At 42.2% G+C, this 107,381-nt stretch overlaps 1 protein-coding gene across 1 annotated transcript; it reads left to right on the forward strand.

The window, feature by feature from the left end:
* The first annotated feature begins 14,453 nt into the window (after positions 1–14,453).
* Positions 14,454–90,392, forward strand: CWF19L2 (CWF19 like cell cycle control factor 2). Its single transcript, XM_083609057.1, has 18 exons — positions 14,454–14,647; positions 23,202–23,312; positions 24,786–24,902; positions 27,297–27,410; positions 31,882–32,001; positions 33,734–33,818; positions 36,001–36,116; positions 39,550–40,352; positions 45,422–45,518; positions 46,382–46,474; positions 62,458–62,580; positions 63,350–63,487; positions 71,432–71,644; positions 77,797–77,913; positions 83,543–83,698; positions 85,616–85,696; positions 87,833–87,934; positions 88,584–90,392. The coding sequence occupies exons 1-18, from the start codon at positions 14,564–14,566 to the stop codon at positions 88,722–88,724; spliced, it is 2,811 nt and encodes a 936-aa protein (XP_083465183.1). The 5' UTR covers positions 14,454–14,563; the 3' UTR covers positions 88,725–90,392.
* Positions 90,393–107,381: the final 16,989 nt, after the last annotated feature.

The raw sequence follows: 107,381 nt of genomic DNA on the forward strand, positions 1-107,381 counted from the left end.
CCACCAATCAGGTGCCATGTTGGTGGTGACACCCACATGGTGCCCCCCCCCAGCAGCCAACGAACTTGTATCAATGGATAACAAGATCCCAATACATAATATGGTGTGTCATTTTAGGGGGTGAAACTTAATTTTTGCAAATTTCTTCAGCGAGTGGTCTTAAAAATATGTTTTTTGGATGCTGTGGAAACTTAAACCAGAAGACGTGATTTTACCGGTCAAAGGATCATAATCTACGTGGGTCTTTTTGGTTGCAGGTGCCGAAACAATGGCTTTATAGGTAGGATGAAAGGGGAAGGGAGAAAGGGTGAAACTGGCGGCACCAACCAAGGGTTTCAGAAATATATGTCTCCTGCTAGAATTCCTATAATGCTTTCCCCCTAATTATCTACAGATTATGCTTGCATGTTTTGTCTCTCTGAGAAAACAGAAATAAATTACGGCCCTGCTGCCGACATTGCATAGTTTGAATTTCAAATGTAGCCACACAGAATCCTCATTAAGTTTGCCTGTAATGTGGAATTGTGTAGATGCACACACACACACACACACAAAATCATTATTGTTGTTGTTTAGTCGTTTAGTCCAATTCGACTCTTCGTGACCCCATGGACCAGAGAACGCCAGGCACTTCTGTCTTCCACTGCCTCCCGCAGTTTGGTCAAACTCATGCTGGTAGCTTCGAGAACACTGTCCAACCATCTCGTCCTCTGTCGTCCTCTTCTCCTTGGGCCCTCCATCTTTCCCAACATCAGTGTCATTATATAAATAAATAAATAAATAAATGAGGTTGTACCCTGCAATCATATCTCTAAACAAATAGTGTCGTACCCTGGAATCAAACCTCAGATTCCCTGCATGTAAAATGTGAGCTGTTCCACTCAGATGGCAGCTGTGTGCAAGTGTATATTCCTCTCTGACCTTTTATCGAATTGGACTAATAAAATACCTTTCAGCCTTCTCGGCACCTTGAAACTCTCCAATCTCATGAGCCACCGAAAAAAAAAATTCAAGGAGGCATGTGTGGGGGTGGGGTGGGGTGGGGTTTGTAGGTTTTGAACCATTTATTTACTCCTCATCCAAATCGGATCAATAAAGGAACAGCCTCTCCTGCCCCCCTCAAATACCCATATTTGATGTGGAGGGTTGGGAGAACCTCCCAGAACAGTGCACAGGGTGGGGGTGGGGAGAAGCGACACATCCAATCAGTCAAACATAAACACAAATGGCCTAGAATTGTGAGGTATTGCCTTATCTCAGGAAATACTGATTTCATCCACGAGGATGAACAGCCTCAGGACTTGCCATCAGGGGTCAGCTTTATGAGGCATCTGTTAAGGCCCACAGCTTACCCCCACAATCTCCTGGCCCCACTGCTGTTTCTCCTTGCTATTGTCACATCTGAGCAATCAGGCAGAAGTGGGGAACCTCATGTTTGAGGCCCAAATGCGGCCTCCCAGGTCTTTCCATCAGGCCCTTGGGGGTCTCTGCAGGCCAGATGCATCCAATCAACCCTCTTGCCTGCCCTAATTTAGTATTGTGGTTGGTGGTTGTTATTAGATTTATATACTGCCTCAGGGCAGTTCCCAGGATAAAAATATAAGGTAAAAATACAAGTAAACATAGGGGTTTTTTTTCCAGCTGGAACTTGCCAAAACTCAGTTCTGCCACCTCTCAGGTGGGCGCCATTGCCATTCTAAGAGAACAAGGGAGACGTTCATGGCGAGTTCCGACTGTAGAGTATTAGCTTTTGACTGGGTGAAAATTGTCCTTGAACTCCAATAATGCCACTTGCTTGTCTACATCGAGGAATAAGAGGGTTGCGTAAGGGTGTGCAGGAACTAAGCAGCTGTGAGAAGGTAAAATTTACCATGATCACTCTGCCCCTGGCCCCGCCTGTCACTAACCTGGGACCCTGGAAGATTGCCCAAAAAGGTAAGATGTCCTAGGGCTGAAAAATATTTCCTACCCTGCAGTGTCAGTGAACTTAAGTTGTGAGGGGTCTCCCAAGGAATGTGTAGTTGATAACTAAGCAGGAACGAAGAGGAAGAGATAGACCAGTTAGATACCTCCAGGAAGAAAGCAATGATAAAACAACAGCAATAATGCTGCATTGTTTATAATATTTTTCCTATGGTTTTTCTTCTTTAATTGCATTTTTTAAGCTTTTTGAACAAACTATATGCGTTTAACAGAAAAGAAATGAAAATAAAAGCAATGCATGAAATATGTTCCTTGATCATTGCACATCATTTAAGGAGTTCAAACAGGATAGTGACTATTGTAATTTATAATATTTACAAAGCTTTGCAATAACAGTTTTTAAAATGCAGACATTGATTTCTATTGGGCAGCTTTCCCCTGATGTGAAGCAAACGATGGGCTAATGTGAATTAACCAAACTGTTTGCTTGATTATTCAGCTTTTCTTAAGCACTCGAAGAGAACCTGAAGAGTTCAGGAGTGGAGGCTGCGAGCTCTTATTTGCAAACCGTATAAGCTTATTTCACTTGGCTGAAAATGAAACTTCTACACCCAGATGCTAAACATGTACTGGGAATCTGAGTCATATGCCAGATTCCTCCAAGTTTTCAGGCCAGCTTCTCCCAACCTGGTTTCCTCCAGAAGTTTTGGACTACAATTCCCAGCAGCCGCAGCTAGTATAGCCAACGCTCAGGGGTGATGGGAGTTGGGAGTTCAGTGATGCCTGCACAGCACCTCATTGGAGTAGACTTCTCCAGGCTCCCTGGCTTATTGGCTTAGTTCAGAAGAAACTGGGTTGATAGTCTTAAGTCATGGGTCACCATTCTTGCTTTTAACAGGGACAAAGCTGGCTTTTGATGACCAGGGAAAGGGTACAAGATCATTCATATATTGCTGCCAGGTCTGAGTTATTGGGGTGCCCCTTAATACATCAATAAATGAAATAAATAGAACATTCCCTCTGAATAGCCTTTCCTTTTTTCCCCAGGGAAAGGCCCTACACTGCCCTCTTAGACTGAGTGGTGTGTATAAATTTATGAGAATAAAAAGTTGCCAATGGAGGAGAATGGGAAAATTCACTACCTGGTGGAGAAAGGGGAAGGGGGCAGGATGGGTAGACCTTTGGTGAAGGTCAAAGAGAGAGCTGCACATTATAAGGTGAGGCACTAGCCAGCAGAAGAGCAGGGAGGCCAGGAGAAGGTGCAAAGTGAGAGAACTGGGTTAATGCAGCCGCTGCAGCCGCTGTGGGTTAATGGCACCAGATAAATGAGCATGACAGTGGGAAGCTGAGACAAATGGCAGCCAATTAAATGGAGTCAGCCCAGTGGAATGGGAACAGAGATGGGAGCAATTAAAATAAATGACCATGGTAGATATTAAATATAGCACAGAAGCACAGCCATCACTCTGCATGGCAGCAGGCAACCGAGAGGCTGCTCAAGTAGGTTAGAAGCAGACAGTTGCAAATGTCCACGGAAGTTCTAGCTAGAGGCTGAAAAGGGACATCGGGGGCTGATTCTGAAAACCCTTGCACACTTTTGTGCAAAACCCGGTGTCGCTCTGAAAATCAATGATTTAGTATGGCCCTGCCTGGGAAAGATGCAGAATTGCCCAGTAGTTTGTGATGGCAATTGGAACTCTATGGGTAAACTGGATTTTCAATTACGTACATCAGCATTCTCCAAACTAGTTTTGCTGATCGACCATTTAAAAAACCCTCATGCTGTCCGATGTTGTGCTTCAAACAGAAGTCAGCAGATGCAACTTTTAAAAAAAATGTTACAGAGATATGAAGGTAAAGGTAAAGGGACCCCTGACCATTAGGTCCAGTCTCGAGCAATTCTGGGGTTGTGGTGCTCATCTTGCTTTACTGGCCGAGGGAGCAGGCGTACAGCTTCCGGGTCATGTGGCCAGCATGACTAAGCCGCTTCTGGCGAACCAGAGCAGCGCACGGAAACGCCATTTACCTTCCCACTGGAGCGGTACCTATTTATCTACTTGCACTTTGACGTGCTTTCGAACTGCTAGGTTGGCAGGAGCTGGGACCGAGCAACGGGAGCTCACCCCGTTGCGGGGATTCAAACCGCCAACCTTCTGATCAGCAAGCCCTAGGCTCTGTGGTTTAGACCACAGCACCACCCGTGTCCTTACAGAGATATAAGTTACCTTTATTTATGATGTTTTGGCATGAGTAGTGAAAACATTGTCCTGGCTGTGCACAAGGGAGATTAAGTTGAATGTCGGAAGATTCAGAGCAGACAAAGCCCTTCTTTACACAGTGGCAAAGTTAAACTATGGAATTCGCTTCCGCAAGAGGCAGCAATGGCCACCAACTTGGATGGCTGTAAAATTCAGATCAGAAAATTCATGGCGGATGAGGCTACCAATGACTACTAACCACAATGGCTATGTTCTGCCTCCATTGTCAGAAGTTTCTGAATGCTAGTGGCTTGAGACCATAGGAAGGCAAAGGTCGGTTGCTCTCAGGTTCTGCTTGTGGGTACCCAATAGGCATCTGGTTGGCCACTGTGAAAGTAGGATGCTAGACTAGATGGGCCATTGGCCAGACCCATTAAGCTCTCATAGCTTCCGGGTCATGTGGCCAGCATGACTAAGCTGCATCTGGCGAACCAGAGCAGCGCACAGAAACACCGTTTACCTTCCCACCAGAGCGGTACCTATTTATCTACTTGCACTTTGACGTGCTTTCGAAGTGCTAGGTTGGCAGGAGCAGGGACCGAGCAATGGGAGCTCACCCCGTCGCTGGGATTCGAACCCCCAACCTTCTGATCGGCAAGTCCTAGGCTCTGTGGTTTAACCCACAGCGCCACCCGCGTTCCACCAGCTGAGAAGTAGTCAGCCCCATATAACAGCCAGACAAGATAACAGAAGTAAAAAATAAAACATAAGAACCTAAGAACTACCTGCTGGATCAGGCCAATGGCCCATCTTGTCCGACATCCTGTTCTCACAGTGGCCTATGGAAAACGCTCACGCAGAACCCGAAGACAAGAGCACTCTGCCCTCCTGTGGTTTCCAGCAACTAGTATTCAGGAGCATTGCTGCCTCTGACTGTGGATCCCATTAGAAGGCTCAGGTTGGCATGAATAAGGCCTAAGCAGTCAAAAATTTAGATAAACTACTCTGCCAAGCAAACTCTGAAATATGAAGTAAGAAGGACAACATTTGGATTAGCTGAAATTCAGATAAATGGTGCAGCTTGTTTATGAATTCTGGGATGACCTTTCTATCGTAACGAAAGCAAAATGATAGTGATGGTTCATTACGACAGTATTGCTTGCAAAGTTCATTGTCACACATGCAGCGAAATGAGGTGGTGGAGAGACACTTCAGGCTGCAGGGGGGAAAACCACACGTGTAATTCTTCTGTATAAGCTAAAATTTCCTGCAACAAGAGAGCTGGCACACCCTGCTGTGCTCATTTTCTTTCTTGTCTCCTCCTCCTTCTCCTCTTTTAATATTATTAACAAATAAGAGCATTCAGAAAGACAGTCCTAATCACCTGCAGACTACAGTGGTGCAGTCTCCATCACAGCCAGGCAGGATTGGTGGGGAAGATCTGTAGAACATCAAGACCCCTATTGGTGGTAGGTTCCAGAAGTATCCAGCCAGCTTCTGTGAGGAGGGGAGGCCCTATATATTATCAAACACACCTCCTGGAAATCTTCCAAAACTCAGAAAGTTGCAGAAAGGAACAGCCAAAATGAACAGAAAGGTTGCAACATTCGTGACATTTTAGTTTAGAAGAAAGGCAAGGTGGGGAAGGAGAAGGACACGCAATAGAAGTGTGTAAAGCAATGCATGGTTTGGAGAAAATAACAGAAATACGTTTTGCTCCCTCTTTCGTAATACTAAAACCTGGGACCATCCAGTGAAGCTGGATATTGGAACATTCAGGACAAAGACAAATACATCTTCACTGCTGGAATCTCCAGGAGGTGCAAGTGTACTGTTGGGTTCAGATCCTGCTTGAGAGCTTCTCACAGGCATCTGGTTGGCCAGTTTTAGAACAGGATGCTGGACTAGATGGACCATTGACCTGGTCCAGCAGGATGCTCTTATGCTGCAATCACCTATAAAGAAGGCATTTATCCCCAGTTTTAGGCCAGGTCTATCTTTTCCCTTGCTGGTGTTCTTGCTTGAACAGCAGTCAGTGGTACAGTGGTACAGTATTGGTTTTGAATGTGTTCTATTGCAAGTTGCTGCGAGATTACTTTTTTGTAAAAGAAAAATTAATATGTAGAATCAATCAATCAATCAATCAATCAACCAACCAACAAACTTTGCAGGGTTGCCCTGGAACCTCTCACTGCTAGGGGAACTGAGGTGAGCGGGTATTGTTGTTAATTGGTGTTGCAAGTCAGTCACATTATATGGGGTAGGGGGGCTATTGTGTTGTTTTTGTTTTTATTATGGATTTTGTGGTTTTATATCTTGATTTTATTCTGTGAACCGCCCTGAGACCCCCGGGTATAGGGCAGTATGTAAATTAAAATAACAACAACAACAACAACAACAACAACAACAATAATAATAATAATTCATTCTGATCCTTGCCATTTTGTTTGTTGGCCAGTGCTACGTTTCACAACATGCTGTGGGAAAGGACAGGTCGTCCATCACTGCGTTAATTTGATGAGCATACTGATTCACTTATCTGGAATTATCCCATTAGCGAGAGCCTTATGTCATTAACAAGAGCCATAATTTCATTCTGTTGCGCAGATAATCAAATTGCACTGTTAATTAATATACAGCTTCTGGGCCTAGTTCTGCATATACAGCTTCTCATTTATTGCACTGTATTTTTTTTTTAAAAAGGAAAAACTTTAAATATATTGTCATAGCTAAATCCAAGCAAGGACCCCCCCCTCCAATTGCTGACTTTCACAGGGGTGGGGGAAAGAGCTTATTGCAAGATCTTGCATTGAACGACAGGTTGACTTAGGTGGCCTCCAAGAACCATTCCAACTCTTATTATTCTATGTGTGGAACTCCATCTGTCATAGCTGGCAGTAGAAGCCAGTTCCATAGTTTCATGGTGTAGGACCCTGACCCCTCTTGGTCAGAGGAGAGTGCCAAAGACTCCCCAGGTGGAGCTGATTGGATCCCTGAAACTCCCCAGTAGGGAGGCTCCAAAATGATGACCCCAATAGAGGCTTCAATGGAGGTAAAGGCCTAGCAGTCTTCAAGAACTCCTTCCCTGGCTCCCAATAATGTAGCTCTGTCCTTGGACCCAGAACCACCTTCTGCAGCAGAATGGCTTCCTCCTTTAACTTGCCATGTACAAGCTGCAGGACGCACTTTAACACCGCCAGAGTACTCACCTATAATCAGGCTGTCTCTAGGAAAGTAGTGCTTGGAACCCATGTAGCTGAAAGAGTGCCTTCTTCCTTATATGCCTGCCCAGGCTTTGAGGCCATTGCGGGGATGCCATTCCTACAGTTCTGCAGTTCTCTGAGATGTAGCATGTAGTGACTAGCTAGAGGGCATTCTCAACAGTGGCCCCTCAACTCCTTTCTCCGCTGTGACCAGCACCAACACTAATAGGGTTTTGATGCCATGTAAAAAACATGGCTGTTCACCCAAGTATTTGGCCTAAGGGGTGTCCCTCACATGGCTTATGTTGTTAGCACATTGTTTGATTTTATATGAAGTTGCATTACATTAAATTTTGTTTTGTTTTATTTTTTATGTTGTTTCTTGCTCTGGGATTGTGTGAACAATAAGCGTGGGTTATAATTTACATCCATCAAGGTCTGCAGGACTTCATGAAGTTGGTCAGCTCCTGACTAGAGCTGGAGCAACATTCTTAGTTACCATCTGATGAACCTACAGTCAGCCTAATTCAGAACCTTATTCTACAAGGGAGCTTTCCATGGTCCTGACACTCAGCTGTCTGACTGCACCTTGACTTAGTTTGCATGAATACCATTCCTGGTAGTTCTAGCCTTTACAGGAGACACATTTTACACTCCATGAATTAAAATGTTACATGATCCTACTTAAGTTGGTGCAGCAGGGATGACAGAACCTTATCAGAATTCGCCTTGTGGGCCAAATTTGAGAGGGGGGCAGGGCTGCTCACCTGTCAATCACCTGGCAGCTCAATGACACCAGTTGATATGATGCTTTGAAGTCCCCAAGTCCTGCCCACCAGCTGTCGCTAGCCCATTGTAGTAACGCCATCTGATTGATAGGCGAGTATGGTTTGCAAAAAAAAAAAAAAAGTGATTAGAACACTATGAACCCATACTAAGGGTGCATCCTCTGCTGGTATAATTAATGTGTAATGTATCATATTAAGGTATTATATTTAATGCTGCATGTGTGGGAACTAGGGCATGACACCCATTTAACAGGTAACCCTATATAGGTAAGTTTCTTTTTAGATAGACTGCTGATCCCAATAAACAAAGGAAGATGGGGTACCCATGTATAGGGTTGCTTTTCAACAAAAGATACAGAAATTAATAGCAATTCCTCATATTCTTGTATCCTCACATAGAAAACTACAAGAACTGAAGTTGGAACTGCATTGCTCAATCTAACACACATCTGTTCAAAAGTAAGCTCCCTTAAGTTCAATGGGAGTTACTCCCAGGTAGGTGGATCCTTAAGGGATGATTAGAGCAAAACTAAAACCAATTAAATAAGAGGAAATTCTGCTTGCTGGATAAATGTTCTAGGGTATATTTTTTCTGGTGTGAACTTTGTAGATTTCTTTATGGCTAAATATCTATCCTAGCACAGAGATTATGTTAAAAACCTGATACAGGGCTGTTAGCGTTATTCCCTAACAATGACTATCTGAAACCATCTGGTGTGTGAAATTTTAATCCATCTGTTTAAATGTTACAGTGGAGGCATTTACGTATGAGGTCCTGCCCTCTGGATTGTGAAGATGTTGGCCTCGCGCTCTTGTGTGCATAGCAGCGCCTGAGACTCACACACATTTCTCACGATCGGTGACGCATAAAATGAAGCTGTGTGTATTTCTAAAATGTTTTTGCTGCTGAAAGCTTTAAACAATTCAGCCACTTCAATCTATGGTCTCTCCCGCAGTAGTGTGTTTCCCTGCAGCTGACCATAAACAGCCTAAAAAATGCAAAGTTGAAGGACCTGAACTTGCTTTTCTTAAAGCTCCTGGCACAATAGTGTCTGGATGTCAACATGTGAGGTTCCTTGCTCTGGACCCAAAGTTGATTTTTGTGTCTCTTAAAGTTTTGCACAGAAAGGAAAAATATCACCAGGTGTAGCTTTTGCAATGACAGGATAAGCCATATTAGGCAGGTTTCTCCCCCTTGGATTCAACTCTTACTGGTACAGAAGGTCTGTTTAGTTGGGACCATAATGGGACGCTAATATACAGAACCATTTTTTTCTGTAGACTCTTCTGCACTTTTGTCCACCCACGTTAACATTCAATTTTATATCCATCTTGATGTTTCGTGTCTATGCTAGGGGATAGGGCTTGATGAGATGTATTCACATGGTATAATCTTGTCCTGTCCCATCAATTATTACTTCCCCACCTTCCAATTCCTTTTCTGCACACCTTCATTCATTCATTCAATCATTCATTTAAAAATGAGCATCCAGCAGTTCTAGAAACCCGAACTCCATAGTGGGCATGTGGGCAGGTATCTGCTTACCTGTGCATCCACACCTTAAAATTTTTAAAAAAATGTTTTGCCACTGGAATTGTGTAATAACGAACTTCCGCCAAAGCAAATGCCTCAAGCGTGCTTCACAGTGGACAAAATGGAGGGTTAGGTGTTTATAGGGAGGCAGGAAAGAAAGAAAGAAAGAAAGAAAGAAAGAAAGAAAGAAAGAAAGAAAGGGAGCAATGGTTGTAAGGATAATGGGCTGTATTCAACATAGCATTAAGCAGATTGTTCCATCGGTGCAAGGATTTTTCCTTGTGCAATGGAATGATCTCCCTCTCTCCTCCCCTGTGCACACCTCCTAAACCTATTCTGGGTTCACCCCCGCCTCCCAGCCTCAAAAGGAAAGGGTTGAGGGTATGCACAAGGGGAAAGGGAAGGGGGGGAAATCCCATTGCACTAGTGCCAATCCTTTCACTGTGACAACAATTTAGTTTACTATCACCCAACGGTAATAAAAAAAGTGTGCACCACTTCACCTCCTCCTCCTCCTCTTGCTTTGTACATCTTCAACATATGCACTAACACAGAATAAAATGGGAAAGGGCCATCCACCAGTTCTGTTCATTTCTTTGGGCTTGCTAGCACAGATTCCCCACACATAGGAACATAGGAGGCTGCCTTATACAAGTTAGATCATTGGGCCACCCAGCTAAGTATTGTCTACACTGACTGACAGCCGCTCTCTAGGGTTTCAGGCAGGGATCTCTCCCTGCCCTACGTGGAGATGCCGCGAACTGAGCTTGGTGCTTTTTGCATGCAATGCTGTTGCTTTACCATGGAACTAGAGCTCACGTGTCCAGCAATGTGCAAAGCAGGGGAGCTGGGTGGTTTTTGGCTGTTCATATGATTTCTCATACGGGGACGCGGGTGGCGCTGTGGGTTAAACCACAGAGCCTAGGACTTGCTGATCAGAAGGTTGGCAGTTCGAATCCCCGTGACGGGGTGAGCTCCCGTTGCTTGGTCCCAGCTCCTGCCAATCTAGCAGTTCGAAAGCATGCCAAAGTGCAAGCAGGTACCAAGCACTTGCAAAGTGCAAGGAAGTACCTTCCTCTGGCGGGAAGGTAAATGGTGTTTCTGTGCGCTGCTCTGGTTCGCCAGAAGTGGCTTAGTCATGCTGGCCACATGACCCGGAAGCTGTACGCCGGCTCCCTCAGCCAGTAAAGCGAGATGAGCGCCGCAACCCCAGAGTCGTCCACAACTGGGCATAATGGTCAGGGATCCCTTTACCCTTACCTATGATTTCTCAATAGACTAACTCTTTTTTTTAAATTATTTTTATTTTGGTCAAGACATAAAATAGCCCCAGTTGAATCCAAGGGATCATTTTCAAAAGCAAAGAGACTGATCTGAGAAATGGAGCATTCTCAGAAACAAACAGAATTAGATGGAGCCCATTTTTGGTCTTCAGAGCTGCCATTTCCCATAACACCCCGTCCTACCACTTTCTGTCTCATGGGTTATGGCGTTTTTGCTCTCTGAATAATGTCTGGAGTTCAGATTGAGAGCTCATACAGCAACGACCAGGCTTTACCCATTAAATTTCAGCTTTCGTCGTCATTGTCTCAAACAAAGCACAAGCTCCCTGAGCAAAACGAGGGAGAAGCATTTCCCTCCCGCCTTTGACACCCTGGTGAAACCTTCCTTTTTGCAGGAGCTGCTCCCCACAATGCCCCCGCTCACAGACACTGAATAATATTTCTTCCTCCTAGCCTTTTATTTTTTTTTAAGAGAATGATTGCCTTTTCTGTGAATAACGTTGCGCATGGCACTGAAGGAGGCATGTGCAATCACTCATTGTGGAAATCGCCAGTGGTTCATGCTGAGAGCACATAAAACTCTCAGCTAAATGGGAAATGGTGACTCACACTGCAAAGGTTAATGCCTCCCTGTTGGAGTTCAGTTATGGGGAGCAATGTCACCGGAGACCATTGTCTTTTATTAACATGGCTGTTCCTCCCAGTAGGAAGGATTATAGAGCAAAGGTGAGCAAAACGTCACCCTCTTGTAAACATGAATCTATACTTAGGCAAGATTTTTAAAACAGGCAGTTGAAATAATGCCCTCTTCCTGCCCTTTATCTTTTTTTTATTATGAAAAAATGCTTTTCCTATGGTTATTAGAGAGCCTGAGGGAGGACTTGAAGGACATTTTTCCCCTTCAAAAATGACATAAGGAGGATTAACCATCTCACACTTTGACAATGCCCTTTATATTGTTTTAGAAACGCAATAGGTGGGATAAATATTTGAGTGAGAGCAATCCTATTACAAGCCTCGGCCAGCTCCTCTTAAACCTTCATCATGTTGCTGATTATTGAGGCAACTACAGTATTTGTAATTACAAGAGGACACTGCAACAAAATATGCTTCTGTTTTGGGCTCCTACCAGCCAGCTCTGCAGCCTTTCATGTTTTTTTCTTTTCTATTCCCTGCCTCCATTTTTTTTTGTCCTCCACTCCAACAGTTAGCTGGCATTCCATGATACTGAGCGTGCTCAGTCCTCATTGGGCTATTTGGGGGCTGCCCGCTCCCTTTAGGATTTCCTCCATGTTGGAAAAAAAGCATTATCCTGGAAAACAGTGACAAGTGGGGTGCTACAAGGTTCTGTCCTGGGCCCATTGTTGTTCAACATCTTTATAAATGACTTGGATGAAGGAATTGAGGGGATGGTCATCAAATTTGCAGATGACACTGTTATACTGTGTCCAATTCTGGGCACCACAATTTATGAAGGATGTTGACAACCTGGAATGTATGAGGAACGGCTAGAAGAGCTGGGTATGTTAAGCCTGGAAAAGAAGAGACTGGGGGAGATATGATAGCCATCTTCAAATATCTGAAGGGCTGTCACAAGGAAGATGGAACAAGCTTGTTTTCTCCTGCTCTGGAGGGTAGGACTCAAACCAATGGCTTCAAGTTAAAAGAAAGGAGATTCCGACTAAAGATCAGGAAGAACTTTCTGGTAATAAGAGCTGTTCGACGTTGGGCTGGTCTCCCTCGGGAGGTTGTGGACTCTCCTTCACTGGTCGTTTTTAAGCAGAGGTTGAGCAGCCATCGGTCATGTATGATCTATTTGAGATTCCTAGCATTGCAAGATGTTGGACTAGATGACTTGAGGTCCCTTCCAACTCTACAATTCATTGATTCCATGATCAATGCTTGCAACAAGTTACCTGAATCAGTGGAGGGGGATAGAAAGAAAACCTGGCCAACTCAGAACCACAGCTCTAAGGAACAACTTGGACTTGCAAGTAAAGTTTGTGTGGCTGCGATGGAATGGTATATAATTAGCCCTGTTACATTATCTGGGTCTCAGATGCCTAATCCAACTTCTGTGCCCACCCCCTTGTGATTAGGTGTCTAAGAGGAAATCATTTTTAAAATATGCAGTGGGAAGCAACTTCAGCGTGTAATGTTACGTGTCTAAGGGTGTTTGAAGAGAAGACAAGCATCACAAGAAAATGTCAAGGGGGAAATCTAGCTTAAATATCTTGAAAGTTAACCTTTAAGGACACACACTGTAGAAACTGCTACCCTTTCAGGGGGCACTCAAGGGCACACAGTACTGACACCTCTTTTGTTGTTGTTAAAAAGTTTGGCACTTACTGCAACAACTTCATGGTGAGTACCGGCATCTATTTTTCTAGAAAATCTTTCAAATTATTTAAGCTAGATTCCACCCCCCCCCCGCTGACATTTTCTTGTGAAGCTTGTCTTCTTTTCAAACATCCTTATGTTAATAATAGCCCTGCAAGTTAGGTGAAGAGGGAGTAACAGGTCCAGTATCCCCTAGTGAGCTTCATGGTTGAAGTGGGGTTTTGAATCTACATCGCCTCAGTCTTGGTCCAACATTGGGTGGGATGTTTTCAATGCATTTCACCTCTCCTTGGCTTTATTGTACAGTGGTACCTCAGGTTAAGTACTTAATTCGTTCAGGAGGTCTGTTCTTATCCTGAAACTGTTCTTAACCTGAAGCACCACTTTAGCTAATGAGGCCTCCTGCTACCGCTGCGCCCCCGGAACACGATTTCTGTTCTCATCCTGAAGCAAAGTTCTTAACCTGAAGCACTATTTCTGGATTAGTGGAGTCTGTAACCTGAAGTGTATGTAACCCGAGGTACCACTGTATTTATGTGAGGTTGGTTTTTTTGGTTGCAAGTTGCTTTGGGTTTTCCCTTGTGCAAGAAAAAAAAGCGACTAACAAATGTAACAAATAATAATGAATAAATAATAATAATAATAATAATAATAATAATAATAATTTTTTATTTATACCCCGCCCTCCCCAGCCAAGGCCGGGCTCAGAGCGGCTTACAAGATTAATGATTACAACTTAAAAACAAAAATAAAATACAACATTAAAATAATGGAACATTAAAATATTAAAATGTAGCCTCATCGCAGGAGGAGAAGGAAAAGAAAAAAGGAAGAGAGCGAGGGAGGGAATCAAATTGGCTCCAAGCCAAAGGCCAGGCGGAACAACTCTGTCTTACAGGCCCTGCGGAAAGAATAATGCCGCTGAGATGATCTCCCTCTCTTTCTTTTTAAAGAGAAAGGAAAATAGTAACTCCCCAATGAAGCCTTGGGCTGTTTCCTTCATTTGACCAAGGCTGGTGGCGCCTCTGCATCCAGCTGCTGGACGTCATCCGTTCGAACGCTGCCCTTGAGGCAAACAGGAAAAGGGGCTCCATGGCAACGCCTAGGAACACTGAGCACGCGCGAGGAGGAGGAGGCGGAGGAAACCATTGACGTAACCTTTCGCTCCTCCCTTGTCCCTTTTTTTTACGTCGCTTCTTTACATGGTTGCGCACGCGTACTAGCGCGGGGGCAGGACCCGGAAAGAGAGGCCGGTTTGCTTTACGGCGGCGCTCGGCGTTTTCCCTTAACAAGCATGGCGTCCGGGTTTGAAAGCGAGAGGACTCTGGCGGCGCGCAAGGAAGAGAGGCGCCGCCACCGCGAGGCGCTGCTACAGCAGGTGACGGACCGGCTCGGCTTGTCACCCCGTTATTGGGCCCTGTTCTCACCCCACTTCCGAAGGAACCCTCCTCCTCCTCCTCTCTTTCTTCCCTCCGCCCCCATTCAAGCGTCGACGGGACGTTTTTCACCCCTTTTTTGTCTTTATTGTGTAAATAACATGAGGTTTTGGCTCCCCACCCCCCTTCAGCCCTTGTTTTGAATCCCGCCCCCCCAGGTAATAGGGCCATTTCCCTATTTCGGAACAGCAGCTCTCTGCAACGGCAGGACATGTTTAAATTCCTCTGTAATTACAGGAAGTATCCCCGAGAACTCTGGGAAATGTAGTTCTCGGAGTGGGGCTAAGGTCCCCTGCGTGGTAGTTTTGAGCACCCTTCCCAAACCGCATGAGTCCTTGGGTGAGGAGGTGAGAGAGGAGCAATTGCAGTTAAAACTAGTGAAAAGCCAATGCGGGTTTGTCTTTTTGGGGGGCTGCCCTCTTATATTTAGGGCATCTTCATGAGGATGTTTGTCTCCATCTATGAATCCTTAGGTCTTATTTTTTTTAAGTTGAATTCAGGAAGCACCCTTCATCCATAGATCACAGGGCCAGGTTATACGTTTATCGCCTGCGCATTTAACAGCTGAACTTCTGTGGTTTCTGTGTATGCATTTCCACCTACAATCTTAGCTTGGGTTGAAGTAGCTTCGGGATAAGTATTTTCGGGTTGCGTGCTGCAGCGACCCGAAAGTAACGGAGTGCGTTACTTCCGGGTTTTGCCGCTCGCGCATGTGCAGATGGTCAAAATGACGTCACACGCATGCGTGGAAGCAGCAAATCCCATTTGCATCCAGAGGTACCACTGTACTAGGGGTCAATCGGTCCTAAGTGTTGCTTTGTACACCACATAGCTTTCCTACACAAAAGTTACTTGTGTGAAATAAATTGTTTGTAAATGCCCCTCCCCTTCATAATTTTGTCCAATGTGGTGAATGTACGTGCACCAAATAGATGAATTATGTGTTAAGGATTGTTAGGAAAGGGATTAAAAACAAAGCCACCGATGTCATAATGCCACCATGCACATCTATGTTGTGACTGAACTTGAAGTGCTGTGTACAGTACTAGTTTCCACACCTTAAAAAGGAAGCTGGAGGGCTGGAAAATGTTCAGAAAAGCACAAGTAATATGAAGATAGCTTTGGTTGATTGTCGGTTCTGTGGGATTTATCCTTTGGGGGAGATATTCAGTAGAGATTAATCTTGCCATACATTCCGTTTCACATCTTCCGTTTCAGCTTCCGTTGGGAGCTGTCATCAGCGAATCTGGGGGTGATGACATCCAACTTTGTTATAATTATTTATATTTATTACTTGCTTTACTCATAAAAGTGACTCAAAGTGACTTACAGCACAGTATTACTGCTAGAACCATTTAAAAGAAGCAAGCCAGTGAAAAAGCTTTTAAAAAATCTACTCCAATAGAAGAGAGGTCTTGTGGAACCTGCCCCATTAAAAGAGGTCACAAGTTCCTGAAACCTCTCAAATAAGGGTGAAAAGCTCATGTATAAAGAAAAGGTTTGCCAGGTGCCTAAAAATTAATTAAGATGGTGCTAGGTGATCCTCCCTGGGTGGAGCATTCCCCATAAGTGAGGAGCTGACACTGAAAAGCACCATTCTTGTGTTGCCAGCTTCTGACCTCTTGTTGATGGGGTACATGGTGAGGGGCCTCAGATGACAGTTGCAGATGACCTCTCTGTGGCACATGCCCAGATGACAAGTCCCCACCCTTTTGGCCTTGGTGATGTGGTGCAAAGGAGAGCAGAGCAATACATTTGGCTCTAGCTTGACTGCAGGAATTGTTGGAAGGAGGCATACAAGGCACCATCCAACCATCTTAGGGACTCCACTTTGGAATTGTGTAGGGCTAACTCCTTAGCTTTTTCTTCTGAAGATGTCCTGAAAGGCAGCAGCTACAGATTTTTTCTCAGGGTTTGCTCCCGAAGCCTTTCACATGAATCGAGTTTAGCCGCAAAGCAGTGGAGTGTATAGGATTACAGTGGTAGAAAAGGCACTCCCAAGTTGAGTTCTCCTTCTCTTCCACAACATATTGGATTATTTACTCCATGTTGTGATAGCACATGTTTTCCCCATTCCTGCTAGTGGCAGCCCATGGTGTGAAGGGAAACAGAATATCATGATTTGGAATAAGTGATGCTACATGTTAGTGGGAAAATATGATTCAAGGATGCTGTATTCAGAAAAGGTCCCCTGACTGCTGTAGCCCATAGTTGTGCTCTTAAAAGCAACAGTTTTCTTGGTTTGTTTTTTCTCATTTAAATGATGGCAGTATGCAAAACAGCAGCTTTGAACAAATGGCCATCAAACCTGATAAATGCAAGGTGGCATGGGGCTGAATACTGAGGAAGATTGCTAGGGTTGTTGCAACATGGCAGATTATAAATTCCTTTAGTGCAGATTGCCTTTCTGCCTTGGGGAAAGGCTATTTAGAACAGAGTTTCTACCCTGGAGAAGATCAGAATGTGTGAAAGAGAAAGTGACAATGCTTGGTTGTGTTTAGCTCATTGGTTTGGATTGGGGGATCAAAATAGAGACTGGTTTAGTAGAATTGCAGTTACCAGAGTATTTTTTGAAAACAGTTGTGGTGCCTGAGGGGATGTCATCATGGGTGCATCAGCTGGTGCTGTCAGACACTTTCAGCACCTGTACTAGTATTTCTGAAGGTATCTGATTACTGTGGAAACAAATGCAATGACCAGGTTTCATTTTGAATTGATATTTCATACAAAAATAAAAAATAGCTGTGTAGGATCTGCTTTAGCCTGTTAGATAGGAAATCATGAGATTAATCTAGTACTTGTGTGTATTTTCTTGGAGGTAATCTCCATAGAGCTCAGTCAACCTGACTCTCATGTATTGTGCATAATATTCTGGAATTCAACAAATAATTAAATTATTAGTAGTAAAGATAAAAGTAACAAAATAGACTTAAAGCACCTGGGGTTTATTTATTAGAACTGAATTCCAATCATCCAGTAATGAAAAGGTTCCTGTTTGACAGTCCAAGTCACTATGTTTTCTCCTTCTGCCTATCCTTTGTAGATTTGCTTATAAATTCAATATGTGATCTGTGTTTGAGAAGATGTGATGTAAGGTAAAGGTAAAGGTAAAGGTAAAGGGACCCCTGACCATTAGGTCCAGTCGTGGCCGACTCTGGGGTTGCGGCGCTCATCTCGCTTTACTGGCTGAGGGAGCCAGCATGCAGCTTCCGGGACATGTGGCCAGCATGACTAAGCCGCTTCTGGCGAACCAGAGCAGTGCACGGAAACGCCGTTTACCTTCCCGCTGGAGCGGTACCTATTTATCTACTTGTTTGACGTGCTTTCAAACTGCTAGGTGGGCAGGAGCAGGGACCGAGCAACGGGAGCTCACCCCGTCACGGGGATTCGAACTGCCGACCTTCTGATCAGCAAGTCCTAGGCTCTGTGGTTTAACCCACAGCGCCACCCGTGTCCCTTAGATGTGATGTATTTGCACTTAATTTTTATTTATATTGTAACTGAACTATGGTGTGAGCAGGCAATAGATTAGATCTCAAGATCTGTTAGTTACTTGAGGCTGAGAGGGATTTGGCTTCTGTTTTGGCTTAAACGTTTTCCCCCACCTGCCATGGCCTTACAGGATATACCATTTTTAAAAGCGAGAGGAGTTTTAAAATTAGTTTGCTTAATATAGTGTGGCATCACAATAACCCTTTTAATCATTGTTTTTAAATGCCACTGATCCTCTTGGAGCCCTTTGTATCTCAGCCAGTGTTGCAGCAGATAGAAATTGTCGTGTATTTTACTGTTCCTTCAAGTGCATTAGAAATTCTTTTTCTATCCTGCTTGTGAAAAATGTGAGCTTTAGCATTGCTTCTGAGAACATTGAAGAGGGCCTCCTGGAAACTATGTCAACTCTCTCAGGAATATAGCTATAATTTTATGAAAAATGCTCCTCACTCCATAGAGATATTGGAGCTTTTGTGCAGGATTTAATAGACCATAATATTCCTCTGCCAAATGGTGGTAAAATGGTGATTTTCACTGAAATTTCATAGAGAAGGGGTTTTGAAAGCATTTTTAAAAGTGTCCTTTTGTCTCCATCTTTGTTACATTTGTTCTGTTTACGCAAGAACTTTCTAGAGTGGCTTCTATATTCATTTGCAAAGGTGAACATACTCAAATAGTTAACATTTTGTCCTTCAAATAATGGAATATAATGATGTTCAGTTTTCTGGGTTTTTTTGCTTTTAAAATGTACTAGTTTTTCCACCTGCCTGCACAGTGGGCTTTCTAGAGTCTCTTCTTCCTGCAGGAGAGGAGGACAGTGATTTATGGGCTTTGGCGCTGCCTGCAAGGCAGGGAGGGGGAAAAAGAATGGTCAGAGCCATCAGAGATGGAGATGAGCACACAGGACATGACGGAGGAAAAGGCTGTTCAGGTGAGTGACAGCCTAGTCAAATCCCCGCCATCCCTCGCCTCTCTGTCTCATAGAGCCAAGAGGGGCCTGAAGAGGGAAGAGCAGCGAGGGCTTCCATTTAGGAGAAGTCTCAGGTTGCTTGCATGCACCCCGCCAGGTGAGAGTGCAGAAGTTGGAGGGGAATGTGGTCCCACTGTTGCAGCAACTGCTCTGCAGTTACTACTCACCATACCAAGAAGACATCTAATCCCCAACCCACCAAAGCAAACTTTTGGTGTACAAAAACGCATAGGGTGGAATACAACATTGCACTCTTCTCATTGTTCTATCTGCGCAAGCACTGCAGCTTGCCAGATGGAATGATTCCTCCCCCTGCTTACGTGCTATTTTAGGGTTGTTCCAAGCCCCCACAAGCCAATTTTGGGGTGTGAGGGGGGGAAAGCCCCATTGCGCAAGTGGAAGTCCTTGCACAGGGCTTCCACTGATGTGGCTGGTTAGGTGAATCCCGCTCATGGCAGCAATTAAGCATAATTTACAACCAGCCTATTTATCCCCCTCCACCTAGGGCAATCTAGTATCAAACAAGTGTTAGCAATTTCACTCCTCCGATGCTGCAGATGAGATTGTTGTAAATCACATGCCTGTCTGGGACAAGTGTGGGGAACAGAAGACAGTCTTATGTCTTCCTCTGTAATGTACTTTCACTTTTATTTGTTCTGTTTGTTCTCTCGGAGCTGGAGAGAACGGACGCCATTATGCTTTTGTCTGTACATAGCGTGTAAATAAATACTAAATTAGCTCTACGATGTCTCACTCTTCTTGCTGAGGAAGTGCCAGAAGCTTAGTGTGCATATATCATTCTGATGTATGTTGCTAGAAGTGCACTGGAAGAGAAGGGAGATGCCATTTCCAGAGCTGCGCGTACCGGAGGACCACTCTCTTTCCATCTCTCACTCAGATAGGACTGCACAGAAAGCCCACAGTTTACACACATTTAACTTGTGTACATTCAGCTTTACGTGCATGGTAAAAGATAAAATTAAAAAGGGGGTGGAAAATGGGATGTTCTGAGGAAAATGGCTTTGGCACTCCCACCCATCATTGAACCCAGTGTGTTTTGACTATACATGATTTTGACTTTAGGCATAATCCTTGGAATGTAACCCCTATGTAAGTTGCTTGCTTCCTGTGATCTATACCTGTTCAGTTTCTCATGGAGTGGCATTCAGCATTATTGAAACACATTTTTTTAAAAGCTAGTAGTTGATCTTTTATCAGCAAAAGTGACTGGATAGGTACTGAAATATACACTTTCGTAGCCAAAGCACAAAATATGGTTAGTTTATGCCAAAGGATATATAGTCGATCATGGTTCTTGCAATGTGAGGTTGTATTGTCATGAACTTTGAAGATTATGTTGTGAAAATAGTGAGTCAGGAGCTGGAATTCATTCACACATTCCAAACATGACCTTCTGTTATCTTGGTATGTCCTCTCAGAAAGTGTTTAAGAATCTCTAGAGACCATTCCACTTATGCAACAGCAAACCTAGCTACTAGAAGTTCCTGTTGATACATTTGTGCATTTGTGTGCGCACATCTGTTAGGTGCATTTAAAGCTTTAGACTTCCTATTGTGCCTGGAACAATAGAAGTTAAATGCAGCCAGGCTCATGACATGAGGCAAAATTACTGGAAGGTATAAATTAATCTGTAAGGGCAAAAGGAAAATTGGCAGGTATTTCTGCGGTATTGGACAGCACTAATGAGCTCTGGCTTAGAATGAAAAGCTTGCACCGGGTGAGAGTTGAAAAATGTGAAGTAATTAGGCTTGGCTTTTGTACCACAGGAAAGAAACCAGCAACTAGCAGGGGGATTTAATTATAAAATACAGAAGGGAAGAAAGAGATTGATGTCAGTAAGCTATGTGTGATTGTATTAGGCTAATGGAACAAGAGGTCACTGCCTGATTTTTGTGTCTGCTTCAGTCTGGTTGAAAAAAGTTTTCAAGGGGCTAGTTTAAATGAAAGTGTAACAGACCTGGATGTGGGAATGATGGAATACTGTAATTTAGGAATGAAACATGTATAATGCAGCCATAAAAGGAAAAGGGACCCCTGACCATTAGGTCCAGTCGTGACCGACTCTGGGGTTGCGGCGCTCATCTCGCTTTATTGGCCAAGGGAACCGGCGTACAGCTTCCGGGTCATGTGGCCAGCATGACTAAGCTGCTTCTGACGAACCAGAGCAGCGCACGGAAACGCCGTTTACCTTCCCGCCGGAGCGCTACCTATTTATCTACTTGCACTTTGACGTGCTTTTGAACTGCTAGGTTGGCAGGAGCAGGGACCGAGCAACGGGAGCTCACCCCGTCGCGGGGATTCGAACCGCTGACCTTCTAATCGGCAAGTGCTAGGCTCTGTGGTTTAATTCACAATGCAGCCATAGTGGCCTCCAAATGTTGTTGGACTACAGCTCTCATCATCCCTGGCCACTGGCCTTCTTGATTGGGCTGATGGGAGTAGGAGCCTAATATCATCTAGAGGGCACTAGGTAGACAACATCAACACCCATCAACTACACCCACACTCACTTACGGACTCACTCCCACATATCCTCCTCCCCACCCCTATCCCGGTTTCTTCTAGTAATATAAACCACTTGGTCATGCCATTGCTTGTTCTAGCCTGTGCTCAGCAAATTTAATGAAGCAGGGAGTTACTTGAGGTACAAGATTAATTGGTGGCTTTAAAGATGGCACCTGATTTGATGACCGATCAGGATGCCTGATATGATTTCCTTACCCTTCTTCAGGAAGTCAGCCTGAAGATGTGAGGACAAAAATTGGGCAGGGCATGCCTCCATCCTCCTTGGGCGTGCCTGCTTCTAACCTTACCTTTCTGCTTTGGGTGGGAAAGTATGGGAGCGCTTCTAAATGCATCCTACTGATCATGCCTAGAAGTCCCCTTCCAGCCTTTGTGCTAAACATGTGAAGGTTGGGTGTGTCGGGGGTAGCATACACTGAGATGTTGTATGTTTAGCCTGCCCTGAGCCCCCAACACACGCCTAGTCCTTGTGCGTTCAGACTGAATCTCTAAAGAGGGCACTTGTGTTGCGGCATGTATGACCCCTGTTATACATCTGGTAAAGGTTTTGTAGATAGCAATAGTGCTGATTTACATTGCTGTACTAGTTAGAAAGACCTAGATCAGCCTACAGCCCTAGTGCAGCACTGCAGGTTGTAATGTTGCACTGGTACAGTGGTACCTCGGTTTACAAACACCTCGGGTTACAAACACTTTGGGTTACAGACTCCACTAACCTGGAAGTAGTACCTCGCGTTAAGAACTTTGCCCCAGGATGAGAACAGAAATTGCGCGGTGGCAGTGGGAGGCCCCGTTAGCTAAAGTGGTACCTCAGGTTAAGAACGGACCTCCGGAATGAATTAAGTTCGTAACCAGAGGTACCACTGTATATATATAGCAGTGTCTGTACGCGATTGTAGGCATTTATTTTTCAGTGCAGTAGCCCACAGGACCAGATAGTGAACTTCTGTGAAAGCTTTTGTAAAATGAGTGAGGAGGTAACGTGGTGGAAGTTAGTGCCATTTTATCATTCCTTGGTTGAGTGAGTGAAGTGATGACCCAATAAATCATTGTGCTTTGGCTGATAAGCCGCCAGGTGCTCAGCTTGTTCCACTGCATCCACTCTCTAACACTTTGCTTATGTTGCAAAAAAAGAAAATGGGGAAATTTATACATATTTTGCACTTACGCTCAAACTCTGCTTTTAACATGGGCCCTGAATCTTTAAAGTGTTGCAGGATGACTTAATTATGCTTTTGTTATAATAGACTAGATTGGGAATTCAGTTTTTGCTTGTGTGGTCAGATATAACGTTAATTTTCAGATCTTAGTCCAGCTTTCAGTGAAGAAGCAATGATTGTAATTCTTCTATTTTTAAAAAGCCGTTATCGCTATTCTAATGCACCAGTGGTCTGACAAATTAAAGTAACAAAGTTGCATACTTGCCCAAAATTAGAGTACTGTATTTCACCAAAGTGAAGTTATTTTTTTCTCCTTTTCTCTTAATTAAGGCAAAAGTAGATTATGAAAAAGAAGAGCGATGCAAAGAACTGAAGCGACTGCGAGGGGAGGATACGTGGATGCTGTCTGATGTGAATGAACGTTTAGAAGAATTGGGAAAGGTGATGTTTGTCGCACCAACTAATAAATACTTGTGATTAATGTGTAATGACTATGCTAAAGCAGCAGCATCATATAAAATGATGCTGTTTTTGGCATTGCAGTTGTGTTCATTTGTTCTGTAAAAAGGCTTTCACTTGTTCCTGTTGCAAAGATATGCAGATAGGTAACAATGGTTTAAAGGCAAATATCAAATGTGCTTAACTGTCTGTTTCCTGATAGGTAACCAACTAAAACTAAAATATAGCACCTGCTGAAATTCTCAATGACTTCAGGATGAAAAAGAAAGTTTCACTAGATTTCAAATTAAAACACCAACGGTATAATAATAGTAAAAACAATGGATTAAGAAGTTCTTGGCTAATGCCAAAACAAGCATCACTTACATAAGAGGCTCTCTATTCACTATTGTCTATTATATCTCTGAAGCCAGAGGCATCTGGGGAAAGCCCTCTGAAGAAGATATTAAGGACCATGTGATTCATATAGGAGAAGATGGAGGCTTCTTTAAACAGTAGATTAATATTTTAAACAAATCTTCTGCAAGATCTTTTTCCGTGATGGCCCCATCTTTGGGTATTTCCATTTACAGGATGTATGTAACTTTTTTTATATGGGTCGCTTGTATATACCTGCATGAGCTTTAAGATTGACACCTGAACCCCCGAGATCTCCTGGATTGAAGTTTCCCGCTTCATCGGAACATGTGTATAATTTCTCACAGAAGGCAGCTGTGGACCCTCTTATAGCTTCTCGTTTAACTTTTCAAAACTGTGTTAATCTCTGCTAATCTAATCTGGGATACAGTTCAGGAAATCTCGTCATAACAATTTGAAGCTTCTGGAAAAATGGTTGCACAGCACTGGCTACAGTTTATATCAACATACAGTGGTACCTTGGTTCTCAAACTTATTCTGTTCCAGAAGTCCATTCCAAAACCAAAGTGTTCCAAAACCAAGGCATGCTTTCCCATAGAAAGTAATGCAAAATGGATTAATCCGTTCCAGACTGTTAAGAACAACCCCTAAAACAGCAATTTAACATGAATCTTGCTATCTAATGAGACCATTGATCCATAAAATGAAAGCAATAAAGAATGTACTGCAGTCACACAGTCAGTCATTCATTAGCTGAACTGGGTTCCACACAGTCACAAAAACAAAAAGAGACACAAAAACGCAAAATAAATACCAAAAACAGAAAGATCTCAGTGTAACACTCAAAACGGAAGTGTGTAACTCAAAACAGAGCACATTCGGCTTCTGAAAAAAGTTCACAAACCGGAACACTTACAGTACTTCCAGGTTTGCAGCGTTCAGGTTCCAAGTTTTTTGAGTACCAAGGCATTTGAGAACCAAGATACCACTGTGTATGTTTATTTCACATGTAGATTCATATTGCTATTTCATAAAATAAGGTGTGCCTTATTACTCCAAGTCTTGTAGCCTGACGTGTTGATATCGGTGTTTCTTTAGGAACATTCTGTTACCAAAAAGAAGAAAAAGGAGAAGCGTTCAAAAAAACATAAAAAAGAAAAGAAGAGCAAGAAGCATAAAGTTGAAAAAAACAATGATTCATCGGATAGCACCTCTGTAAGTTTTAATAATCTGAGTCAGCAGTAGGTCGAAAGCTATTGCCACCAGTATTTGACATTGTCGCTCATATATTTTTTATGTACTTCTAAAGGACAAATATGTTGTACGTTTAAAGTACTATTGCCAGTACAATACAACATAAATCCCTTTTAAAACAAAGAGTGTGGATTCAGTCTCCACTGTAACTGGATAGCATCTGAATTAAGGCAAGTGCCAGTACTGGTAGCATTTTGGTGTCTCTTAAAAATCTTAATCTCTTGGGCCTTTGCTGGGCATTGATACCAACTGGGTGCAATAAGCATATCTGTTTGGGCTTAACGTTGGCTGCAATTTTTTATTTTGTAAGAAAGTTTTAATACGATCTTAATGTATTTTTCTACACCAAGAGAGCGTTTTCTCTGTTGTCGTTATAAATCCTCTCAAACTCAACACCAGTGGCAGATACAATTTGTTCAGCGAATTGACAGAAAGTTGAGTTCACAGCAGTACATCATCAAGTTAGCACTTGTTTCTGCTCACATTTGCGGGTGTTTCTGGAAGAAGCAGAAATAAGAGGCAAATTCCTCACTGTGTCTCTCATCACATCTCTGTAGTAGCCTCAGCACAGATGTCAGTTAGCCATTAGATATGTTGTCCTGCCAGGCAGAATGATGATGGTGGTGCTTTTAGTGGGATGCTTCGGGAAGGAAAATATTTCTTCAAATTTATTGCTTCTACTGATGCATTTTCAGTGGCTGTGATCTGTACCATAGTGCTGCTCAGGGGAAACATCATACAAAATTAGAGCATGTGTTTTGCATGTGCAAGGTTCTAGGTTCAGTTCTTGGTATCTCTAGTTAATGGACCTTAAGTAAGCAGGAGACCATTGAAGAACTACTGCCAGTCAGACTCCATTATACTTGGCTAGTTTCACCACTGGTTTGACTTTGTGTAAGGCAACTCCTTATATCTGATGGCCAGCATGTTTTCTCTTAGTCTGTGAATTTACTTTGACCTGGTCTTATTTCAGTGTTTAGGTTCTTCTCATATAAAATCAGGGGTTGAATCAACAATGCTGTTATATTTGTAGTGTTTTAATTCAGTACTGTTCACTATGAAAATTTTCACAGTCTTTTTTTAAAAGCCCATTAAATATAAAATGTAACATGAATCAGGAACTATGGAGAGACCTGGTCTTAATAGAGATATTGGATTCCTGTCTCATTACATATGCTAATCATCTGCATACTATCCCTTGCTTTTTCCTGTAGGACTAATTGCAGTCATTAACAGTCGTCAGCAGGTTTACCATACCCATTGAGTCAATCACCCATCTCCTACTACCCTCCTGAGAAAAATCCCACCCCACCCTCCCACTATATCTAAGGGTCTGGTGACTTCTGTTTCAGTGTATCTGAAGAAGTGTGCATGCACACAAAAGCTTACACCAAGAACAAACTTAGCTGGTCTCTAAGGTGCTACTGGACAATTTTAAAAAAAATTTTAAAATGTATTTTGATGTTTTAAAAAACATCAAAATAAAACTGTAGCATCAAAGATATGCAAAACACAAAAACATTCTTAAAACTTGAAAGACTGGGAAAATTAAAAGGGCTTCACATGATAGCAAAAAGACTGCAATTGAGGCACCAAGTGAGTCTCTCTAGGGAGGCTATTCAATAATTGTGCTACCCTTGAAAACATTGTTTCCTCCCATCTTGCCTCTTTTGGCAGGGACACATAGAAGAGGGCCTCAGACGATGGTCTTACGGTCTGCAGGCATAAATGGAAATATGAGTCTTCAAGTGACTTGGCCCCAAACAGTTTGATTAGGTTTCTCTCCTGAATGCCTTCTTAATTCTGCCCCCATCTCATTTAAAAGAAAAGAATTGAAATGCTGTATTAATGTTACCTTTTCTTTCCTCACCCCCATTCTATAGTGCTATAAACCCAGTTTTGTAAGAATCAAATGATACTGGGAAAACCTGCCTCATTTTTAAGAGGTCATTTTAATACAGGAAAAATATACATACATCATTATTCTTTGAAACAGTGGGTTCAACGTTCAGCAGTCTGCAATCTTATTTAGCGTTGTATTAATGGTGATGGCATCCAAGCTAATAAATTGGTCCTGCTTTTCTTTTTGAAAAAAATTGCTTTAATGCATCTCAGCCATTCCTGACAGACACTTTTTATCTGCATGTCTCCTGCTCGTGAATGCATGTAATGCCACCCCAATTCTATTAATTTGAAATTTCTTTCTACTTCCCTTTTTCTTCATTACATAAGGTAGCCCTCTGAAAGTCTGTCACTGTTTTTTTTTTTTAAACTGGACTGATTTTAAAGGCATAAAGACCTTTCAGTCCTCTACAAATTTTCGATTTACACCCCGCCTCCCCAATTTGTCTTTAGGATTCATCAGAGGAATGGGTGGAGGCTTCAGTTTCACAGTCTTCGAACACAGAAAAGGCCTGGAATGTGAGCAAGAAAGAATCAGATGATGCAGGAAGTCCCAAGGCAGTTCAGGTAAGCACCTGTGGTTAACTGTTCTGAAGTATTTAGAATTTCTTTCAAGACTTAAGGCCGAAACAGGTGGTGGTTTTCTTCCTGTTATCAGCACCACGCTGTAGCCAGCTGAGCTATCCAGGTGCTGTTTTTTAAACTTCTTCTGAATTAATAATGTGGGGGACAGGTGTACCTTACCAGGGTGAGTGCTCCACAAAGGGGGGGGGGACTGCCATGCAAGTGTAAGCTTTTTCTTAGCTGAATTATTTTCTGACCAGTTATATAATTATTAGAGTTATTTCTATGTAGTAGAAAAATATTTAGTAGCCTAATTGACTCGATGCCAACAAAGCTCCGTATAGTTAAAGATATGGTTTTCCCAGTAGTAATGTATGGAAGTGAGAGCTGGCCCATAAAGAAGGCTGAAGTATTGATGCTTTTGAATTATGGTGCTGGAGGAGACTCTTGAGAGTCCCATGGACTGCAAGAAGGTCAAACCTATCCATTCTGAAGGAAATCAGCCCTGAGTGCTCACTGGAAGGACAGATCCTGAAGCTGAGGCTCCAATACTTTGGCCACCTCATGAGAAGAGAAGACTGCCTGGAAAAGACCCTGATGTTGGGAAAGATAGAGGGCACATGGAGAAGGGGACGACAGAGGACGAGATGGTTGGACAATGTTGTCGAAGCTAGCAGCGTGAGTTTGACCAAACTGTGGGAGGCAGTGGAAGACAGAAGTGCTTGGCGTGCTCTGGTCCATGGGGTCACGAAGAGTTGGACACGACTAAACGACTAAACAACAACAACAACAAAAATTGACTCAAACAAATTTAATATTTCCGAAACAAAAATGTGTATCCTGTGCAAGTGTTCTTGTTTATAGACTAATACTGATTGCATGGAAGTTTTGTGGTCACTATGATAATGCTTTATTATTAATCTGTAAGCTGCTCTGGGTGCATTTAGGGTGAAGAGGAGGGCAAAATTGCTTCAAATCTACTATATTTGAGCCTGTGTGGGTTTCCTAACTGTTGATTCCTATTCTAGCCCTCCTAATCATACTACGAATTAGCTATTCCATTTTGCTGACGTACCCTGGAGGAATTGAATATGAGATATGTCAAGAAATCAGTGAGACAGGAAGAGAACAGCTGAAAAATTCTGTGTGCTGGTCTAATTTAAAAAAGAATTTGGCTGGTTATAAAGCTAGTTGAATGCTAATATGTGCTTTCTGGAATTCATATACACACAAAAGCTTTAGTTTTAAGAAGTGAACGTTCTGTTTTCCTAAACCTGTATTACAGTTTTTTAGGTTACTTGATCATCTATTTGTCCACAAAATAATAATTAGAACATGTTTTAAAGAAGTCAGTTTATTTATTACTTCATGGCGAGAGGAAAAAGATGTTGGGGAGAAACAAGTGGGGCTTATTCACTTATGTATTGGGATTGTGATAGCACCCGAGGCAATACAACATTCTGCTCAGGCAGCCATGTGCTTCACCAAAGTTTAGAAAGAGGTGGATCTATTTTCAAACGCTTTATTTCTGGTTGATTCAACACAAGTGTGGCATTTCTCCAGTGATTAGGACCGTGAATGCACTGTGGTTAAATGTCCACATACTGTCTTGGTTTTCTTTCATGTCACATGCCTTTGCATGTGACATGGTTTACATGCAATCCGTCATGGATCCCTGCCTTGTCGTGGTGAAGGGGCTTGAATAACTCAAGCGAAGCTCTGAGCTATGCCGTGCAGGGCCACCCAAGACAGACAGGTCATAGTGGAGAGTTTTGACTAAACGTGAATCACCTGGAGTAGGAACCGGCAAGCCACTCCAGTATCCCTACCAAGAAAACTCCATGGACAAAAACAATAAGGAAATCAGCCCTGAGTGCTCACTGGAAGGACAGATCCTGAAGCTGAGGCTCCAATACTTTGGCCACCTCATGAGAAGACTCCCTGGAAAAGACCCTGATGTTGGGAAAGATTGAGGGCACAAGGAGAAGGGGACGACATACCAAGTTGATTCTCTGCAATTAAATTTTGCAGTGCATCCTCAAGAGTTCATAATTAATCAGTTGGTCTAGGATCTAGGGGTCTTAGTAGACCCCAAGCTTAACATGAGTCAACAGTGTGATGCAGCAGTAAAAGAAGCTAATGCTGTTCTAGGTTGCATTGACAGAAGTCTAGTGTCCAGATCAAGGGAAGTAATACCACTGTATTCTGCCATGGTCAGACCACACCTGGAATACTGTGTCCAGTTCAGGCACCACACTTTATGAAGGAGGTTAACAAGTTGGAATGTGTGCAGAGGAGGGCAAACAAGATGATCAAGGTTCTGGAAACCAAGGAACGGCTAAAAGAGCTGGGTACGTTTAGCCTGGAAAAGAGGAGACTCAGAGGAGATATGATAGCCGTCTTCAAATATCTGAAGGGCTGCCACATGGAAGAGGGAGCAAGCTTGTTTTCTCCTGCTCCAGAGAGTAGGACTCAAACCAATGACTTCAAGTTACAAAAAATATTTTGACTAAACATCAGGAAGAACTTTCTGCTATTAAGAGCTGTTTGACCATTGAACAGACTTCCTTGGGAGGATTATCCTTCCTTGGTGGTTTTGAAGCAGAGATTGGATGGCTATCTGCCATCTAGTTCAGCCCCCTGCAATGCAAGAATATCAGCTAAAGCATCCATGACAGATGGCCATCCAGCCTCTGCTTCAAAACCTCTGAGAGAGGAAACTGGTTTCCATAAGAAATTGACACTGCCTTTTGGAGAAGGGAACAAACGCCTTGACTCAGCTGGGGAACATTCCTGCAGAGCTTGCAAGATTTTGGAACCCAAGTTAAAATATTTGTTTTGGCAAGTTTTAGAGCAGGCTTGGGTTATTTCATTCTGTGGTATGGTTTTTTGATTCTGGATTGATTGCTTTTATGCTTGTTGTGTTGTGATGCCAACCACACCAAACTTTTGCAAAAATGGAATGTTAATTACAGTAACAAGTGGGAGTAGGGGAAGTATAGATACTGAAACTCTACCTAAATGTAACGTTTGCCTAAGGATGGAGACCAGATCCAAGTTAGCAGCTGGATTTTATATTTTCAGAATTGAGAGATCAATTGTTGATCCTCCATTTCTGAAAATGTAAGTTCCAGTAACTAATTCAGATTTGTTGCCAGCAATCTTTGGGGCAGTTCTAGGTGAAATACCACACTTCATAGTACAGTGGTACTTTGGGTTACACACGCTTCAGGTTACAGACTCCGCTACCCCAGAAATAGTGCTTCAGGTTAAGAACTTTGCTTCAGGATGAGAACAGAAATTGTGTTACGGCGGCGTGGCAACAGCAGGAGGCCCCATTAGCTAAAGTGGTGCTTCAGGTTAAGAACAGTTTCAGGTTAAGAACGGACCTCCGGAACGAATTAAGTACTTAACCCGAGGTACCACTGTATCTAGTAGACTGTAATTTGAATGTCTGCTATCTTCTCTCACATTCCATCTTAAGGCGGCCACTAAATGCACCCTCCATGGTTTCAACATCAGCCAGCTTTTCTCCTCTTCCCTCTCACCACACCCATCATCTGAGAGTCCAAAAAGCTTGCACACAATTTTGTGACAAGAAGATTTTCCTAATAGAGGTATTGCCGTAATGTGGATTTACATTTTATTGTAAACCCAAATGCATTCTTGCTGCACCTTCCCTGTTCTGCCTACTTGCTGCCCCCCTCTGTGTCAGGAGTGCATCATCTTGTCTGTCTGGTGTGGCAGGTGCTACTGTACAGCTGCCAGTATCATCCCATTCATTTTATTTTTGTCCTAGGCTTCTGAAATTGCTTTTCTTGAAAGGCCTTCAACCTGGCCCTTGACACTGTAGATACAATTTTGTGCTTCCAAATGAAGGCGCAGATAAATATGTACACTAATTGGAACCACTTAATGGTCCATCTGATGTCTGGGCACAGTTTTGAGTAGCTACGTGTCATGAGAGCTATGTAGTGCACCTGTGACCCATGATAGATGATGCATCTGCCAAATTGGCCAGGACACATACTGAAGCTGTGTGCAAAGAGAGCCATCTATTTTTCAGCACTCTTGGGTTTAGGGGTATGCAAATTCTCCTGGAGGAATGAGTCACAAAATATAAGACCCAAATGGAGGAAATGAAAAATCCATATTATTAATCTTGATATGAATTTGCATATGTTCTCACTCCCACATGTACCACCACACACACACACACACACACACACACAATATGTTAAAAAGTATGAAAACAAAGAATATTAGAGGAATCTTGCCTATGAATTCTCATAAGACCTTTTAATGAAATTCCTATTTTATGTGTACCAAAAAAAAGTATTCAGAGTATCGACCGAGCATTCTGATTTCAACATCGCTAAGTTTGGCTTTGCCTCCTAAAAAAAGTCTCAGACTAGGTCATTACTGAATTTGAGTTGGTCATAATGTGCAAGAAATTATCTTGTTTTATTTACAGAGGGATGAGTGGATGTCCTTGGATTTCATGTCTGTGAAAACATTGTCTTCAGCAGCATTGAAGGCTGAAAAGCAAATGGAAAAATTACTGGAGAAACAGAAAGCGCAAGAAGATCAACAGGTATGTTAGGTTCTTAACTAGTGTAGTGTTATGAGAAACTAGTAATAGTGGTAAGCTTATGGTACTTATTAGCTGCCTGAAATAAAAATTGGATTTCTTCAAGTAGCAGCCTTCCATTTTGGGACTTTGGCTGTTTTTTATTGAACATTAGCATCAGGCATTGCTCTGCAAAATAAGCCATTGGTTCTTTGATTAACTTTCAGTAGACAATTTTGGTTGGCAACCTTTATACTTCTTAAAATGTTTAAAACAGCTCCCCACGGGCCCTAATCAAACTTGTCCAACAATCCTGACTGTTTACTTGTTCTATATTGGGTTTCCATTTTGGTGTCTAAAACATATCAATCATGTGGTAAGAATATTACCAAAGCACTCTATCATTTATATCAAGATAGTTTAAGTAAACCAATTGTTCATTTACCTTTTATTTGACTCTTCGGTACTGCAAAGAAGTGATTGGATCACCCCCACCCTTATTTAATGCATTACAGATTTGATGAAGCTAAAGCACTCTCCATTTTCAGTTCAGTTAGGGAATTTTATATTTTCAAAATGCTATTGATAGTTTTGAATAAATTAAGAATCTTTATTGCTTAAAGTCACAGGCTATCACAATATAAGTACAGCAAACAATCATTTTGACTCATTCAAAAAATAAATAAATAAAGGAAACAAAACACACACACACACAGGAAAAATAGAAAACAGAAAAATAGTGTTCTCTCCAATACAGATCATATGTAGAGTAAGGTCTATAGGTATTTAAAAGTGCCATCAAACAAAAGGACATATCCCAGCTACCCACTTCCAGGGTTTTTGAATCCTGGCTCATATTTTCTTAGCTGTAAGAGCAAATTTTGTTTTGTTGGGTGGTAAAGTAAAGTCACGGAAGACTCTGGGGTTGCGGCGCTCATCTCGCTTTACTGGCCGAGGGAGCCGGTGTATAGCTTCCGGGTCATGTGGCCAGCATGACTAAGCCGCTTCTGGCGAACCAGAGCAGTGCACGGAAACGCCGTTTACCTTCCCGCTGGAGCGGTACCTATTTATCTACTTGCACTATGACGTGCTTTCAAACTGCTAGGTGGGCAGGAGCAGGGACCGAGCAACAGGAGCTCACCCCGTTGCGGGATTCGAACCGCCGACCTTCTGATCGGCAAGTCCTAGGCTCTGTGGTTTAACCCACAGCGCCACCCGCGTCCCTAGTGAACACATATTTGCCTGCAGGCAAAATACACATCTGGTCCAGGAGGGCTCAATATGACAGGCACCAAAGGACACAATTAAGGAATTTGTACCTATGGTGCTCATATAAAAGACCACTTAGTAGCAGTAGTGGCTGGCAGGGCGGTGGGGGTGGGGGTCTCACAACTTCCAAACATGGTTTCTGCTCACTGGGAGAGTGAGGGGCAAGAGACCAGGAAGCTTGACATAGTGCATCCCCTAACTTCTCCCCCTCTCCCTCCTGGTAAGCAGCAGTGGTGCGTGGTGTTGAGAAGCCGGGAGAGCAACTGGTAGCTGCTACTTAGTAAGTAATGGGAGACAGCCTCAACCTCGCTAGACTTCATATTTTTGCAGCCACATGTTTTTAAAAGCCAAAGCACAACATTTATAAACAAATTGATGCTTCCTACAGAATTATTTAAGATGCAGCTAGTATCGAAGTGCGCTTGGTATGGGGGTGAAGGGGGCTTCCACAAAGCTGCCGTTGATTTTGTTTCTGTTTTGTAAACAGGCCATTCTTTCTGAAAGAGAGCTCAACCCCTACTGGAAAGATGGAGGCACAGGCTTGCCAACGCAAGAGAGCACATCAGCAAAAGGTAACATCTTTTTATACAAGTTATAGGGCAGCTCTGTTTCTCTTCTCTGCAACCCCTTATTCATGCTAAAAGAAAACTAAATATTTGCATGCAGATTCTACTACGATCTCTGAATTAAAATCTTAGCACATAGCCTTGCAGAATATATTTTTAAAACCTTGAGTGGCTTGACCTTCAGTTTGTACAGTGGAATTTTTCCTTGTGAACTAATTAAAACAGAAAACCTGATTGCGTTAGGACATGATGAACTGTTGTCATCTCATTTGGTCTGTTTCATTCCATTACACACATTGTAGCTTTAAAATATTCAGCCGCTGAACTCTGTGAGTCCCATTTTCAGTGAAGTGAAATCGGGATGCAGTTGGTGAAGAATATTATCTATGTAACCTTTTCCCCCACTTCACTTCTTCCTCAAGGGTTATTTTGTCTGTTTGTGATAAGAGCAGATGAGGGGGAAAAATGTACTTTTCAACACATTGTATCCACTTTATAAAATTGTACAAACAGTTGTGTTCTGAATGGTAGAGATTGTCATATGAAAGTTATTCCTCTGCCCTTTTAGAAAGACTTAAGAGGAACAAATCCCATCCACCTATTATACCATCCAGAGAAATGTTTCGATATTTCAGTTCTGTGTATGTCCTGTTAAAGAGCCTTCTTTGCTTGGAGGTGAAGAGAGGTGGAATAAACTACCAAGGTATCCTTCTGGAGTGGCGGTCTGCGTTAGGGGAGGGTGGTTCCAGTCCTACTTGGATAGTCGTTTCAACAGGGTGATGCTTGGGGAGTCCTCTTCGACCTCATGGAATCTTGAATGTGGAGTTCCTCCAGGTTTGATTTTATCCCCCATGCTGTTTAACATCTACATGAAACCACCGGGTGCAGTAACCTGGAGTTTTGGATTGCATCGTCAGCAATATGCTGATGACACACAGCTCTACTTCTCCTTTACATCTGCAGGTGAGGCAGTGGCTGTGCTGGACCGTTGTCTTGCCTTGGTAATGGACTAGATGAGAGGCACTAAACTCAAGCTCAATCTAGATAAGATTGAGGCACTATTGATGGGTGGTTGCCTAGACTGAATGAATGGGAGGTTACCTGCTTTTGATGGGGTTACACTCCCTCTGAAGGAGTGGGTACGTAATTTGGGGGTGCTTCTGGATCCTTGGCTGTTGCTTGAGGCTCAGGTGGTCTCAGTAATGCAGAGTGCCTTCCATCAGCTTCGGCTGGTGGCCCAGCAGTGCCCCTGTCTGGACAGGGATAGCTTAACTTATGTTGTGAATGCTTTGGTAACCTCTAGGTTAGATTACCACAACTTATTATACGTAGGGCTTTCCTCTGAAGGTGGTTCAGAAATTTCAACTGGTGCATAGTTTGGTGGCTGCAGTATCTGACAATCAGATTCTGGTCTGAATTCAAAGTGCTGGTTTTGACCTATAAAGCCTTACGCAGTTCAGGACCAAAGTACCTCAAGGGCCACCTCTCTCCATGTGAACTGATCTGGACTCTGCAATCATCATCTGAGATCGTTCATTGGGTGCCTCCTGTACAAGAGGTCCGGAGGGTGGCAATGCAAGAGGGGGCCTTTTCTGTGGTGGCTCCCCGTTTGTGTAGTCCAAAACATTTGGAGGGCACCAGGTTGGCAAAGGCTGTGATAGAGCCAAATACTTCAGACTAAGAACTGCATTTGGGAAAGTAAGTAAGCAAGGGACATATTTTGGCAATTCAAGTTTAAATGGTTTAGATGTACATCTATAGAAAGAGGAATGTATGAAATAACCCTCATGCTTCCTTTATGAATGCTGCCTTATCTGTGGTAATGAATTTGCTTTCTATAGATTCCCTTTCCACATTCCCAGTTTCTCAAGCAGAAACTGAATAACAATCTTCTTTCGGAGCCTGTTCTCTGAATTTGCTAGAATAATGATTGGCAAGAAGATGGGGAGCCTGTTAATTCTGCTCTCGACACATTTGAAATAGGACTAATATTAAAGCGAGTTGGGCTGTGTTTCCAAATAAGTGTAAGAACATGAGCTCAGAATGGAGAGCCGTGCCAGTGTGAAGTATATTTCTGGCAGAGCTAGCATATGTTACGTCTGTGACGCACGACATATGTAGTTAGTGATAAGGTTATGATGTTAACTTGTAGTATGCAAATATCCCAATTAATTGCTTTCTTTTGTAGTCACAGCAGTCGAGGATGGTGGGTTAAGTTGGCTGAAGAAATCCTACCAAAGAATGAAGGAGCAGTCTGAGAGAGAGAAACGGGATTTGGAAGAAATTGTGGCTGAAAGATATGGTGTAGGTTCTGAAAGAGTTCTATTTCCCCCTACCATAAAATATTTTGTTGTTGTTGTTTATTCGTTTAGTCATTTAGTCATGTCCGACTCTTCGTGACCCCATGGACCAGAGCACGCCAGGCACTTCTGTCCTCCACTGCCTCCCACAGTTTGGTCAAACTCATGCTGGTAGCTTCGAGAACACCATCCAACCATCTTGTCCTTTGTCGTCCCCTTCTCCTTGTGCCCTCCATCTTTCCCAACATCAGGGTCTTTTCCAGGGAGTCTTCTCTTCTCATCAGTATGCGGATGATACCCAGCTCTGCCTCTCTTTTAAATCAGAACCAGTGAAGGCGGTGAAGGTCCTGTGTGAGTGTCTGGAGGCGGTTGGAGGATGGATGGCGGCTAACAGATTGAGGTTGAATCCTGACAAGACAGAAGTACTGTTTTGGGGGGACAGGAGGCGGGCAGGTGTGGAGGATTCCCTGGTCCTGAATGGGGTAACTGTGCCCCTGAAGGACCAGGTGCGCAGCCTGGGAGTCATTTTGGACTCACAGCTGTCCATGGAGGCACAGGTCAAATCTGTATCCAGGGCAGCTGTTTACCAGCTCCATCTGGTACGTAGGCTGAGACCCTATCTGCCTGCAGACTGTCTCGCCAGAGTGGTGCATGCTCTGGTTATCTCCCGCTTGGACTACTGCAATGCGCTCTACGTGGGGCTACCTTTGAAGGTGACCCGGAAACTACAACTAATCCAGAATGCGGCAGCTAGACTGGTGACTGGGAGCGGCCACCGAGACCATATAACACTGGTCTTGAAAGACCTACATTGGCTCCCAGTACGTTTCCGAGCACAATTCAAAGTGTTGGTGCTGACCTTTAAAGCCCTAAACGGCCTCGGTCCAGTATATCTGAAGGAGCGTCTCCTCCCCCATCGTTCTGCCCGGACACTGAGGTCCAGCTCCGAGGGCCTTCTGGCGGTTCCCTCACTGCGAGAGGCCAGGTTACAGGGAACCAGGCAGAGGGCCTTCTCGGTAGTGGCGCCCGCCCTGTGGAACACCCTCCCATCAGATGTAAAAGCGATAAACAACTACCTGACATTCAGAAGACATCTGAAGGCAGCCCTGTTCAGGGAAGTTTTTAATATGTGACATTTTAGTGTATTTTTCTTCTTTGTTGGAAGCCGCCCAGAGTGGCTGGGGAAACCCAGCCAGATGGGCGGGGTACAAATAATAAATTATGATGATGATGATGATGATGATGATGATGATGATGATGAGGTGGCCAAAGTATTGGAGCCTCAGCTTCAGGATCTGTCCTTCCAGTGAGCACTCAGGGCTGATTTCCTTAAGAATGGATAGGTTTGATCTTCTTGCAGTCCATGGGACTCTCAAGAGTCTCCATAAAATATTAGTGCAGTGGAAAAACGTTGTTCCCTCGTAAAGCATCAATAAGTAAATTTACCTTGTCTCAAGCAAAAAAGAAGGAAAGAAAGAAAGGACCAATGCAATCCAATCTTCATTCATATGGTTTCAGTAGATATTGATGTAGATATAAAATTATAATTTATAATTGGTATAGGTCCAGTTCTATAAAAGTAAGTAAACACTTGGTTTGTGATAACATATAGTTTATGTTTGGTAGTGTTCACTTCATGGCTGCTGTCCAGCTGTGTGTGCATTAGTAGAGCTGCGCAAGTGTAGTCCTGTGCACAGAGTAGCCTATCTGTATTGGGCCACACATTTCCTCCAGTATCTCTAAATGGTTTCCAGTGTATCAAGATCAGTACATTGAAAACCAACACTTAGGGGGAAAATATTTACTTTCATTATTATCATTTTGTGTGCGGGTGTGTGGGTGTCTGCACATATGTGTGTTGTTGTATGCAATGTTTGGGAGGAAATAAGACGGCAAATAACAAATAAAGTATATATAGATGTATGTAATTTTTATTTTTTAATTATATTTAGTGGTAGTATGACTGTATTGTTTTTTTGTAACATAAAACCATTCAATAAGAATTATTAAAAAAAGAAAAAAAAAGAAAACAAACACTTAGAATTGAATCCAGTGCAGCACTAAGTAACCATCCCATTAGTGCAAGGATTTGTGCTTGTGCAGTGAGACTCCCCCACCCCCCCCCGCCCCAACACTCAGCCAGCTCGCCTGTGTCTGCCCAAATCTGCTTCTGAGGATTAGGCCAACTCTCATATTAGAGAAACAACCATATCTGGTGCTGGTGGGGTGGAATATAGGGAGTGGAAGTCCTATTGTGCAAGTGTACATCCTTTCAGTGATGGGACAATTACTTAGTGCTGTCTTGGATGCAAGTCTTAGCATTGTAGAGGCAGCTCACAGATATGGCTAGGAGTGATAGAGAGAATAAGGCTGTAATTCTGTGGCCTGAATCCAGACTTAGAATGGACCCATTGAAATTGGTGGGATGTAAGTCCTATTGATTTCAGCTGGGTTTTTTGTAAGCATAACAGAGTCTGGATTCAGCCCCATGGAGTTAGCTTTGGAATATCTCCTGTTAAAACCAGTGGGGCTTTTGAGTTTGGGATTAGAGGAAATGTGAATCGGCCAATAAAATAGTTTTTTTCTGGTACTGTATAATACAGCCTTCCCCAACCTGCTGCCCTCCAGATGTTTTGGACTACAACTCCCAGAAGGGCTAGCCAGCACAGCTGTTTCAGCTGGGGCTGATGGGAGTGCTAATTCCAGACACATGGAGGGCACAGATTTGGGAAAGGCTGGTATAATTGATGTAGTGTAGCCTAGACTCTCAAGACTCCATGTTTGGAGACTGTAATGCTTCTGAATACCAGCCACTGGAAATTGCAGGAGCCGTTTTTCAGAGGCATCTTGAGATGAGCCATTGGCCTGATTCTACAGGCTCTTCTTATGTTCTTATGACTTGGGTTAAAATGCCTGCTCAGCTATGAAGCTCACTGGGTGACCTACCTGTCCAATTTGCATGGGATTGTTGTGAATGGAGGGAGGGAATCTATGAGCTGCTTCAGGAAAGCATAGAATAACAAAGTAGGGAATGATATTACAGTGGTACCTCGGGTTAAGTACTTAATACGTTCCGGAGGTCCGTACTTAACCTGAAACTGTTCTTAACCTGAAGCACCACTTTAGCTAATGGGGCCTCCTGCTGCTGCCGCGCCATCGGAGCACGATTTCTGTTCTCATCCTGAAGCAAAGTTCTTAACCTGAAGCACTATTTCTGGGTTAGCGGAGTCTGTAACCTGAAGCATATGTAACCTGAAGCGTATGTAACCCGAGGTACCACTGTAATGTTCTTGGGATGTTAGCAGACTTATATAGCTTGTGTGTCCATTTCAAACATAGTTCTTTTAAGAATGGACCACGCTCTTTTCGTCATGCAGTTACGTTCTCAGTTGCTGCTTTATGCTAAAATGTCATATGCTTTCCCTTCTTTCTTGCAGTCAATGGAGCTATTTCAGTCGAGACTTGAAGAAGCTGAAAAAGCAGTAGCCCCCCAGAAAGCTTATTATAGGAGAGGCTGGCAGAAATGTAAATATTCAGGAAACGAATGTAGTACGAGACAGGAGGAGGAAAAAGGGGAGCAAGAGGAAAGCAGTATAGAAAAACGTGCAGTGAAAGAACGACTGGAGGAGAGATTTAATAAAGAATATTCTCCAGAACAGAGAAGTTTCAAGAGAGACAGACCAACAGAAGATAGAGAACCGAGGCATAGCAATAAAGTCTTTCCCTATAGAACTGCGAGGGAGTCTTATCAGATAAGAAATTATGATAAACCTTTTTCAAGCCCTTTCAAAGCTGCATTCTTGAAACCTAACGATGATGGGGACCAAGGCAGCAGGCTGCAGAGTCCTGCATCCCAGTTACTTACTCCTGGTTTGATGAGTCGTGGTTTCAGAAAGCCTGGCTATAGCGATGATGCTACCCCAAGATGGCGCAAAGCACAGCCCAAGGAAGAGGATACAAGAGCCACCCTGGATGAAAACCCACTAAAAACTGAAATGGCTGTTACCCATAGAGAGAAAGATTCAAGAAATAAACAGGAAGAGATACCAAAGGGTGCCGTTCCAAGATGGCGCAAAGCACAACCCAAGGAAGAAGAAGCAAGACCCACCCATGATGAAAACTTGTTAAATACTGAAATGGCTGTTGCCAGTAGGGAGGAAGATTCAAGAGAGAAACAGGAAGAGATCCCCAGAGGTGCTGTACCAAAAAAGGAGCCACCGGACAGCAGATCGTCTATCAGGTATTTAATTTAATTTAATTTTGTGGGAAGGTATTGACTATTTTTGCTTGAGGTTTACTTTTTAGGATTGCAACCTTTTCATTTCTGTTGATCATCACTTTTCTGCCTACATCCTGGTTAAGTACATGTCACGAGGCTTGTGTAATTTTAAAGAAAATAAACATTTTTTTAAAAAGCTGGTGCTCCAAATCAGCCTGGAAACAACTTCCCGTTTATCTGGAAGTCCTTCCCTCTAATTCATGGAGCTCTGTAGTTACTCAGTGGCAAGAGAAACATGCAGTGCATTTGCTCAGGGGAACTTTAATCTATTTTTCAAATTCTGTAAGTTGAGAGCTGGCCTCGAAAGCAAATGAAGCCTTGCAATTAAACAAAGGGGTGCCTGAAATTATGCTCTGTGTGCCTGGTGGGATTAGGCTTCCCTCTCGGCCCGCCTACCATCCACACATAGGTCAATATTTGTTGCAGGAACTATCACTATTATATACCACCCTTCATCCGATGATCACAGGGTGTCTTACAGTATAAAGCCTAAACTCATAAAGGTGCCTGGTTACTTGAATAGAAAGGATGGGGGAGAGGAAATGTCAAAGGGGGCACCGGAAATAATTCATTTAGTCCAACATGCCCCTGAAGAATCACTTGACTTAATCTGAATGGATTTAAACCACTAGCCTCTTAAGACATGTTCCAAGACTTGAAACACATTGGACTAAATCCTGTTCAGTGCTCTTTGGAGGTCTTTTCTGTCTCCTGCCCCCTGGTCCTTGGATAAAACATAAGAGATGTAAAACGTTTTAGGAGGCACAAAGCAAATATCGACGGTATGATGCTAGTGGGTGCTGTTCAGCTCTGAACTTTTTCTTTGGGAAAAATCCACAGAACCTTTTAAGTTAAAAAGCTATTAGCCTTGGTATAAACTTTATCTCTTAGTAGTATGTTGATTTCATTTGTATGCAGACAACATGCTTTTCTTTTCAACTTGGATGGCAATTGAGTGTGTCTGTACACTGCGAAATAGTTTTTTGTTTTTTTAGTATTCTGCCCAAGAGAAGGGATGTGGAGCAAAGTGTTTCTGATTCTTCAGGGTGAATGGCACTACCTAGAAGCGAAGTTGATGATACCACTTACTTGAAATACTTGGAAGACGGAAACACTTTGTGCTACATTTACGATGCACATTTAGACAAACCTGAGTTGAGTGGATTCACTTTCTAACCTCTTTCTCCCAAGCATTTGCATTTCCTGTACAAAGAACTTTTAAGTCTTGAGAAACACGAACTTTCTAGAATCATAGAATCTTAGAGTTGGAAGGGACCCCGAGGGTCATCTAGTCCAACCCCCTGCAATGCAGGAATCTCAGCTAAAGCATCCATGACAGATGGCCATCCAACCTCTGTTTAAAAACCTCCAAGGAAGAAGAGCCCACCACTTCTTATGGGAGTCTGTTCCACTGCTGAACAGCTCTTACTGTCAGAAAGTTTTGCAACTTGAAGCCATTGGTTCAAGTCCTACCCTCCAGAGCGGAAGAAAACAAGCATGCTCCCTCTTCCATGTGGCAGCCCTTAAGATATTTGAAGACAACTATCATACCTCCTCTCAGTCTCCTTTTTTCCAGGCTAAACATACACAGCTCCTTCAAGTGCTCCTCATAAGGCTTAGTTTCCAGACCCTTGATCATCTTGGTTGTCCTCCTCTGCACATGTTCCAGCTTGTCAACATCCTTCTTAAATTGTGGTGCCCAGCATTGGACACAGTATTCTAAGTGTGGTCTGACCAAAGCAGAATAGAGTGGTACTATTACTTCCAACCTAGACAGCATCTTAAAAAGTAGAGACATCACCTTGCCAACAAAGGTCCGTATAGTTAAAGCTATGGTTTTCCCAGTAGTGATGTATGGAAGTGAGAGCTGGACCATAAAGAAGGCTGATCGCCGAAGAATTGATGCTTTTGAATTATGGTGCTGGAGGAGACTCTTGAGAGTCCCATGGACTGCAAGAAGATCAAACCTCTCCATTCTGAAGGAAATCAGCCCTGAGTGCTCACTGGAAGGACAGATCGTGAAGCTGAGGCTCCAATACTTTGGCCACCTCATGAGAAGAGAAGACTCCCTGGAAAAGACCCTGATGTTGGGAAAGATGGAGGGCACAAGGAGAAGGGGACGACAGAGGACGAGATGGTTGGATAGTGTCTTCGAAGCTACAAACATGAGTCTGAACAAACTGCGGGAGGCAGTGGAAGACAGGAGTGCCTGGCGTGCTCTGGTCCATGGGGTCACGAAGAGTCGGACACGACTAAACGACTAAACAACAACAACAACATTACTTCCCTTGATCTGGACACTATACTTCTGTTGATACAGCTTAGAATTGCTGCTGCATCACACTGTTGACTCATCTTAAGCTTGTGGTCCACCAAAACCCCTAGATCCTTCTCACATGTACTATTGGTAAGCCAGGTGTCCTCCACCCTATATTTGTGCATTTGGTTCTTCCTGCCTAGGTGCAGAACCTTACATTTATCCCTATTGAAATTCATTTTGTTAGTTTGCGCCCAGTTCTCCAGTCTGTTAGAGACTGTTTTGAATTCTGATTCTGTCTTCTGTAGCATTAACTACCCCTCCCAGTTTGGTGTCATCTGCAAATTTAATGAGCATCCCTTCAATTCCTTCATCCAATTCATTTATAAAGACATCAAACAACAATGGGCCTATGACAACCCTGCGGCACCCCACTTGTCACTTTTCCCCAGGATGACGAGGGACCATTTATGACTACTCTTTGGGTTTGGTCAGTCAACCAGCTACAAATCCACCTAACAGTTACCTCTTTCAACCCACATTTTATCAGCTTCCTCGTGAGAATATCATGGGGGACTTTGTCAAAAATCTTACTGAAATCAAGATATACTATGGCCACAGCATTTCCCTGATCCACCAAGTTTGTAATTCCATCAAAAAAATAAATCAGATTGGTCTGGCATGACTTATTTTTGAGAGACTCATGCTGGGTCTTAGTAATCACAGCATCTTTTTCTAAATGCTCACAGACCAACTGTTGGATTATCTGTTCTAGGACCTTCCCTGGTATCGATGTCAAGCTCACCGGTCGCTAGTTACCTGGGTTTTCCTTTCCCCCATTTTTGAAGATGGGGACAACATTTGCCCGCCTCCAGTCTGTAGGGACCTCACCTGTTCTCCAAGAATTATCAAAGATAATAGACAAAGGCTCTGGAATTTCATCTGCAAGCTCCTTTATTACCCTTGGATACAGCTCATCAGGCCCTGGAGATTTCAATTCATTTAAAGTAGCTAGATGTTCCCTTACTATCTCTTTTCTTATCTTGGGCTGCAGCTCCCTCCTTACATCATTTAGTCTTCTGTCCTAGCTCCTCTGGCCTCCTCCTCCCAGAATCAGTGCCCAAGGTTGAAAGCATGGAAGCAATTTTGCAACTCTAATGAAAAAGTGTGTTTTGTGACTGTCTTACTTCTGTGCATCACATTCCTCCAGGGGTTAGACTCTTGGAATGGGAGATCTTTCTCCACCTTGGGAGCACCCCATCTATCTTGGTGCTCAATCTCAGTCAACTCAGTTGTATCAAGTAACTCTGCATGTTGTCCTGGTCCTTGAGGTGTGGCTAGGCGGGACTCAAGTTGCTGCACCTTCACTTCCAGCAAGACAACCAGCTTGCACTTGCTACAAGTGTACTGTTGCTTGTTCTCTGGCAGAAGGACAAACATGGCACAAGTGTTACAGGTCACTGCAGCAGCTCCCTCACCCTCCATGTTTCTGGTCCTATGCACACCAAGAGACAGAACTCTTGGCCTCTCCCGCTAAACGCCCTTGCAAACGCCCCAGATTGCGAGGTCTGTTTGCGAGCTCCCAGGATCTGCACTGAGCAAAGTTTGCTGCTGGTTGCTAACTCCTCCCTTAGCCTGGGAGTTAGGAGTACAACTTGCAATGTATTGGGTAGCCCACTAGAAATGCATTGGATTTGGCCTCGAGGCGTTGGCAAAAATGATGTGTCCTTGCTTAAATTTAATTACAGAATTAAGTTTAAGGTGCTACCCAGTAGACTTTTTCATGTGCTATTTTGAGGCTAGGGCAAGGAGAAGGTTATAATACAGTGGAAATAAAAGGCACGGTTAAAAAAATATCAAGCCACAGTAGAGCCATTAACTAGAGCCAGTTAGCAATTCTTCTAAAGAAAGAATTTCTTTAGTCTCAAATAGCTGTGGAATTGTAATTGAAGGGGTCGGATTTGGAAGAGAACCCCTAAAGATGTTTCTCCCATGACTTGGAGCTACTAAAATGTGCATTAAATGTTCTCATTAAGTTCATCTTTGAACAAAGTAGCCTCTCTTTATAACGAGGAGGAGAGACAAATATTGATTCAGTTGTCTTTAAGTTTCAATTAAATATTTAGAAGCCTTAATTAGCTCCCCATTAATTTTCTTCTTAAAGCTGCTTTCATCTTTATGAAGTCCTGCAGCCAAAAACATTAAGAAAAGGGTAGTGGCGTGGGGGGAATGGGAAGAAAAAGTCATGAGCTTGGTGCTCTAATGTGTGCAGATATCAACCACACATGTTTCTGTAATACTACAAGAGTATAAAAATCTGATACAGTAACACATCGCACAATGATTACTTTTTTAATGAATTGTGATAAGGGAGTGGCTTACATTGTTAAGGGCTTATAAAATCCACTTGTTTTCTAAATAATGTTTTACATCTGGAGAAGCAGTTCTTTCTAAACTTGAATAAAATACCAAGTCAGAACTGCTTTACTAGGAGATGACTCATTTACTTTGTGATTCTTCACTGCTGTCATGGGTCTAACAGATATTTAGCAGATACTTTCTTACCAATTAATTTACAGAATTTTACGATAGCATTGTAAACAAATAAAGATCAACGATGTAGGTATAGTAATAGAAGAAAAGCAAAGTTACTTTGTCTATAACAACATTCTCAACTTTGCATCGGCCCTAGTGAATGGGGGTGCATGTGTTGATTATGTTTTCTCTATTTCTCCTCTTCTGTATGCTGAATGGCTTATGTGTGTTTGACCAGGTCTGTTTCAGAGGATGAAAAGCCCCAAATTCTTAGTGATGAGGAGATGAACAAATTAGGAGCCAAGATTGTAAAAGCAGAATTGATGGGAAACAAGGTATGTAGAACAAGAGTATTGAGTGTGCTTAATGTATTGCTTAATGTATGTTCAGACTGAAGTGCTGAGAGTTGAAACGTGTACTAATAAAGAGAGATCTTTGTTCAAAGGATCTGGGAGCCCCGAAGCCATCAGATAATTAAGGCAATTTACCAAAATGTACATTTAATTCCTTCAATGGGTTTCACTGATTTGCCTTTGATACACATAGCAGCCAGAAGTGAAAGCTCTTGATGCTTGTAATAATAATAATAATTTATTATTTATACCCCGCCCATCTGGCTGGGCTTCACCAGCCATTTTGGGGGGCTTCCAAAAAAAAACATTAAAATACTATAATACATCAAACATTAAAAGCTTCCCTAAACAGGGCTGCCTTCAGATGTCTTCTAAAAGTCTGGTAGTTGTTGTTCTCTTTGACATCTGGTGGGAGGGCGTTCCACAGGGAAGGCGCCACTACCGAGAAGGCCCTCTGCCTGGTTTCCTGTAACTTGGCTTCTTGCAGGGAGGGAACCGCCAGAAGGCCCTTGGTGCTGGACCTCAGTGTCCGGGTAGAACGATGGGGGTGAAGACGCTCCTTCAGATATACTGGACCAAGGCTGTTTAGGGATTTAAAGGTCAGCACCAACACTTTGAATTGTGCTCAGAAACGTACTGGGAGCCAATGTAGGTCTTTCAAGACCAGTGTTATGTGGTCTCTGCGGCCGCTCCCAGTGACCAGTCTAGCTGCCGCTTGTAGTAAGGATTGTTGACTACTGTAAGGTGTTTCTTGAAAAGTGGCATATACAAAAATGAAAATCTGTATATGATGCATTTGGTATTGATAGTGAAACAAAATTCAACAATATTTGTTCACTTTAAAGGATTTAGCAGGAAAACTTCAGACCCAGCTTGACAATGCACGCAGGCTGAAAGAAAGCGGAGCACAGACTCAAGCTAGAAAGTTTGAGAAGGAGGTAAGGAAACCATGTGCTGTATGTGTTTTGGAGTCTGGAACAAAAGCAGCAGTGACAGAATTGCAGCACCTAGAGCTGTGGTGTCGTCGAATATGGTTTGTTAGCGTTGGCAGAGAGTACCTACAAAACAATCAGGAACCAGTGCTGTGTGCTAAAATATTATCTTCTGTAGGGAAGCTGTGAAAATCTTTCTTAAGACAAAGTTGAGCACAGCAAATGTTCAACTAAGTTTATACATTCAGTGGAGAAGGGATGTGGCTCAGCGGTAGAGTCTTCTTTGCATACCAAAGGTCCCAGGTTCAATCCCTGGCATCTCCAGGTAGGGCTGGGAAAGGCTTCCTCTCCAAAACCCTGGGGAACCATTGCCAGTCAGTGTAGACAATGGACCCAAGAATCTGAATTGGTATACTATACTCCTAATCTGCATGAGTGTTTGCATATCTTGTACATTTGGGGATAAATGCTGCTGCTGCTACTATGCCATTAGTGTATATGGAGCTCCACAGAGTAGCATAAGCCAAAGACAAGTTCCTGTCTGAGGAGCTTACAGTTGAAATGTAGGCAGTGGTGGGAAGGAAGAGGTAGGATAATGAAGCGAAGGACGAATGTGAGCAAGTAGGTTTCACATACTTAGGCTTCATGCCAGCTGATGAGGAGGACTAAGCCAAAAGGCCTTAGCTAAATAAGTGGCTTTTATCCTGAAGTCTGAAGGAGGAGAGATAGAGAGGTAGCACCACCTTAGTATTATGAGTTCAAGGAGACCAATTTCTCTCTGAGAATCTGAGAGATTTGTGGCTTACGGCCTGGATACAAAGAGCTACACTAGTAATACAGTCGTTGACTCCTCCACTCTCTGATGCCTTGCTTTGCAGCCTCATTTTTAAAAATTTACTTTTGTCTTTTATAATTGCTGTGTGTCAAATTTTCTTTAGAACAAGATTTGTAACTATCTGAAGTTAATTTGAGGATTCGAATGTTAAGTCAGGGAGCGTAATTCAACCTCTTTGGTATCGCTGGATATTTGTGCAACATTGTGATTCGTAATTAACAGTTCACAAACTTGGGCATTTATAATTAGCAAAAATCTTTCTTTGTCCCAGTTCTGTTACACGAATGCTTAACTAACGCCAGTGTTAAGTAAATTAGGGATAATCTTAGGGAAAATGCATTTTTCTCCTTCTCCTATAAGCATTAAGGCCTGGAGATTGCATCTGGCTGGCAGGTTGCTTATCTCAGTATCCAGAGCTCAATCTGATGACCCCTGGATGCATCCCCAGGGAATGGTGATATTCTGCAACAGCCCTGGCCTACTGGCTCTCTGTTTAATAGCAAACATTCATCCCACGTCCCATTTAAAACCACCGCTATCTTGATTTTTTTCAATTGTGGCATATTGTGGTCTTTGGTTAGGAAGAGCTGTAGGCTGATGATACATGTAGTGGAATTAATAATATTCTACAGTGCTTCCATTATTTCAGTAGTCATAGAGATGGATCAAGTCTTGCGTTGGAGAGGAGTGATTGTATCAGGCTTGATTAATTTGTTTATATGCTCAGCTATGATATGTTTGTTTTAATAAAGATACTTGATAGAGGAGTGTGATCCACGGTTTGTAATAGCTCTTTCTCATTCTTTGTCCCCAACATTCTTCTTGTTGTTGTCGTTTAGTCATGTCCGCCTCTTTGTGACCCCATGGACCAGAGCACGCCAGGCACTCCTGTCTTCCACTGCCTCCTGCGGTTTGGTCAAACTCATGCTGGTAGCTTTGAGGACACTGTCCAACCATCTCGTCCTCTGTCGTCCCCTTCTCCTCGTGCCCTCCATCTTTCCCAACATCAGGGTCTTTTCCAGGGAGTCTTCTCATGAGGTGGCCAAAGTATTGGAGCCTCAGCTTCAGGATCTGTCCTTCCAGTGAGCACTCAGGGCTGATTTCCTTAAGAATGGATAGGTTTGATCTTCTTGCAGTCCATGGGACTCTCAAGAGTCTCCTCCAGCACCATAATTCAAAAGCATCAATTCTTCGGCGACCAGCCTTCTTTATGGTCCAGCTCTCACTTCCATACATCACTACTGGGAAAACCATAGCTTTAACTATACGGACCTTTGTTGGCAAGGTGGTGTCTCTGCTTTTTAAGATGCTGTCTAGGTTCCAAACGTGATCCACCTGGAGCAGGAACTGGCAAGCCACTCCAGTATCCCTGCCAAGAAAATTCAATGGACAAAGACAACATGCTTCTTAGAAGTGCACTATTTGGTTGACATAATTTTTTTCAAAGGAGTTTTAACCTTCCCACCTCCAAAGATTTCAGTTAGTTTTATGGTAGATTAAGCTTTTAAATACTTCTCTGTATTGGTAAGGTGCCTAAGCTTTTCCTTGTTACGATGTTCCCTGTCAAAAGTAAGCATTTTAAAATTGTTGAATCTTCAAAGAAGCATTAGGAATGCAAGCAAACTGAACTAAATAAATGTCCATGGGTAAGCTAGAAGGAAAAATTAATTGGCAATCTAGGACACCTTGATCAAATTTCCTGCATTCACACCTCTATAAAGTATGTCAGTATCTGACATCAACCTAAACTTCACATTGTAGACCTGTAATCATAAATCAACATCCTGGTTTCAGTGTTGTTAGCTCAAGAGCATTAAGGCAAGAAATACTAATTTTGCTTTCAAGACTGCTGGATCGACTGGAATTCATTTGTTATGCAAAAGTTCTCCTTAGGATTACACATAAATGCACACATGCAAAAAATCAAATTAGTTAAATAAAAGTCCAAAAGTAGCTTTTGACCTCCCAAGTCTACACAGTTATAATACAGAAATCCCTGTGACAATTCTTCTGTGGTTTTTTTAAAGCTGGCTACTTCGGTGATGTATAGTTTTAAACAGCCAGTCTTTCCTTTTATTTTTGGCATTCAAATAACAAAAGCAAATCTCTTTACTCCAATGTGATTGTTTCAGATAGTTCCTTAATAATGATGCATGAGCCGTAAGAAGGAAATTAACTGAATGCAAACCAAAAACAGAATTTCCGGTAAAGTTTCCTTGGAATCCTTAAGAGAATATTTATTTATTTTCCCCATTTTTGTTTTAAAATATATGCTTATTTGGAAGTAAGAACACTCAGAGCTTGCAGTAGCTGCTCCAGAGTGTATTTGCTCTGAGATCTTAACAGGATTAGTAATTCGACTATGGCATTGACAGTTTTGTAAAATTCTGGGTATGTTTTGAAAGTTGATTGTACACAAGAAGTATTTGAAATTTACCTTCAAGACTGAAATCATCTGCTTCCCCTTGAGCATGGTACCAAATTGAAAAATCAGCTTAATGCAGATTTGTGGTGTTCCAAGGCTGAATTACACTTTCAAAATTTCTGTTGATTGTTCTCTCTTTCCCGATGAATCTGTGCAGTTCTCCTCTTCTTTAGGGACCACTGTAGATGTAATGATTTGAGCATTACCTCCCTGGAATGAATTCACTTCCTCCCACGTTAAGAGAAGCTAAGGGACAGGCTGCCACACACATTAATCACAGTTAATTAAAATGCAGTTCTATGCACGCTTTCAATAATAGTTCTCATTGAATCCAGTAGGGCTTACTTGGTAAATATGCATAGGCTTGACTAGTTAACCAGCTTCAAATGCCGGTTAATTTGGGGGACTTGGTTAGATTTAACCAGTGCTATTTTTCTAGAAAAAGAGGCGCTGGTACTCACCATGAACACCTCCCTTGTTCTCTTAGAATGGCAATGGTGCCCACCTGAGAGGTGCCGGAACTGAGTTCCTGTGAGTTCCTTCTGAAAAAAGCCCTGGATTTAACACTGGTTAATGTAACCCTTTGCATTGTCTAACTGGGTGGGGTGGAGGGAATTTGGGGAGGGAGCATGCAGTCCTGCAGCACCCTCCTAATTTTTTAAATATGCTGATAAGAGCCTTCCTTCTTACGTCTGCAACAGCCCTAAATGTCCTTTGTGCCTCCCTGAGCAGTTAAACTTCTGCCTCTTCTACTTTTAGAAGCTACTAATGCAGCAAAAATAATAATGAGCATGTCCCATCCCCCCCACCGCTGCCCCAATTCATGCTCATGTTGTCAAGGACAATGTCACTTTGTGAAACATGGACATTTAATTTCAAGACACAATAAATGACTTCCTCCAGGCTAAGGCCGGAACCAACAACAGAAGACGCAACTTTTATAGCTAAATGGGGCACAGGTTCTGATCCAAATAATGCTGTAATTAGTGTGGTTTTATATTCAATATCCTGTTGACGTTGGAAGGAAATGACAGGAGCAATTACAAAATTAAACATCCTAGAAGGTGCACAAAGTTGATACAGGCACTGTAATAGAGGCTTGGGTTAAATACACAGCACAAACTGAAAAAGTCAAGCTGTCGAGTAGAGGCATAGAAAGCTTGCTTAAAATGGAAGAAGCAAAAGCAGGTGAGCTGTGCCTGCAAGCATGACAAAATGCATAATAAGGCAGGCAAACTCTAAAATTTGACAAGTGACATGTCAGAGATATACTAGTAAGAATACAGTTCGTTTTATGAATCTGCCAGAGACTTCTGGGGACTAAGCCATCTTAGGAAAAGATAAAATACATCATATATATTTGTACTGCGGCAGAGAATACGCTGTTCAGGATCTTCATAGCAACAATGTGTTCTTATTGCAGACATTAACAAGAAAAATTTATGCCAGAGATTTTATTATAGGTGATTAAATCTTGAATGTTTTTCAGAAATTGCACCACAAGTATAAGAAACGACATTGTGAACAGTTTGTCAGTAGTACTGGTAGTTAATGGCAGAGGCAAAATTGGTCAGATTCTCTTTCTTTCCATGTCTCTAAATTTTGGGTTGCTTTTAGACAGTCCCTTCTTGTAGTTGTGCCTGCTTTCAGTCAATCCCTAATATTCATTGAAGAGTCCTGGGCTAGGAGGAGGAGAGCCTCTAGAATTGCAGGTTCTGTGCCACATGGACTGTCAGCCAGCTCTTTTATGAACTTACCCGGTCAAGATTATTGTCCGAACCTATGCTCAGAATAATGCCAGCACCTTCACAGGTGAGATGGATAGAGACAAGACAGGGCCTTTCAGGACATAAAGCACCATCATGGAACTTTCTGCCAGATCTCTAGACTCAGTTGGCATAGGCAACCAATAACATCGTTCGTTTTAATAGGGCTTGCTGCAGCTGTTTTCGTCGACATGTTGGTTGACTTTAATCTGCTTAATTTTGTTGCATTTTCATATTTGTGTTTTTTATGTTGGGAATCTTTGAAGCCGAGAGGCAGGATGCCAATATTTTACATAGGTAATATGGTTGAAAGGAGAGATTATTATAATGCCATTTTTACTCCTCTCTGGAGGCACTTCTTGAAACTATGGGTTGTATGCAAAACAATGTCAGTGGGGTTCCCCTGGTGCAGCAGCACTTACGTTTCCTCTTCTCCCCCTGCTTGCCCCCCAAACTTTCTCCAGTGGGTTCCCCATCCCCCCATCTGATCTTAAGGGTATGTTAGGGACTGCAATGGAGAGGAGAGGAGGGAAAAGGTCTTTTCCATTAGTGAAAGTCTCTTCCCTTTGAGGTTGTTCTCACCCCTCCTGGCCTTCCAGTGCTGTGTGTAAACTTCTCTTTTTAGTTGTCTCAAATGGATTTTGTTTGTTTTGCTTGTTTTGCTGCTGTCTGTTCACCTGCTATTGTTTGCCTCTCTGCTGTTTTAGCCATTTTTTAACACCATATTTTATTTTTTTCCTAGCTGTTTTGGATATTTGTTTTGAACATGAACGTAAGACTTAAGGGGTTTGAAATAAAGATAGTTTGGATGTGCTCAAGAGCTTAAGCATATCCAGTGGAATTTTTATTATTGTATTGTATTGTACAGCATTGTATTGTATTTTTCCTGGTAGATCTCTTCCCTCTGCCCTGCCCCTGTTGTATGGCATGCTGCTTTTAAGACTATCCTAAAAGAGGTTTTTTTTAGGGATACGGGTGGTGCTGTGGTCTAAACCACAAGTCTAGGGCTTGCCGATCAGAAGGTCGGCGGTTCAAATCCCCGCAATGGGGTGAGCTCCCATTGCTCGGTCCCTGCTCCTGCCAACCTAGCAGCTCGAAAGCACATCAAAGTGCAAGTAGATAAATAGGTACTGCTCTGACGGGAAGGTAAACGGCGTTTCTGTGCACCGCTCTGGTTCGCCAGAAGCGGCTTAGTCATGCTGGCCACATGACCCAGAAGCTGTATGCCGGCTTCCTCGGCCAATAAAGCGAGATGAGCGCCGCAACCCCAGAGTCGGCCACGACTGGACCTAACGGTCGGGGTCCCTTTACCTTTACCTTTAAAAGAGGTTTGATATACACCATGGGACATTGCTGGGAGAATAATAGCCCAAAGTTCCCTTGGGCATGTGAAGCAAGTCAGAGGGTTCTTTGGATCCTGACTGCACTTGAAATATAACAGCATGATGTGCTAAGCCGTGACACTCTGCCTTCAACATTTCTTGAGAAGTAGGAGTGGAATTCGCCCAATAACCCCATCAGTGAAGGCCTTTGCAAAGACTTCTGCTTGGGCAGTGGGCATTTATTGCTCTCCTGCCACTGCACCCTCCCAAACTGGTTCTGGACAGGGTCAGGGGAACCCCCAGAACAGCACTGGGGGAGAGGAGGGGTTCTCATTCCATCTGTCAGGCTTCAAGGCTTGTGCAGACAGAACATTCATCGAAGCACAAAGTTCAGTCCCCCCCTAGGTTTTTTAACCACTTTAATCAAAGATAAATTGGAAACATTTCTAAATATTATACCCAGGAAAATAGTATTGTTTGTCAGAACTAATGAGATTTTGCATCCTTGGGGTTTAGTAATGAGATAAGTGCATGTAATGCAGGCAGCCTCCTACAGAAACTTGGATGATAGCATGCATTTAATAACAGATGGGTTGTGGCCTGAATACCCAGTTGCAAATGTTTTCCAACTCATAATTTTTAATACCTGCCAGTTCTTTTGCTTGAATTTTTCAACTGAAAAATGCATTTCTCCCCCGAAGACCTTTAGTTAGATTACATTTGCTTTCCACACTGCTATTTGGTTCTCTTATTTATGCAGAGTGAGCTTAAAGAATGTGCATTTACGAAAACCAGAAATAATTGTCAGCTACAACGCGAGTTGCTCAGCTAAGTGATCTGTACCAAGGACAAGATAAGACAGATAAAACTCGCCTCCAGAAAATACATCAGCCAGCCATTCAAGAAGAACAGTCTTGTTTCTTAGTTAAGCAACACATTTGGTGAATTACCACTGTGTTTGTGCACATACAGATTTTTCACTAACGTTTATTTGGGTTTTTTTAAGGGCAGTATTAGGGGAAGAACAATACTTTTCTTTTAGAAAATGAGAAGAGAAGGGGCGTAGACACAGCATCAGTTTCTGTTTTATGCTGCCACTATTAGAAGCAGATGGCTTGTAATGTTTGGCTTCTGATAGCTGTATTTTTTGTTTATTTGGCACCTCTCTGCGTCGGGGGCTTTGCTTCCCTCTGATCTGCAGGCAGCCTAATTTGCCTAGCATTGGCTGAGGCCAATACAACCATTTATTTAAAAAGCTCACTTACCTGTGAGTAAGCCCCACTCAGCTCAGTGACACTTATGTAGGATTAAACATATACATGGACGTGATCAGTTAGATTATAAGCCTGCTATCTTTCAAAAAGTGAGAGCAGGCTAAGTGTGAAATAAAAAATTACCAACAACACATAGTTCATGAATATTATAGAGTGGTAGAACTAGAAACTCACTGTTAGGTGCTCTTTAAGGTTTTAGTTTTCTGTAGCTCAGAAAACTCCATAGAGTTGCAAGTTAAGCTATGGAAGAAGTCAGTTGCTGGTATCTAGAAATGGGTTGCTTCGCTAATCATTCTCAAAACTGATTTTGACTACAGCAGTAAATTTGGGGGTTTTTTTGCGGGGGGGGGGGGGGGCTGAACATCTCCAAGGAGCCTGAGTTGATCACAGCCAATATTGGAAGCCTCCAACCCACACTGCCTTTCTCTTCTGGGGCTCCTAAAAAGATTAAGGGCTGCCCTAGACATTATATTAAATGCAATGAAAGGCTTAATTCTCCCATTCGTCACAGTCCTCACCACCTCTTGGCTGTTACTTAGAAGGACAAAACTAGACACATTAAATTAAATCACATGTTAAATATCATGCCAGCTTTAGACCTAAGAACTGCCTACCTTCAGAGTATATATATTTCACAGTTACTGCATGAGTCACTGTTCTGAGCATGCTTCCTAAGTGGAAGGTGTTAAGTTCAGAGTTCATGTAGAAAAGCAGAGAGCAGCATCTGCCCTTGTGTCCTGCAAATCTGTATTGGGAATGATTCCGCCATTTAAATCTTACTTGATGCACAGAGACTGCTGAATTATCTGATCCCAGTGGAGGTTGATTGGAAAGAGGGCAAGGCCAGGGCAGTGAGTCATGCAGGGATGTAGTAGGCAATCTTCTCTGGGTGTGTGGTTCTTCAGTTTTACAGGCTTACAGCCTTATTTAACCATATGACAGGTTGGCTGTGTTGCAGTGAACAAAAGCAAAATGTCGTAGAACACTATTACATTTTATGAACCACAGGAAGGGCTTGTTCAAGAGTGTGGTTCCTAGACAATAATATCATACTACTCTTGAAAATAATTGTAAAGTCTTAAAAAGTTATTAAAGTAGATGATTTCCACAGTATTACTTTTTGGTTTTGTACAGAAGCTCTGAGCAAAACTTTAGTGTGTTCATCCTGTCTAAATGAGCACCATTAAATTTGGCAGGTTGAACGCTCATAACCCAAAATTAGATTATTTCATAAAAGGCATCAGTTTTTCACTGCTCGTTTCCCTCATTTCAGAGAGCGCAAATATTTGAGGGCTACAAAACCATGTGCGGCCCATTTTCAAAATCTAAACTATATGTTAACTAAACATTAATTTGGTACATCCCTGTTTCTGTGTTGATAAAATTAGAGATGCTTGAGTTTTGAAAATCCATTAAGAAGGAAGCTCATCAGTATAACAGTATGTGTAATTGGTGTTCTAAGGTTCATTAGTCAATAGTCTCCAAAACGTAAGGAAAACACTTTCATGAAACTAATTACACAGTTTAAGATGAGTAATTAAGCTATATTCCTTAGATGAAGATGTTTGGCTTTTAGCCAATGCATCTGGGGTGTGTGGAAGTTCTTTCAATTAACTGCACAGTTTGTAATATGTGCATATTTAAGTACATTTAGCTGATGGGAGCCTGGCAGCTGAGGTTGCCTATCTGGGTAGCAACTACTCCTGTTCTCTTTCATCATTCAGACATTTGGTCTTGATGCTGTTGATATTACTATTATTACTGGATTTACATCTTTGGCCATAAATGTTTTATGTTCTTTCGGATGGCGATTACTATTGACTTCCCCTCTACTTCTTTAACTGACGGCTAGATTGTTAATTGTGCTATTTCAGATTTTGTAAGTTTCTCGAAGGCTGTAGAAATCTTTTCTACAAAATGTCTGGCCTAAGGAAAGACTTCAGTGCCTAGTGGTAATTCCTACTCACCAAATGAACCCAGACCAGCAACTATTTCTAAGGCTGCTTTTGAAGTAGGATGGTGTCCCAGAATGCAGAGTTTTGGTCAAGCGGTTCAGACACCATAGATTTGCTTGAGAAAAAGAGAGAAGGGCTTAAACTAAACCAACAAATGTGAAAAGTAGCTTAAGTTAGTGGAATTGCTGTAGCTGCAATGCCAACCAGAGGTTGTAAAGCTAGTACTGAGATCCTAGACTATTTTTGCCACAACCTGACTGACTGCAGATATCATTGATAAAGACCGGTAGTTACCCATTTATAAGCATGAAACTGTCTAATTTATTTATTTATAAATTTTATCTGTAAGCTGCCATGAGTCCCTGTCTGGTTAAAAAGGTGGGGAATATAAATAAGTATGTAATAATAAACGTATTTATAAATGCTAAATCACAAAACATATTGAAGTGGCTCACAACATTATAATGATAACCGTAGGCCTGCAGAGGCCTGGCAGAATAAAAAAGATTTTGAATAGGCATTTAGATGTTGGCACAGAAGGCGCCTACTGATCAGCAAAAGTTGCCCTGTAGTCTCAGCCCATAGCAGGAATGGTCCAGCTAGTCACGATCAGGCTCTTTGTAGGGATTGTAGAGGGGAGAGACTTTTCAGGAGGGAGGGAAGATAAAAGAAACCACCTTTTCACCTCTCTGCAATATTCCACAAGTATTCTACATAGTGCAAAAGTGTATGTGTTTATATTTTGCTCCTCTCAGAAATGTTTTATTTCTGTATAGCTTGGCGGGGAGTATTCTGGAGAGTGGGAAAAGGAAAAGGTACCCCTTTCCCATCTCCTCCATTATATATCTTCCACTTAAAGTACAGGTAGGGGAAGCCTTTTTTAAAATAAAAACAACTCCCAGTGGCACATATTCCTCTCACAACTCTGTGAATCTCATCCCTATTTCCAGGACACAGTGAGTTGCAGGGGGCTCAGAGCAGGCCCCCTCTTTTTCCAGCAAACGGTCAACATTCATATTTTCTGGAAGTAAGTGACCATAGATCTTCCTGGTACCCTATGTTTGGGTGTCCCTGCTTTGCTTACAAATTGAGAGGCACGGAATTACTCAAGTTAGTTATTAATGGGAGTCGTTTAGCTAAATCTTTGAACAGAAGTTGTGCATTTTGTTTTAAGATTTAGTCTCTATCTAAACGTTATATGGGATGTGGGTGGCACTGTGGGTTAAACCACAGAGCCTAGGACTTTCCAATCAGAAGGTTGGCGGTTCAAATCCCCGCGACAGGGTGAGCTCCCGTTGCTTGGTCCCTGCTCCTGCAAACCTAGCAGTTCAAAAGCACATCAAAGTGCAAGTAGATAAATAGGTACTGCTCTGATGGGAAGGTAAATGGCGTTTCCATGCGCTGCTCTGGTTCGCCAGAAGCGGCTTAGTCATGCTGGCCACATGACCTGGAAGCTGTATGCCGGCTCCCTCGGCCAATAAAGCGAGATGAGTGCCGCAACCCCAGAGTTGGCCATGACTGGACCTAATGGTCAGGGGTCCCTTTACCTTTTTAAATGTTATATATCATCTATAATGCCTTCGTGATATCATGCCTGGATTAATTTTGTTTAACACTTGGTGTAGAACCGCAGTTATCCTTGCATCATCTTGAGATCATGCAATATGCATCTGCTCATTAACACACACACACACACATACCTTTCTTTTTGAGCAGCGGTCTTTTCCTTCCTGTCCCTGTGATATAGGGACTCGTGAAATTTTTATCATTTTCTTTAGCTGCTAAACATTGAGAAGCAGTTCCAGTTTAATAGTTGGTGACTTCAAGTTATCAGTCCTCTGTCAACTTCCTTTGCTCGGCTGCTCAGAGTCAACTGGCTGTTCTGCAAATTAAACTGTGTGCATTGTGAGCCTTTTTCATTTTCTGCTGTTAAATTATGGAACAGTCTCCCTCTCAAGAGGCCACACAAATAAGTCCCTAAGATTGTATTTCACTTAAGACGCCATCCTTTGAGATTTTTGTTTTGGCCTTCCTGGATTGTAATGCATTAATTGGTGAGAGTCTCTTCCACACAGTCTCAATAATTCAGCTGACCTGGGGGGGATATGCACAACACTTGAATAAACAGCTATCTGAGTAATCAAATACTCTATTTACATAAGTTTACATTGATGTGGGCAACGCTCAATGAATGTAGATAACCTAAACTTGAATGTAGATAACCTAAACTTAAATAATTTATTCTAGTGCCCCAGAAAGCAGGACTAGATCAGAAATTACTGTTTTGAATCCTTGCAATCCTTATTTAAAAATGTAAATATATTTAAAACTGTCCACTATTATGGATCATTTTCTTTGGACAAGTTTAGACTGAATGCTAGATCTCTGTAGGTCAATTTACAAATCAGAAGCTGTCCTTAGGGGATGAGTTCTGTTCTTCCATACAATTCTTGCCTTGCTAGCTTCCATTCCTGGTGCTAATTATAGTTCCATATTCAGTGTATACCATTGCAAACTACAGTGCAATCCAAACCAAGATACATAAATTCAGTCCCCATTTTATGAGGGAAACTCGTTTGCATTGGTGCACATGTGACGTGAAACCCTGTTAACACTAGGAAAGCAGAAAAATTGCTAGCTTCCAATTTACAATTTACAAACCATGGTTTAGGGAAGTTTTTATTCTGTTTTTAATGTTCTGTTGAAAGCTGCCCAGAGTGGCTGGGGAAACCCAACCAGATGGGCGGGATGGAAGTAGTAGTAGTAGTAATAGTAATAATAATAATAATAATAATAATAATAATAATAATAATAATATGCTTCATGATTACTTTAAGAATAGTTAGTACCACTCTTAACAATCAATCATTAGTGTAGAAAGGTTTTGTGACATTTATTCATGCTCCCTCACACCCACTCACTTCTGTTTCAGGCCAAATCTTGAGATCGCTTATGGCCATATGGGCCATTCCTCTTTTAGTCCCTCCTGTTTCCTGAGATCTTCATTGTGTTCAGGTCTCGGGTGTTCTTTCTGGTATGTAGACTGGAAGCAGTCTCCCTGTATTTGTCAATTTTCTGGCCATTGACTACGACCAGAATATGCTTCTCTTTGCCACTGGATACTTCCATGAAGTACATCCTCCTAGTGGTCTTTGTTCCTCTAGCTCAGCCTTTCCTAACCTAGGATTCCCAGATGTTGTTGAACCCCTATCATTCCTGACTGCTGCTCCTTCTGGCTATGGATAATGGGGAGCAAAGGTTGGCAAAGGCAGAGGCCTTTGCCTTACTTCCGCAGCCCCCAGGGCAGCTAATTGTAATTATACCCCAACTATAATTCTGTAGCTGGTGTGGGTAGCATGGCAGGTAGATTATGCTTCTAGGTTTTCTAACAGCTCCATCTCATTGAAAACCAAATGTTTTCATGGCTCTTTTAACTATTTAGTATGAATTCTTGTTCAGTGAAACTTCCTTTTCAATAGCTTTCTTCCTGGTCTAAATCAGGGGCACCCTAATGGGAAAGGCAAAGGGACCCCTGACTGTTCGGTCCAGTTGTGAATGACTCTGGGGTTGTGGCGCTCATCTCGCTATATTGGCCGAGGGAGCCGGTGTACAGCTTCTGGGTCATGTGGCCAGCATGACTAAGCCACTTCTGGCGAACCAGAGCAGCACACAGAAACGCCATTTACCTTCCCGCTGGAGCGGTACCTATTTATCTACTTGCACTTTGATGTGCTTTCGAACTTCTAGGTTGGCAGGAGTAGGGACTGAGCAATGGGAGCTCACCCCGTTGCGGGGATTCGAACCGCCAAACTTCTGATCGGCAAGCCCAAGGCTCTGTGGTTTAGACCACAGTGCCACCCGCATCCCATACCCTGATGGTGGTGCTTTCCAAATGTTGTTAACTCCAGCTTCCTCTATGACTAGTGGTTGCAGCCCAACAACACCTGGCAGCCACTTGGTTAGCTACCCCTGGTCTAAATAGTTTTGATTTAAAACCAGTTCACTTGGCATACATTATTCAATCATTGTACTGTAGACAGGTCAGTATCAATCCTGCATTTCAGAGAAAAGTCTGAGTGTGGTTGTGGAAGGCAGGTCTTGACTTCAAAAGAAGCGTCTTGCGTCATTGTTAAGGCTGAAATCCTGTGCACACTTTCCTGGGAGTAAGAAGAGAAGAGTTTGGATTTGATATCCCGCCTTTCACTCCCCTTCAGGAGTCTCAAAGTGGCTAACATTCTCCTTTCCCTTCCTCCCCCACAACAAACCCTCTGTGAGGTGAGTGGGGTTGAGAGACTTCAGAGAAGTGTGACTGGCCCAAGGTCACCCAGCAGCTGCATGTGGAGGAGCAGAGACGCGAACCCGGTTCCCCAGATTACGAGTCTACCACTCTTAACCACTACACCTCACTAATCCCCCATCCAACCGAATAGTACTTCTGGAAAGGCTTGTGTGGGATTCACTGTAAGACTCCAAGGTGCAATACTATGCACACTTATCTGGGACGAGCCCCTTAGAACACAATGTAACCTACTTCCTGAGTAAGCTTGCATAGGATTTCACTGGTGTAAGACAGTTTTGGAGAGCTTTTTATGGAATTCCATTCTTAAAATCGCTTCTCTACCCTTGCATCTTTTGGTATTGATAATGCTTTTTTCTTATAGTTTTCTTCATGTATTTGTATCCTAGTTGTAAGCCACCCTAGGATATTTTATAGAATTTCAGGATATGTATCCAGCTGAATAAGGTATGGGTGACTTACAGTGGGTCTTTGTGGAGAAAAAGTTTAACAGGGCTATAGGAAGCATGTCTTCAGAACCTGTATGCATAGGGGCTTGGATCTGAATTTTTTTAAAACACCGGGAAATAAATCAAAACTACTACAGTATATGACATATAAAACATCTGGCGAGCATGAGAGGCCTGTTGCATTGCACTCCTCAAATGTTCCAGTGAATTCTGTTACATGCCAATGTGTGACTGATGAAAAATACTGACCTTTCCCCAGACAGATACATGCACGGTCTTGACATGACTTATGATTTCTTCTTCTGTGTTAAACAATTTGCAGAATTTTTATTTGAGGTTGTTTAGTAACTGGAGGTTGCCCAGTAGCTGGGAATAGCCCAGAGTATTGCTTTGGACACTTGTGAGCAGAGGTTTAATGTATAAATAAATCTTATTAAGTTAAAATCCATGCTTATTTTTCTGAATAAAGAAGGAGCAAGATCATTTGCTGATGAAAATGTAGTAAAGGGCAGTTGTGTTTCTCTTTCCCACTTTTTTTGCGGCCTTTATCCAGTATTTCTGTGTAGGTTCACCTGAAGTCTATAATTAAGTCCTTAGAGCCCTGGTGGTTTCATAACCACAGAACTTTCTTACTCTCACAGAGCTGTCAGGGATAAGCTGTCATTATTGGTAAGGAGAACAGATGTGAGGTAGACACATAGTTGATTTGTCTGAAAATGACTTGGATAGAGATTTATATAGGCATTTATTAAACTTGACAAAGCTGGATTTTAATGAGCCCAATTTTGATGACATCCCCCTTATTAGAGCTAATTTAATCAATTAACATACAATGAGCTGCTGCTTTCTAATTACTGAGTGAGAAGCTTATACACCGTCCTCTAATTTTAAATTTAAAAATACTTTCCCAACTCTTTGACACCAGACTAATCTGATACAGATATAATGCTAGATACTTGCAAATCATGGTTTGCAAATCCAGAATCCAGTCTCGAGAACTATGCCTCTTACCTTCTCTAGATCAAATTTGTTCTTGCCTTCCATTGCTGGTATTAATGATGGTTTAGAGCAGGGTTTCCCATTGGGCCTCCAGCTGTTTTAGACTACAATTCCCACTATTTCTGACCACTGGCCTTGGGAGTTGTAGTCCAAAAACAGCTGGAGACCCAAGTTTGGGAAACTCTGGTTTAGAGTATAGAGTGCTTGTCAAGGTTCCTTTTATCTGTGTTTGCCAACCACTTGAAACCAGGGTTACAAGTTCTTGTGTATGTGGAGGTCACAGTATCACTTTGCTTCCTTTGTTGCTTTCATGAAAGACCAAAGCAGGCATCCTAAAGGATGCTTTATGTATAGGATAGCTGTGTATTATGCATGTAATTATTTAAAATATTTCATACCTCCAACTGAAAGTTTTTCAGGTCTGTTTACAGCTCAGGTTGTTCTGAAGTGGATAATTCCAAGCAAACTGTTTATATACATCTGATAATGGCTAAACCATGATTAATGAAACACTCTCAGTTGTAAGGTTCTTACACTGAAAAATTGCATTTTGGATAGCTTGTTTTCTTTGGTTTTGTTATAAGTGCCATTTCTAGACATGATATGACAACTGCTTTAAATGACCCCCATTTCAATTTATGTCCTCTATTTTTACACCTTCGTACAGATGGCAGGCTTCAAAGAAGATAATGATGTGGTCCTTGTCAGAACTGATCAGTCTGGTAGAGCATGGCCTGTTAACACTCCAGGAGAACTGCTGGAGCCAAGTGGCAGAAAAAGGAAGCAGAAGGTATGTGTAATAAAGATGCTTATTTCACATCTTTTGTTATAATAAATATTATTATTACTACTATTATTACTTTCTTAAATGTAGAGTATAGGACAAGAGTTTGGGCAGGAGGATGTGAGGAAACTCCAAATACCATATAAGAAAGCTACCAGACTATTTTCAGAATTTACTTGTATAAATTTGGGGCATTTGTATCCTGCCCAGTCAACAATGTCCTCTGGGCTGTTCACAACAATAAAATACAAGTACAGTCCAAAACTAGAATGGTCAATGGAAAAGCAGATCAACACAGAAAACTTGCATAAAAGCATGACGATGTTGCCATGAAATAGTCAAAAGTCAATAACTCCCCCATCTCCACATCCTTCTCTTGTGGGCACAGACATGAAGTTGGTATCTGTTTTCCTCCCTTCTGGAGTGGCAATAATAAATCTTATGTGGTCCTATTTGTAATAAATGCTTATCAGTGCTTTCCCCACAAGCGTAAGAGCACCTGCCTTTGATGTACATCTTCCAATAATTTGAACAGCCTTTTTCCGAAGACTGTTGTGTTGACAGCGTCTAATGAGAAATCCCACGAATTCCCTGTTGTATCAGTTTGCTGAAATTTGTTGTATCATACTTTGCTGAAATTAGGTATGCTTTGTAAAATTCAAGTGCTGAATTGCATTCACTTACTTTTATAAAGTTGTTTTTAGATTGGATTTGTTTTAGCATAACCAGACAGTGGCACCAAATGAATATCCGTGTACTTGTTACTCGTTTTCAGGTCACTACTCACGTGGAGAAGGAAAGGGTCCGCTATTTTCAGGATGATGATAATCTGAGCCTGAATGATTTGGTCAGAAATGAAAAGATGAGGACAGCAGAGGATCAGAATAAGCTTTTCATGAGAATGGCATCAAAGGTAAGGCCCAATGTGTCTGAATTTATATTGAAACCTAATGGGCGCTTCCAATATATTAAAAACCCTTACTTTCAATTTTTTCTTAAAAAAAAAAAATCTGTTTGGAATAACATACTCTAAGATGTATCAAGATCTTCATGTGAGTGTTTCAAATTTGAGCAAACAATGTGATTTGTTCCAGTACTTTATATTTGTTTTATGAATATAATTTTACTGTTTGTATGCTGTTCATAGGATCACGGTATCATTTTCTTAATGTTGGTGGCTTAGACATTTTTGCAAATAATAAATAAATAAAGATAACTGGGGTTCTGGGGCAGGAGAAGAGAGAAACAAGGAAGCACTTGCAGTTACTTCACAGGCAGCAGCATCTGGGCTGCCCCCAACTTATATCTGAGCCCTGATTTTCCTGGACTGACCCCAGTACACCATGTTCGCTACCATGCTGATTTTCAGTGTATATAGAATCATAATACTTAGGTGCAAAACATCATATAAAAATCTCAAGTATATGAACTCTGTAGATAAACTTAAACTGAAAGGTAGCAATTTAAATTTTTGCTGTAAGAGCACCATCTGAAGCCATTTTTGTCATCTGTATTAATGAAGTGCACAGAATTGACACCCATATAATGACTTTCTCTTTCATGCTTTCATTTGTAAGGAAAACGGGAGAAGGGGAAATACAGTTGAAATGGATGTTGTCTTCTTGATATTGCTGAAAGTCTAAAAATGTGTGTGAGAAAGTGGCCCTTCAATACTGCAGAGGATTTTCATTCATCTTTTTGACTGAGATATTGGCTTTGGTGTGTCTGCATTATTTTAAATCAACGGCTGTTCCTCAGTTCTGTTGCAACCAGCAAAATAACGAAATGTGATTTCTAATGTGCAGTAAGGAAGCAAGGGTATCTTCTATTTTTCAGTTTGCCTTGATATATCCTTTAAACAAACTTTTTGAACTTGAAAACTTGATGGTAAAATCACATTGAGATCAGTCTCAGTGCCTTTGCTGTCAACATGAAAGTCAACTAGATTTCACTTGTGTGTAAAGCTGTCGAACTAGATGGTTTTAAAGCAGCATTATGTTCAGCAGAAATTACTGGTAGAAATAGAGATTTGTGAAGGAGGAAGGCACCTTGGAGTAAATAAAATAATCGATTCCAAGAAATGGAAAGAGTAAGAGTAGCAAAAGAAGAAGTGTTAAATTTTAGGGAAGAGACATTTTTCAACACCTTTGAAAATTAAGAACCAGATACTGTTGGGAAGAGTTACTGAAGGGGATGGAGTTGGATGAATTTAAAATTGCATGCAAGTAGCTCAGTGGCTGACTACATGCTTTACAAGTAGAAGGTCCCCGGTGTCAGTTCCTGGCATCTATAGCTAAAAAGGCCAGGAAGCACGTGATGGAAAAGATACCCCTCTGTTTGAGGTTATGGAGAAATGCTGTAATCAGAAAACATAAGGCAGATTCCTAGGTTCCAAATGTAAGGACTTACAAGTTTCACAAGCTGGACAGGGAAATAGACGTCTGCCTTGAGTGTGAGAGGGGAAGTACAGAGCCCTACCACCACCAGCTCCTCTCCCTTATTCTTCCAGCCACTGAATATATCTCTCACCTGCCCATACCACCTCTTTCCTCCGGAAAGCTGCTTTGCATTGTAGACAAGGGCAATCCAGACACAGTGGGACATTGTCTGGAGCAGGGGTAGGAAATTGGATCTATCCAGCAGGCAGGGTCCAGATATCCCACGAGCCCCACAGGCCACTTAGGTTGCTGGGGCTGCTCACCTGTCAGGCATCTGACATCACCAAGATGCAGGATAACGCACTTGCTTTGCTGGCATGTTTTGATTTCCAACTTTGTGGGGAAAGGACATGCCTCTCCGTGGGGCTTGCTGTAAGCACCAGCCAGCCTTGTGCAAGAAAAGTAAAAATAATTTTGCAGGTGTTGATCTGCTTGTGTAAGAGAAGACATCTTAAGTTCTATGGAACTCACTTAATCATAGTACCATGTCAACTATTGCACTAACGCTTGTGAAATTCCACTATTGTTTATTGGGAGCCAGCCCTGTGTAGTTGATACACCATTGTGCAAGACAAGTATCATTGTTTTGTTTCAGTAGGAAGAAGCTGTTGGCAGACATTCTAGTAATGTTCGGATTAGTTGGCAAACCTAGGCTCCAACAGTCATAGTAGGACTTAAACTAGTAATAAGGAAAATTTGCATAATGAATCCTCATCAATGCAGTATTTAATTAACACCTGGATAACGATCACAAATCTTGAGATCAATGGAAAAAACATACAGAACCCGGAGGAGATTAGAAGGTGCTTTCAGGGATATTTTAAACAACTCTACACGCAAGGGCCGCAGAAAGAAACTGAGATAGACCAATTTTTAAGAACCAATGGATTACAAAAAATATCTTTAGAAAATAAATTAATATTGAACCAGCAAATCACAGAACAAGAAATTGAAGGTGCCATTCAGAATATGCAACTGGGCAAATCTCCAGGACCGGACGGACTAACCTCCAAATACTACAGAACTTTGAAAGATCTTTTAATTCAACCATTAAAGGAGGTGTGCAATGAGATTTTGGAAGGGAAAAAGGCGCCTGAATCGTGGAAAGAAGCATACATCACATTGATACCCAAGACAGAAGCTGAAAAGACACAACTAAAGAACTACCGTCCCATCTCCCTTTTGAATGTGGATTACAAAATTTTTGCAGACATTTTAGCTAGCAGACTTAAAAAAGTATTAATGGAAGTAATACATAAGGACCAGGCAGGCTTTCTCCCAGGCAGACACTTGTTTGACAACACAAGGAACATAATTGACATTCTGGAGCTGTTGCAAAGGAATATCAACACGAAAGCTGTTTTAGTTTTTATTGATGCGGAGAAAGCCTTTGATAACATCTCTTGGAGTTTTATGAAGAAAAATTTGAAAGGGATGGGAGTGGGTCAGGGGTTCGAAAATGGTATAGGAGCAATATATTCAGAACAAAAAGCGAAATTGATTGTAAACAATGTGGTGACTGAAGATTTTAGGATAGAAAAAGGAACACGTCAGGGCTGCCCTATCTCTCCATTATTATTTATCTCGGTCCTGGAGGTGCTGCTAAACATGATAAGGGGGGACCGATTTGTAAAAGGTATTCAGGTCGGAGCCAAACAATATAAATTGAAAGCCTTTGCAGATGATTTGGTTCTAACTTTACAGGAGCCGGAATCCAGTATGAAAAGAGCTTTGGAACTGATAAAAGAATTTGGTCATGTGGCGGGATTTAGATTAAACAAGGTAAAAACTAAAGTATTAGAGAAGAATTTAACCCCAATGGAAAAGGATAGGTTTCAGAATGAAACAGGTTTAATGGTGGTTAAGAAAGTGAAATACCTAGGGATTAATATGACGGCGAAAAATTTGAATTTATTTAAAGAGAACTATGAAAAATGTTGGGCAGAAGTTAAAAAAGATTTAGAAATCTGGTCTAACTTGAAGCTTTCCTTGTTGGGTCGAATTGCAGCTATAAAAATGAATGTATTGCCTAAAATGCTATTTTTATTTCAATCCTTACAAATTTTGGACAAGATGGATTGTTTCAAGAAGTGGCAGAGAGACATCTCTAGATTTGTCTGGCAGGGCAAGAAACCCAGAATTAAGTTTAAAATTTTAACTGATGCAAAGGAAAGAGGTGGATTTGCCCTGCCAGATCTTAAATTGTACTATGAATCAGCGGCATTCTGCTGGCTGAAAGACTGGCTGCTTCTTGAGAATACAGACGTTTTGGATTTGGAAGGTTTTAATAATGTTTTTGGGTGGCATGCATATCTTTGGTACGACAAGGTTAAAGCTCATAAGGCATTCAAAAACCATATTGTCAGGAAATCTTTGTTTAATGTCTGGATAAGATATAAAGACTTGCTGGAAAGTAAAACCCCAAGGTGGTTGTCACCTATGGAAGCTAAGGCTCAGAAAAAGCTCAATATGGAGGCTAAATGGCCAAAATATTGGGAAATTTTGGAACAAGAAGGTGACAGATTGAAACTGCAGAGTTTTGAAAAATTAAAAGACAAAGTGCGAGATTGGCTTCATTATTACCAAATAAGAGAGGCCTATAATTTGGATAGAAAAATTGGCTTCCAGGTGGATAAATCGAAACTGGAAACAGAATTGTTAGAACCAAAAACTAAGATTTTGTCAAAGATGTATAACTTGCTGTTGAAATGGAATACGCAGGATGAAACGGTCAAATCAGCAATGATCAAATGGGCGCAGGATCTAGGTCATAATATTATGTTTGCTGATTGGGAACAGTTGTGGACCACCGGTATGAAATTTACGGCATGTATTGCCTTAAAGGAGAACATTATGAAAATGATTTACAGGTGGTACATGACCCCAGTCAAGCTTGCTAAAATTTATCACCTGCCTGACAATAAATGTTGGAAATGTAAAGAAGCTGAGGGAACATTCTTTCACCTCTGGTGGACTTGCCCAAGAGTTAAGGCTTACTGGGAAATGATATATAATGAACTTAAGAAAGTATTTAAAAGTACCTTCCCCAAGAAACCAGAGGCCTTTCTCTTGGGCATAGTTGGCCAATGGGTGCCAAAGAAAGATAGAACACTCTTTATGTATGCAACAACAGCAGCAAGAATACTTTTAGCTAAATATTGGAAGACACAGGATCTACCCACCGTGGAGGAATGGCAGACGCAAGTGATAGACTACATGGAGATGGCTGAAATGACTGGCAGAATCCGTGACCAGGGAGAAGAATCGATGGAACAGGACTGGAAAAAGTTTAAGGACTATCTACAAAAATATTGTAAAATCTTTGAGTGTCAATAAGATGTGGGAAGTAAAAGTAACAGGGTTTGTGTGACTTTGGTCAAAGGTGTGTGAAAAGAAGAATCTAAGAAAAAAAGGATAAGGGGTTTTGAACAGAACAATATTATGTCATATTTTATAAGATGAGGTACGGATTAAAAAAAAAATGGAAAATGGGGACATAATAATTAGAATATAACATTAAGTACGGCTGAAACAAGGTTTTGAATTTGCTGAATTTGTTTGGAGTTAAGTGGAACACAAAAAAGGGGGATGTGAGGAGGTCAAGACAGAGGGGTATGGAACTTTATAAATTTAAGAAAGAGTGTTTTTCCTTTTTCTGTTTTTCTATTTTTCTTTTTTTCTTTTTTTCTGTCATATATTTTTGTTTTTCTTGAGCTTTATGTATGGAAATGATGCATTTTGAAATGATGAAATTCTTTGTTTTGTAAAATCTTAATAAATATGTATTTAAAAAAAATAATAATTAACACCTGGATAAAAGCTCCCTTCGTTTTATTGCGTTAGAGCTGAGCCCTAAATACATTTACAGTGTGTGTGTGTGTGTGTGTGTGTGTGTGTATATATTTAATTCACAATCCTTTCGGCTGAAACCTATTGTTTTTCCTAACACCAGCAGGATTCTGGTTTTTTTCCAGCTTCCTGTCATGTATTTGGAGTATAACATTCCTGAAATCTAAATGCTTCCATTTAAAATGGGTGATGTCAGTGTTACCATGGCAATTGAAAATCGCACGGATCCAATTTATACAATCTATACACCTTTTCCCTTTCTGGCAGATTTTCAGAGCAGCAGTAACGCTTCTTGCATTCATGTAGAAGGTGTATCTTGAATTGCGATTGCGTTAGTGTTATTATGGGAGAAACGAATGTTCAGTGGGTGAAGGCAAGGGAGAAGCGTATCAGCTTACGAAAGACGGTGAATGGAAAACTAGTTGCACAACCGTAGTAATAAATAGAGCCCAAATACGCAAGCATGTGTTAACAGGACTTTATATAACAGAAGGTGGGATTTTTTTAAATTTAATTTTTTTTTTTGCTTTTCTGCACTATACTTTGAGATGGCATTCTTAGGCAAAGTATACGTTTTTATGTCTGTTTTTGTGTGTGGCCCTGCTGCCATTTTCCTAAAAGCCACCCCCATAACTGTGGAAACTGAAAAAAGGGAGAAACGTAGTCAACTTCGTGCCTCAGCATCCTAGCCAGCAGTGCACATTTTGGGGGAAGCCAAGCCTGTATTAAAGGGAAGGACTCCACTTGAACCTGGATGGAAACCGACTGTTGGCGCTGAAAATAGAAAAGGTGGCAGAGCAGCTGTTAAACTGAAGGGAGGGGGTAAAACTGGCAAGAGCTGAGGAGGCGCCATTTGGAATGAATCTCACCCCTGGAGATGAGTTTTAAATGCGGGTGGCATAGAACTAGGCTTGTGAGTGCAGGAGCTCAGCATAGCAATTCAGAGAGGCCAAAGCACCACACTTGAAGAGAGAGGGTGGTCTTCAAGTGTTTATATGCTACTGCCTCTGAGCCCAGGTGAGTGAACTGGACTGCTTGGTATTAGAGGCTGGCATTGATAGAATAGAGATGATGGATACTTGGTGGAACAGAGAGAACCAATGGGACATACTGTAGTTATCTCTGGATATAAACTCTGTAGGAAAAACAGAGAAGGACGTGCCAGAGCTGGTGTCGTTCTGGATGTCCCAGAGAGCATTGAATCCAGCAAGCAAGGAAACCCAAAAGGGGCAGAATTCTGATAATCAAAAGATAGCTGAGAGATAGCAGGCCTGCTGCTTCAGCATTGTAGATGGGGATCACATCGTTCAAATAACATGCCTTTCTTAAAAGACCCCCTTTGGCCTGTGGTTGTAGGGTACGTACTAATACACTTAAGTGCTCTATGCGTCTGCCATCTTGTTTAATAAAAATGGCTTCAATTAATCATTTATGTCAGACCAGGGTAGTTTGGATGCCAGGAAAATCTGACTGGCATGTATGGTTACACTTCCATGGGAAGCTTATGTAATTCCTTGCCTGTGGTCATCTTCACCATCACGTTTCAATGGGGCCTCACAGTGTTATGGCTCAGTTTTTCCAGTTTCATAAGAAGTTGCTAAAAATTGCTGGGGCAGGATCACTTTGCTTTTGTTCACTTTCTCGCTTGTCTTTTGATTTTAAGCAAGATTAGATGAGCTCTCCTATAGTGGCGTACTGCAAGAGAGTGCAGAACTGGGGACGGTAACAATACCCTTTATTTTTGAATTTTATTTCAAAATTGAGAATAGCAGAGCATATATATTATTAATCACTTGTTATAATGAATTGGAATGAGGAAGTGATACTGGATTGTGGGAAACTTTATGACCACACTTCTGTAGTCAGTATGTCAAAAATTATGGGGGGAATTCAATGTCACACTGTTAGAACCAACTACCCAATCCCTCCTCATTTGCTGTTCAGAACATTCTCTTGCAACCCCCACTCCAGCCAATTTAATGCAGAATTGAAGTACTCCAGTTGCGTATGGACCTTGTCACGTATATATCATATGCCATACGGATGTTGCCTAAATAATCAAACAGCATGATAACATAATAAGAATACAGTGGTACCTTGGAAGTTGAACAGAGTCTGTTCTGGAAGTCTGTTTGACTTCCAAAACTTTTGGGAACCAAGGTGCGGCTTCTGATTGGCTGCAGGAAGTTCCTGCAGCCAATCGGAAGCTGTGGAAGTCGCATCGGTCGTTCGTGTTCCAAAGAACGTTCGCAAACCGGAACACTCACTTCTGGTTTTTGATCATTCAGGAGCCAAAGCGTTTGACTCCCAAGGCGTTTGAAAACCAAGATAAGGCTGTAATGTGCCTCTTCTTTATGCATTTTTTGTTCTTGTCAACTTTTTTCATATGTGTACCCTGCCCTTCCACCCAACAAGGCAGTGTTACCTGTGATCACCCACAACAAGCCTGAGAGATTGGGCTGAGAGTTGGTGATTTGCTCAAGGTCATCAAGGAAACTTCATAGCCAAGGAGGAATCCCTGATCAAAGTCCGTCTTTGTCCACATTGACTAAATCTTCCTTTTGCTTCAGTTTTCAGACAAAACGGATAGAGAGTACTACACTCTGGATGATATGTTTGTTTCCAAAGCGGCAACGGGCGAGCGAAGCGGCGAGGAAGAGGGAAGGCAAAGGAAACAAGCAATCCGTGAGCATCAGCATCTTGCTGCACGCATGGAGAAGTGCCCTTACTGCTTTGGTAGCCCCGAACTTCCAAAACACCTGATTATTGCAATTGGTAACAAGGTAAGGAAGCAGCACAGCCTGTTCTGCGATGCAAATGGGAAGAAATAAAAGAGGGCTGTTTTCCATTCCATGGTTTTATGAGATTAAAAGTGAGATTGCTTCTTGTGACATGAGTTATTGTCTTTGAATGTTCCCGGCCCTTCCAATTAGGAGGAAAGAGCCACTTCCTCAAGGGTGCGACTAAAATGATACGACTCTTGTCTTGAATGATCAAGTTAATCTTCTTCAGTACTTCAGATTTGCAGGTGACCTTGCTGCAATGATAATGCAAGAGCTGAATATTTAGGTTGCATAAGGTGGGTAAATAATTTGGAGGCCAAATCATGGTAAGAGAAAAAGGGTCATAGAGGGGAAGTTGAAATTAGAAGCCAGAAAACATAATAAGGTCCACAAAGGCAAAGCAAAGTCATCCGGATTTCAGCAGCACTACAGACAGCAGTCACTGCCTTTTAAAATAAATTTTGGGTTAGTTGCAAAGAGCATATGGAAGTTTTTACTTGAGACCAACTTGCTGCAGTCCAGATGACATTGAACTACAGCTCCCATCATCATGACAATTGGCTGTGTTGACTGAGGCTGATGGGGGTTGTAGCCCAAAAATGTTAGGAGGACACTCTGTTCCTGTTTTAGACTTTGCCCCACCCACCTCAAAAAACGTGCTAGAAGTATGTGTTTACTTCAACATTGTCATAGTTCAACAAGAATCATATTTCCTCAAGTTTATTGCCCCCAAAAAGTATTCTGACTTTGACCCATCTAGACTCTCTGGATGACCAAACATTAAGCTAAAATACATGCACAATTCAACAAAATGTAGATAAAAATAACCAGAAACAAACCACAGGATGAATGCTTAGCTCTGACCTCAGTAATGACTGGGCTAAAACTTAAAACACAAGAAACGGAACAGTATATTCTGCTGATTTGGGCTCTTTAGCTTCCTCTCAGATATTCACATATACCCATTATCCTTCACCATGTATCCCACAATATTCCCTTACTCATCTTCCTCTCCCCATCACTTCAGTTTTTAAATAGGTTACATAATTTGATGTCCATGTTTCCTAATGTTGTAAAACTGTTTTTTTTAAGTCAGCCAAATGCCTCCTTAAGCAGATGGCCATATGATCTCTTTAGACCGAGTTTATTTCAGCAGAAACAGCCTTCAGCCTTACTTCTAAATGCAGAGGTTTTAGAGCCTTGAGGATCTCAAAACCTAGGAGGGAACATATGAGAGGAGACGCATCTTGGACAGAAACCTCTTTATTTGTTAGGTGTACTAGTTGTTGTTCTTGTGCCTGGTTTCTGACTCTGGGTTTTAAAGAGCAAAGGGGAACTAATCTGTACCCAGTGTTGGGATATATGTGGCTGACTAAGGGTGCATTCCTGGCCACTGCTCTGCAAGGCTTCCTGGGGTGGTAGGGCCACCATCGCATCTGCAACCTTGCTGAGCAAGTTGGCTGGGTGGAAGGGGGCAGGCAGATTTCTGCACCAGCCTGGGGCCAGTATAGTGACTGGGACTGAACTGGGCTGACTCAGCCCCACCTGCTCCTGTTTGGGGGCTTTCTGGTGGCTTCTGTCAGTAGGGAACCTGCACATTCGGTGGGTGGAAGGGAGACCTCTGCCTGTGGAGTGATACTGGACTCATTCTGCAGATGGAGGTCATCAGGGCTGCCCAATCCAACCCTGTTCCCCCCTGCCCCACAAAGGGAGTTTGGATTGTTCCATAGGTCTTTTCATGGAAACAAATATGCAGAGACAGGCAAGCAGACAGGCAAGGAACTTTCGTATGCAGTGCATGGTCTAGAAGGGCAAGATTTTGGAGTTGGTAGACTCAACGGAGGAACTGAAATTTGTAAAATACGATTAGTGTTCTGCATTGCTCTGTGCAGTGTATGTCAGAAAGCGATTCGTCTTCACAGGCATATCTCTGTTCAGCAAAGAGATCTGGGCATTCTCCCAGTGTCTTAAGATGAGGATGATTAACCTTTTTGGCTCCAAGGGCCACATTGCATTGCCACAACCTCTGATGGGTGCATGTCATGCTCAGAAAACAGCATAGGAAATTTCCCTATGCTTATTAATTTTATGTGCTTGGAACTACCTACAGTAACTATATACTTTGCCCTGGTTCAGAGTATATAGTTACATAATGGTCTCATGCTCTCCCCCCCCCCCAATTCTCTACTTCTCTAATACAGTTGTGTGGAGGAGATAAGAACCTTAAATATTTCAATTAACCACAGTTATAAACTGGGTTAATCTTAACCAGGCATAGCCAAACTCCGGCCCTCCAGATGTTTGGGACTACAATTCCCATCATCCCTGACCACTGGTCCTGTTAACTAAGGATGATGGGAATTGTAGTCCCAAACATCTGGAGGGCTGGAGTTTGCCTATGCCTGATGAACTATGGGTTAGTTGAACCAATCCTGCTTCATAAACTTTGCTTTGAATAATAATAATAATAATAATAATAACAATAATAATAATAATAATTTATTATTTATACCCCGCCCATCTGGCTGGGCCTCCCCAGCCACTCTGGGCGGCTTCCATAAAAACCAAAAATACAATAAAATATCACAGATTAAAAACTTCCCTGAACAGGGCTGCCTTAAGATGTCTTCTGAATGTCACATAGTTGTTTATCGCTTTGACATCTGCTGGAAGGGCGTTCCACAGGGCGGGTGCCACTACCGAGAAGGCCCTCTGCCTGGTTCCCTGTAGCTTTGCTTCTCGCAATGAGGGAACCGCCAGAAGGCCCTCGGCGCTGGACCTCAGCGTCCGGGTAGAATGATGGGGGTGGAGACGCTCCTTCAGGTATACTGGACCGAGGCCGTTTAGGGCTTTAAAGGTCAGCACCAACACTTTGAATTGTGCTCGGAAACGTACTGGGAGCCAATGTAGGTCTTTCAAGACCGGTGTTATATGGTCTCGGCGGCCGCCCCCAGTCACCAGTCTAGCTGCTGCATTCTGGATTAGTTGTAGTTTCCGAGTCACCTTCAAAGGTAGCCCCACGTAGAGTGCATTGCAGTAGTCCAAGCGGGAGATAACCAGAGCATGCACCACTCTGGCGAGACAGTCCGCAGGCAGATAGGGTCTCAGCCTACGTACCAGATGGAGCTGGTAAACAGCTGCCCTGGATACAGATTTGACCTGTGCCTCCATGGACAGCTGTGAGTCCAAAATGACTCCCAGGCTGCGCACCTGGTCCTTCAGGGGCACAGTTACCCCATTCAGGACCAGGGAATCCTCCACACCTGCCCGCCTCCTGTCCCCCCAAAACAGTACTTCTGTCTTGTCAGGATTCAACCTCAATCTGTTAGCCGCCATCCATCCTCCAACCGCTTCCAGACACTCACACAGGACCTTCACCGCCCTCACTGGTTCTGATTTAAAAGAGAGGTAGAGCTGGGTATCATCCGCATACTGATGAACACCCAGCCCAAACCTCCTGATGATCTCTCCCAGCGGCTGCATGTAAATGTTGAAAAGCATGGGGGAGAGGACAGAACCCTGAGGCACCCCACAAGTGAGAGCCCAGGGGTCTGAACACTCATCCCCCACCACCACTTTCTGAACACGGCCCAGGAGGAAGGAGCGGAACCACTGTATGACAGTGCCTCCAGCTCCCAGCCCCTGAAGACGGTCCAGAAGGATGTTATGGTCGATGGTATCAAACGCCGCTGAGAGATCCAGCAGAACTAGGAAACAGCTCTCACCTTTGTCCCTAGCCCGCCGGAGATCATCAACCAGTGCGACCAAGGCAGTTTCAGTCCCATGATGAGGCCTGAATCCCGACTGGAAGGGATCCAAATGGTCCGCTTCTTCCAGGCGTGCCTGGAGTTGTTCGGCAACCGCTCGCTCAATCACCTTGCCCAAGAATGGAAGATTTGAGACTGGGCGATAGTTGGCCATCGTGGTCGCATCTAAAGATGGTTTTTTAAGAAGCGGTTTAATAACCGCCTCTTTCAGCGGGTCTGGGAAGGCTCCCTCACGGAGGGAAGCATTCACCACCCCACGAAGCCCATCGCCCAGTCCTTCCCGGCTAGCTTTTATAAGCCAGGATGGGCAAGGATCCAAGAGACAGGTGGTTGGTTTCACTCGTCCAAGCAGCCTGTCCACATCCTCGGAGGTAACAGATTGGAATTGATCCCACTCAACTTGACTAGACAGAACTCTAGCACTCTCCCGCCCCGGCCCTGCTCCCACGGTGGAGTCTACTTCTTCCCGAATCTGAGCGATTTTATCTGCAAAAAACTTTGCAAAATCATTGCAGGAGAACATGTGGCCCGTACTGGGCCCCGATGTTGCAGGTGGTTCCGCTAAATTGTGAACCACCTGAAAAAGTCTCCTGCTGCTGTTTTCTGCAGATGCAATAGAGGCGGCGAAGAAATTCTTCTTCGCCGTCGCTATCGCCACTTGGTAGGCTCGACGTTGAGCTCTAACCTGTGTCCGGTCAGATTCGGAATGAGTTATCCGCCACCGGCGCTCTAGCCGTCTCAACGATTGTTTCATTGCCCTCAGATCCGTGGAAAACCACGGGGCTGTCCGGGCTCCATGCAATCGGAGAGGGCGCTTCGGAGCCAAACAGTCAATAGCCCTGGTTAGCTCCACATTCCAGCGGGCCACCAGGGAATCAGCTGAAAGGCCATCAACATGGGATAAAACATCCCCTACCACTCTCTGGAAACCATTTGGATCCATTAAGTGGCGGGGGCGGACCATCCGAATTGGTCCCACCTCCCTGCAGACGGGATGGGTCGCAGAGAAGTCCAGTTGCACCAGGAAGTGATCTGACCATGGCACTTCTTTCGTTTCGCTTTTACTTAGTGACTTTCCCCCCAAATCAACTATAGTTAAGACTAAACACAGTTTGTCCTGGTTCAGATATAATACTTGGCTGCAGTTTGTCTAAAACAAAAGTGCATATTTCTGACATCTTCCCTGCTATGCCAGAGGACAAGGGAAGGGAGGATCATGCAGAGGCAAGGCTCATTGCACTCCTTCCTAAGATGTGGTTTATTGCTTTGTCCAAATGAGGAAAAATACAAGTATAACCACTCATAGGAGAAGCATACACTGACTCAGGGTTGCATGAAATTATGTTTGCGATTTTCTGTATGTGGTATAACGTCTTAGGTGGCATCTCTTTGATAATATCTGACATAGCATTTACTTTTTTTAAAATTCCCTGCATCATAGAATAAAAGTGTTTCTACAGTATGTGTTAGCATATAATTGCCATAACAAAAGATATTTTTTTTTGTACAACAGAATAGACTAAGACCAAATACTGTCAGTGAGGATAAAGGCTTAAGCATTGAAGTGAGCTGTCTTAACAAATTGAGTTGCCTTGAATCTCTTGTATGAAATGCTGCTAGAGAATGATTATTTCGAGAGGCTTGCGTTGATTATGATGATTTTTCAGTAACAAACTTACAGAGAATAAAAGGCTTGCTCTGGAGGGCTTGCGATCTGTAAATCAGTAAAGAGACCAGAGCAGCAGGGAGCATAAAAGAAAGTAATTAATGTGATTATTTCAGTTACGTATACTGAGGTTTATAAATAGCATTGTTGGATCCATAAGAGAATATTCCAGAATCTACCATGGGCAATACATTTATGAGGCCCAACCAAAACGTCACCAAAAAGTGGCATGCCCTTCAGTTCTCTGGAGTTCTTAACCATGGAAATTGTTAAACAAGGGTGGGGCTGGGGAGGCAAGGGAGGGAGAGTACAAAAATCAGGATGAATTTGTAACCATGGGGTAAGGTTGTTCCAAAGTGGAAATTGCAGGAATAAGTCTCTACTAGGTATTACAGGTATCAGGTTGCACACTGATTCTGCAATAAAGAAGAAATGGCTACTGTTTTTTAAGAGCACAAAATCTAACTTGTAACCCAGATCTGGCTTAGGTAGTGCAGGGTGTGGGACTAGGGGATTTGTGCCAGAGGCTTCGTGGGGAAAATGGGGTTTAAAGTAAAAATCTTTCCCAGTCTGCATCTGTACTGAAATTATTTTCAGGTGTTTCGCTTGTTGTATCTTACACACATTTGCCTCTCTGGGCTCCTTCAGGAGGACGGGTGGAACATAAAATAAACAAATAGAAGCTTAAACCACCTTGTATTCCACCCCGCTCTCTCTAGGTCTACCTGTCATTGCCAAACTACCAATCTCTTACTGAAGGCCATTGCTTGATAGTTCCTATGCAGCACCACATTGCAGCCACTCTTCTAGATGAAGACATCTGGGAAGAAATCCAGGTGAGCAAAGTCTTAGGCTTGATGTGACTTGTTGTGTGGATTCATAACTAAACACTGTTGATATAAACCAGCCAAACTTGGCACTTGTAGTCCTCTTAATTTCAATGGGAAACATTTAAGCATCTGTTTGCTCCTTCATTGTAATTGGTGGGAATTAGTGTTTTCTTTTTGGTGGGATTGTCCATTTTGCTGTGAGAAGGGCAGGCTGCCGCTTGGGGGGTGGGTGGGGAGGGGACCGTTATATGCAGCATGCTCTTTGCAGCCGTGATATGGTAGATTTATTCAGAGATGAGTTGCCTTCTCCATCATCTGTTGGAATAATACACAAGGGGCTTCTGAGTGCTTTATTTGAAGACTTTGAATAGATGGGTGTTGTTTTTTTTTAAAAAAAACCTGAAATCATTAAGAGAGTTATGGGAAGCTCATAGCCAAAACTTAACTTTTTCTTCAGTCTACAAATCAGCACTCTGAATAAATGTTGTGAAGTATAAAAATAACACAAAGTGGGTGTATAAAGGTTAGCGACATTTAACATGCCAGTTTATCCGACCCAAATAACCTGATTTGAAAGTAGAGAAACTTCAATACAGTGGTACTTAATTTGTTCCGGAGGTCCGTTCTTAACCTGAAACTGTTCTTAACCTGAAGCACCACTTTAGCTAATGGGGCCTCCTGCTGCCGCCGTGCCGCCGGAGCCTGATTTCTGTTCTTATCCTGAAGCAAAGTTCTTAACCTGAAGCACTATTTCTGGGTTAGCGGAGTCTGTAACCTGAAGCGTATGTAACCTGAAGCATATGTAACCTGAGGTACCACTGTACTGTTTGTTTGAATGAGTGTAGTACGTGCACATCTTTGCCAAGCACTGACCACATTAAATGGCTAGTAAATCTACAAATTGGCATAAAAGAATATGGGGCCAGTTTATATTGAACAAGCTTGTGTACTTTGGACATAGAACCATCTCTAAGTGGGTCAAGTTGGGATGTGTCTGTGATGGTTTGGTTAGACACCAAGCAAAAAAGAAAGAGGTTTGCATTTTCCAGAGTTCTCATGCTGGTTCGCATACCTGGTGTGAGTCTCTCTCACTGATCAGTCTAAAGTTGAGGTTAGTAAATTCAGACTACAACTTTGCCCTTGGTGCATCAAGAGTCTCCTTAATATACTACATGGAGATTTCTGGAGTCAAGCATACTTGAAACAACAGTGAGCTGAGCTCCTTGGTAACAATTTATTCTCAAACCAGACATTAATGTTATTAAACTGAAAGCACATGGACAGTTTACATTTGAGGATAATGTTTATTTGGGAGGATTAATTGAGTGAGCAAGAGGTCATTCAAGTTTCTAGGATTTGGTCTCATGTAGGAGGCAGATGAAATTCAACAAAGAGCTAAATATAAACTCTTGGAATATCAATATAATGGGAAAGTGTAATTAAATATGCCTGGGAAATTCTGCAAAAATGCTTAGAAGATACCTTTATTCCACAAAGAGCATGTCTCCAGAGTAGCTTGGCTAATTATGGACCCACTAAATAAATAAAAGTCTTAATAGAGCTTTTATAATCACTGAGAAGATTCAGAGCTCTTTTAAAGTTGTTTTCTGTTAACAAAATCTCTTTCATGCTCCCTTTCCCTTGCAACATGTCGAGGCATTTGTCATATCACATCTGTTTCTGCTTTCTGTCCTTAAGACTGGTAGTGCATTGCTTAATTATTCCAGTTCAGGCTAAGAAAGTATAGGAATAAGCATGAAAAACAAGCAAACCCCAAAATCATGCACTAAGTTTCAGTCACCCTCAATATTCCAGTAATACTCTGTAAACACCAAGTTAACAGTGTCGATAGCAAGCCTAGACTGGCAGGGACCTCTTAAAACAAGCATAGTAAGTTTTGTTTTGTTTCTGAATTGCATGAACGTTATCTACCATGCCCATTCTAAGGAACTATAGGGAGCCATTATGTTGTCTAATAGATTTAAATTAGTTTGGTTACATCAGAAGTGTACGTGGGAATTTTTTTTTTACCTTATATAGAACAATTAGTATATTTCTTACAGCCAGCCAGCCAGCCAAAAATACAAAATGCAGAATCGCACCCTCAATAAAAACCAGTCAAAATAAAATAAAACGATATGCTAAGAACTGACAACCATAAGAAGTCTTAAAGATAGGTTTTCAAATTTTCACCATCTGTGGAGATGTTTGTTCTGCCAAAAATGCTAAAGAGGCTCTCTAAAGTCAAACCTGGAAACAGTCTCATAAGAGGATGATTTATATATTATTTGACCCACCTGATAAAAAAAACTTTAGGTAAAATAACACATGAAGGTGATTACAGGGGCAACACCTACTTTTAAAAGGAACACTGGCAAATCTGCCATCCAAATGCTGATCAGTAACATAGCTCTTCTTTGCTTAGGTATTGATTTTATAAAAAGCAAACAGAGTTTAGGGGCAGACAGATGCAGACCCTGAGGCCATGGGCCCTATAATTCCCCAGGCTAGCACATGTAGCTCTCATACATCTTAAATGGCTTTAAAAGGTTGTTAGATAAATTGATGGGGAAGAAGTCTACCAATGGTTGATAGCCACTGCATCCAGTATTAGAGGCAATATGAACGCCGAATGCTGGTGGTCATAAGCAGGAGAGTGATGGCTCATGTCCTCCTTGCCGGCTTTCCATGGGCATCTAGTTGGTGACTGCATGAACATAATACTGGTCTAGTAGATGGGCCTTTGGTCTGGTCCAGCAGGGCTGTTCTTACGTTCTTAAGTCTGTATATTTTGTTTTCTGTTGTCCTATAAATTGAAAAGTAACAACTCAGTTTCCCCACCATTAACTCTTTCTTACATGAGTTTTTCTTGCTCTGTGCATGTATTCAATGAAATGATTCCCTTGAAACGCCAAGGCTTGAAACGGATTAGGCCCCCAAAATGGACTTTGGACATGCCTGTACTATGGGATATAAAAACTCACGTTAATATCTTGACGTAAGCTCAGCTGAATGCTTAAAATGAGAGGCCGTTTTGCTTAGGATCAAGTGTATCGTCATAGGCCATGCTTGGCACAAGCGTGCTGATCTCAAGGGAAATGGAAGGAGGGCAGGGAAATGGAAGATTGCAGCACCAATCCTGCTTGAGGACCTCTTACCTAGTTGTGAAAATGCACAGGGGTCTCTCAGCATCTTCTGGCTATAAGATTTTGTCAAGATATGGCACTTCTATTTAAAAGAATATATGTAGCAAGTTAATTATGTATTGCACAGGGAAGGGGAAATGTTGTTTAGACCAACTAGAATTTGAAAAGCAAATTTAGGTCATTTATCAAAAGCTTACCAGTTAGAGACAACCACCTAGTAAGTTGCCTTATTTTTTTTGTAAGACTGTTGGTCTATTTAGTTCAGCGCTGACTGGCAGTAGCTCTCCAGAGCTTCAGATGCCAGGAATTGAATCTAGAGCCTTGTGCACTCAAAGCAAGTGCCCTACCACTGATTTACTGCCTTCTTGAAGCTTTTTAAATTACCTTAGTAGCTGCAGTGGCGGTGGCAAAAGAGCATTTCCCCCATTTAATTTGCTTTGAAAATCTCCAAAATATCATTGGTAGAATGGGTGCTAGTGGAAGTGACAGGCAGTAATGTGTCAGCTGTTGAATTAATTCTTAGTTTCCGCAACTAGAACAGGATAATGAACACTTCTGCTTACTGATGTGTGATTCTTGAAAATGCTGGCCAGGGGGTTGTTTCAATTTAATTTGCATTTAAATGTCATGGCTTCTCGGACATCCTGGTGCCAATATTTTTGCTTGACAGCCGTTAGCCTGCCTTCACAGCCTTTGCTTGGCTGCTTCATAGCAATCTTGAGGCAGATGTGCTTTTTCGGGGAGAAATGTAAACTGTAAAGCAAAGTCAGAGATGGAAACTTCATGTGCCCTTCCTTCAGATATTCTCTAAATAAATTTTGCAGAGAACTTCCTTTGACCTCACAAGTGCTATAAACTTTGCCCCCACCCCAGCTATTGTTTTAAACATGCACCACTGCACGACAGAACCAAGTGCTATTTGGCAAGAGAGTTGGGAAATACCATTCTAGTTTGGGAAATGTTTCCATAACTTGACCCTGTGGCTCTTAAAGACCTAGTATCTCGAAAGTCTCATTTTTTAAATGACGCAAAAGCTTGACCCTGACAATAAATGTATATGCTATTCTACCGGAGTACCAAGGGCCAGAAGCACAGGATTCCTAGCATGCCAGAAGATGACCACAAGCTAGTATTTCTGTGCCATTGAGGACCCCATTCTCCCATGTGCCATGGTGGTTTCTGGTACTGCATGAATGTGCTGGATAACTCATTCGGTTGCCCATCCCCACTGAAGCAGGTGATATGAAAGATTTTTCTTCGAGACCCTGGAGGACTCTTACCAGTCAGAGTCACTTAGTATAAAGCACCATAATGTGTTCATTATAGTTTTTAGGGAGAGGGCTGTGCAACCATCTTCAATTGTCAAATGTGTGAATTAGGCAACAACTTTGATTTCTCCAGGAAAGAAGAGCATATTTCTTTTGATTTATGGATGTGTGCATTGGTGTGCATCATTTGGTCTTGTGATAAACGAATGCCATTGCTTTCACATGTTTTCCACGAATGTTTAGAACGACAAAACATCAAAAGCAAATATGCAGTTTTGTTTGGAAATGTAGCACAAGGGAGTTTATTTCCAGTGTGGCCCATGAAGATAATGAGGTTGTAAAATGAAATGTGAATTCTGTGATTTATGGCCCTGGCACATTTCAAATGCTCAGTCAGCTTAAGTTACGTCAGGCTTGTGGTTTCCAACTTGTTATAATTTCATATGAGCTCAATTTGAAACAAGTTCTTGGCACCTGCCTCCTCTTGCCGGATGCCATCACACCATTTCAGGTTTGGGTACCAAAATCATCTCTCATTTATTGGAAATCTAGACTGTGATTTCTACCTTATCTGTTTGTTTTAAAACATGCCACCTTCTAGGCACCACTCAAGATAGAAACTGATCTACTCCATGATCAGTTGTGACATTCTATCCTATAGAGGAAAATGAGTGAGTATACACACAGGTCATGTCTGTTACAGTAACAGGTTGGGTAAACTTCTGCACAATGGAGATGAGAGACCCAAGATTGCTTTTCTTTAAGGAAATATTAGTATCTGGCTTAAAGGTCAATCATGCCTGATGAAAATGTCACTTTTTGATAAATTGTGTAATTGGAAGTAAGAGTGGAAGGATGGTGGCATTTGGAGTCTATGTAAGTCAAGGTATTAACTTTTGAGGAAATGAAACTCTGAGGTCTCCTATGGTTTCTGCCTCCATTTATGATGCCCTCCAATTTTTTGAACTTCAGTGCGCCTTTCATTTGACAGAAAACAACACCTACAGTTGCCATTATGCATGTAGTATAAATATTTAAAATTACTCATCATGTTCCAGTGTTGAGCTCATTTTATTTTGAATGCAATGTGACATTAACCTATGAAAGTTTGACTTCTCAGTAATGCCAGATACTTAACCGCAGCTGTTGCCTAACTCTTCTGTGATTGAAAACTATGCGTATTTTGACTCTTCTTGCTCCACTCCCTCTCTTTTTTTACAGATATTCAGGAAAGCTTTGGTGAAGATGTTTGAAGCTCAAGAGCTGGATTGTGTCTTCCTTGAGACAAACTTAAATTTAAAGAAGCGATACCACATGGTATATGAATGCATCCCCCTCCCAAAGGAAGTGGGTGATATGGCTCCCATCTACTTCAAGGTATCTACAAACTTTCCAGTTTCCTCAGTTTTGATCATACCACTTTTGTTTTTTTAAACTGAAGTAAATTGGCAGTTTTGTTTTTTGAACTGAACTAAAGTTGGCTGTGTGAAGCTCAAAAAAGTAAATAGATTCCCTAAAATACATGAGATTATCTTAACTCTTCTTCTTCAAGTGAAATTTATTTCACTTCTTCAGGTTTCCCAAACTATTTGTTTGAGCAAAACTGGAAGTACAGAAAATAGGCTTCTGAAGGAAACAGGTATTGTTGTGTCATATTAATCCTGCTGTGCAGATTGGATAGCCCACTATGGCCTCTGAGTTGGCAGCATGAACAGGCCAGGGTTTTTTAAAAACCAGATTTTCCAACTGCACAAACTCCCTACCGAACACCCCACACTAAAAATAACGGAGCTGAGGGAGCCGAATGAACACAAAGCACGCTTTGCTCCTTGCTTTGTCTCAGTGGCAGTTCCTCCGTGGGAGCCAGGAGCTAATTCATTCATGAATCTGCCTGAATTCAGTAACTGACAGGTGCAAAACCAGGCATACTTTTGAGGGTATTTATATGGATGCGATAAAGCATCTCCTGCCCAAAGTTGAAGATGCAGGGAAAGAAGTTCTGGTCAAAAAGACAAAGGTATTTTCATATGGTTTGGGCAGTTTGCTTTAAGTAACGGGGGCTGAGCACATTCTGCCCTTACATCGTTTGTGAACTTCGGGTGAAGGGTAGTTTATAAATTCAATAAATAATAATAACCATCTGTGTACATGCTGTCTCTGACACCGTCTGCCATTTTAAGTGCTTAATAAACACAGGCACTAAACGTGTCTAATTCGCCGCTGCTCCAAAGGCAAGGATAGAAGTTGCCAATGTAAGTGATCTGTATGTGCTGGATGTGTAGTTACTTTTGTGTGTGTGTGTGTGTGTGTGTGTGATTTTGTTTTGTTTTTTTTCAAATGGCTGAGGAGCTATGCTGTTAACCTGACAAGATTGTTTTCAACAGGGCCGTTTTGGATGCAGCTTCTGCTCACAGCACTATATGGATATAACGGGGCTGGGCCTCAGTGTAATAGGTTTTCCCCTCAACAATTAAAGTGAGCAGTCAACATGTGATCTCCTTTGCTCTTCCGCTTGCAGCAGAACAAGGCAGGCAGAGAAGAGGGAAGAGGGAAGGGCCATGTCCAAGTGGTAGAGCAGGAGTTTTGCATCCAGAAGATCCCATGTTCAATCTTGGCATCTCCTGGGAGCTGATCCTGCCCGGAATCCTGGAGAGTTGATACCAGTCAGTGTAGACCGTTTTGAGCTGGATATAGCAATAAGCTGACTCAATACAAGGCAGCTTTCATTATTCCACTGCATCTAGAGGAGTATAGGGCAGCACTCTTAACATACAAGCTCTGCTGAGTGTTTCTGAACATGGTTTAGACTTGGAACTATTTAGATAGCGTTTTGTGGCAGTAGCAACTTAAAATATATATATATGCTAGATTTTAATTAACATTGGCAACAAAAGCATGACCTTTACCTTTGGTTTTTCTTATGTACAAAAAAGAGCCAATATAACTTAATTAATTCCTGTGGCCTTTTTAGTTTGGCAAACTGAAAATTCTCATTTCAAGGTAATTGTACCAGGCCCAAGTTAGACCGCAGTTGTGAAGCTATAAAAAGTGAAAGGCACTGAATAAAATTAGTATAAAATCAGTCTTCATTATGCATTAATGCATGTAAATTGAATTCTACAAATTGGAGAAATGTCACGAAGTTAGTTTCTGGCATTATAAAATTAATATTCGTTCTTGAAATTATGCAGTATTCTAACTGCTTTTTATTTATTTATTACAAATCAAGTTCTACTTTATGGCATATGGTGTCATTCTGAAAGTGTTTCATATGTTGTTACAATATTTTTTCAGAAAGCCATAATGGAGTCTGATGAAGAATGGTCCATGAATAAAAAGCTGATTGATCTATCTTCAAAAGATGTTCGCAAGTCGGTATGTATTGAAGCTTGTCCCTTATAACACGTGGGCAGTTGTTGTTTTTTGTTCTCATTTAAAAAAAAAAATGCGCCGAGTTTTAAAAGACCCAGAACAATAAAAGGAGAAAAGACAATTAAAGTACAGTTTATGTAAGACATGAGGTTTTAGTTCACAAGTCAAATACCGTTGCGGTGGTGTTAATACAAAGATCTTCTGCTGGAGTTCTGAAAGTTAAAATGGATAAGTTGACACCAGTAACGCAAACCTTTTAAATATTACTCCTGATTTTTCAAGGCACTAGCTATCATGGCTCAGGGTTTCATATTAATGTTTCGACTCAAGTATCAGAATGTCTAGGGCTGCAATCCTAAACACACTTGCTAGGTACCTTAAAGACCAACTAAGTTAGTTCTTGGTATGAGCTTTCGTGTGCATGCACACTTCTTCAGATACACAGTGTATCTGAAGAAGTGTGCATGCACACGAAAGCTCATACCAAGAACTAACTTAGTTGGTCTTTAAGGTGCTACTGGAAGGAAAAAATTTTTTTTTGTTTTGACTATGGCAGACCAACACGGCTACCTATCTGTAACTAACACTTGCTAGGGTATAAGCCCTGCTGACTCAGCAGGAATTACTTTGGAATAAGCGTGTATAGGATCACACTGCATAGCCTGCCCTTATGTAACGATGGCTTACGGAAATGGTTGTCTTTGCTTGGCGTCAATGCAGCCTCCTTTCCAACCAACAAGATGGTTTATATCCTTCTCAAGGGTTGGGGCAATAGGCAAAGCTCTGAAATCTATAGACTTCTTTTCACAAGGGCGGCTGCTGAATACAGTTTGTCGTGCAGAAAGGCTGCTGGAAGTTGTAGTTCAGGCATAGGCAAACTCCGGCCCTCCAGATGTTTGGGACTACAGTTCCCATCATCCTTAGCTAACAGGACCAGTGGTCAGGGATGATGGGAATTGTACTGTTTATCTTGCTCTTGCTCCCGGATTACTGCCTATTTCCTGGTCCTTATTCAGGGCATCTGATGGTTCATTGCCTCCCAAAATTAGTCTCCACGTGTTCTTTTCAGTGACAGTGTGGACTGTATTCACATTTCAGAGTATGTGGAAGGGTTGATGCTTCCCCAGAGGGAATTCTAGTGTATAGAGTTTTATTTACTGCTACTCTTTTGTTTACATTTATCCTTTTTTCAATTGGACCTTTTCTCAGCAGAAGAAAATTGTGTGCGCTACGACGGCATATTTAAAATCCATAAAAAAGCATGAGGAATTGTTAGTAAATTATTATTATTCCTGTTCAGGGAAGTTTTTAATGTTTGATGTTTTATTTTATCTTTAATATTTTGTTGGAAGCTGCCCAGAGTGGCTGGGGAAACCCAGCCAGATGGGCAGGGTATAAATAATAAATTACAGTGGAACCTCTACCTGCGACCATAATCCATTCCGGAGGTCCGTCCGGAGGTGGAAATAGGTCGCTGGGAGAGGCGCCGTTGTGCGCAGGCGCGGTTGGTGATTGCTCGCTTCTGCGCATGTGCAAACGGCGATCGCCACTCCTATGCGTGCGCGAACGGTGGCAAACCCACCAGTTACTTCCGGGTTTGCTGCGGATATTGGGCGAAATGGACGCAAGCGGAGGTGGACGTAAGAAGAGGTCTGACTGTATTATTATTAGTAGTAAAGGGACATTGTGTTTGTGTCCAGTTTGCACGTCGTGGGAAGCCAAACTATGGCTTATTGGGACAGCAAGACAAACTTGCTGTCTCCTGGGGGAAGATCATGCAGCCGTTTTGCTCCTTCTTACTCCTTCTTAAACCAACGCTCTGTGGCTCTGACCTAAGCCAAAGTGTGCCTTGGTGTGTTTTCCAAACGCGAGCTGTAGCCAAGGTTTGTAGTTAGTGGGGAGGGAACTTAACCATGAGTTCCTGACCCCGACATCTTATTGACATGTTTCTGCCCTTCATAGTTCTGTTCCTTGCAGTTCAGGGTTTAAGAATTGTGTGTGTATGTGTTGATTTTTGCTTCATCAGCCTCCAAGATATGTCTAAATGAGCTGGTTGTCAGTTTTTTAAGCTTCAAAAGACAGCCCCATGAACTGTCTTTCCTTTGCATGAAATAATGAATGGCCTCTCTGTCTTTTTAGGTTCCGAAAGGTTTGCCCTATTTCTCCGTAGACTTTGGCCTACAAGGGGGCTTTGCTCACGTCGTTGAAGATCAACGCAAGTTCCCCCTTTATTTTGGAAAGGTATTTATTATGTCACCTGTTCAAAGAGGCTGATGTGGGAGACCCTCCTGCACGCTCCATCCTGAGAAGCTCACTGCGTACATTAGCAAAGTTGAATATACATGGCAGTTTTATTACTGTGTGCTTTAGAACATCCCAGGGACATGAAGAACGTTTGTCATCTCAGGGTTTGAGTTGTGTAATTAGCCATTCTATATGATGTTGAGATCTTACCACTCAAAGCGAGAGTTGTAATAAATGTTTGCCTGGAGGTAAAGGACTAATTTTTTTAGCAGGATCAATATTGTGAGTGGAGAGAGAGAGAGAGAGAGAGAGAGAGAGAGAGAGAGAGAGAGAGACTCAATAATGGATTTAGGGAATAACTTAATCTTCTTTCCCCCCACAAACAGAATCTCTAATGCTGTGGGTAGATTTGCTGGGGATGTGGCTGTCAGTTTAAATCTCCTGTTCCCACTCCACCCCCATAGTCCTTAAAGGAAGTAGTTTGCATAGAGCACATGTGGGTGAGTCACTTGTTAAAATGCAGAGCTGGAATGACCCCCCCCCCATCAATCCAATTGTACTTTGCAGTCCTTGTTTTGAACAGGTAGGAATTTCCAAGGTTAATTAAGAGCAGTAATATTCTTCTCTGTCTGTCTTGCTTTAAAAGGAAATAATTGGTGGCATGCTGGATTTGGAGCCCAGGCTGTGGAGAAAGGGACTGCGAGAAAACTTTGAGGACCAGAGGAAGAAGGTGTTGCATTTTGCTCAGAGGTGGAAACCGTACGATTTCACCAAAAGCAAAGAGTGAAGCTTTGACGTTGCAGTACCTGCCAATAGACCTTCAAGACCATCCAGACCATCAAGATCCATAAAATCAATCCATTTTATAGAAAAGCATGTGTTAAGGATGACAGGATGTTTTCTACATTCCTAGTGAACACTTTTTTTGGGGGGGGATATATTTTACAAGAACGCAGTTCATACATTTAATTTGAGTTATTTACAAGGCAAATTGATTTCAACACAATGCCATTTATTTATATTTAATGCCTCATATTTTCTGCTGTGTGCTCTTTTTCTTAAAGCCCTTTTCACAATACCTTGTTTAAATCATGGCCTCTGGGAGGTGCTGTCAGATGCACACTGTGCACTTAAAAAGAAAATTGATTTATTGACATTTAAACGTCAAAGAGAGAAAATATCTCTAAAACTGGCTAAACAGCATTAAAGACTACTTAGGCAAATACCTTTCTCAACAGCCTTGTGAAAATGGAAATGCCAGTATTCTCCCAAAGAGAGAGTGACTAGGTAGAGAGAGAATTGAGCTTGGCAGGAATCTTGAGACAAGATGATTCACTCTCCTGTTGAAGTCCAGCAACTAACAGTTTTTCAGTGAAGCAACAAAATAAAGGTTTGGAACAAAGTAAACTGGAAAGGGTAAAGCATGACTTAGGTCATTTCTGCAGGGAGGGAATTTTTGCCTCGCAACTGGATTAATATTTCAAATGGCACAGTGGCATGGAGGAATCCCAGGAAAGGTACATAGATGGTCCAGAAATCTGTGTTTGATAGTATTCAGATAGTGGAAATTGAATAGAGGATGTGGGTTGCGCTGTGGTCTAAACCACTGAGCCTCTTGGGCTTGCTGATCGGAAGGTGGGCAGTTCGAATCTGCACGATGGGATGAGGTCCCGCTGCTCTGTCCCAGCTTCTGCCAACCTAACAGTTTGAAAGCACACCAGTGCAAGTAGATAAATAGGTACCGCTGTGGCGGAAAGGTAAACGGTGTAGGGTACTTTTGTTACATGGGCACACAGTATATTAGCTCTGTTCTCATGATGGAAATGCATTTGCAGGTCATGTCAAAACAAGAATCTGAACCTGTTTTGTTTATGGTTTTGGCTGTAACACATTCCCTTCCCTGTGCAGTAGAATGGCTTGTTCAGATTTGGGTGGTTAAAGGAAAGTACTTGTAAAGTTTACAGGAATGTAAGCTGAGTTGGGGAAACTACTTGGGGAAGTCACAACACTGCCAAAAACTGAATTACACTTGTGCTTAGAATACCTTGGTTATTCTGCTGCAAACCACGGTAGACTATAGCTATAGCTCACATGTGCACTACACACAAGTTACTACTTCATGATTCTTGGGATCTCAGAAAACTGGATCAGCTACTTTGAAAGTGCCCAGTCTCTAAATTCGTGCCATGGACTGGTTGGACGCAGAGGAATGGTGGGAGGAACCAGCTGGGAAACCACCAAGGGAGAGGTTGGCTGCACACAGGCAAAGTCTCCTCTGCTTGGAAAAAGCCCTGGAGAGGGGGGAACTTAGACGGCTGTGGGGAGGTGGGGACTTTCAGTATTGGCAACTGATTCAAGGGGCCAGACCTACCAGGGATGAGCTGCTGTGCTCATTAGGCCTGACACTGCATCAAGTCTGTGAAGGTGGTGATTTTGCTAATAAAGAGTTAACTCAGACTTTGAATGGTGTGATTTACTTCTGGCTCGCTCTTTGACAATGACACATCCATGTGATGATTTCTTTTTTCATGGAAAATAGTGCATGGAGCCAAGTACTGTATTCTAAATTGATGACTTGCCGTTAGCCAACATGATGCCTTTGAGATGTTGTGAGCTACAACATCCATCATCCCTGACCATGGTGGCTGAGGCTGATGGGAATTCTAGTCCACCTGGAGGGCACCATGTGGACTACCCCTGCATTGTATGGAAGTCCCCATTACTTTGGAAGCTACAGCAGCAGGAGACCCAGCAGACAACATACCTATTCAGGAATCTGAACCTCTCCTGTCTTAAGCAGAGATAACCAATGCCTGCAGGTCTAACAGATTAATTACTGGACATTCCTTCTCGGTCTGCCAGGGGAAAGTGAGGTTCAAAGGACAAGAAAGGAGATTTCAGCCTTTGGAGAAACTTCCTGATAGTGCAAGGTGCTCAACAGTGGAATATACTGGGGTGGGTTTGCCATAATAGATAAGGAGAAAGAAAAAGAAGGCACTTTTTATCATATGTGGTGGACGTGTCCTAAGGTTAAGGACTTATGGGAAAAGATTTATAATGAGTCAAAAAAAATGTTGAAAAATACATTTGTTAAGAAACCAGAAGCCTTTTTACTTGGAATAATAGGATTAGGTAAAGGTAAAGGGACCCCTGACCATTAGGTCCAGTTGTGACCGACTCTGGGGTTGTGGCGCTCATCTCGCTTTATTGGCCGAGGGAGCCGCCGTACAGCTTCCGGTCATGTGGCCAGCATGACTTGGCTGCTTCTGGCGAACCAGAGCAGCACACGGAAATGCCGTTTACCTTCCCATTGGAGCAGAACCTATTTATCTACTTGCACTTTGAAGTGCTTTCGAACTGCTAGGTTGGCAGGAGCAGGGACCAAGCAACGGGAGCTCACCCCGTCACGGGGATTCGAACCGCTGACCTTCTGATCGGCAAGTCCTAGGCTCTGTGGTTTTGGAATTGCCCCCAAAATATGTTAGATTATTTTTGTATGCCACTTAACAGCGGCAAGACTGCTATTAGCAAAAAATTGGAAGTCCCAAGAAATACCAATGGTAGAAGAATGGCAGATGAAGATGTTGGAGTTTTTGGAGTTGTATTAGAAAGAGGATTTTGGAGAACTGTTACAAAGGTGTTACAATTAAATTCAGTTAAGGGGGAATCAAGGAAGTCTGACTACAATGAAAGTTAACTTGGATTCTAGAAGTAATGACTTTTTTTTCCTTTTAGTATTGTAAGATGATTTGTTTTGTGTTTTTTACATGTTATATTTGTTATAAATGTGGAAAATCAATAAAAAAATTTGAAAGAGGAAAACAATAGATAAGGAGAAGTTGTGTGACCACCTGTCAGAGATGTCATAGTGCAGGATTTCTTGCATCAACAGGGTTGTACAAGATTACCTTTGAGGTTCCTTCCCATTCTAAGCCTAAACTTTCAGCACAGGACTCCATCATGCACACTATAAATTCTCCCTCCTTGGCTGTATCTGCATTAAACGATCATCTGGGCTCGAATACAGTTCAACACCCACTTGCATTAAGTTTGCCAACTATCTGACTTCTGTCTTCCTGATGGCTTACTGGGTGGCTCCAGATGTTAAAGGAGAAAGGTATCTCCTTTTGTTTGCTTTGTTAGACAATGCAAAATATGTTTCATTTATACGGTGAGAATGTTAAAGTATGCACTTGACTAGGAGAGCCTTGGCTGCCGTTAAGGGGCAAGAGTCCATCCAAAGCAAATATAAACTTTCCAAGTCATGCTATACTGGGAGTCGCTTGGCCCGGTCATTTAAAAACCCTGGAATTTCTGTTTACCAGTGGAAAATTCCCCTTGTAGCAATTTCTAAAACTCCCTCTAGGTGGAAACAGTTACAATAGTCCAAGAAAGAAACAACCCTTTAAAACTCCATCCGAGAAGGATAAACAGTTCCAATTTTTTGTTACTTTTTTTACTTTCCAATTACTTTCTCTCTTTCTTGCAAACAAACAAAAAAAAGTGCCTAGTCGCAATATCTCTCTCTTGCTATTTGCAAGCCTTCTGTTAACAGTTAAAACACAGACAGCCTCTGTCAGCTGGCAGACCGTTCCCAAGTTTGAGCAGTGGATTTTAAGTTCTTTCCTTCTCTCTTGCAGGTATGCACAGTCCAAAACGTCTCCCCTCCTTCCCTGCTTCCTAGGAAGGGGGTTCAAAACTTTATCGTGTTAGAAATCGGTCCTTTCCAGACGAAATCCCAAAAGCTTTAGCTTAAAGTCTCTTTGCTTTGATCTATTTACAAAAAGCGGAAGGCGGACTTCCTGTTTAAACCTCCCCGCTTCGGTATCCAATCAAGCCTTTTTTCTCCCTTTTCAATAAATCCAGTTTCCCCTACTCACGGGTAGTTACTTCTTATAGCCGCTATGGTGCAGCTGGGTGACCTTGGCTCTTCTATTGTTAAAGTGTTATGGCAGATGGGAAAGAAAAAGTAGATGCGCCACTTTCAGAAAGAACAACAAGGTCCGGGAAGACCTTGGGGCAGCGAAGGCAATCAGTTGCTGGTCTTACTCCCTTATTTGTGACGGTACCAACACAACCGAAGTCTAGTGGAATGTCTTCAGAAGATGTTTTAGCCAACGCATTGGCAAAGATCAATGAATCTCTGGTGCAACTCAGTACGAGGGTTGAGGAGACAAATAAGAGGGTCGAAGAGACAAAAACGATTGTAGATGAGGCCAAAGTGAAGGTTGATACTGCAACTACTAAAATTGACTTAAACACTGAAACTTTAAACAGTTTGGGACAAAAAGTGAACACTAATACAGAATCTATCCAGAAATTGTTACAGGAATCCACTTTGACCCGACAGACTGCAGATGAAGCTAAGGAGAAAGCTGCTGCTGCGGAATTTAAGGTAACACAATTGGCAACAGAGAAGGTTCCAGACCTACAGAAACAAATTGAAGACCACAAATTGACGCTGTCTATGATTGAATTGAAGGAAAAACAGACGAATTTAAGGATTAGAGCTGTACCTGAATTGGAGGAGGGCACCCTGATAGACTTTTTGACAAAGGAATTTGCAGAGTTCTGGAAGGCGGATTTGAAACAAGAGGAATTTAAAATCGTGAGGGCCATCAGACTAGGAAAAGGAGGAAAGAAGATTAAAATAAGGGATTGTCTGATTACCCTCCGATCCAAGAGAGAGATAAAATTTTGGGGTTACACTTCCAGAATCCTTTGATAATTATGCAATCAAGAGTGGAAATCTTTAAAGATATACCGAAACATCTTTTGGATCTTAGATCCAATTTTGGAGATTTGGTTGCCCTCCTGAGAAGGAACAAAATTGTCTTCAGGTGGGAATTTCCCCAAGGCCTATCTTTTGGCTACAAAGGAAGAAAGATAAAAATAAGATCAGTTGAGGAAAAAGACAAGTTTTTGGGAAACCACGGAGAAGATCTGCAGAAAGAAGTTGGAAAAGAGGCAGGAGTTTTGGACAAGAGCTCACTAAAAAGAGGGAAACCGGCACCACTGACTGAGATTGGTGGACATGCCCAAAGATTAAGACCTTCTGGGAGATGATTTATAATGAAATGAAAAAGGTATTTAAATATACTTTCCAGAAGAAACCAGAGGCCTTTCTCTTGGGCATGGTTGGCCAGTTGGTGTTAAAGGAGGACAGAACTTTTTTTATGTATGCAACAACAGCAGCAAGAATACTCATCGCAAAATACTGGAAGACACAAGATCTACCCACCTGGGAGGAATGGCAGATGAAGGTGATGGACTACATGGAACTGGCTGAGATGACTGGCAGAATCCGAGACCAAGGAGAAGAGTCGGTGGAAGAAGAGTGGAAGAAATTTAAAGTTTACTTACAGAAATATTGTAAAATTAAGGAATGTTAGAAATGTTGGAATTAAGCTATGTGGTTTTAGCAGAAAAGATATAAAGGATTAAGTAAAGAGAAATTGATAACAGGTGAAAATGTGAAATTATAATATATTAAGATAAAATATTAAGATAAAAGCAAAAAGGGTAAGGATTTGCTGAAACAACTATTGAACTAGGATACAAAAAAAGGGAGGTGAGAGGAGGTCAGGGAAATAAGTAAATGAAAAATAAGAGATGGAAAGACTGATTTGTTTTTAACTGTTCTTATTTTTTTTGTATTTTGTATTTTTTGTTCTTTTGTATTTTTTCTTTTCTTTTTTCTATTTTTGTAATTTCCATGAAACTTTAATAAATATTATTCAAAAATAAAAACCCTGGAATTTCCAGCTGAAATGAAAAGCTGAAACTAGAGCATTGCCCCCGAGGGAAAGAATCTGGGATTTTTTTCTTTCTTTTTTAAGTGACCAAGATAAGTATCAGAAACTGGTCAGACAAAAAGAGGCAGCTCCTTGAATATTTGCAGTGTTAGTTGTCCTAAGCAAGGGAAAAGAACTGCAGCCGTTATCCTCATGATAGTCTTTGTGGCTCCTTCTGCAGTACTGAAGGAGGCAAGCAGTATTGTTAGTTCGCTTCCCTTCACAATTGGGCTTGTAAGAGGCTCCTGCAAATAGCATGCTTGGTGCCTTGGGAGATGGCGTGGAATTTATTTCAAGGTTTTCAAAGAACACATTAAGCTGACTTGCCTGAAGCAGACCTATGCTTGTATACTCCAGCAGCAGTTCTCTGGCAAAGATGCTTTTCCCAGTCCTGCAGCTGGATTCGCACCCCACCTCCCCTTAGCTGGAGAAGCTGATGTTTGAACCCTACACTTGCTTGCAAACTCTGCTCTCCTACTGTGCTGTGGCCTCCACTTTCGGAGGCTTTGCGTCTTACTTGGATAGGCTTCTCATTCTGAAATTGCACAGACTTTTGACTCTATATTAAATTAGTTCTTTGTGGGGTGTATAACTGCATCTTGTCACACATGATCTGTACATATACGCAGCACATACTGATTCTTGTAGCATTTCTCCAGACCCAGACAGCAGCACGTTGAATTTCTGCATTGAGACTTCAGTGTCTGTAGTGGCAACCTAGTAGAGAATGCATTAGCGAGGAGTAAATGGGCATTTCTGGAAAACTGCCTGGGGGTTACAACTCGCACAGGATGTGGCAGCCAAGGCACTAGCAGGTGCTCCTCCTAGTCACTTGCAAATAATGCCAACTTTAAAAGTTTCATTGGCTGCCTGTGATACTTCAGGCCCAATTCAAGGTACTTCTATAACAGCACAGAGTGTGTGCCTCAGACAGCTTGGGTCTCAAATATCTGAAAGAATGTTGCCCACCCCCCATACCAAGCTGCAGAGACAACACTCTTGGTGGCCACTTGTGGAGCGAGATTTGCAATGCAGGGGTCTGGAGAAGGGCTTTCTATGTGGTGGCCCCAGAGCTTTGGAATAGTCTCCCTTCCAAAGTGCACCATCCTCTACATTGTTTTCATCCTGGTTAAAGGTTAAAGATGTGCTGTTTTGCCCAAGCAAAAGAAGAATGGGGAAGAATGAAGTGCATGATTATATTTTATTTTCGCTTTGCCTGTCTGTTTTGCTGTAGATTTTCATTAACCGTCCTTTTAATGTTTATTGTGCTATCCGGGGGTGGGTGGTGGGTGGGGTGGGGTCAAGGAGGTATTACAGATGCCTCAAATAAATAAACACATTACAGTCCTGGTTCAATTAATTGGTGAGTGAATTACAACCAGTCCTGACCTACATGGCCGATGTGCAAATTGAAGGCCTTTATCCGCAAACAGTTTTTCTGGGTCATATGGCCAGCATGACTAAGCCACTTCTAGTGAAACCACAGCAGTGCACAGAAACGCCGTTTACCTTCCTGCTGGAGCGGTACCTATTTACCTACTTGCACTTTGACGTGCTTTTGAACTGCTAGGTTGGCAGGAGCAGGGACCGAACAACAGGAGCTCACCCCGTCATGGGGATTCGAACCACCGGCTTTCCGTTTGGCAAGCCCAAGGCTCAGTGGTTTACATCACAGCGCCACCCGCGTCCCTAGCAGTAAATACACCTACAATTTGAAAACCCACTCTTATGTAAAACTAAACAGTAAAAATACAATCTGCATTCTTCTTTTGGAATATTGGAATCCTCCTGTTTTTTCCAGGAAGTATGGGAGATTTACAAGAATAATATAATGAGATGTTGGCTATACTTTTTATTTTGTTTCTTCAAGAAGCTTTCTGTTTTCTCAACTGTTCTTTCAAGAGCTTTCTGATCTTTTCTTCGTATCTTTTATTTCTCAAGGGAGCCATGTTTTGTACAGTACAGAAGCAACAGATTGTTTAACTTGTCATCTGACACCTGTATGAATAAATATATCTTGACCCTGGATACAACTGGATGCTGAGTTGTGTGTGAAAAGCAAATGTTCTCCCTTCCCATTCAAAAAAGGAAAAGAAAAGAAAAGCTAAAAGTAGATCTTAATACTTTGGGGGGGGGGGGTTATGAGTGAATGAGTGAGTGTGTTTAAACCCTTACAACATAAGTCACCAGTATTTTTGTAGGTATTAAAGTGATGAGCATGCCTTGCTCACGTTTACTCAAATCACTTTTCTCTATCAATGGTGGGGAATCTGTGGCCTGCCAAATGCTGTGGACTACAACTCCCATCAGCATCAGCTAGTATGGTCCAATGGGAAGCGATGACAGGAATTGTAGTCCAAAACATTGGAGGGTGCAAAGTTGGGAAAGACTGGTCTGGAGAGTTCTGGTGTTTGAACCTGAATTATCTTCCTGCTGCTCCATGCCTCCTTTGTTCTGAGAAGGATGTGGGGTTTTCCCTTTTTAAGAAATGTAAACAAGGGATTATTTACTGAGCCAAGTACTTGAGGACTTCCTGGTCAAATAACGTCACAGGGCAGGGATTGCAAAAAGCTTACATTGTTCTTGCATTTTTCACATTCTGCTTCAAACTTCATTTTCCTCCTGCAATTCTGAATTCCCTCTTCCTTCAGTTGAACATTAACACTTATAAACTCTATGCCTGAGATTTCCCTCCCTCTTCTCAGTCCTACTTTTGTCTGAACTTTGATAATGGCAATGCATGAAAAAGCTGTGGCAGAAGCTTTCCAAATCTTTGTTAACTCTCAATCAAGCAGCTGTTCCTACCTGGTCATATGGCTCATTTCTACTTCTTAACCCGAGGTGGTCAGAACATCAGTGAGGCAAGAGGGGTGTTTTCCTCCCCCTCTCATAATGCCAAAGGAAAAAAAGAAGAAACGCCATGGTGCATCTGCAGCAGCACAACCAGACGCCTTCATCTGCCCCAGCTGCAACAAAATATGTCTCACTTGTATTGGTCTCTACAGCCACAGCAGGCACTGTGACTTCAGTTTGACTTCACCCCTGCAGTTTGACTTCACACCTGAAGACACACTCTTCCATTGTTTCCCAGGCCTCCTAACCCAATTCCTCTTGAACAGAAGGGTGGAAGATTTGGGACAGACACAATAAAATACTTATTAACACTGCGCACAGATAAATCATGGTGCTTGCTATTCAAAGACATGGTAACCTGAGCAGCTTTAAAACGGGGCTTATCAATGGCTACTAGTATTCCTTCGAATATCACATACTGGGGGACAGCAGCAGGAGAGGACTATTGCCTTCATCTCCAGCTTGAAGGCTTCCCATAGGCACCTGGTTGGTCACTATAGAAAACAGGATGATGGGCTAGATAAACCAGGTGTGGAGAACCTACAGCCCTCCAGCTATTGTTAAACTACACCTCCCTGTGTAATGTAAGAATCAGGTGCAGTCAAACAACATTGTCTCAGTCCTCCAGCCAGAACTTCCTGCTTTGTCCTGAGGGTCTGGGGCCACCACATTAAGTCCCCTGAGGTTCCCCATATCTACACCAGAGATTTGGCCATGTCCAAGCATGATACACAAAATGAAAGAAAGCGCGATTGTGCACACAGATATTGGGATGCACTGTGGGGAAATAAGGCATCTTTGCAGCGCCAGAATGCTCCACAGAAGGACATACAGCACCACAATCTATATCTATAATCACACTGTATTTTTTTAGAAGCATGGCAAGAGGCTGGTCCATTAACCTCTTTTCAGAAAATGGCAGCAACGAGAACTTAGTCATGAGAATACAATTCTTGGTTATATATCTCAGCTGCCGATCATGGAGGAAAATGTGTTATGGCTTGAATAAGTGCTAAATTCCATTTTGGCTGATAATCCTAAAATCCTGATTTGATTTTTCTAGCTGCTGGAAAATGTTCACACCAAAACTTAAATCAGAGGAGCTTCTTGTTGAGTCTTTGCAAGCTCTTTTAATTTGGACATGCTTTATAGAATTGGGTTTTTTTTTTTGCTGCCAATGGACTGAAAATGTTAGCGCTCATTGTGTCATAGTTATTTTAACTGTGGTTTTATGTCATTTTTTTAAATAAAAAAAATCAGTTTCCTAATCTGCCATTATCCGCTCAGTCTTCAGGCTGGATTGTTTTATGAATCTAAATGTTCAAATACCCATGTTAAAGTACTGTATAGGAGACAAAAAACAATGGCAAAAATTTTTCTCCATCTCAACAGTGCCCAAATATGACGTCGTCATCATCGTCTTCTTCTTCTTCTTCTTCTTCTTCTTCTTCTTCTTCTTCTTCTTCTTCTTCTTCTTCTTCTTCTTCTTCCTCCTCCTCCTCCTCCTCCTCCTCCTCCTCTCCATGACCCCATGAACCAGAGCATGCATTGGAAATTCTCACTTTCTTCTCAAAGCTTCTCCTTTTTTATGTCCATGGAGTTTTCTTGGAAAAATACTGGAGTGGTTTGCCAGTTCCTTCTCCAGGTGGATCACATTTAGTCTAAACTCTCAGCTATGACCTGTCTGTCTTGGGTAGCCCTGCACGGCATAGCTCATAGCTTCTCTGAGTTATTCAAGCCCCTTCGCCACGACAAGGCAGTGATCCATGAAGGGGCCAAATATGACTTAGAAAGGTCCTTAACTGGCTTGTTTCAGGGATACGCTGTTGGGACCACTGGGACTTCTTTAGTCTTGCTGGGAAGTTGCTAGACTAGAAATAGGAGAACCACAAACAGGTCGTTGGACTGGCTACTTCAAAAGTCCCCCCTGTCTGCAGGGAAAGCAAACGGGAGTTCCATCCTACTGGTTACTTTTGTCAAGGAAATAATCTGATTGAGAAGTAATTTTCAGAGGGGGCGCTGGTCGGTGCAGAGTCTAACTTGATCTTGCTCATGCTGCCAAAATAATTGCTTGTCCTTTATGCCTGTCACATCAGGAATACATGATGTAAAGTGTCCCACACATCCTAGAATATCTCGCTTTTCCTTAGGACGTCCCTATCTTCATCGGAGAAATGTTAGAGGGCATGGAGTTATGCAACCCCCAAGCCAAGGAGACATCTGAAGGCAGCCATGTATAGGGAAGTTTTTTTAATGTTTTATTTTATGGTTTTATATATGTTGGAAGCCACTTGGAGTGGCTGGGGCAACCAAGTCAGATTGGTGGAGTATAAACAATAAAATTGTTGTTGTTGTTGAATAGGACGGCCCCATTTTCATTGGAGAAATGTTGGAGGGTATGTACTCATGGATAGTTAATAGGAGGGTGAATATTTCTACATTGTGAGATTACTAAATCTCAGCACCTTCGTGATCTTATCAGTGAAGACTCTATAGCAGTGGGGGCTAACCTACAACTTGTAGGCCATATTTGACCCTTAAGAGTCCACCACCCCCACCAGAAGTTGAGTGCTGAAGACTGGAACCATCCCAAACTCATTTTAAACTCCCACCTGCCACCTCAGGAATTACCTTGTAAATATTCTGGGAAACTGATTTCTATACAGAATAGGCTCTAACAGAAAGAATGCTGTGATAATGGCAGCAATTTAGGTAGAGGATCAGATGTAGAAGCAATGAGATGACACACAAGTAATTTTAAGGCCTATTACATCATTACAAATGACAGAACCGTATTTAGGCAATTCTGTTCAAAGCAGACAAGCAACATTTAGAAAAGTTAGCACGTCAGGCATCCAGACAGGAGTTGTTTTGTGACAGGCTTTCATGAAAAGTTGCGCGTGAGGCAATAGTAGTTGTGATTAGGGGTATGGCTCATACATGAATCCAGCCTGATTTCAGGTTTCTGAAGGCTGCTGGGCCTTTAACACACTGGGCAGTGACTTTCTGAAACAATCCTGTGCTTTTCTATGCTATGTATTTTTGTATTTCTATATTGTAAACCACCCTGTGATCCTCGGATGACGAGCAGTATAGAAATTTAATAAATAATAATAATAATAATTGAGAAATAATGATATAAGCTTACTAAGGTGATGCTTCAACAGACCTGAGAATCTCATGCAAGATTGCTAAGACTCGATATAGAGCCCGAAACTGACAACAATATCTCCAAGATGGCAGTTGAGGGGAAGCTGTCAAAATGGTGCACGGCACTTCTATGGTACTGTGAGGCATGAAATTGAGTAATGCTCTGACCGAGAACAAGTACGTTGCTAAAATGAGGGGAGCTTTTCAGGGTGACTGGATGGCTGAACTCCAGATACTCATCACTCAGTTGGCAGGCATTACAAAAACTGGTAGTGAGGGTATGACCTTAGTGATAGGTAATCAGACTAAGCTTGCGCTATTAAAAACAGTGACCGCTGTTACTGAAGCTTGAGGAATATTCAAACCATGAGCGTAGGAAGATTTTTTGAATGGGACTGGGGGGGGGGCATACCAGAGGAAAAGTAAGGGCAGACATGGCCATCTTTTTAGAGGTTTAATGGCTTGGATCTGAACATTTCTCTCTCCTTTGACGATTTTGAAAGAGCACATAGAGCCCTGGGCCAGCGATCTCACTCTGATGATCTCCCCTGCAGTACCATCATCCATTTTGAATGTTACTGCTTGAAGGACTCAGTGTTTAGGACACTTCACAACTTCAGGGAGCTCAAATATGAGGAGATAACCGTGGTTGTTTTCCAAGATATCTGATTGGGGTCTTGAAGCAGAGACAAGTGTTTCATCCCTACACAGTGACTTTGAAGGATGTTGGGATCTCTACTGTTGGGTGTTCCCATTTAAACATAGTGTCTAGCACAGGGGCAATTTCTAAACTGCTAGCAATGAGCCGAACAGCTCCTGAAAGAACTAAAAATCTCCTACTTTATCGCAGATTCCTTTGCAAAGGAAGATTCCTTCCAGAACAGCAACAACCACTATTTGCTTGCTTCAGCTGAAAAAATGCCCAGTTACTGAGTGCACAGTTACATTTTATGCTGATGTCCCATGGGGGGAGACAGTATGGGGTCTCAAATGAAGTCTTTGCCTACATCCCATTCTCTGGGTGATCCGAGACAGACCCCCAACAGTCTCTCTCTCTCTCTCTCTCTCTCTCTCTCTCTCTCTCTCTCTCTCTCTCTCTCTCACACACACACACACACACACACACACTGTTTGCAAATGGAAGCACCTAGGTACAGTTACATTGATGTTGGCTATTTGTGTCCTGTGTGATCTCAGTTTGGATAGTGGAGCAGGGGCACTTTGTCACATTGCTGGGCTAGGATTGGGCATTGACACGCAGGAGAAGGCTTACAGAGCTCCCTAGAATGGCAGATTTCTTTCAAAATGGCAAACCTTTAACTAAAGAACAACTGTGGAGAGCTAGTCATGATTTAAGTATGTCTGATTTCAATTGTATCTAATTCTACGTTCAGTGAAGGACCCCTCTAGGTGTGCCAAAGCTACTCAGTCAAATAGAGGTTATACAATTTATATATAAAACAATCAAAAATAATTAAAATCAACAATAAGCTAAATGCCTGTTAAAAACGCATGGGTGCTGCCACACTAAAAAATTAATTTGCAGTCTATAGAATAGGTTGGGGGTCCAAGGAGCTTTGCAATCCTTATCCTATGAGAAAGTTGCACTTTCCCTCCCTAGGTCTGCCACTCTTAGGTCCTTTTTTGGCAATGATTACTCCTAACCCTCCTGAAGTGACTGGTCTTCTGCAAAGGGCATTTCCACAGCCCAATCCCAAGCACCTTGACTGAATAAGTTTGAAAGCCTTTAATATTATAAAAGTAAATTTTTCACATTTCAGTCATGTTGTCACTCAAACTATAATCAGGTGTATTTCCATCTAGATTGCCTTGAAAATGAATATTAACATCTATATTTCACGTTAATATTCATTTCCAAGGCAATCTACATGGAAATATGCCTGATTTTGGCTTGAGTGACAACTAGACGAATCTATTAATCCCACTTAGGTTTTTATATATGCATGTGTGGACTGCTCTCACTAGTAGCAATTATTAAAGTTTCTGTTATGAGGAACCAATACGAGGAGTGAGACCTAGACATTTTTGCTGTTATCCTGCAATTTGACTTTTCCTTATGGATTTCTGAAAAACTGTTTTTTGTATTATTTTTTTTAAAGAGGGAGCTTTGCATAATCCAGATCTAAGCATGCTGTGCTGAAAGAGATGGACAAGATTAGAACCTTCAAGCGCCAGCGATTTTCTAATGCATTTCTTTGGCACATTTATCAGTTTCAGTTGGCATATTATTATTTTTTCCCCTGGCATGGTTCACATAGAAATTGCTAATGTTAAATGTACTAGACCTTAATCTGTGGTTATTTTTTATGAGTTTTTTTTAAGACAGCGTTCTATGCTGATTTGAAAAGTTTACATTTTTATCCATTACCGTTGTGTAGTTGGCTTCGATTTTTTTTAACCTATGATGTGCCATGTATTAGTGTTTCATGTGCTGGTAGGAGGAGCCTAATAGTTTCTGTGTTTGTTCTAGAATATCTGAGGACGAGATGAGTGCAGGGATTGAGAACTTTTGCCCCTCATATGTTGTGGAACTACAGCTCCCATGCTGTTGACCATGCTGGCTGAGGCTGATGGGAGTTGGAGTCTAGCAACATCTGGAGGGCCGCAGGTTCCCCACTGCTAGGTAAAGGGACCCCTCACCATTAGGTCCAGTCATGACTGACTCTGGGGTTGTGGCGCTCATCTCGCTCTTTAGGCCGAGGGAGCCGGCGTACAGCTTCCGGGTCATGTGGCCAGCATGACTAAGCCGCTTCTGGCGAACCAGAGCAGCACACAAAAACACTGTTTACCGTCCCACCAGAGCGGTACCTATTTATCTACTTGCACTTTGACGTGCTTTTGAACTGCTAGGTTGGCAGGAGCAGGGACCGGGCAACGGGAGCTCACCCCGTCGTGGGGATTCGAACCGCCGACCTTCTGATCGGCAAGTCCTAGACTCTGTGGTTTAACCCACAGCGCCACCCGCATCCCCTCCCCACTGCTACTTGGTCTCAAATTCTCCTCCCTCGTATCATCCTTCTCATCACACATTGCACCAATGTTGTCAGCGATGCACCAAGACATATGTGGAAGCCCCCATATGGAGGACTATGCTGCAGAACAGCAACAAAGTGTGCAGAATGTTCTTCTGCATGCAGAATTAAGCATCTCAAGAGTCTTGGGTCTTTCTTTCCAAGCAAGGTTGCAAAGATTTCACCTCTAGCCTGGTGAACTCACCAAAGCTTACTGTGTCAAGCTGAAGAGGGTTTGCAGGATTTCGAAGCACTGTGCAAAATTGTGAACAGAGACAATAATGGAATGCCTATGAACATTAATTAATTAAAGTTGCAGAGGAACTTTGCTCAATGGGAACTTGCATCTCAGTAAAGGATCTTTGTCATGAAGCTAACAGAGCATCATACAAAATCCTTTATTGAGCCCACATTTAGCTCTGCTTCCAGCTGATTGCTGAAAGCGATGCTTCCGCAGCACTGAAGAGACCTCGCATTTCACAGTGTAATCTGTATATCACTGAAATTAAGTTAACTTATTTATTTTCAAAACAGCCATTTGTTAAAATATGTGGCTTATCAAAGATGCTGCAGAATCAGATTTAAATCTCCTATTTAGCTTTCCTCGAAAGAGATGTCTTTCAACTTACACACTGGAAACAGTCTCTCTAAGTTCCTGGAATCAAAATGGGGGAGAGAGGTCCAGTTTTTTATTTTGCTAGGGTGTGATGTGCGTGTAAAATAAGAGCTCCCCCTGCCCCTTCACAACAGAAAACAAAGGAGGAAACAGGTGGCAGCAAAACAGCTGGCAGCTGGTGCTCTAATGCGATACATGAGTTTCTAATGCCATTACCATTTACATTCCTAATGGCATAGCAGATCGAGTGTTAAATGTGACATTTAATTGCAACGCTGATATCATTTGCTGTCAGGTTAGTTTTAGCAAATAGCAGGGCAGACAGCACTGGATGGCGCAGGCCCCTTCTCACATTACGTTTACAATTCAGAAGATGTTTCAGTGCAGGTATCCCACACACTGCTCAGGTAATGTGAGAAGCCCCAGGTCGTGCAGAAAGTTTTCAGGCTGCAGCTGTTCCCTACAGAGAGAGGTGATTCTGTCAATTTTACTTTCCTTTCCTTTTTCCAATGTTAAGTTCAGATCTCCACATTCACATATCAATTTCAGATTTTTTTTTAATGTCCCCAAGAAAATTCATCAGTTTAGTGTGAATTTCTCCTAAAAGGCATGTTTTTATACAGCCATTTCTCTAAATATAAGACATTTCTGCATGCTATTTCCACCGATATATGCATTTTTGTGCACATCCCTTGACACACTGCATTAATTGCAAAATTCTGAGAACTGCGAATTTTGAATGGTGGTTCTATTGTGGTTCTCGGAGTGCTTTGGAAAATGCAATTCAGGTAGGTTCACCTGTTGAATGTGAGCAGATTTGATTTTCTCCCGGTCTCTAGTTCCCTATGCTGCCACCACTGCCACTCTCAGGATTTATTTATTTGATTTAAAATTTTGATGGAGAATTTACAAGGCAACTTGTGCAGCAAAGGGTCATCAATAAAACACCAGGAATCCAGTAGAAACTGGTTGCTAGGCTAGACAAACCTGATCTCTGGCTCAGCAAGACAATTCCTAAATATGTATGTACATCTAAAGCTGCCTTAACATAATAAGAAATTGAAGGAGGAATGGCTTATGGACTATGTGGAAATGGCAAAGCTGACAGAAATAATAAGAGATCAAAATAATGAACTTTTTTTGGACTATATGAAAAAGCCCTACAGTCAAATGAAATCGTGGGCAGGATTTGAGACAGGAGTAGTGGTAGAAAAATGACAAGTATTAGATGGATTTCTGTAATAGATAATAGTTTAATATATAATGCAGTAGAAAACAGTATGGGCAAAAACACTGTGGGTGGAAAGTCAATATATGAAATAATGAAACTATTCAATTTGAAGTCAATTCGTAAAAATAAAATAAAATAAATTGCATTATAAAAAAGCACACACATAAGAAATTGGTGCCTTCCAGTAAAAGATGTGACGCTTATCATAGAAGGCTGACTTCCACAACACATATTAGTGAGAAGCAATCCAGATTAACAGGACCAGGTAAATACTTCCCTTTCTATTTTTTGTTTCGTTGTGCATACTTGGAGGAATTTAGGTGGCCAGCTGTACAGATACCAAAAGGAATCGATGCTGGCTAAGCCAATTTGTTATATCGTGATGAATAACCTAGTAGGTGAATTTAAGTCTTCCTGCGAATAATTGGCCTTTGCTCACTCCGCTCCCTAATCCTGCCAAATGCCCTTTTGACTACTCTTTCCGCCTTATTTATAATGCATGTGTTATTCCCCACACAAGAAATCAATGCAATCTCAAGGTAGCACTGAGTGGTGCAGCGGAAGCGGCAGGGATCTCATGCACTGTCTACTGTTCCTGGTGTAGATCATCCACCAAGGCCATTTCAGTCTGTTTGCGGGACTGAAAAGCAGTATAATTCAGAAATCCCTGGAGTTGAGTCTTCATCTCTTGCTTGAACGCCTTCTCCCAAAGTGATACATTGAAGACTGGCCCTGCATCAGCCATGGCAGCAGTTCTAGCAGTAGAAGAACAAATGGCATGAAAACGGTCAATTCTGGAGTCAGTTTGGGTGTAGCATGGATTCTGTAAAAAGAGCATCTACTTTCTCTCCTCCACACCCTTCCCTCTGGTTGCCAGGAGCTGCAGAGCAGATGTCATTAGATGTGTCATGCTGGCTGAATTTACAGGTTTCTACTTGGTGTGCTAGCAGAGATCGTGCTGAAGCAGAAAGGATCAGGCAACTGAGGTTACTGGGAAGAGGCGCTAAGAGCAAAATCTATGTGCTGTGCAGCCAACCTGAGAATGAGTGAGTGATGGTGACACAGAACAAGATGAAGATATATATATATATATATGCTCGCTACTGAAATACAAGAAAAAGAAGGTGAGAGATTTCTGAAGATCAGGAATTAGAAAATTAGAATAGGCCTGGCAAGTGCAACATAGCATCCATTTTGAAACCCATTTCAGGGATGTAATCATTGCAAAACAGACTGCTGCTAGATAAAAGGTTGCAGAGTATGGTTCCATCTCTGGAAGGTTCCACACTGAAGTAGAGCTGAGAAGGGCTAGACCAGGGATAGAGAATCTGCAGCCCTCCACATGTTGTTGGTCTCCAGTACCTATCACCTCTGACCATTGACCATGCCAGCTGTGGCTGTTGGGAGTTGCAGTCCGCAATATCTGGAAGGCCACATTCCCTGTCCCTGGTTTAGAACTTGAATTTATTTTCAGTGCCAGGAGCGGACCCTATAATAGATGAAACCAAGAAGAGAAGGGTGCCTCTGGTCACTGTGATAATTCTGTGTACTTGAATTGTCACAGATGGTGCTTTTTCCATTTCATTGCCATTAACCCCAATGATTACACCAGCAGCCTTTATTATTGCAAGTTTATAGATCTGATAAATGAGACTAACACTTCATGAACGGAACAAAGTAGACTCTGGTACATGAAAGCTTATGCCAAAATAAATTTGGTAGTCTTTGAGAGAACACTGTGTGCTTTAAATGTATGGCACAGATGTAA

This window comes from Podarcis filfolensis (assembly GCF_964270895.1).
Source record: "Podarcis filfolensis genome assembly, chromosome: 4".
Lineage (NCBI taxonomy): Eukaryota > Metazoa > Chordata > Lepidosauria > Squamata > Lacertidae > Podarcis > Podarcis filfolensis.

Excerpts from the sequence above, each read along its gene's own strand:
- CWF19L2 (XM_083609057.1), top strand. The coding sequence starts at position 14,564 with ATGGCGTCCGGGTTTGAAAGCGAGAGGACTCTGGCGGCGCGCAAGGAA. Across the intron at positions 36,117-39,549 it reads TTGTGGCTGAAAGATATGGT|TCAATGGAGCTATTTCAGTC; the intron begins GTAGGTTCTGAA and ends TCTTTCTTGCAG. Across the intron at positions 85,697-87,832 it reads CAAAAGATGTTCGCAAGTCG|GTTCCGAAAGGTTTGCCCTA; the intron begins GTATGTATTGAA and ends CTGTCTTTTTAG.